Genomic DNA, 130,380 nt, shown 5'->3' with positions numbered 1-130,380 from the left:
CCAACTTTGGGGCACTGGCAGCCGCATTTCTATTCAGGCAGCAGTGAGAGAGTCCATTGACTTTGTGGCTCATTGTAATCTACCTGATCCCTTCTAACCTCTTCATTCCAAAGGTATTAATGACCATCTTTACTTTTTAATGGTCTTGATGTTCCACTAATCAACCTATCTTTTCTTCTACAATTCTGGTGTTTTTTAGCTGCTCCTGGTAATGGAGCCCCTATTTTATAGCCCTTCAGACTGTTCTTAACTCTAGCTGAAAACATTAACTCAGGTATGTATATGTTAACTCAGGTGACATTAACACAGGTATGGAAATAACTTCCAGTGATGTGCTAGATGCACTGTCAGGATGCTCAAAAGGCTAGATTTGTTTTATGAATCTGAAAGAGATGTACGTATAATTCTAATGACTACAGGGCTAATGAAACAACAACTTTTGATTTTTTTTTTTTTTTGCAAAATGATATAGCAAATTAATGCACATTCCAGTAAAGTTATATTTGCTTTTGCTTCAATCTCAAACTGAGAAATATAGCCCTAGGTCCCTAGCATATTAGTAAAGCTTCTTGTTTATTTCTACTGGAGAAAATATGAGCTATGTGATATGTGATGATACATCAGGCCACTTGCCCTTTCCTCTTCAAAATCCAAGATCTCCCCATGCCAGCATCCACTGTTTTTCCTTCAAGCTATGGCCTAAGGAGTGCTTCCAGTAACTGCAAATAGACAGAAGCAGCACCATCAGGGATCTCCTGCTGTTGGGGACTAACCTTACTTTAATGTCTAAGCCACATTATAAGGATGAGTTCACTTGTGAGTGATTATGAGGGACTAGTAACATAGGTCAAACTAATGGTTCCAATCAGCCTCACCGGACTTCTCCTCCCACCTTGGAAAGGTCAGCAAGAAAAAGAAAGCTTTGCAAAATGTCCTGAAGGTCAGTGAGACCGTTTCCGTTCAGACAAAAGGGAATAAAATTCAAACACTTGACAATCCTTCAAGGGAAATGTTCTGCTCTCTCCCTCTCTTCAGTTAAGAGAGGTCATCAGTGACTACAGCCACCTCAACGTGAGCTCTAGAGAGGCTGGACCCGCCTGAATAAACCTCTCACTTCTGCACTATTCCTAGTGCAGTCTAAGCAACATCCAAGTGCCAACGAACAAAGAAAGGAGAAATATTAACAAATAGGAAATAAAAATGTCTGGAGGTGGGTGTGTAAGAAGGATGTATAAAAAGAAAAGAAAAGAAAAGAAAAGAAAAGAAAAGAAAAGAAAAGAAAAGAAAAGAAGTATGTCCCATACAACAGCTTTCTTTGCCTCAGGAAGGTCTCTATTCTCATCCTATGTCTTGAATTGTTCTTGGTAACAAGAAACACTGGCTTTGATGTGGCAGATAAGCTATTATTCCGTAAGGGAGGAAAAAGACTTCCTGGTCTCTGCACCAATGTATCTAAAAAATGTATATAACCCCTAATCACCTGTAAGATTTGAGCACCAGAAGATTTGGGCTTTGATGTAAATCTCCTCATAATACTACCATGAGCTGAGGAAGTGATATTTTAGCATTTCACAAACTAAGAAATTGGTCCAAAATCACACACGGAATCTTTGATAGAGCGGAGAATTGAAGCTAAGTCTCACAACTTAGCAAACAGTACTCTAACCACTAGACCATCATTCCCTGCCATACATGATAAATATAATATATATCCTTCAATACGATATATAACTGTTTTATACCAGACATAAATATTATAGTCAGTTAAAAAATCACTAAAAAAAAGGAATATAACTTTATGACAGAAATTTTGTCAAAAAACAGGGTTTTAATCAATGAAAAATTTCCCCCCAAAATTACTGGAATGTATCATTTTAAAAATCATTATCAACACGAATTCATCCATAGACTAGATTGTGTTAAGTATGGTCTCATCAGAGACTCTGGAGCCTTGAAGGCAAATATGGGGGGCACAAATGTGACAGAGCCAGAAGAAGGACATAAAAGACAAGGACAATGAGGAAAACAATCTTGTCTGGTGCAGTGGGGTATGGGGTGTTTGGGAAGACTAGAGACTAGGAAGAGGCCACAGAAGTCTACTGGAGAGGGCAGTGATATAGAGAGGAAAGGCTGTGCTTAAAGGGAGTTGTCTAGGATGAAGCACCGAGATTGAATGGTAGCCTTGATGTGGTGGCAGAAGAGAGGAATGGAAAACGGCACCAGAGATGCCAGGCTTGTTGAAGAAAGGCTGGTGGAGTTCTTGCAAGAATGACTGGAGAGGGGCTTGTTTCACTAGCCATGGCTGTGGGGGATCTGACATGGGGGTGGACATGCATCGGAGGGACTGGGGGGTTCTGCTTGCCTGAGCTCTTAAATGCTTGAGTACTTAACTTGCCTCTTGTGTGCCTCTTTTCAGAGTGCTTCTTTTTCTTCCTTCCAGCCCAATTATGATGACTCTCTAGCCGGTCTATCAGCAGGAAATGAACCTCAGACTTCTGAATCAAAAAGCACTTGCCTCTACTGCTTGAGCCAAAGCACAAACTCCCTCAAGTAGCACCATTAATGTGTGTACCCAGAAATATCACCTGTCCCTTCCCCTGGATCTTTCCCTGACCCCTCCTCTGCTAAATACTGCAGTTCCAGCTTGGTCCAGCCCAGCTAGAAGAGAAGGGTTCAGAACTGGAATATCAGGTCCATGGCAGGTGTGGACAAAGGTATATTGGCAAAGCAGGAAACCTGGACAGTCACTCATGCTATTTCTGGATCTGCTGAGGAGAGGCTTAGCACTGGATTTGCAGGCAAGCCTAGAAGCATATCAACTGTCTGTGCTTTGGAACAAGCTCAGGAAAGGACAAGGAGGGGCTGCAGATCGGGCATATTGGGGAGAGCTATATAGAAATCAGTGGGTGCGTCTACATGAGATGCTTACTGTGCATTAGCCTAATAACACTGTGCAGTAGTGTGGCAGTTAAAAACCATGCTAATAGCCTACTGCACAGTGTTATTGGGCTAATGCACAGTAAGCATCACAAAATAAACGTGCGCCAGCACTACTGCGCAGTAACTCTAGTTACTGTGCATTTAGTTAGTACTTTATTAAGCAAGTACTAAACTAAATGCACAGTATCTAAGGTGCATTAATGAATGTGTAGATGCACCCTCTGCATCTGTCCGCAGTACTGGCTCCTCAGTCAGCGTCAGGGACAGCAGTGCTACCTTAAAATTACTGTGGGAGAACCAAAATACTCCTAAAACTCCAGAAGTGAAACCAAAAACTAGTAGCCTTTGGACAGGCTGAGTTCTCTTGCTGTGAACCAGTAAGTTGGTAGCATAGGCCAGCATTGGCGTGATAAGCAAGTCCTGCAAGCATGCGAAATGGTCTAACTGTGCCGGAGAGTCCTTCAACCCACAGGTGTTCACATTCCCCTGAGACCAATGTGCAACGTCCTGCTGCTGGCAGCTCCAGGACAGGATGGAGGCCAGAGATAAAATTAGAAAGATTTTGTGTGCCAGCACCTTCTCTAGATTGCAGGGGCAAGCTAAGCTAGGTTTGCTCATAATTGCTAAACCATACAGCTGTACTCCCTCTCCTGCCTCATTTTGTGGGCTACGAGAGCGTCAACCCCAGCAGAACTTTCACGGCTTTCACCTTTTATTAGTGTTCCCAGGCGAATACAGCCTCCCGAGGCCGTGTCCTGCATTCTGATTGGTGGGCCGATCGATTTGTTGTCACTTAAAGTGTCTGATTTTTCTTCTGCATTTTTGTTTCTGTCGCTTTGTCCATTAAGTGGTTTTGGAAAAGCTAATCCACCTGAAAACAGCTGCTAATGCCCTGCCTACCCCAACTTTCACTCTGGCACACAAAGTCAGCCTTTCATTCACAACTGCCTGCTGTCCCTCTCGCTCCTTCTGTATTTTGTTTTGTTTTATTTCTAAGTGATTTTTTCAGCTTTAAGTTTCTACTTAAGCAGAGAATCAAAGAGAAATCCTTTTAAGGAATGTGCAAGCTTCAGAAAATAAGTTCCCCCTCGGGTAACAGTGCTGTTAGGGGGATTTGAGCACAGATGAGTGCTTAAATCCAAAAGGGCAGAGGGAAGGGAGGGGGAGAGGAGAGCATGTCCTGAAACTAGAACTGTCCTCTGAAAGGAGGCTCTTTCCTCGCATTTAGGAAATGAATCCGCTCCATGATTTCCTTTCAAAGGTAACCTATTCATCAGGGTAGCTTTTGGCAGGGCACTAATGGTGCAACTGGCAAAGTCAGCCACAAGGTGTGTGTGTGTGTGTGTGTGTGTGTGTGTGTGTGTGTGTGTGTGTGTGTGTGTTCATTTGTGTGTGCCCTCGCTTTGGGTGACAGGGAGCACTTGCCTTTCCAGGGGTGGAAAATAAACACTGCGATTGCAGGAGAAGCAGCAGCAGCAGCTCTGCATGAGAAAGGGAGCGGTGGAAATGCTCTGATGGGTACTATGGAGTTTAGACAAAATGCCAGTTCAGTCACAATCGATATGCTTCTCATAGTCCACCCCGAGAAGACGACAACGGTGCAAAAGGTGCAGAGAGACAGACAGATGGAAATCAGTGCCTCGCACCAAAAGCAAGGTAAAGCAATATCTGCAGTTGCTGTGATAGAGGGGCGCAGGTGCAGTGCATGCCAACTCAGGAGCAATACAAAGCGGAGCATCAGCTCTGGGGAAAGAGCAGGGTTTTTTCTCTTCCCCTTACCCAGCAACTTAGAAGCATATGCAATAAAATCCCAAATCTGCAGACTTCCTCCTAGAACTTTCCTGTTTTAATTTAGCTTCATTGATTTCTTCTAGCAAACAATGGCCTGTGCACATGAGGGCCAGTGCAATGCATGGTGCACATGACCCAGTGCAGGTAACTCTGCGGGCAGCACCTGAGCGGAAAGCAGAATGGGGCTGGAAAAATTACGCAGTAGCTGTTTTGAGAGCTATGCTTGCAAGTATCCTGTATGACTGCAGGGCCTCCAAAGGGTCGTTCAGCTTTGCAAGGGGGGAGCAAAACTGACTGTGTTGCAGTTATTTAACTCCAGATCTATGGCTATCACAAAGAGATGCACAGGCAACAGTGTTATTTAGTGTGTGCACGCGTGCACGTGTGTGCGTGCTTTGTCTCCGAAGAATGTCAACACGAGCCATTTATAGCGATGGTATGTGATAATCCCCCCTGGCCTATCTTCTCTCCCCCAGGGCATCTTCCAGACTCTCCTGGAAACCTTAAAAAGCAGGGGCTGTGTTTGCAGAGAACTGGGAGACCCTCTCCTCACAAAGCTGAAAACAGCAAAAGCTAAATTGGTGCAACCTGGTTTAACCCTAGGACTTTGGGAGAAAGCCAGCTCTATCAGAGAGGTGGTTTCAAATTAACAAGAGCTTGAGCTATCAAGCATGCTGATGGCAAGGAGAGTCAAATCTGTGCTTCATTTACCAGTGAGTTAAAAACAATCCAAGTCCAAATGAAACCAAGAAAGGAGAGACCAAAGTCCAGCTTTTTTAGGGAACATTATAGGTCTCTCCTTACTGTATTTCAGCACCTCTGCACTATGGTTCATAGAATCGTAGAAAATGAGGTTTGAAGAGACTTAGGCCAGCCCCTTGTTCAAAGCAGGACCATCCTCAACTAGATCTTCCCAGCCAAGGCTTTGTCTAGCCAGGTATTAAAGCCAGGTTCTATGAATCCTCTCAAGAAAACAGGTAATGATGGATGATATGTCTAGTATTATCTTTCATTATATTTGATTTCTGCCAATTCCAAAGACCAGCTCCCGTAAGGATTTAGGCACTTCAGCATCTGAGTTAGGCATCTGGCCACACAAAACAGAATGCAAACTCCGTGTTAAGGACCCAGGCTCCTTATGAAGTGCACAGGAACAACTAGGAGCCTTGGAGTAGGACCTGCAGCAGACAGGAGGCTGTGCTGGGAGCTGCGTGCAGTCAGCACACTTGGCATCCAGATCCCTAGCAATAGCCTATACAGAAGCCCTGGGAATGGAGGCAAGTCTTAAACCTTACACCTACCTGGATCTGGGCTGTCCACACTGGATCTGCAGGAATGAACCATCTGCCGGAGGAAGTTGCCTGCCCTAAGTCATACCAGGAGCTGAACGGGGCTCATACTCGGGATCACAGGCTTTAGACTTAGGTGCCTAAACTTCTTCTAAGTCTGTCTAAATTCTGTCGAATCTTACCGTAAATAACCAAGTCCTTTCAGCACTGTGCCTACGGCACCACCAATGCCCCCACTGCTTTTCAACTTGCTTATTCCCCCAGTCAGTGGCTGAGGCAAAAAAAGTTATGGAAATCTCAAGAATGTTTTCATTTGGAAGGAATTGTGTTTAAAAAATGACATGCCATTTGTCATTGTACCAAAAATTCTGAAATTGAGGATTTTTTCTCTTTTTTTCACCTCTTTTCCTGGGAGTCAGAGCTAAAAAACCAAAAAAAGTAAATCTTTCAGTTTTTTGTTGAGAGGGAAACGGAGTTTTTGAGTAACGAAAACTCTCCATGATAACCTTTGTTTTAGGAAAAGGGCCCCTTTTACTAAACTTAATTTCCAAACACTGCAATCTCCCTTTAATTCCCTGCCCCTAGCAAGCAGCAGTGATATACCACAGAGGATTTCTTTTCAGTTACAGTAGATTATGTTCTCTAAGCATTTGTGATTTGGACTACTGAGAGTGAGCAAAGAAAGTTATACAGGCTCTAGCAGCAGTGATAGGAGATAGCATGGGAAGCAACTTTATGGGGGACTAGGTGGGAGGAAAGACAAAGAAGAGATGAGTAGCAATTTTGAAAAGTAGACAACTTAGGAATTAATGATTCCTGCAACTGGTTCACTTGCATAAGGTGGTAATAGTTGGGTAATTTCCTCTTATGTACTTTTTATGTTAATAGTGTTACCCAAGGTAGAATCTGGAGCCTGGGTAGACCTGAAGGAAATGTCAATTATCTTTGTAAGGTAATGAAAAATATTTGTAAGGTATCATTTTATATTTTTTTTTAATTGTAACTAGAAAGGGAAACATTTCCAGATTTTGCATGCTATTTCTAGCCAAAATGTTCCCTTTTCAAAAACTGAATATTAGTCTGAAAGTATTTAGCTAAATATTTTTAATTTGCAATGTCTGGTTTTGTTAATAAACTGCAAAGTATTGACCTACATAAAAATCTCTGTGATATTTTTTTTCTTTATGATAAAACAGGTTGTTTTGTTACTGAAAACCTCTCTATAGATGAAGGCTGATGATTCCAGGGGTGCTGACAGACACACAGAGACACAGGTCCCTGCTGTAACTCACAGTGCTTTCCATAAAGCGCCATGAGTTAAAGTGAGCCCCTGACCCAACAGACACATTCACCAGTTGTTGGGGGGTTTTTTGTTTTGTTTTGTTTTGTTTTGGGGGGGGGGAGTTGAGCCTGCCTGTCCTGCAGATGGGGTTGGGCTGAAGCAGCCCCCCACCCCCAATAAGCAGGGAGGGAGGAAGGGAGGGAGGGGGAGCTGAAAAGTAGGATTTTCCTGGCCTGAACTGGAGGCAGAGGGCTGAAAGGCAAGGGGGGCTTCCAATCCACTCGGCCCCCACTCCAGCTCAGGCCAAGCAAACCCCAGACTGCGGCTCCCTCCTCCTCCCTTCTTCCCCTCCCTTCCTGTAGACAACACCAGGAGCAGAGCTGGACTGCATCAGTCCAGCCTCTATCACACTGACAAACTGACCCTAAGCAACAAAAGTTGCCTAAGGTCCTCCACTTCAGAGCGCCTTCATCTGATCCCTCATTTAAGGAGGGTTAATTTGTTGCACAATTTTTAAGCACTCTGCAGCCATGCACTTCTATCACAACATGGCTGTAGAGTGCTTTGGGGGAGGGGGAGGGGGAGGCATCACATGATAATGTCACTTCTGTCAGTGCCCTAGGAGTACAACTCACCTTTGTAAACAATGTGAAATGCTCATGGGAGGTAGCATTGGTCAGTGCGAGTCTGAAGGTCTGGATTCTAATCCTGACCTTCTGAGGAAGTCAGGGTATGGACAAATGGACACTTGCAGAAGTTTAGGGAGGTACTGCTCAGGACTCCATGGCAGCTGTAACTGTTACATGTAATGATACAAAGGAACTGAATCACCTCAACTTTGACCCTGAGCACGGTTAAAATTGGAGCAGTTTTGCTATGCTAATATCTCAGCAGTGAAGTAGTTACGCTGCAACGACTGCCCCCTGGCCCAGAGCAACAGCTCCCCCACCCCACTTGGAACTGCTACAAATGTCCACAGCTTTGTTTCTCTTCAGGCTTCAGTGTCCTCAGTTGTAAAATGGGGATAATGGTACTAACCACCTTTATAAAGTACATTGGGATCTGTGCATTAAAAAGATAGGAACAAGGTATTACAGATTTGTATTTTAGGTGTTGCCCCGTTGACGGCCTCTCAACTTGTTTAGAATTTCCTTTCTAGATGAGTTACTGTAAGTTTTCTAATCTTTTCCAGAGAGAGATTTTCTTCTAACAGCCTTCCAACATGCTACTTTGGGAAGGCATTCATCTAACATTTAAATGCACTCACAGTATGTTCTGTAACAATTTAGAAACTCTAAGTCATAGCTAGGAGAGGAAAAAAAGAGACTTTCTTATAGTCAATAGATTTACATCAAGGATTGTGATAGCCCATTAAATACACAATATAATCATAATACTTATGGCAACAGGTTATGAAGTCCTAAATTACTTGACTGTAAGAGAAAGCAGAAAAGGAATCTGGGTTCAGAAGAGGAAAGGAAAAACATCTTCAAAAATAGCAGAAGAAATCAAAGGAAAATGTTGGTCTGATGTTTTCATACAAACCTTCTCCATCTTCCAGATTTTGAAAGAAGCTCTCAAGGTTCTTAGATGAGGAAAAATAGAAAGAAGCAACACAACTAAACCTAAAATAACGGCAAAAGAGTTCTTCTGTGAACTTTTTTTTGGGTACATGAGACTGTTGAGATGTTCTTTGTAATATTTTCCTGGCCCCTCTAAATCACTGGAAAGTTTGCTTCTGACTTCAGCAGCAGAAGTGGGACAAAGAGAGCTTCTCATCCAAGATTTCCTATTGGGCAATGTTGAACATGCTGCCAAGAAGCAAAAAACAATATTCTGTGAATCTCATGCTCTTGCTTACTATTTTTGTAGATTATCACGGTGATGGAAATGCAAACAACAGATCAGGGCAACCCAGAGAAAATCACATCCGTGGTACGTTGTCTTCTCATTTTGTACATGGAAAAAGTCATGCAGTTGACAAACCAGCCCACACGCAAGAAAATGCTTTGTAGGCTTTCCCTGGCCAGCTATGTCTCTGCAAACTGACCCTGCTTGTAACAGCCCAGCCAGTTGCCAGGCTTTAGCATATTTGATAGATCTGCATGGTGAGGGTCCTTTCTGGCATGGCTTTTCCCTTGCTCAAGTATAATGGGCGGACTGCCAACTTCGTACTTCCCTGTCCATGGTAATCAGGATGTGAGTAGCATGTATGTGCATGGGATATGATGGAGGGCCAGGTGCTGGGCACACCATTGCACAATTGCATCATATTTAGGAAGGAATGCTCCTGAAAGCTAGCACAACTTGGAGCTATATTAACACTTGCATAGAGTCCTTTGGGTGACTTTCCTAGGACACCTGCTGGCAAGGGAAAACGCATTGGTCCAAAGGGCTCTCTCTATAATGAATGCCTCCAGGATACATGTAGATCACAGGGGACCTATGGGATATGGAAACTGATAACTCTCTCAACTCTGCTGAGAAGGAAAAGCCTTCATTGTCTCAGTCCCCCTGGAAAAGTTAAGTGCAAACTGTTAGAAAAAACACCCCAACTTTCTAGTTCCCTACACAGGTTTATTGACATGTTCTGACCCCTTAATGAATTGCTGAGCCTCTACTCTTCTATCTGACTTGGAACGCCTCCCAGTTATTCTCATCAAAGCCATCTCTCAAGAGGTTACCATCAGCTGCACAAATCTGTGCCATGGTTTGGTTGTGTTATATGAATATGCAGCCCCTAGAAAATGGAACCAGACCATTATGCTAATTTTCGTTTATGGTCTAGTGGAGAAAGACAACTGAAAGAAGCAGTGACCAACAGGTTAATACTACTGATGCCACATAGATTTCCTTCCACAGAACAGCTACTAATGCTGCATAAAACCCACGTATATTACTGATGTGTTGCTGGGTATAAATTCTGATCCACCTCCCACCAAAGTCCATGAGAACCAGATTAAGTCCATAGATTATAAGAAAAAAGCAATATCTCACGGTAAGATTCACCTATATTAATATACCTGGCTGTATACACAAGCAACACCTGAGCAGAAAAGCACAGGTTCCAAGAAGTGGATAAATATGAATATCTTTACAGTTCTCTCTTGCTCTGTCTTCATGTTAATTAGGAATTTCAATGAGAGCTGCATAGTAGAGGTCAGGAAATTTACTAGGGATGGAGAGGACAGAATTAATTACCCACCACACAGCACTGACTTCATTATCCTGAGGATTTCAGTGCAAATCTGCATATCAGTACATTTTCTTCTCACCCTGATTTCAGGACAGAAGATGAATCACCTTGAGGATAATTAAGGCTTCCTGATGCCAACAAAAAGAATGGCGAGGGCACTTAATGTTCCAGCATGAGAGGGGTTAATGGATTCACTCCTGATTAGCCAAATTTGTGTCTTTCTGAAGACTCTGACACCACAAAGCAGCTGGTGCTGCTGCAATATTTACAAACTGTATTACATAAGCAGGGATTGAACCACATTAAAATAAACATGCTGCTACCACATACGGTGTAACAAAATCACATAATTCACAGGCCTGATCCTTGTCAGCCATGAATTACGAATGGTATCTGGCCTTCTGGATGAACTATTCAAGCGAAGTTCCTTCTGGTGGCTGACAGGACATGGATCCCATGACAAAGAGTAAGGGATAACCCTTGCGCCCTGGCCAGCATTCATCCTCAGTCAAACAGGTTCTAACATTCAAGGCCGTACGTGAGCTATTGCTTAGCCGTAAATGGCATTTGCTGACTGCGCTAGCTGACTGTCATCGCAGCCCTGTGGGGAGGATTTATGTTGTTTTAGTATAGTGTGTAATACAGCAGCACCTAGAGGCTCTGACAGAAATCAGGGCCCTGTTAAGCTACCCATGTACATCTTTCCAGGGAGAAATGGTCCCTGCCCCAAAGAACTTGCAGTCTGAGCTGATGAGACAGAACAGAGGAGAAAGGGAGTGGGAACTCTAGGTTGAACATCAAGCAGTAGGAACGCAACACAGGCCTCTCAACTTGCAGCCCAGTTCCTATCTAAACCAAAAGATTTCTCCTCCTTGTCTGCACCCTTTTAACTTGAAAATATTCTGGGAGTGCCTCTCTAGGCACCTAAAGATCAGGTGTGCTCATTAGTACATTTTCAACTTACCTGTAGTAGTCATTGGGTGGGTGGGTGGCTGTTTGTGGGAGGGTTTGCTAAGCAGAAGAGGCTGAAGAAAATTGGACTGCATTCTCTGTGTTAGCATGGTATATTCCGAGGTAAACTAATGCATTCAGTGCCAGTCCGGCCTTTCTAGACAATCCTCCTGTCACCATTTACTTTTTCATGCCAAGACTCATCCACCAGTGCCTGAATTACATAGATTCTTCCCGGGTTAGGATGTAGCCATGTTGGTCTAAGGACACAGGCAGACAAATTCTTTGGGTAAATCTGATATCTTTTATTAGACCAACTCAAATAGTTGGAAAAATTCTTTTCAAATTTTCAAATGAAAGAATTTTTCCAACTATTTGAGTTGGTCTAATAAAAGATGTCGGATTTACACAAAGAACCTTGTCTGCCATAAATTCTTCCCAGCACTTTGATTCACACAACTTTGACTGTAAGACCCTAGGCTTTATTGGCATGCTTATCTATCACTATATCAAGTTTTCCTTGCAAGCTACAGAATGGAATCAGAGGAGGCTTTCCTGTCCTCTTGCTATTTATCTCATTGCTGAACCACACTGATAGATATAATCTGTCCCTGTGGTGGGCATCCCATTGGTGTCTTCTAGTCACTGAGATATCTTCCTCATCTATGCAGGACAGCAAGTTGAGACGCACACTTCCGAGCAGACACAAGTCATTACCTCCTACACCAATGAAGGTATGTCCTGGGACCACTAATGTGCTGTGGCAAGGCTGAAGGCATCTCCTATTCATGCTTTTATGGGAGAAAATTTACTCAGAACACTATGGAAATAAGAGACAAGCCTGAGATTTCCTTATCATAATGTGAAGGGTTAAGAATTTGAATAGTCACTCCATAATTCTTTCCTAATTCTTGGGCTCAGTGTGCACACACAAGGGTGACTGGCACAGCTACATTGTGGGAAAGGGGGTTAAGTAAAATAAGGTTTACCATAATGTTTTCCCAACATATCTATTCCAGCAACATAGGTGTATAGTGTAGAGCTTGGCTATCATAGACAACAAGAAAAGTAGCAGGAGCTTGTAGCTTGGAACAAAATAATTTCTTTGGGTTGTATGATGGCACCATCTCAGTTTAATGCATCACATACATATTTTGAGTGCTAATGCTTCTATTTAGAGATCTCTTGATCCTTTAAAATGGGGGGGGGGGGGGTTGATTAGAGAGAGTAAAAAAGCTCATAAAAACTTTGGGGATTGTTTTTGCCTCACTAATGTTCAGAGCAGACTGATTTATCACTTTGCATGTTCTGTGGAATTTTGGTATTAACCTTTTTAGACTTTCAAAAAAGTATCTTTTCAAATTTGAGCCTTTTCAAAAATGAAAACTGTCAACTTCGGGGCAAAAAAATTCCACTCTAATTTTAGCTGGCCCCTTTGCAATTGGCAACACAAAAGAAACAAAGTCAGAAAAAAATGGAAACTAAAATAAAAGAAAAATAGAAAAATAATGGATGGGGAAAAAATTTGTTTGAAAATCTGACAAAATTTGGGGGGAAAAAACCCAATATGTTTGCACAAAAATGTCTATTTTGCAAAGCAGCTGGAAGTTATTCAGCAAAGCATAGCAATCAGTTCTTAGTCTTGACAGGATGCTAATCCTGCCAGTTGCAAATGTGCAAAAAACTATAAATCAGGCCCACACAAATCATGAGAATTTTATATTTCATGACATTTTCTAGGGTAATAAATGCTGGGTTCTTTAGATTTGCTTTCTGGCTTTGAGCCCTTAGGGGCCATATTTTTAAACTTACCACTAAAACCAGGAGGGCTTGAAACTTACCTCTTAAAAAAGCTCATATTTATCCACAATAATTGGATTCCAAGAGCTGGAGTTTAGGGAACTTGGGTCTTCTAATCCTATTCCATCTATTAAGCATGTAGGTGGACGTAGGCACCAAAGTGCAATCATATTCCATGCTACTCAAGTCTATAAAAAATCTTAGTGCAGCTACTTTTGTAACATCATCTTACTCTTAAGACAAAGTCATAAAAACCAGAGCGCAGAAGTACCCACCCACCTTATGCATTAACGGTTTACTACAGACTCAAACAGGGTGGAATAGGATCAGACATAGGTACCGATGTTCACTTAAGCACCTAGGAGGTGGAAAAAGATCTGGCCCCAAACGCCACAAGACCGTGATAACATAGCTAGAGTTAGCAACACTGTGGTTAGATGGTGATGCTGAGACACTGTAACATCTAGTTTTTAATATCCAAATCTGGCAGAGATCAGACTTGGGGAGTCATGGGTACATTAAATGTGGTGAACTAATCTAGAGACATTTCAGAACACTTCTGAAATACTTGAAAAGTAACTCAAAGTCTTATGAAACTGTACAGTGACAATATGAAATGCTTCAGAACTTTGCCACCAAGGAAAAACCTCCTTTACACCCAGAACAAAACCTTAAATTCTATAGGCAGTAAAGTTTCTAAATTAATGGTGCTAAGTTTCCTCACTTGCACTCTAAAGCATTTGACAAACATTTGGCAAATTGTTTAGTTGGGAACAACTGCTGAAGAAATCCTCACCCAATCATAGGTAAAACCTAGAGATTTCAGTTGAATTAATTGCACCAAGGTAAGTTTAGCACAGATCCTCTAGGTCTGATTCTTATTTGCTTCCACAGGGCTTGTCTACATTTAAAGGATTTTCCAGGACAGGTATATGAGCACCCCTCACCCCCACCTTGCCACAGTGGAGAGAGAGTTTATATTACCAAGAGTTTTATATCAGTATAGCTTAAAGCAGTACCCCAAACAAAGTCCTTATAATAGCAAAAGAACCTTTTGCCACTTTAACCACATGGACTTTAACCACCACTCAAAATTACAGTAAAAAAAAGGGTTTCCATTTGCACACCTATGTTAGTTTAGAATGGGAGTTTTTTCACATTCCTAACCAACATACCTGTGCCATCAAACATTATCAGTGAAGCCCAAGACTACGAGCCTGGTATGCATGCAGTTTTTGTACCAGGATAACCATTTTGATGAGGGGTATTGACTTTTTTCCCTCTCAAAATAGAGTGCATTCCCTAGCAGAGATTCACTTATGCTGATGCATAGATACTTTATATCAAAATAACTTATTCCAGCATACAGCCCTTTTTTACTGGTATAAATGTTTGACACCGGGGGCAGGTGTACTGTTTTAATTATACTAATAGATTCAAATGGGCCCAAAAATGGGAGTAAGATAATATTTCAGGCCTAAATTGTGAGTGCTGAACTCCAAACTCTCACTGTTGCACTACTGCTTATTATACAGGTTTCAGGCAAATGCTTTCCTGCAAGGTTATTTCTGGGAACAACATGACGTCAGCAGAGAGAGCACCCAGTGAGAAACGGTTTATCACTCTCTGTGGCTCTGGTGGGAATGTTGCCAGTTTACAGGCAATATTCTTTTCTACATATTGTAATTTTGCAGCTGGGGCTGCCTTGACAACTTTGATATTTTTCCTGCTGTATTACAGTTCAGTAAACGAATCAATAAAATGTTTGTGTTCTTTTTGTAATGCTCTTGCCTTTTATCAAAATGGCTTCACATGGTAATAAGCATTTTAAAAACCAAATTGTAAGTTGAATAGCAGGGGATCCTGCAATTGTGTTATTACCTGTTATACTCCATGAACCATTATTTTTAGGAGGAGCACTAGTGCTGACAAGGCATCCATCACAATTATTCTTGGATGCACTTTACAAAGCCTATATAAAAGAATCACATTTCTCAGTCATGCTTCTGGCAGCACCTAATCATAGAATTGGGAGAACCTTCGCCAGCTGGCTAAGACCACTCAAAATGACAATAAAAAAAAAGCAGCATGCAAAATTAGGCCCTGATGCTATGATGAACCTTGAGTTCACTGAAGGGTAATGCCATAAGACCCAAATGGCAAAACATTTGGACCAACCTGATCTTTAAGTCTCTTTGAAGTCTAGGGAACTGATCACATCCTTGAAGTTGGACACAGTAAATAACAAGGGGTGTCATGAGAAAAACAATATAGATGTGTGCACATGCATACCCCACTGTGGAGAGAAGATTTCCAACAGTAGAGGGATGTTGGACATAGATGACCCAAACACATTGGGATCCAGTAGCTGAAAACAAAAGTGAGACAAATTCAGCCTAGAAATAAGGCTCACATTCTTAAGAGTAACAGTGATAGAGCAGCATTCTCTTCTATTCTGGATGCCTAGACAACTAAACTGGTCATCTACATGGTGTCTAAGTCCCAAAAATGAAACTTATACACAGGTTGGCATCTCTGGGTGTGTATGTGGCTGTTCAAATGTACCGGGCAATGTGCACAGGAATTGAGAGCCAACCTGTGCATAAGTGGCATTTTTGTGGCTTATCTGCTCTGTGGTCACGGGCTTGCAAATGGCACTCTGCTGTTCAGAGAAGAAACAGGCAGGGGCAGGAAAAGCTGGACAATAGGGGTGTTAAAGAAAAGAGGAGAAAGCAGTGTTGGTTTCTTTTTTCTATTACGGTAATACAGTCCTACAGAATGTTGTGTGGGTTCTGATCTGACATTGGCAGACTGATCTGATGGTTTCTGGTGGTTGCTTGTACAGTTCTGACCCTCTGTTCATTTCAGGAACGCATGTGACGGTAGAGATACATCCTAGAAATACCACCCCACAGTTACTCAAGAAATTTTCCATGGGAAAAGGTACGTCCCTGTTGTAAGAAAACATCTGTGCCAGCCAAATTATCAGGTGTCAAGTGCATTAAAAAGCAGGGTTGAGAGGAGCTCATTTGATTACCACATTCTTAAAACTTTTGTCATCTCCACATCTGGATGATGTATGTAACTGAAAGGTGATGCACCAAACAACAATAAACCTGTTTTCCACAGAGTAAACTGAATATGCACAGTCACAGCAGAATTACTGCAGTCAGACACTTGGACAAACTGAAAATCTGTTTCAAGCTTCTTCATTTCTGACAAAATCCAGTGTATTGTTACACCAGGTCAGCTTGCCCCATAGCCAAGGGTGGTGGAGTAGGTTGAGATTTCATTAAAAATTAAGGTTATGCCATAAAAAGGAGCATGAAGGCCAATTAATTATTGGATAATCTCCTGCTTCCCAGTGGGCATGTCTACATGTGCATTTATGCTGGCTTAAATTTACTGTGCAGTAAATTACTGTGCAATGAGGGGGAATAGGCCAGTGTCTACACATGCAAGTGTTAAAGCACATTAACGCTGTGTATGGACTGACTTGGGACTACAGTTAGCCCCAAATCAGTACCCACACAGAGTGTTACTGCACAGTAAGGCATCTACATGTGCATTACTGCACAGCTAATTGGCATAAATTTGATACCTGCATGATCAGGGTAAATTGGCATAAGCTGCCGTATTTCCTGCACAGTACAGGTGTGCATGTGTAGATGCACGCCCATACTGTGCAGTAATTTTGTTTATTGGTCAATAAATGCGCACGTGTAGATGGCCCCAGTCTTGTGCATAATCCTATTAAGGAAACATTTTATAGTCGGGGGGGTGATATTCTCATGATAAAAGGCCTGATGTGCACAGGAAAACTTCCAAATGAGTTTGAGGTAGGTTTGAGGCAGTGGAGGAGATTAAAGGGTAGAATGTGCAGCAAAGTAAGCTGCGCATCATGCGTTTTGTCTCTTCCCAGTGCTCTGGGTGAGGATGGAGGTAAAAATGGAACAGCATAAACCCTGGTTTTCAAAAGCTTATAACTCATTCACATCCCCTCAGGACTATTTCCATGCCACAGTTAAACCTCCAACTGTCAGCTGTTTTGAAAGCTATTGAAACAAGAGACACAGGATTTTTTTTCCACAGTAATATTCTTCAAATCCTTCCTACTTACTAGTCAATTAATGATTTTGAGTTAAATTTCAAAAGTTAGCACCAGATAGAAACAGAACACTGGAGATTTCAGTTCAGTAGTTGAAAGTTTCATAAATCAGAAGATTACAAAGGAAATGCCTGTTTCAGCCACCCCCATACATCACAACATCTGTGTGCAGTTCCTTCCTCCCCTTTCCAGAACTACTGTGTAGTGCAGAACAATGCATGCATTTGGTCCTAGAGGTGCCTATATTTGTCAGTGGATGGTATGATTTCTGTAATCACAACCTATTAAATTTAATCTCTTTTTACACCATGGAAGGTTAGGTGGATGTTACTGATAGCAGAATTTTGCCTCTGGGTGGTAAAGCATTATGGAATCCTTCAGGGACAAACCTATGAAAACATAAGGCATAATTATTGCAGTGGTGCCCAAAATAAAACAAAAAGATGATCCAAGTCCAAAGGAGACACTAAATGAAAGGGCAATTTATTTATTCTCATAATGTGAGTAGAATGGAGGGAAGGAAATGGGGTGTCCCAATGCTTTTACTAGAACTTAGAAAACCCAGAGAATCCTGCCTAGAGGGTCTGGCTAGTCCACTTCAATTATCAAATTTGGGGTCAGGAGGACGTCCCAAGTCAGTCAACATATACAACATTAATGTGCCTTAGTGCATCTACACATGTATTAAGGCACTTTAGCTATTCGTGCCTACATTTGATACCTGCTTTTGCAGGAAGATATTAGGAAAAAGACTACTTGTGCTCTTAAGGGTGTGTCTACATATGCCGATTTAAGGTGCATTAGCCATTTTTAAGGGGCGTTAAGGGTGCATTAAGGGGCATTAAAGGTGGTTCTACATGTGCGCACCCTTAATGTGCCTTAAAAATGGTGATCTGTAGGTCAGATTGGCCCAGACTGCGTGTGTGGAGGGGGAGGGAGGCTACCATTCTCTGGAGCACAGGGCACGTAGACCCATGCCCTTAATGCACCTTAAAAATAACTAATGTGCCTTAAATTGACATATGCAGATGCACCCTTAAGAGCACAACTGCACCCAAGGAAAATTCCTATCTCCAGTTATGACCAACATCCAAAAGATCAGAATGCAACATATCCCTGCCACCAGAAGCCAGTAGTGAATTAAAAGGGGGAAAAGTTTCTTCCTAATCCCTACAGGTGACCTGAAGCATAGGATTTATGGAAATGAGGCATGTTTAATGTATCTGGGCCCTGATCCAACACACCCCTTGAAGGCAAAAGGACATTTTCTGTTCCTTTTAGTGGACTGGAAAGGGGACTTAAGTGCTTGCAAGTGGGCTCAGGCAGAGTGTGAGGGTGCCGGAACAATGTGGGAAGTTTCCTTCCATGGTACTGTAACTCTTAACTAACCGTGTCTGGGGTTGTTCCAGGAATCCAGAAGCTGCCCAGTCTGACAGGCCAGGACAACAAAGGTGAGAGCACTAATCCCTCCTCAGTACAATATGCCAAGCAGGGGTTTCAGCTTCTCCCACTATAGATCCTCCTCTCTTGGTGTACTTGAGACTACCATGCTACCTCTAGATGATAATGGAATTGTTTGGAGGCCATGGGACTACTCTCCCTCCTGGACAGATGTTGGCTGTGCTGTGCCAGCTCCTGGATCTTGCAGCTGGTTGCAAGAACATCTTCTTTGTGAGGTTTGAGCCTTCCCCCAGCCACCAGATCACATAGCTGGTGGCTGTGCTAACCAGAACTCTTTCTCTGCTCATCTGTAGCTCTCTCTGTAAGGTAACTGTCTTTTCTTGCATATCATGCACCCCCGAATAAGGCACGCACCTTGTTTCTGGAAGGCAGAATGTGAAAAGAAAAAGATGTCTCCAGGATCATGTCCAACTCCATGCACCAGCTCACTTGCCCTCAGCTAGTTCACTGGCTGCTTGAGGCACAAGCTGCAGTGTTAACCCTCTCACAGCCACTAAGGAACGGGTAACAGTTTTGAGCTGTGCAGCCAAAAGATATTGCAAATTCCTTGGCATCTGAGAGAGCTGTAGTCAAAATCCACCCCTGCTACTTGCCAGGCCAGAGAGAAACAGCAGCTAGTTTGGCACCTGCTAAATCATAGTGTCCCCATGATCCTGGTCCAGTAAAGAAAACAGTTCCCACATTTTAGGCATACACCCCAATTTTGGAGGGCTGATTTTGGGAGAAAAGGTGCATGTAGTATGCTAGCAAATATAGTATGGTTATAGAACCATGTTGCAGGCATTAACAGGAGCTAAGACCTCTCTAAAATGTGTGTACATGCCACCTGCACTTTAGTTTCTGCCATGCGGTAAGCTATTTGGCTGGTTAGGGAGATGGGGTTTGATGTTCCCAGCCTTCAGGGAGGGATACAACTGACTACTTGTAAATGGGCCTTTTGGCACCCACAGAGCCACAGGACTGGTAGTGAAGGGAAACAAAATTCAGTGCGTAGGGGAAAGAGGAGCTATCCATCCTCCTCAGCTCTGCCCCAAAGGGTTGAGGTGGTGCAGGCACTGGTGTACATGGTTGACAGCCCAGCGGTCGCAAATTCAAGGCCATAGCAGATGCTCTCAGCACATGGCCTGTCAGATGCTAAACAAATCTGCAAATTCTGCTAAATACCTTGTCACAAGAACATGAAAAAGAAAAGGAACATCTGCCCTGAACTGCTTCACCCCTTCTCTTCAGGTGGCTCCCAGCTTCACTAGTTATTATCTATAATCATGGGGCTGTGAGCAAGGGTGAAAACAAGGCTGTATTTCAGATCCTCATCGCAGACCTACCCTATACTAATTTTCCCTTATTTCCTTCCTTCCTTCATTCCTTCCTTCCTTTCCTTTCTGCTTTGTTTACCTCTCACCAACTTTGGCAATTTTCTAGGTTTTCAAGAGAACAAAAATAGCAGACCACGCCTGCCTACTGGAAAAGATCTGCACGGTAACTATCAGCTGTATTATAACTCTGTGTCATTAGGATAGCTCAGCATCTTGCCTGAACTGGGTAACCCAGATGGGGAAACAGATCTGTCATCAAAATAGGACTTTCTGCAATTGCAAAAACTATACTGAAATTCACTGGCACCAAATGAATGGTTTAATGCCTCTCATTGTAAATACATAGTGCTTTCCATGCTGGACTGTCTAGGATTTGGAGGCAAGACAGTCCTGTGAATGTCACACATTTTAGATATTCTCTAGACCCTCTGTGCAACCTATCTGTGGAAGTCTGCTTTGTAAATGGGTCTTATACATGTTTCTAACTGCCAAGGTAATAGTGTAAGACTACGTGAGTTATTGTGGAGCCTCCATCTGTGGGGAGCCTTTTGCAGCTATAACCTGACAAAGACTAAAACTGATAACCAATTTTAAAAAACCATCTAGTTCCCAAAAGGCAAAAAGTAATTTTCAGAGCTGTATAGAGCAGGAACCTTTAAATGTGTAAATCTGCTTTATCTCTCTTTAGGTCAATGTAATAGCCTTTTTCAGTGAAATCCTAGATAAACAAACAAGCCTGTTAAAGAAACAGATGCCACGTGCTTACATGCTGATTTCGGCAGACAGATGCACATTCGGCAGTCAGTAACAGCAGGCGGCTGTTGCCTGTGCACTGACTGGCTGATTGGCTGTCTCTCCCATCACACTGTGAGAAGGCGGCTGGGCAAAGCCAGAGGGAGTCTGAGCAATCCAGGCTCAGAGATTTCTGCTCACATCATTTGCCAGTGGGGGCAGAGATTTCTGAAAACAGACATGCTGGCATTAGCTGGAGGCATGGCCAATGTGGGAATATGCTGCCACTAAGGTGGAGGGGAAGGGGCTGGTGCCTTTCTTAGGTGAAAGAGGGAAAGACAAGTGCAGCAGGGCAAGAGGACTATCCTATGTGAAACAAGGAGGATGGGCAGGGAGCCCAGCTCCCATCACCACCAGCCTAGCAGGCCCCAGAAGGCCTCCCAGGTTTTCAGTGATATTTAAACCTAAGGCAGAGGACAGTTGGCCAAAGCCCCTCCGCCTTCCAGACTTGGCGGCTGTCACCAGCATACAGCCAGTAAAGTGTGGAGTGTTGATGAAATCACAGATGAGATGGGCAGGCCATGTCGCTAGGATGTCAAATGAGCAACTGCCAAAGAATATCTTCTATGGCAAACTAAAGGAGGGAAAGTGATCTCAGGGACACCAGAAGAAATGTTTCAAGGACTCCAAGTCATCCTTAAAATGCTTCCTGAAGTCTTGGGAAGGTCTCGCACATGATCGTTCCACCTGGCAAAGCCTCATTCACACTGGAGCTACAGTCTATGAGCGGTGGAAAACTGCAGAGGCACAGCAGAAGTGCAAACAGCATAAATCTCACGATTACCAGCACGTCTGCTGTTGATCAAGCAACCCAAAGCGGCAACTCTTGCTCAGTGCCACAGACAGTTCAAAATTGGCCTGATCAGCCACTCACGTGCTCACAGAAACCATACCAACCAGTGCTGTCACAGTCACCTTTGAATTCAAAGAACGAACAACACAGCCAGTGAGGCAACTACTTCTCTTAGCAGCTGGTCTCTAGCTTGCAGAGAGAAGGGCTCCCCAGCAAGAGCCCAACAACAGAACAGCAGTCAGAAAATTTCACATCTTCTTGAACATCAGCATGATGTCAGCTGTTCCCCCAGAGTCTGGGTCATGAGCTGAGCTCCCATCCTAAAAGGAAGTATCATTTGCTCTCACTTGCAGGAGTCAAAACCCACAGCAAAGGAGCTGTAATAGGAATGACAGCAGTCCTGATGTTAGGCAGGTCAGTGCAAGGGTTGGCACAGAGAACAGGAGCAGCAGCAGAAGTCCCATCTCCTCATGTGGTCCTGAGCAGGAGTTGCACACACATCACCTCATAGAAGGCAGCCTCTTCCTGGGACTAACACCCTACCTGATCTGGTCACTTGTCCGAGTGAGGTATCCTGAGGGACATCAGGTCTGTCTGTCCCTCACTGACTGTCTGGTCCTTTTTGGTGTCTGGTCCACCCAGGAAGGTTGAGGAATCTTCTTCCAGCCCAGGCTGAAAGAGCTGTATCTTTCATCCAAGTACTTTACATCGGAGTAAGACATCTTTGAAGCCAATGGACCCACCCAGAGACACAGCCTTACAACTGTATATGGATCCACTGAGAGGCACAGCATTTCATTGAGAGTAGGGACTGATCCTGGGACTGCAGTGGTTCTCCACTCCATACCTTCGTCTGGCTTTGTACCGCAGCAGCAGCAGTTTGCACTGGTATTCCTGCAGCATTGCCAGCCCTCCCTTTCAGAGTAGTCCCCTGATATTTATTGGCACTTAAGAGTCAGAAAATAAACATTTAAAGTCTAATTATCTTTGTTTTTATTCCCCCTTTCCTCTGGCCTCCCCATGAAATAACAGCCATAAAGCAATATCTGGAGGAATCTCTTAATCCCTGAAAGGCTTCAACACAGCAGAGCACAGGATTCTTGTACTTTTCACGCTCTACAATGGCCTGCTCTGAGGTGGCGAGGAAAAAGAAAAGAGCCTTTTATTAAATATTTGAATGAATTTTAGGAGCAGCCTCCATTCAATAAATGACTCAATTTATGTATGGAAGAGGCAATCAGCTCTACATACATACTTAAATATGTATGTAGATACATATACTACAATAACTCATTTAAAAGTATACCCAAATTCATCACATAAATTATGTCAGGCCAGAGTGTTACTGTTTTACTCACCCTGGGTAGAACCGCAAGTCCAAATCCCAGAAAGACTAATAAGTGTGACTAGCTTTCCCATAGGAGTAACCTCATTAATGTCACTAGGACTGATTCCTCGTGAGGAGGGACAGTATCAGGATCTAAGTCTTGATGAACATGATTTGATCATCTTTGGTGCCTACATTCTAGGGTTTGCCCCTTTGGACACCTATTGGAAATCATACTGTCGCATTTGTTATGCAGTTTTTCTAGCGCAAATAACAGAATGGAGCTCCTAACTCAGACCGACTTGTACAGATCTTACTGGCTTAGCTAGGAGGCAGTCTTTGCCATACAGCAGATAAGGCAGTTGCTGATAGACCAAGCATCAACAAGGGCTATAGGTATATTATGTTCAGTCAGTTTGGCGGCAGACTTAATTCTCATGTCCTTGTGTCGGACCTGTTAAAATATCTCTTCCTGCCTGAAAAGATGGCTCCATGTCTGTTTACAGCCTATCCATGGGACAAATCCTCTCTGAAATCTATACCACTAGATCTGCAGAAATTTGAGAAGCTGGATGCCTACGCCTCAAAGGTAAGTCTCATCTTAACTCCACCTCTCTAGATGCTCCTATTGAGCTTTAGCTACTCCTTGACCCAAGTCACTGGTAGAAAATCATGTGTAGCATAAAGAGAGAAGAAAGTATGTCCTTCATTCAGAATTATACCTTAAATACTTTTGGGCAAGCACTCCTAAAAGTATACTGAAAATACTCTTCCCTAGTCATCTCAGCTGGGGACAGATCCCACTCCAGAAAACAGAGCAAAAAAAAATACTAGGTGTTCTCAGAGTGGTTTTATGGCTTTGTTTTCTAGTAATAATATAACCCACGTGAAACCTCATCAGGTATAGTATGTTTCTGTGTTGCAGGGAGGTGGGAGGGAAAGAGGTATTGCAGTGGCAAGATAGTTTTGGATCTCCAAATAGACACTGAGCAATGAGCTATGTAGGGATGTGTGTGTGTGTACATAGCAATATATGTCTAAGAAGAAAATGCAGTCTGTGAAGTAGAGGGTAAGAGTAAACTCATTAATAATTTCACCCTTTGACTGGTTGGTGGGAAAGGCTACCCAGTGATGAAAAGTCAGTTTCTGTAAATAATTAATTTTTCAGTTCACTGGCTGAACAAAAAGAATTGGGGGAAAATGGGTTTACAGAAAGCATTTTTTCTGTTTTTTTGGCAAAGCAAAAAAAAAAAAAAGTCAGGGTCAAATGAAATGGCTTGTTCAATCTGAAATGAAATATTTCATGTAGTTTTCAGGAGGGTTTAACATTAATTTATAGCATTTCTTTACAGCAAATGCATGTCATTTCAAACTAGAAAAGTTGAAACATTTCATTTTTAAATTGTCAAATGAAAACATATTAATTTTTGCCAAAAGTTGGTTTTGTTTTTTTCCCCACCAAAACTGTTCACCACAATGTTGCAAATAGTTTTGAACCCCCTCCCTCTGACTCTGAAACTACATTTTTGGGTGAATAATCCATTTACTAAAATATTCCCTCAGCTCTCATGAATTCTTATCTTTGGCACAAGGGCTCAACATGTCTGGCCTACAACCATGCTAGGTTAGGTTGTCTCTAGGACAAATTTGGGTTATGACTGTTAATACCTTTGAGGGAAGAAAACTTTCAGTCAGGCAAGACACTGAGCAGACTTAAAGGGCAGTTGTTACTTTTTAGGTGTTAGTCCTGCACAGCAAATACTGGACAAAAATGACAGGTGGTCCTGCCAGGCACAGACAAAAAAAAGGGTCCTTCTGACTAGGAGGAAAGCAGAAGGAAGGGAAACAATCAACCCTGTATCATTTCTGACCCATTTACTCCTTGCCAAACAGGTGAGCGTCAAAAGCAGCATAGAGGAACTGGTGAGAACTCTGCTTCTGCAAGCCCGAACTGATCTGGAGAAGGTCAGAGCTGTATGGATGTGGATATGCCATCACATAGGTAAGCTGAGATCTCTGGCTGCCACAACACCTGCAGAGAAAGCTGCTGCTGTCACACTCATCATATTGTGCATGCAGATAGCTTTATCTCCTTTGGGAAGGTTTGCAATGGGGCTGAGGGCAGGGAGGAGAGGAACCTCACATAGATTCTTGAAAAATAAGTCTACTGTCAGCATGGAGACATGTTTTTATAGGTTACCTTGCCATCTACATTTCTGTGATTCCTCTCCTGGACCTGCCAGTTATTGCAAGGCTTGTGTGTAAAAGATTTCTGTCTGTATGATGAGTCTGCTTTTCCTGCCTGATTTATTCAGCAGTGTCACAGCACAAGTCACTACACAAAAGAAACTGCAGCATCAATAATGCCAAGCTGCAACAGCATTACCCATTCAGCTGTGACTTCAGATGTAGCCAACAGTAGAGGTAGGAGTTTGTTCCTGCTGCTGACCTGAATCTCTGCTTGTCTCACACGATTGGTGCCTCATTGCAGCTTGAGCTGTCGCCTCTTGCCATTGTTTTGTGGGGCTTTTTGGTGGTTACAGCCAGAACAACCTAGATAAAATGGTCCTTGGACTCCTTTGTTATAGCAGGGGGCCTGCCTGGTTTGGCATTCTCTTGGCTGCTTGTGGGTCCCCCCCATTCCTCCACCTGCTCCTCATGGAAAGTAGAGTCTTGGTTCCCCAGTTTATTAGGTCCCATGCTGGTCTGTCTAGTTCCTGGAACCCTGTATTGCAGAGGTCCAACATTGCCAAGTAATCTCCTCCCTGTCTGGTTTGTCCTTCTCACTAGTCCCTAAGCCACCTTTACTGCCAACACTGCCTTCCAGTTGCTTTGTGATTAGTCAGGGAAAGGTTCTTCTGCTCAAATTCCCATTTGACACTGAATTGTTTGAATTAAGCTGCTGTGTAGTGTGACCCGTTGTCTGAGCATAGTGTATCATGTAAGCCAGACCTTACCAAATGCAACTTCAATTTTCTGATCAGTTCTCACCCATATATCCTCCAGATAGCACCTCCCAGAAACCTGGGGCAGTAATCTCCTGGGACCGTCTAGTTCTTGCCATTGCAATGAAATGATCTGTCCTGTGCTTTTCCCATGATTAGGGCTGGGATTCCTTGAGGCAATACAATCTTGCTCTGTTGGTGACAGAGAGACTCTTTCTTTGTACACTATTCCATTTACACTAGCTTATGCTTGGTCAGTAGATTTGCTCTCTGGTTTATCTTATCCCAGAATCAAAGCACATATCTGTCTCGTGATGGCAGACCCTAATTATGCTGAGATAGTTTCTCACTCCCCTTAAAGTACAATCCCATCTTGTGTACACAGCTTATCCTGTCCACCAGTGACCCTGTAACCCAGCCCACATCAGAGTCATACGAATCATTTTACTGCCTGCAGAACCTGGTGCTCTTCGGTCCTTTGTGGGACTACCTAGAGTCTTCCAGTGAAGACGCAAATATAGTGTAGCATGTGTCTCCTGTCCCACAGACTTGTCTGTGATGTAGCCTGGAAGGTGTATCCCACTCAGCATATCTGTAACAGGATCTGCAGCTTGTGCTGGGAAGGACACCTCCTTGTAGCTACTCTCATCCCACCCCTACTACTCTGGTCTCACTCCATGGATCACTCTGTCCTCACTTGCCACATCTTTGCTCTTGTTATAACTCTGGGAGGTTGCCTCCAGAAAACCAGAATGATGACCCTGGGTGCCCTGCCGCACACCATCTCTCAGGCCCTGACAGCCTTGCCCCAGTTTATAGGGTCTCTAGCAGTCCACCTTTTCAGTCAACAATTCAACCCCTCTGTGAGGTATCTTCAGCACTCCCATGCCTCCCCTTCAGACACATCCACACCTCACAGCCTAGACAGCAGCATAAAGCAAACACAACCAAGTGCAGCTGAGTGCCCTTCCCTAGACTCTCCCCAGGCTTCTACTCAATTCAGCTGCTTCTCCCAGCTTGGGCCCTCCTGGGCCAACTCACAGCTCCCTCAGTTTCATGTTGCTTTTCTACTCAGCACAGGGAGCAACTTCAGCTGGCACAGCCAGGGTCTGTCTCCAGTTTCCCATGTTGCTTAGCAGGCTACAGGTATCTTCACTTCACTCAGCAAGCCATTACTTAATTACTTGCCATCTGCTTATACCGTGGGGCTTGCAGCTTGGTAAGTCTACTGCCCAGCCCTTTTCTCAGTAACAGGGTTTGACACATTCGTTTCTACCAATACTAGGGGCTTCCCTGAACACTCATTTATCCTCATCTCATAGAGATGAACTCTCCATTGCATGCACTGCAGTCACTTGGGTGCATTCAGCAGTGCTTCTTCATGATTCCTTCACATGTGCCTCATGCTCAAATATGGGCAGAAGAAATCCTTCTAGTCCAAGGAACACAGCCAGCAGCCCATCCTACCTAACCTCATTTCCTTCCCATGCCCACTAGGGCCTACCAGCAAGTACTCTGGGCTAATGACCTTACACCAATGCTATTCCTAGGCCTCGTTTTGAGCTCATACATTGTTGCTCTAGCTGCTTCACGGGGCTGTAATTAGGACAGGTGCCTCACTGATCATTTTTGTTTCCTATTCTGACTGCTTGTTTTTGGGTCTCTGGCTGTTCCCACACTGCTTCCTGGTGTATTAACTGCATCGAAGGTTCAGAGCTTCTGATAGGTGTGTGCACAATCTGTGAAGACAGATGACCATCCATATAAATCATTGGATCATTTACACTCTTTATTCTAGGCATTTCCTTAATGGCTCTTAGTTCCTCCGGTCTTTCAACAGATCTCCAGTACAGTGGATTTGACTTCTCAGTTCAGCGCATCAGATATCAGCCTCATTTTTCATTCCCTGCAACTGCTTGAGTGCCTGCACACATGACACCTTTAGGCAGGTATAACCCACTCTTTCAGCAGAGAAAACAAGGAATGGACACATGACATATAGCCCTTTATTAGTATAGTTGACTAGAATCCAGTGTAAAGTTGGCCTGGGAAAGATCAGGGATGTATCTCTGTAAGAACCTTGTCAAACCTTAAGCTGTAAGCCAAACAAATGTTAATCAGTTTAGTGCTGTTCAACTTAGAGAAGCAGTCACACATTAAAGCAAAAACCCTGCTCTGATTGCCCCTCACCTGCTCAGCTGTGACATGCCACTAAAGGCTTGCTGAGCAGGGGCAGGACTAGGAGCTAGAGGAAGGACAGGCTTCCTGCTTCTTCAAGGCAGAGCTAGTACTGCAGCCTCAGCTCCTGGAAGCCATGGTGCCTCCTGCCACTGCTCTGACCAGCTCTCCTCCTGCTGGAAGCAAAGCCAGCCAAGACTGAGCAGGGAGCTGAGAACTGCATCACGCAGACCCAGCTCTGCTCAGCCAGCCAGGTCCAAGGAATGCAGTTCCTGCTCCTGCTTAGACCCAGCTGGGTCTGCTCCCACCAGAAGTGGAGCCGATTAGAGGAAGCAGCAGTGGGAGGCTATAGGCCTACTGCCTCCTGCAATGCTGGAGGACTTCAACTTGGGCAGAAAACCTGCAGTGTGGCCACAAATTAATAAAACAGAAGCAAACTGGGGAGCCAGGATTTTATTTTTATGAATATTTTTTTAATTGATTTCACAGACAGTTGCAGATTTCAGTTTTTGTGAAATCTGCGAAATTGTAAATTAAGTAGGTCCCTAGTAATGGACAGTGGCTTGTTTTGAACTCTCTGTTCAGTGGTTTTTGATGCACACAGATTTTCCATTTATTTGAAGATTTACCCCTTGTTGCTGATCAGCTCTGTGCTAGTGTCAGTAAGTGCAGTGATGCCTTTTTCTTTGCAGAATTGCCAGTTCCTTCTCAGTGGCCCCACTAGGGCTAATGAAACTTTGTGTTCCAGTCATCTTATGGGCTTCAGAGGGGGTTTGTTTCTAACTTCAGCTTGCCCTCTAGCTGCCCCCTACTTGAAAAATCTGTCTCTTTGAATGTCAGACAGCACCCAAATGATTGTTCTCTCTCCTCTCTAACATTGAGGATATTGTAGTGTTATGCTGCAAACAAATCCATAGCTTGCACTGTCCAGCAAAGTGTGGTACATCCGTGGGTCAACATCTACAAGCTCCCTGCAACAAGTGGTCTTGTTTTGCAGGTTTCTTATTGACAGCCTGTAGTTGCTCACTAGCCTCAGAAAGCTATTACCATAAATTGCCAGTGTTTGGTCACATTACTCCAAGTTAATGTTGCTGCTTATCAGGGTTGCTGGAATTACATTGCAGCTGGCTCTGCAATCCATCAGGAATTGATTCAGTCATTGATCTCATAGAATGGTTGCAAGTATGGCGGCTGAATTGAGTGGCAGCTTTCTTCTTTGGTGCTACTGCACTGAAAGCATTTGTATCTTTCTGAAAACGTCCTCCTCTTCGCTGGCTTTCTCTTCATCCTGCTGCTTTCTTTTCCTGAGTTAGCTGCAGCCCTGGGATATGAAGTGCTCGCATTTCTTGCCCCCCTTGTACTGTTGCCCATAGGCTGGGCCTTTTTGGCTGCATCTTTTTGTGATGCTTTCCACATGATTCCATTAGACCAGGATGCTCCCAGGTTAGCTGGTGGGGCCTAATCTTGACTGGGCTCTGTTAGCTTGATAGTGCTGTGCTTGTTATATGCTAGCATCTTATTGTTTTACTCCTTTTCCTGAACAGTTTAGTTGCCTTTCCCATTGGGATACATTTCTCTGGGGTTAGCACTGCTTCTCCTAACAGTTTCTCCTGTAAGCTAGAATCAAATGTCCTCTAACATTCCTGTCTCTAACTAATTTAATGTTTCCAAAGTGATATGTAAACAGCAAAGTTGTCAGCTCTGTAATAATCTATTCCCTCTTGTTCCTTGGTTTTGGGTAAAGAACAATTTCTCTCTAAAATGTTCTGCTGCGTGGAGTCACAGTACTTATCAAATACCTTTATAGCGGTTTCAGGCATTATTCCTGGCAAGTCTCACTTGCTTCTCATCCTGTCTTCCCAGTGTGATGGTAAAAAAGTTTTATCTTTATTTTCTCATTTTCATCCCCAACAGTTAGCTCTGTATGTAGCCTCATTTCTTACATCCACTGCTTCCATGCTTCTGCCAGGCTGTAGACTAGAAATCCAGCTCTCACACTCATCTGAGTTCTTCCAAGCTGCCTGTCCACTCTGCTTGAGGTGTTCTTTAATTTCTGGTTATCAGCCTCTCTTCCTTCCTGTGGGTTTAACTAGGACTGACCACTGCCACCATGCTTGTAAAACTAAACCAGATCTTTAAGAGGACTCTTCCCAGAGATACAACCACTACAACTCCCCTTCTGTCATGTGCAAACAAATCAACCTCCTGCTACCTCCTCCAAATTCTTCACTTCTGCAACCTGCGCATCTTCTTCCTGGTTTCAAGCTATTTGCTACAAATTGGACCCTTCAAAATCCTTGCTTGAATCATTCACTTTCCTAAAATCTGACATTGCTTGTTTTACCCCTCTGTTTTTGATGTTTTAGGAGAAAACTTTGTGACCCCAAAGAACATGTAAGCTGCTAAAGGATCAAACTCCGGCCTAAAATACAAATCTGTTCTTCCCACTGGCTCTTTGGGGGACTCTCCCCACCATAGTTGGAGGAGTTCTCACCCTCTACTCCTAACCTTTGCATCTGTCAGTCTCTCTTCTGCCTCTCACTTCCCTGTGTACCGTGCCTTCTGCCACTGCTAAATCATCCTCTTGCTCCCCCTCCCCCTCCACATAGACCCTTAACAGGCTATCTATTGCTTTTTACAGCACATATCCTAATAGCATCCCATCTAGCTCTCCAGACCACTGAATGGGCATGGTTTCAATCTTACTGAAAACTGTGGGAGGTGGCAGGCAACTGCATTAGGAGCTTCAGCTCCACTGACAGTGATGGGAGATGGCAGCTATTTTGAATTAGGGAAAATTGAATGCTGGCAGCTTTTAATCATATTTTCATGCAGTAAGTGGAAAAAAATCCCCAAATCACTAAAATAAAATTGCAAGTTGGCAACACTGCATCTGCTGAACTGGGAACCAGCTCAGTGCAGCACATCTTCATAGCTAAACAATCAAACAATCAGAGCTTATTAACTACAGATGGGTCTTTCAGGAGCACAGGCCTCACTGTTCCTCCTGAAGTCAGTGAAAGTTCTAGCAGTGACTTCAGTGAGAGGCCAGTGCCAAGTACTTGTGAAAGCCTTGCTCCGAAATGAAAAGCACAAGAGGGAATAGATATTTAGATTACAGAGCTGACAACTCTTCTGCTCACATATAACTTTGGAGACTTTAGATTCCCTAATTAGAGACGGGCTTGTTTATGAAAGGCATGATTCTGACTTACAGGATAAATTGTTGAGAAACGGAGCTAACCCGAGGGAAACATATCCAACAAGAAAGGGCAGCTAAACAGTCCAGGGAAAGGAAAGGAAAAAAACAAAACAAAAAAACAAAGACAAATGCTGGTGCAGAATGAGTACAACAGGGTCAATCTTGCTTATTTTTAAAGTAAAGCATTTCAGTCTTCCCAACAGCGCATTCCAATGTGCTTAATTCACTGCAGTTAATGTCAGTGCACTTAATTCATTCTTAATTCAGACAGCTGTTTCAATTGACATGTGTCTGTTTCTACCTGGCTATGCCAATTAAGTTGGAAAAGGATGGAGATAGAATAACTCTATTCCACCACTCTATCCTCCTTGATGCGATTGTCTCTCCAAGAGAAAATATACCAGACATTAAACATATTCTGAGCACATCTACACAAGACGCTAAATGAGCAATAGACTAATTCTGCTGCGCGTTAGCGTGTCACAGCAAAAGCCATGCTAATACGCTAACGCGCAGTAGAATTAGCCTACTGTGCATTAGCATCACTTAAAAAGACGTGCTAGCACTACTGCACATAATATCTGTTATTACAGGTACTACACTTAATGTGCTATAACTACAGTGCATTAATGAATGACATGCCTGCTGTAATGTGGTAAAAAGATGGGCTGGGAAGAAATGGGTTATAAAACATTTAATTAGTCTGTGAGTTGAAAGACTCAGGGTGGAGTGCTCTAGATATGTCCTGGTAATCAGAGATCCCATCAGGATCATCAGTATTACCTGGGAACCTATTTATCTCCATTCAGGCTCCCAGTATCTACTGATGCGTTATATGTATTGACTGTTCCTACCATGTTGTTTCCCAGCTGTATTTCCACTCCTCCCTAGGGGTATACACTGGAGACTAGCCTGTTTGCAAAGACAGACTAGATTTGCAATTTATTTATTTTATTTTTTTATCTAACCTTTTTATTTGCATGCAGTGGATAAAGATCAGGAGCAAGCCATTTAAATGGGCATGGAGTTCCTTTTTGGGAACTCTGAGTTGGTACATTTCATTCCTCTAAGAGGAATCCCAGCAATCCAAGGTCATAAACTATTTCATGCTTTTGACCACATTTTAAAGAGGCTGCATTTCCTGGGCATCTCCTCTGCTATCCATAACCTCATAGTCCATCTCCCATCCTGTCTATGGTTCATACCAGCCCTGTGGCAACTCCCTCAAGCAGTAGCTTTTATGAAAGTGCTGCATGCATTATAGCTGGGGGAAATAAGGAGCCAGGACCACATGACCAGCTAGTTCCCTGTATCCTATCAGGAAGTTGCTTCATTGATCCCCAATGATCCACTGGAAACCACTGCTCTGTAGCCTGCTTTTCTCACGCCCCAAGGAACTGACTCTAAGGCATCTATATATTAACAGAACCTTTGAGATGAAAGGCAAACAGCTTCAGCATTTCATCAAAGAGTACAGACTCCTTTTCTCCTGAACAGCATTAAAGGCAGGATGAATCAGCTGATGCAGCACTCCTTCGAGCTTTGTCAGAAAAAAATATGTTCATATTTTAAAAAGGGTTATGGACATGGTCAAGGTTGCTGGGTATGTAAATTAGCCTACTCAAACCACTTCCTCAAGCTCTGCTTGAAGGAATCCTGCTGTGTTCCTTCTTTGCATTTATTTTGAAAATTACAGTTTCCTCCAACACAAACTCTGAACTCCCTACCCACATCGATAACATTCTCTACTCACATTGATATGCGACTCATTCAAATGAAACTGCAATGCAGTTTTTATGGATTAAATATTTGAAAGGCTTTTTCTCTTTAAATATATTACAGGCAGAAAGGCAAAACAAACTTTGTTTTTCCTGATTATAATATGGCTCACCATTTCTCCAATAAGTGGCTCTAAATTTTACCATAATGGGCCACAATCCTTCAACTGTATTTTTATGGAGATGGATCCTTGAGGAGATATAATGACTCTGATCAGATAGAAAGATCTGACGAATCAGAGCCTAGAAGATATGAACAAATCTACTACAAGGAAAAAGGGAAAGGGGCTTTACTGTGTACCAGTTAGTGAGTGGTATCTGCTTCTGTACATAATCTTGCCCTTTGATTAAGTGACAACTAAACTGTGGTAACTTACCTTAGCCCTCAGTGAAAGAGGAGTAACATGAGTTAACTTCTACCTGCTGAAGATAAGAATGCATTCATAGGCAGTTACTTTTGGATTATTTGACACACAGTAAAGCTCCCCTTCCTTTTAAGCTGCAGTGAACTGTTTTTACGTCCATAGCTGCAGTCCCTTAGGAGACGCATCCACATGAAACTAGAGACCCTAAAGTAGAAATCTACAGAGGAAACATTTTGATGCAGCTTCTACTACAGATCATTTCTCTTTGTGTTTACGAAGATGAAAATAACACAAACATTGCTTCTGCTTGCTGATCACTGTGCCCCAGGCTTTTGGATGAACTTTAGTGTATCTTCATTCCTGCAGAATATGACGTAGTGGAATACCATAATAAAAGCCAGCGGTCCAGTACACCAATGGATGTGCTTCAGACGGGGAAGAGCATTTGCGAGGGATATGCCGGGCTCTTTGAACAGATGTGCAGGTAAATTAAGATCAGAAACATTCAATGCCAGGGAGAGTGAATGGTAATTGTCATCTCTGTGCCTATTCTGTCTCCCTTTACATCGACTAATCAGACTTTAAGCAGGACTTGAAAAACTTTAGCTTTCAAACCATGCTGTGGAATAACAGAGAGTCCTAGAAAGGTCAATTTTGCTTTTCCCCTCCCCCCACCCCCCAGCATAATTTACTTTGTGCCATCTGCTGAGCTTCGCGTTGCATTAACATAATGGTAGATGAATGTACGGGGATAATTTGGTTAGAAGAGTCTGTGGTTTTTTCTTTGAGTATCTCTGCATCTGAAGGTTAAACGAATGGCAAGGCTGGAACACAGAAGAACATCAGTGCAACCGGCTCACATGTTAGAGGCAGTTGTATAATTATGGAAGCATCAGCATGAGCCTTTCTAAAATTCTCTGTAAATATCCTCACATCTCAGCTAGAAGAAGGACTGCAGTATCTAGCTCCTATCTAGCACTTTCCATCAGTAGATCCCTAGGGGCTTTGCAAAGGAGCTACTATTTATAGACCAAATTCCATCCACCTTCTGCATGCAAGTAGCTTGTTGACATAGGTGAGAAGGATTTGTCCCCTACAGGACCAAGAGTAGGCTTTGACAAACAATTATAAATGCCGTTTTTGTACAAGGAGACTCCTTTCTTGGCAGAAAATGCACTCTGCTTTGATTCCAAGAAAAGCCATTAGTGCAAACGATATGGGGGGAGCAGGGTCTTCCTTCTCCTCTGTGAAGTTTGTGACTTACGGTAGTTTTAAGATTAAAATGAAGATGCATCACAAAAGTAGACACAGTAACTGCTTTTTGGGGACTCTGCCACATGGAAATCGTATCACGTTTAGGTGCTTACATGCAGTTAGGTATCCAATAGGTGTCTAATCTATGGAATAGGTTTTTGTCCAAAGCCTTTTAAAGGCAGGTATAGTGCAAGTTACTTCACCATAGCAGATTTGCTAGTAAAGACACCAATAGCTGTCTGTCAGTTGCCCCACTTGCACATAACCATTTGGTTAAATATAAAAATACATGATGCTGGAGGAAGTAGGAACAGGAAGATGGAGCTTGATAAATTTGTAACTGGGATTATGTGATGGGAGTTGCTTGTGATAGCTGGAAACTGGATCAAGTGACCCAGGAAAGCCCTATCCCCTGTGTTCCTCTAATACGAAATTAATTTTGCCTTTAGCTGAAAGATGGGCCTCTAAGTTACCCTTTACAAAATGGAGCCCATTCCAGTTGGTTGAAACAATGGTCTCCAATATACAAGTGGGCTGCAAAATATCAGTTATTAATTGAAAGGTATGAATAATCACTGAAACCTCTCTCCATTCCCAGAATGCTTGGAAATATGCATGGCCAACTTCTCCCCAACTGTAAATTTGTCCCAATAAAAGGTATCACAAAAGAAAAAAACATATATCTTAAAACAGTGGTCACCAACCAGCGGATCTTGATCTACCAGTAGATAGATCTCGGAGCCTCTTCGAGTCGAGCCGAGGCTGGGGGCTGAGTGCCCACATGCATGCACACGTGCGCCCCAGCCCAGCAGATCAGTCCATGGGGGAGGGAAGGGGTAGGGGCTAGATCGAGGCCCCCGCGATGAAGGAGAGTACCGCAGAGGCAGGAGCAGGGCTAAATTGAGTGGGGCCCCGGCCAGGTGGGACTTACCAGCTGGGAAGGTGCACCCCCAAATAATTTTCTCTCAATCTATCCCTCTGTCCCCTCCCCACAGACTTACCTGCTGTGGGGAGGGGAGGGGTGGCAGCAGCACACAGTAGATCTTGGGTTGCTTTTAAACGCCAAAAGTGATCTCCTACTTAAAAAGTTTGGACACCACTGTCTTAAAATATACAATGTAAAATATACATTGATAACTGAAATCTTCAGTGATAGAAAAAAGGGACTTTAAAAAAAAGTGTGAAATGTGAATGTAGAGAATGAGTCTAGCCAACTTTACAGTATCCCATGACACTAGATTGTGTAGTTTAAAGCAAACAATAAAAATTAAGAAACAATGATTATCCAGTATAATTTTATAATTGCATTTTTATTATATTTGAAATAACCACCAATTAGAGAAACATACTGCAAAAAAATCAATGCCCATTTTGTTCATTAAAAAAGAATCTATCCAAGAACCTGTTTGAGATTCACACATTCAGATCAGCTATTCTTCTTCCTGAATAAAGGCTATCACCTTCCTTGACTTCAGGTTGATTACTCATTTTATGATTCAGCAAACTCCCAAGGTAGCCAGTCTTTTGCTTTTATCAAATATTAACTGAATATTGACCCTGCAGACTCTCCTCCTCACTAACTGTAATATAGTTCCTCTGTTTCTCCCATCAAAGACAATTCTATTTTGCAAGAGGCTCTTCATTGCCTTTTCTGAACCTGCTACACGCAATCCAAGACTTTTTGTATGAAGACAGTACAGAAAGAACAGATTTCCCAATTTTAGAAGTTTCCCAAGGCCGGTATTTTAAAAAAAATGATGCCTTAAAATTATGCTTCTTAATATTACATTGAGGCAATGTGAGGACCCCACAACTCCTGTAGAAATCAGTGGTTGACACCAATGACACCCTATCATTTGAGTGAGGACAGTGGTTCCTGGCATAAATGGTGGGTAGTCATCTTAACTTCTGCTCAAGGAGACAGACCTATAATTGACCAGCTGACAGTCCCATAGCTGGGGAAGGTAGAACATTTTTGGAGGCTGCTACTAAGATACCAAGCCTAAAATGCCGATTTTCAACGGTTAGACATATTCAAAATGAACTTAAAATTAGATTTCAGCAATATTTACCACTAAATGTTTCCTGGGTTGGTGCCAATGAACTCTAGGAGGTTGCTAGCAGCAGGGAAGGAGCTGTAAACCCCTCAGCACAGACCCAGGCAAAAAAGAAACTGACTGGAAATGGCTAGTGTGAATACTCAGACTGGCTGGCATTTCGAAGGGCTCAATACAGGCATCTGAAGCAAAGTTGTCTGTAGTTTCTAATGCATATTTAACTGTCAAGGTTTGTTTTTATTCAGATATCTTGGGAAAGAGCATACATTGATACCCAACTGGCCTTCTCCCCCTGCTGTCTATCTAACCACATCTGCTTTTTGCCTCTTCTATATTCAATAACTCATCCTTTTACTCTCCCAAACGGAGCTTCAGTCCTTCTACCCCATGCCATTAATATTTTTGTTGCCTTTTTCTTTAACATACCCATTTCTTTTCTTTTCCTTTTTTTCTTAAAAAAAAAAGATGAATTAATCAAAATTGGGCCCAGAATGAAAGGAAAAGATAAGCAGTTGAGTTACACAGTAGCACTAACACATTGCATTGTATTGTAACATCTCTGTTTAAACACAGACCAACATCTTGCCAACTTTTAATCATCTCAGTGCACTGAGCAGAAGTTTCCACTGAAATGGCTAATGTCAGTTTAAATTGCTTCTTCCAGTCCCCATTACCTCATCCTTCATATCATCATCTGCCATCATGTTGTCCAATCTACTGACTTTGTTAATTGTTACTGGAGCTCCTCGCTAGTCCTAGCTAATCTAAGTGATCTGTATAAACTCGTTTAATTGAAGGATGAAAGAGAGCTGGCTACTTACTCAGTCTCCTTGCCAATACAGGGTTCTTTCTACACAGTTATGCAATTACAGTTTTGTTAAATGGTTTTCTTATAAAGGCATTTCTATCACTTCCCTTGGGAGACCCAAGCACATTCTAGTATATCTCTCCATTGAGAGTTTACTAATAGTCTTCCAAAATGTGTGTGGGCCTGGCAAAGAAAGGTAGGACTTAACTTTTGATACCTTGTTTCAAAGGCTGGGATTTTTCAAAGGTATCAAAGGAACTATAGACCCAACTCCTCGTAAATTAGTGGGAATTATATGCCTAGCTCTCATCCAGTCCATTTTAAAGTCCTACTATCAGTCTTCCTTGAAGTCACGGGTGGGCAAAATATGGCCCGTGGACCAGGTGTGGCCCGCCAGGCCATTCTATCTGGCCTGCGGGGCCCCTAAAAAAATTTAGAAAATTAATATTTATTTGCCCCTGGCTGCCTGTCATGTGGCCCTCAATGCCTTGCCAAAACTCAGTACGTGGCCCTCCACCTGAAATAATTGCCTGTCCCTGCACTAAGCCAACCCATGATCTCGGTCACACCAGCATAAAAATCATGTCATCTCTGATTCACGTCAATGGAATTTCTTGGGGTTTATTGCCCTGTTCCACAGGAAAATGCGACTTATGCAGAGTTCAGGGCTGGCACAGACTGATTCGCCTTGTAAGATCTGCTGCACGGAGCAATAGACTGTTCAGTGCAAGTCTTGGTAGAGTCTTGCCCAGCCTGTCTTTCCATACCTCCAATTACAGGCCATCTCTCACAAACTCCATATCACACGTTGGCACTGGCTTAAGAAATGTTTCCTTATATGTAATTTAACTTTCTTTAAGAACATACTACTTATCTCATTATTTCCCAGATAACACATAGTCTCTGACCTTTAACAGAACAGTTTATACAGCGATATCTTATCCTAGTCCACCATCCCCCTCAGTCTCTCTCCTCTTCAGGCTATGTAGCTTGATCTCCTACAGTAGTTCCAAATTCATTATACCCTTGTCTTGGTGTCACTGCAGTTGCAATCCCTTGATCCTTCCCTAATTTTATAATATTTTTTCTGAAAGGGCCTAATGCAAAGCTACTGAAGCTCTGAAGCAAGAATCATTTTTCAGTCTTGCAATAAGGCCACTAAGAAGACCATGACTGCCTGTAATAGTCCACAGGCACAGCAAAATGGGAGCCTAGGGCTGCATGATGAGGGTTCATTGGTGTTATGGTTTTACAAATATGGCAAAAAATCTTTTCAGAATAAGGGCAAAAATCCAGATTGGCTTTTTAGGCACCATCTAGACTCCAGTATGCCAGGAAGAGAGATATCCTAAGTTCTAGACTTTTCTTAGTTTGACAGGATTCACACACACAGCCCAGGGGAGTGCCATAACCAAAAGTCTAGATAATTGAGAAAGGCTACATATGGAAACTCCTTTCCCCTCACCGTCATGCTTACCCTTTCTTGTTGAAAGCTATGCCACTGTGCAAATCAAGAGTGCAAAAGTCATGGGACCAGAAGGAATAAGCAATAGCACTAGCCTGTCTACTAATGATTAGGGCACTGACCTGAGGGCTGGGGCCCCCTAAGTTTGTTTCACCTCAGGCAAAGGAAGGCAACTTCTCTAACCATTAGGACCTGTTAACTAAAAGATGGGTGGTGACGTTCCCACTTCCCACAGCATGTTTTTGAGTGGAGGTGACTAGTTTTGCACTGAACTGAATGTTATGGGGGTCCAGCAGTTATACAGAGAATATGCCACAGGATTAGACTCCTCCAGGGCCCTGACAGAGTTGGGAGCCTAGGGAGTTTCTGTGCATGTGGAAGCCTGTGTGTAGGCTTTCACAGTCCAGAAATGAAGGCATAACATAGACTTAGACACAAATTTTGCAGTTGCTGGATTGGGGGGGCAGCAGGAGATCTTCTGAATTGCTTTTTGCAGTTTAGAACCCTGAATTCTACCTACATCCTGTTCAGTCATTTTGCTTACCAATCTGAATCTGGCATGGTGGGGGTTGAGTAGTTCTGTACAAAGCTGCCTTATTACCAAACCACCTTTAAGTGAGATTTCTCTCTCTAAAAGAATGCTCTCCCTGTTGTTCCAAAGCAGCACCACACTATCAACTCATAGCCAATTCATCAGCTATTAACTCCAGGTTTCTCCATAGTGCCTGCCGCTATGTAAATAGCCATCCATCATTTCATAACCGTACTACTTATTTGCCCTAGACTTCACTTTGCATCTGAGTCAAATCCATATTGTGCAGATAATCGTGTTTCTAAAGTACACAGCTTATTACTTTAAGCAGCTGCTGCATTTAATACAAGATGAACTAGAAAAATGAACTAGAAAAATTTCAGTTTCAGCCTATGCAGAAGATGATCTGTTTAAACAAAACAAATTTGGACAAATGTTCAAACAGGATTCCAGAGTGTTTAATTCCCATTTACTCTCTCATGACAGAGACACTGATTTCTATACTCTTTAATATTTGCTCCCAGAAAAATAATTTCAATTGCTTAAAAAATGATCATCCAAGAAATCCAAGATATTTTCCTGCAGTTAGAAAGTATACATTTGTTCTAGAGATGAATGTCTGCCATGATTTTCTCTAATTTGGGGTAGCCTTAGAGATGACTCCAAAGAATCACAAGATTGAGGAAATCAACACAGCCTGTTGTCTTAGCCCAAAGTACACTGAATGCACTATTAAACTAGTGACCAAGAAGTTGTACAAAGTACAGAAAAGAAAATAGCACTCCCCAAATCTTCTGGGAAAGCCTGTGATAAAGAAGTGACTTCACATTATACTAGGAAGGTGCCCCAGAGTTGATCACATAGCACTCTGTATAGAGACATCCACCACCAGAGCTCAGTAAGAGGTGGTCTCTTGTTGACCAAAAATATTATATGCTGCATATGAAACCATGGTTTCTAAGGAACCTAGATTCTAGTTCTGAGTGAAATGCTAAATTTTAAGTCATCCTAAAATTTTGAATATGTAGAAATGGAAATCATCCGAGCATAAGATACTGCTTCAAAAGTCTCTTCCATCCTTCCAGGATCGCAGGTATTCAGTGCATGAAGTTGTCAGGATATTCTAAAGGGTATGGCTATAAAACTGGACAGACCTTTCAAGGGGATTCTGACCATGCCTGGAATGCAGTTTACCTGGATGGAAAGTGGCATCTGCTGGACAGCACCTGGGGAAGCGGCTCAGTTGATGATTCCTGTAGGAATTTCACATTCAGGTATGGGATCCCTTTTTTTTTTTCTTTTTTTTTTAAATTCAATGCACCAACTCAGCTAGTAATGGGGCATGAGAAGAGGCAGGGTAGAAGTGTGTGGAATGGAGATGGTATTAAGATTATTATTTTCTGGGTCAGGAGTAAGAAGCAGATACTGTTTGTCATAATTTAAAAAAAGGCCTCATAAAAGGACTAGAGTAAAACGTTCTAAAGCCCCTTAGGGCACCATGGGCATTTCCAATTGGGAAAAATCCTAATTCCCTAGTGGGGAAGTCTAAAAGTCAACCAAAGCACTTGAACACATGAAATTCCTAAGTCTCATGATAAACCTGCAATTAGAAGGGCATCATTCTGATATCTATCACTAGAAATGAGTAGTCCTAGTCTGCTTTTTTGTTGTGATGCCTGAGAACCCAGAGGACTGTATAAATCTGCACCTTCATATTATGAAAGAGTTGGTTCTAAATCTGCATGAAAGGCAGCAATATTAAGACTTTGCTGCTACAAATGCTGATGAACATGCTTAATTTTAAGTAGATACATTTCCTTAATGGAAATCAAACAGATCATATGTATGCTTAAGCATGTATGCAAGTGCCTTCATTTATGTCCTAAAAGGTCAAAGAAAAAAAAAAATAAGTGGGTGCCTTTCAGACTGAAAAAAAATGGGACTTCGAAGTGTTGTGGGGTGTATAGGCAACACAGGACTGGTCCCTTATCTCCTCTAGCTGCTCATGTGAAAACAACCTATTAAGAAAGATAATAATGGATAGGCATATCATCCACTTTCCACACACTGCTTTGTCTTCTAAAATAGCATGACACTGATTTTTCATTTTGCAAGTTTGAAGACTGTCAGCAAACAATCACTTTCTATGTTATTCTCACCTCTTCCCTCATATCGTTTTCCCAGATACAATGAATTTTATTTTCTTACGCACCCGGCCCTGTTTATTAATAACCATTTCCCAGAAAACAGCAACTGGCAGCTTCTTAAGCCCACTTTGACGCTGAAAGAGTTTGAGAACAACATGTGGCACAAGAGTAATTTTTATACAATGGGCATGCTGTGCGCACACCCGGACACACCCATCATCCAAACAGGTAACAGCTGGCAACAATGGCAGGCAAGGTTCTTTGGATAGATGTGATATCTTTTATTAGACCAAATAAATAGTTGGAAAAAAGTTCTTTGCAAGCTTTTGGGTACAAACACTTCTTCAGGCATTGGGAGACTCACAACCACCCTGCTGGTAACAATGTAAGTCAGCCACATCTGGATTCATGGTACCCTGCTATTCTGATGAGTCACTTTTCCAGCTCATGGCTGACAAGCACTTGGATTCTGTTTTTTAAATTTTAGCTGTTAAACAATACCCAGGGGATACAAAAATCCCTTTTACCATTTCAGGACTAGTGGTTAGGAACTAGAAGAGTTTAAGTAGCCGATCATAATAGGCAATAACTTAGTCCCATCTTAGCAGCTATGAAAATTCCACTACACTTCAAATAAAGCCAATTTTTTTTTTTTTAAATGTCTGAAGTCTGACTCCTGTTTACCATAGATACCTATGTAAGCATCCTGACTTTTAGACAAACTGACCAGCTGGCAAGCCCCTTTTCCCCTCAGTCAAGCCACTTATTCAGGTAGCAACTCTTGACTTCCAGGCCTGACTTCAGGTCCACATTTTCAAAAGTCTTGGCCCAATGTTTGCAAAAATCAGAACTGGGTCTTTTAACTTACAAGTGACTGAAAGAATTTAACATAATTCAAAAAGAGATTAGCTCATTTTATGAATGTTTTGAATACCCCAAGTTGTCATAATCAAGGACAATAATAATTTTGGAAGGAATATTCAGACACAGGCTTTTGGGCTTATATCTGTGTCAAACTCTTAGTGTAACAGGAGGGACGGCAGGGTCACCGTGCTAGCCCGTTGCCTCCTCTACTGTGCCAAGCTTCAGACTTGCACCCTCCTATTCTTGCCCGCCACGACTTTGATGATATCTGCGTTTTTAATAGGGAGGCTACCTCTCTTCCACTTGGCCACAGTTCTCCTGCTCCGGGTGTTCTGTATCTCTAAGCCTTATGGGCCTTCTCTGTACGCCGCCCTTCTCACTAGGGCCTTCTCTGTACTGCTGCCCCTCTCACTGGGGCTCTCCACACCCACACTGGGGCTTCTCCATAATGCTGCCCCATCTCCTGGGGCTCTCCACACCCCCACTGGGGCCTTCTCTGTAGTGCTGCCCTCTCACCGGGCTCTTCCTTCTGCAAGGCTGCCCCCTCTCACCGGGCTCTTCCCTCTGCAAGGTTGCCCCCTCTCACCGGGCTCTGCTCCGCAAGGCTGCCTTCTCACAGGGCTCTTCTCTGGAGCTGGGGTCTGTACCCCTGAACTCCGTGCCCTCACTGGGGCTGGGGTCCTCACTCTACCGTGAGTCCCCTATGAGGCCTCCTCCATCCCCTTACAGCCTCACCCAAACCACTGGTGTAAACAAACTGAAACAAACACAAGCCCCTGGGCTACAAAGCAAACATAAGCCTCCAGTTAAACTGTGCTCAGGCCTACCAGGGTTCTGTCACCTGGTGGTGACCAACTCTGCTCTGGCATCCTGGCTCTGCTTCTCTTTTCTTTCTGGCAGGGAGCTCCTTCTGCCTTGGCTGCTGGTAGGGAACCCCCAGCCTGGCCTCCTGCCTGTGGTTTATATAGGCCAGGCCCTGCCCCTTCTTTCAGCCAGCTAGGCAGGCGTAACCCATTAGCCCCCTTTTGTTGCCTTGGCCACCAGCACCTGACAAGCCTTCCTGGCTCTCGCAGTAGCAGGCACCTTAGTGTCCTGCTACACTTAGCATTAACCTCAGCTGCTTTCCACAGGGCTCATCCAAAGCATTTGGGACTAGCTATAGAGCCCTTGGTCTGGTCAAGCCTAGCAATTCCCTAAAGTGTGAGCAACTAGAGACTTAACTGAAAGCAGTGCAACAGCTCCTGCAGGCTTTGATATCCTACAGCATCCAAGACCCATGGGCAATTCCCTTTCATGTCTCATGAAATATAAGCAAGTATCCTAAAAACAAGGACCCACCTCTGCCCTGTTCCTTCTGAAGGGCGTAGATTTGACAGGCATTTGACAAGTTATAATCAACCAACTGCATCCCTTTTGTTTCAGTGCCAGGATGGCTGGTGACCCAGTGGGACAGGCAGTCCTCCTGGTCATTCTGTATGTAGGAATTTTATATCAATGTAAAAGTAAATGCCTAAACCGTCTCTTCTTTTGTACTTCACAGTAAATGGAAAAGCAACCATCTCCGTCGAGAGCCGTTCTCCAGCATTATTTATGTATAAGATGAAGGGAACAAAGGAACATGGTTTAATGACTTTAAAGAAAAATGAGATGAAGCTGGAGGTCTACCCCCAGATGACTGGGAATCACAAGTTAGAGGTCTTTGCCAAGCCCCACAAAGGCTCCGAGGACCTCTACAACTGTGTGCTGGAATATACCCTTGAGTGCAACTCTGTGGACAAAAACATTTGTTTTCCAAAAGACCTCCATCAGCCTGTAGGGCCCAGCTGGTTCACAGAGCGACAAGGGTTCCTGAGGCCATCACACCCTGACCCCATCATTCACACCAATGATGGCCGGTGCTCCATCACCTTTACCTTGAGCAAAGATCTAAGTGTCTTAGCCTCACTGCACTCTGATAACAGCAGCTTAACTGAGGATGTGACAAGGCGACACATCATGCAAATCCATCGTGGAACCCAGATTGAGTTCAAGATCCATCTCCCCCACTCAGGGAACTTCGTTCTTAAAATCTATACCAAGAAGAAGGCTGACCCAGGCAACTACAATTATATCTTCAACTACCTCATCTCCTGCCCAAACACTGAAGTGAAATGGCCAGTTTTCCCCCAGTATTACAGCAAATGGGCAGAAGACTACGAACTACTGGAACCCCTTTCTGGGTTGCTGCCAGCCAATCGCAACGTTCATTTTAAGCTCAAGCTGCATGGTATAGCCAAGGTGTTTGTTCAGTGTGAAAACACTTGTCCTCTGACATTGAGTAAAGATGGCTTCTGGGAAGGAACCTTTAACACTTCTGGATGCACAGAGGTATTTGTCATGGTGCTAGAGAATGCTAACCACAAGTTCTACTCCCATATCTTGAAGTATGAAGTAGAAACCCAATAAAGTCTCTCCCTAACTTGCCCAAAACAACATTTCAGCATGTCCAAGAACTGTATCATTTTATGTGATCATTAGCTCCCTTCCTCTAGCAAATATAGAACTGTGTGTTCATATTTTTGGAAGAGCCAGTGCTTGAACAAGATCAAAACAACCAAGCAAAGATCTGTAATTGTTATGAAGGGGGCAGTAGGGTAGGGACTTCAAAATATTACACCAATATTTAGGCAATACCATCCAAAAAATGAATCAAGCAAAGCAATTGACTTTGTCCACAATTCATTAAGCAACAACGACTGGATCCTGAAACATCATGCATCACAAAAGAAGATTTACCATAGCAACTTTGAGTAGCAATATGGCATGGAAGTAGTTTAAAGATCTTTCAACCAGGATTTCTGTGCATTTCTAGCTTGGCAGCAAAATACATCCCAGGGAAGAGACATGCTATTGGGAGAAGTTTCATTAATTGAAGGCTTTCTTGTGCACTTCATTGTCTTATAAATCTACATTATATTCTAAAGTGACTGTTCTTACAGCTTTCATCTTAAATTTAATAAATGATTTTTACCTCATTCATATTTTTACACGAATTGGAGCATTTGAGTTATAAACACTTCAGCTATAATGTTGTAGCTATGTTGTAGCTAATTCTGTTATCTTGGCCACAAAATTGGTTCTCACCTTTACAAAGAGAAACAGTTATACTGAGATTAACATTAGTTCTCAAAGCTAATATTTAAAAAGGACCCTAACCTGTTTATACAGGACAGCAACTACTGAACTTGATAGTTATTTGGGATATTAGCCCGGAAGAAAAAAAGAATAATCAAAGGAATTTGGGTCCATACAGAAATGTGACTGCTAATCACTAACTTTATACACAAAACCAGTCTGTGCCCTAAACACAGAAAAAATTGCATGCAAAAATCAGAGCGGTCTTCTTTTTCGCCTTACTTTATTAATCAATGAAAAAAAATGTGCGACAAACCACAAAATTAAACTTCCTATTCATAAAAAATGTAAAATGTCCATAAATCTGTGTGATCCAAGAAACAGCATTTTGTTTTAAATTAAATTTTTTAAAAGTCAGTTTCTCTCATTCTATTTATTGTATTTATGGAATGACTTTAGCTTCTGCTGTTGACAGAAAAAATAGCTAACAATTCATCTTCCAGAACGCCAACAAAAGTAGTGCTTTAGTGACTGGAGGGAGGGTGAGGAGGCCTATGAACAATTCTAAAGCCCTCCAGAAACACCCCACCATTCCTGCTCTCTGTATTTGGCAGCTGTTCCCTATAGGAATGCAAGTGAACCCTGTCAGCCAGCAGACATGCGATTTCCTGAACTGCAGAATATACACAACAGGAACAAGGTACAGGTACAAGAAAAAGGAAAACCCATGGGCATTCTCTGTGCCCGACTAGGTCCACAAAGGCTGAAAGAAGATTTCCCTGACACTACCAAGGGCAGCCTTAGTTGAAGCAAGTCTGCTTTCGTTTTGGTGTATAGCAAAGGAATGTAGAATAATAGAATCATAGAAAAACAGGGCTGGAAGGGACCTCAGGAGGTCGCATCTAATCCAACCCCCTGCTGAAAGCAGGGCCAGCCCCAACTAGATCATCCCAGTCAAGGCTTTGTTGAGCCTGGCCTTAAAAACCTCCAAGAGCTTCCACAACTTCTCTGGGTAACCTGTTCCAGTGCTTTATTACCCACCTAGTGAGAAAGTTTCTTTTAATATCTCATCTAAACCTCCCTTGCTGCAACTTGAGACCATTGCTCCTTGTTCTACTACCAACTGCCACCACTGAGAACAGTCCAGCTCCATCCTCTTGGAACCCCCTTCAGGGAGCTGAAGGCTGCTATTAAATCCCCGTTCAGTCTTCTCTTCTCTAAACTAAATAAGCCCAGTTCCCTCAGCCTCTCCTTAGAAGCCACGTGCCCCCCTCACTATTTTTGTTGCTCTCTGCTGGACTCTCTCCAATTTGTCTACTTCCTCTCTGTAGTAGGGGCCCCAAAACTGGACACAGGACTCCAGATGTGGCCTCACCAATGCCAAATAGAGGGAAAGAATCACTTCCTTCAATCTGGTGGCAACGCTCCTACAAATGCAGCGTAGTATGCTGTTTGCCTTCTTGGCAACAAGGGCACACTGTTGGCTCATATTCAGTTTCTTGTCTACTGTAACCCCCAAGTCCTTTTCTGCAGAGCTGCTGCCCAGCCAGTCAGTCCCGAGCCTGTATCAGTGCATGGGATTTTTCCGTCCATAGTGCAGGACTTTGCACTTGTCCTTATTGAACCTCATGGGATTTCTTTTGGTCCAGTCCTCCAATTTGTCGAGGTCTCTCTTAATCCTAGCCCTACCCTCCAGTGTATCTACTACTCCCCGCAGCTTGGTGTCGTCTGTAAACTTGCTGAAGGTGCACTTCATCCCATCTTCCAGATCGTTGAAGATATTGAACAGGACAGGCCCCAGGACTGACCTCTGGGGCACTCCACTTGATACCAGCTGCCAACTACACCAAGTCATTGATTACTATCCTTTGAGCCTGACAATCCAGCTAGTTTTCTTACAGTCCATTCATGCAACCCATGCTTCCTTAGCTTGCTTGGGAGAATCTTGTGGGAGACCATATCAAAAGCCTTTGGTGAAGTCAAGGCATAACACATCCACTGTTCTCCCTGCATCCACAGAGCTAGTCACCTCATCATAGAAAGCAATCAGGTTGGTCAGGCATGACTTGCCCTTAGTGAATCCATGCTGACTGTTCCTAATCACCTTCTTCTCCTCCAAGGGTTTAGAAATGGATTCCTTGAGGATCTGCTCCCAATCACCACACATTTTCAAAGATAATGGCCAGCAGCTCTGCAATCACACTGGACAACTCCCTCAGCACCCTCAGGTCCATTACATCCAACTTTTCTAAATAGTCCCTAACCTGTTCTTTGACCGCGGTTGGTACTCACCTCCTCCTCAAACTGTGCTGCCCAGTGCAGTAGTCTGGGAGCTGATTGTGCCCGTGAAGACAGAGGTGAAAAAGGCATCAAGCAGTTCAACTTCTTCTGCATCCTTTGTCACAAGGTTGCCTCACCCATTCAGTAAGGGACCCGCACTTTCCATGGTCTTCCTCTTGTTACTGACATTCTTGTAGAAACCCTTCTTGTTGCCCTTCACATCCCTTGCTAGTTGCAACTCCAACTGCACTTTGGCCTTCCTGCTTTCATTCGTGCATGCCTGGGCAATACTCTACTCCTTCCTAGTTGTTTGTCCAAGTTTCTACTTCTTACAAGCTTCCTTTTTGTGATTTAATTTCCTGAAGAGTTCCCTGCTAAGCCAAGCTGGTCTCCTGCCATACTTGCTAGTCTTCCTGCACACTGGGATGGTTTGTTCCTGCACTCTCAGCAAGGCTTCTTTTAAAGAAGAGCCAGCTCTCCTGGACTCCTCTCCCCCTCAGACTGATTTCCCAGGGGATCCTGCCCATGAGTTCCCTGAGTGAGTTGAAGTCTGCTTTTCTGAAGTACAGGGTCCATACTCTGCTGCTCTCCATTCTTCTTCTCCTCAGGATCCTAAACTCAATCACCTTGTGGTCACTGCTTCCTAAGTTGCCATCTACTAGTATATTCCCCACCAGTTCTTCCATGTTTGTGAGCAGCAGATCAAGAAGAGCATGGCTTTTACTTGGCCTCTCCAAAACCTGTACCAGGAAGCAGTCCTCAACACTCTCCAAAATCTTTTTGGATTGCCTGTGCACTGCTGCACTGCCCTCCCAGCAGATATCAGGGTGACTGAAGTCTCCCATGAGAGCCAGGGCCCATGATCAGGAAACTCCTGCTATGTGTTTGAGGAAAGTCTCACCCACCTTATCCAGTGGTCTATAGCAGACCCCCACTATGACATCAACCTTGTTACTCTCTCCACTGACCCTAACCCAGAGACTTTCAACAGGCCTGTCTCCAGTTTCATATTGGAGCTCTGAGCAATATCTCTTGCTTTGGACTACAAGCTTTCAGCCTGAAATTACCAAGGTATTTGATATAGGGATGTAAATAATGTTTTATAAAGCGATTCATTTAACCTCCTCTAATTATATTTGTTAAACAGTTAACTGACAGCATATACCTGGTTTAGCAACCTTTGGGCAGAAATGACCTTGGGCTTGGCCCTGGCCCCTCCTATCTTCACCATGCTTCCCTTCACCTTGGGGCTGTGCTCACTGTGTGAAGGGCCCACAGCAACCCCTCAGACCTAGTGCCACCTGCTTCAGTTGCTCTGGCACCTTCTCGGGCCAAGCCACATGCTCAGCCCTGCCTCAAGACTGGGCCAGGCTCTGCATAACTCTGGCACCACAGGCAGGAGTGGGAAGGATGCAGCATGCCTGGCAGAGGCCGCCCTGTTGGGACCAGTCTCCCCCTTCCCCTGGGGTGAGCTGGGGACAAGTAAACTTCCAGGTTCGGGCGGTGACAGCACAAGCGTGGTACAAGGCGCAGGGAGCCCATTGCCCTGCCTAGGCCCCTCCATTGCGGTTCGGGGTGGGGCCAGACAGACCCACAGCAGAGCAGGGAGTCTCACTGTTGTTGCAGGAAGGCCCTGCCCAATCCCTTTGTGGGGGGCTCAGGATCCCCCTTTCTCCCCATGATGGTGGGATCCAGGCACAAGACAGCTCCACAGCACAGCTCTGCCCGCAGCTCCAGCCCTTACCTGTGGGGGTGAAGGGAAGCTATGGCGCCACAGCTAGACAGCACCTAGTTCTCAACACCCCTGTTCATGCAGCCTCCCACACAGTGCCAGGCCTGCCAGAGGTCATTAAGCAGTAAATGTAATTTAACTATTTACATCCCTGATTTGATACAGCTGATTTTACACAAGATGATCCTAGAAGATATTTCAATTGAAGCCCAGGCACATGGAGCCCACTGGGTGCAACTGGTGCCCCTCTGACCAACCTTTAGTTACTGGGAATTTGTGTCTCATAAAATTGAAAATTCCTGCATGTAACCTAATCGCAGACACCTGCTCCAGGTAGGTTCTTGTGCCACACCCACCCCTGCAGCATGCATCTCCAACAAGGCCGGACATGGGACTATTGGTGACAATCACCTACCATGACTGGTGGTCTTGGTGCAGACCAATTGCTTACTTCTCATTCCAAGAGACTACTCCCAATTCAGGATGTGGCAGCCCTACACCCCGCCCACACCCCCAATGGACCCTATACACACCCAGATACAGGCCAATCCCAGAAAATTGGGCTTGCCCTCAAAAGCCAATCAGGGCCCCTCATAGTTTGCAGGGTCAGAAGGGACCTGAACAGATCATCAAGTCCGACCCCCTGCCATGGCAGGAAAGAGTACTGGGGTCAAACGACCCCGGCCAGGTGATTATCAAGCCTCCTTTTGAAGACCCCCAGGGTAGGAGCAAGCACCACTTCCCTGGGAAGCTTCCCTCTTCCCACCACTTCCCTCTTAAGGAGCTAGAGGGAAATATGGCTCCATCTCTTTTGCCTTATGGATTTCTTGTCACAGGAACTTGAATGGGGGACTAGGACACATCTTATCACAGAGGAACAGTTAAAGGAAAATTGCACAGCATTTCCCTCTGTGCAGCACAATACCCTTGCCATCAAGTTTGTACACCGATGTAAATTATACTAGAATCAGAAACAGACAGAACAACAGGTATGCCACAGGTAGCAATTCATACAGTAGCTAGGTATTACTGCAATCTCATCACCAAGGATCCTGGTTTTCTCTGATTCTAAAAATTGGCAATTTTTTTTTTAATTAAAAAATTAACCCAAAATCTACATTTTTCCATGATTAAAATGAAATACCGCTAATATATACAGCTACATCTATATATTAGTGGTGTTTCATTTTAATTACAGAAAAAAATGTGGATTTTGGGTTACTTTTTTTAATTTAAAAAATTGGCATTTTTTTTTTAAATCAGAGAAAACCAGAATCCCTGCTGATCACTAGGTGGCAGAAAGCAGTTATAGCTTGCTTGCCTTTTGCAAATGGTTTCCATGGGTGAAAGTCAATAAAAGGCAGCTACACCAATATAACTTTTACTGGTGAAGTTCTATCCCCAATTCTTTCAGAGGTAAATCTTCACTGTGTTGGAATAAAGTTACCCCTGATTTATATCACTTATTTACTACTTTTTTTGCACCACGCTAAACATCTCATCTGTGCAGGCCCTTGGGGACTCATTTTCCCCTCCTGCTGTTATTATACACAAAAGAAACAGTTTTGCATATATACACGTAGCCCCTTGGGTTAGAAGGTGACCAAAAGCAACATCAATGCATGAAGAGCAAACAAATTTCCCACACCTTGTGTGGACAGCACATTAAAGGCAGGCCCAGATGGCAACTACCTCTCCCTTTTGTGGAGCTCAGGTGGCACAAACTAGAATTTGAGGTACTACTGCCTACAAATTGATTTCCATGGGATTTTTTTTTTTTTTAAATGGAACAGAAGGCAAACATCTGGCTTAGCCTTGCAAGTTCATAGGAAACTCTTTGGTGTTATTAAAAGGATGAGTTCAAAGACAAAAAAAACCTCCAGCTTCGTTAATTATAAAACTGCCAAGACTGAGCGATTATTCCAAGGGGATGTTCAAGATTGCGAAGGCAGAGATGAATGCATGGGAACCCTGCAGCCCCAGATAAAAGGGCCTCAGAAGTCTGTACTCACTGTGTCATCTCCCTCTAGGATAAACAACTCTCCTCCTCACAAAAAAAAAAAGCATACTTTACAGTGTTACAGCCCACATTATTGATAAGTCAATTCAAGAGATGTCCTCATAGTGTAATCTACAGGCCACTGACCCTCCATTTCAAACTGTCTATTATCTTCCAGTACAAACAGGCACTGGGCAGCTTTTGTAACTCTATGCCATACAGAGGAGTAATTACACTGAGCTAAGCTTCTAGACCGCCCGGTGTTATTTGCTAATGTCAAAGCTCTCCTCCTCTTTGATATCAGCAAATTATTCCGCACACATACAAGTGAAGATCTGTGGCAAATGTTCTCTTTGCCTCCATCTTCCTATTACTCTAGCTAACTGCTTCGATAACGGTCCAAACATAACACGGTGTTTTAGGTACATAGGAAGGGAGCAGAATAACTTTGTGCCACTTAAGGGGCACAAGAGTAGCACTGCTCCTTTGACTCTCCTAAATGAAGGAGAGTAACTAGCCATCATTCTCTTTTGTTTAGGGCAGTCGATTCGTTCCAAATCCCAGATACTGGTTGTACAGACCAGGCTCTCATGCAGCCACAAGGACTGCTCATTTCATGGTACACACTGCTCAACTCACTTTCCTCTCATCCAGTCATTTACATGTAGCCTCTAGGACCAGACATGTGAGAATCTTGTTTTGGTCACTGACAGCAGCACAAGGGAGCTGATATTCCTAATTGAGAGAGAATTTCTACCATGACTTATTATACCAGGATAATGGGTGAATTCAGCTGCATCTTCTTGAGGATTTTTCTGGTTTTACATCCAACTCAGTGGAACTCCTGCCATGGTTTCACCCATAATGTTTGTACTCTCCAGTTCATATAACAACACCTGAAATCCTCTGCTGTGGGGACCCCTTTAAGCCTGAATATTTGGGGCTCCACCACATTGTTTCAATAAGGAGGAGAAACAGATCATACAAATCACGTACATTTGTGGATGTACACCTCTTTCTGACACAGTACCCAAGTCCTGTTTTCCTGAACATGCTAGGAACAATCAACAGGTGGTTACCTGCAACTTCCAAGCCTGTTGCTTCAGCCAGGCCAGTGCCCCAAGGATCTTTCTCCCTTTGTTCCCTCACAGGACTATGCTCTTTACTGTTTCTCTGGCTTTCTCCCTCTTGCACCTCCCAAGCTTGCCAGACAATTCCTTAGCACTGTGGTTGCAACCTGCAAACCCATCAATCCAATCAGCTTAGCTTCTGGCCTTGCCATGTGTCTTGGTTCTCTTATGTAAAAGGAACTTATGGCAACTGCTGGCACACTCTTCAGCTTTAATTAGATCTGTGGTGGTGGGTCCCAAGTACGTCTCACTCACCCAAGCCCAAAGATATGCTTCAAACTCAGAAATACATCAGCAAGACTGCTCCAGATTTATCCCTCACTTCCCACTCTTGAGGCCTTGATCTCTGGCTGACCCAAGAGCAGCCACTGAGGGCAGACACTGAGAGCAGCCTCACCAAAGGACTGCAGACACAGGTAAGAGGAGCATACTCAAGCTGCTTAGTGCCATGATTGCCAGTGTATTGGAGACAAATCCTAACTGTCTATAGGTCAAAATCATGCTTGATAAGAAATGAAAAAAAAATTCAGCATAACGTTATCAGTTCCCAGTAAGTCTTCTCCCCTACTAGATATCACCCTTTCCTCAGGAGAACAGCTATGTGCATTCTGTCCCAGGAGACACAACAACACTTGGAAATTAAAAGGAGGAGAGTGTGAATTATTTTCCCTTGCTGCAATATTCTTATTCAAGGCCCTATAAAGAACTACAACTGAAGAGGCCTGAATTTGTAACCTTGAGTTCGGCTTTTGCCAAGTCTTAAAAGGAAATAACCCAAAAAAGAAAGGTGGGGGGGAGGGGGGGAGAGGAAAGGGGAGAACTCCTGTAGCCACTTATTTAAAAATTAATTCCAAATACACCATTTACAAAAGAAACTTTTCATGGAGCAGAATATCTTCACACAAATGTTTTTCCTTGTACTTTATAATGGAATAATGATATCATAAAATGACAAATGCTATCATAAAATGACAGAAATAGTGCACTTAAGAGAAGGAAAGATGTAGATGTAACAGCCAAGATTTGCCATTGGGACAAAGGGGTGAGGTGAATCAGTGAGTCCATGTTATAAATGTAACTGCAGATGGAATTCTCCAAACCTATTTGCTGAACAGAGCTGCCTATTGCATGTATTAGGAGCTAAAGACACAAAAAAGGTGATCTGCAAACCCAACCCCCTTCAAGTCACAACATGAAGGTTAAGTGCTGGATGCTCCCAAAAGAAGAGAAAGGATAAGTAAAACATTACTAACAGACCAAAGTGCCCTTTTCTACTCTTGGAAGCACTTAGCACATAACCTTAAGCACACACACTTATTTTAAATAACTGCAGATCTTTAAATACCCAAGGAAAATAGAAGAGGGTTGTAAAGAGTGTTCAATGTTATACAAAAAGAAGCTGGGGGGGGGGGGGGGGAGAAAAAAAAACACAACAAAAATGTGGAGTGCTGTCAGATGAGGGAGGTGATGAACTCACAGGACAAACTCCAGTGTTTTATGCACCCCTAGAAGAGAAGAGAAACAACTTAACTCACTTCATTTGCCTGCATTGCTTTTGTTCAGATAGCTGGTTGCCAACATATCACCCCAGAGATCTGGATGTGAAGAGTGAATATTTCAGAAGTGCTCACTGCTGGTTAAACTGTGTTACAGTGGAGGAAACGGCCAGCGCTGAGACAGACCATGACTGAATATTCTGGAAAATCCCAGCATCAGAGTGTAGGTTTTATGAGAGAAGCAGTATCCACGAGCAGGAACATGTCTACACTGCTCATTTACAATACCAGGTGGTACTGTTAGAACACTGTGGTGCTTCATACGTATCATGCCTTGCCCTGGAAGTAGCACACTTTCATACGCCCAGCACTGCACTCATGCTGCTTAATTCTGCCCCTCAATCAGCAATGCAGCTATGCTACTTCTGGTTTGGGACGTGACACCAGCAGAGCAGTAAACCAGGTTTCATTGCAGTGCCACCTCTTAAGTAAGGCAGCTGTAAGACTTGCCCACGTGTCATCATGTGACACCAGAATCCTGGATGACCCTAGAAATTTAATTCCCATTTGTCATGGAATCCAAGAGAAAAATCAAAAACAGAAGGATTTCTCAATGGAAGAGCCGAGAGGGAGTTGCAAGTCTCCCATGTTTTCAAACTCTTTATGTTATGAAGAGCTGCTCTCAACTTGCTCATATTTGTTGAGATGGGAGAGGATGAGGCAGCACCAGAAAATAAATGCATTTGTTTTGACAGGCATGACATACCATCTTTCACTGGACTGTCTGGATCAAACAAAGCTAGCTGCTGTTTTCTGGCACATCTTGAGCAAGAAGAAACACCACGTTCTTCACACTCCAAACAGATCAAGAGATCCAAGAGGACCCAGAGGCGGCGGCGACGAGTGCTCGTCATAGGAGACTCCATCCTGAGAGGTACGGAAGGACCCATCTGTCACCAGGACCCCTCGGCACGAGAGGTATGCTGCCTCCCTGGAGCAAAGATTCGGGATGTGACGGAGGTAATCCAGGCCAGGATCAAGCCCACCGATTATTACCCCATGGTCCTAGTCCATGTGGGTACTAATGATGCGGCCAGGAGAACCCCCGATCACCTGATGGCGGACTACTGTGCTCTGGGCGGCGTGCTGAAGGAGTTCGGTGCCCAGGTGGTTTTCTCTTCCATCCTACCAGTGACCGGACGAGGAAGACGGCTGGAGAACTGCATCAGAGACACCAACTGGCGGCTTCGGCAGTGGTGTCTCGAGGCAGGCTTCGGCTTCCTGGACAACGAACCGCACATCACGACGAGGGACATGCTCAGCTGGGATGGGCTTCACCTGTCCCCCAAAGGTAAGCGTGTGTTTTCTACTAGGTTGGCAGATCTCCTCCGGCGGGCTTTAAACTAGGCTCGTCAGGGGGAGGGGAGTACGAGGGCAGGGGAAGCTGTGGACCACCAAACCATGTGGCACCCACAAGGACAGCCCAGCCTGAAGAAGGAGAACATTGGGAACCTGAAAGCCAGGGGGAGACCAGCACTACGGCACAGGTAAGAAACAAGAAGGTAAGAAACAATGGGCCCCATGGGACTCGGAGCTGGGGGGCAGCAAAGGCACCAGTCGCAGGGCTCAAGTGCCTATATACTAATGCTAGGAGCATGGGGAACAAGCAGGATGAACTAGCGCTCCTGCTTGCACTAAACACCTATGACTTAGTGGGGCTAACAGAGACCTGGTGGGATTCATCCCATGACTGGGCGGTACATATTGAGGGCTATAGATTGTATAGAAAGGACAGGTCGGGGAAGAAGGGGGGGGGGGTTGCACTTTATGTCAGTGAGTAATATACATCAACCCTCATCAAGACAGAATCCAAGGTTGAGGAAGTAGAAGGATTGTGGGTTAGGCTACGTGGGGGGCAAGGAGAAAGGGATTTGGTGGTAGGGGTCTGCTACAGACCCCCACACCAAGGGGAAGAAATAGATGCGGGGCTCCTGAGGCAACTCTCGGAGACCATAAAAGCTGAAGAGGCGGTAGTCATGGGGGACCTAAACTACCCAGACATCTGCTGGGAGACGCAAACAGCAAGGTCCCATCGCTCACGCAGGTTTCTAACCTGTGTACAGGACCTCCACCTGACACAGGAGGTGCATGGTCCCACTAGGGGGAATGCCATACTGGATCTGGTATTGGCAACGGGGGATGACATGATAGGGGACCTCCAGATCGGTAGCCATTTGGGAGACAGTGATCACCTTATAATAGAATTCAACATAAGACGGCGAGTGGGTAAGGTAACTAGTAGGGTGAAAGTGTTAGACTTTAGGAAAGCTGATCTCTATGCACTCAGGCGATTAGTCAAGGAAGCACTGCAGAGTAGGAGTTTTGATGGGATGGGAGCCCAAGAAGGGTGGCTGTGCCTAAAGGAAACGATCCTTCAGGCACAAAGCAAGACGATCCCCGAGCGAGGCAAAAGAGGGAAAGGGGCCAGGAGGCTTCCATGGCTGACCAGAGAAATCCAGGGCAGCCTAAGGGCCAAAAGGGGAGCACATAAAAAGTGGAAACAGGGTGAGATCACTAAAGATGAATATACCTCCTCTGCTTGTGCTTGTAGGGAGGCAGTTAGACGGGCCAAAGCTACCATGGAGCTGAGGATGGCAACCCAAGTAAAGGACAACAAGAAATTGTTTTTTTAGATATATTGGGAGTAAAAGGAAGGCCCAGGGAGGAATAGGACCCCTGCTAAATGGGCAGAAGCAATTGGTGACAGATAGGGGGGACAAGGCTGAACTCCTCAACGAGTTCTTTGCCTCAGTGTTCCTAAGTGAGGGGCACGACAAGTCTCTCACTGGGGTTGTAGAGAGGCAGCAGCAAGGCGCCAGACTTCCATGCGTAGATCCTGAGGTGGTGCAGAGTCACTTGGAAGAACTGGATGCCTTTAAGTCGGCAGGCCCGGATGGGCTTCATCCGAGGGTGCTGAAGGCACTGGCCGACATCATTGCAGAGCCACTGGCGGGAATATTCGAACGCTCGTGGCGCATGGGCCAAGTCCCAGAAGACTGGAAAAGGGCTAACGTGGTCCCCATTTTCAAAAAGGGGAGGAAGGAGGACCCGGGCAACTATAGGCCAGTCAGTCTCACCTCCATCCTTGGTAAAGTCTTTGAAAAAATTATCAAGGCTCACATTTGTGAGAGCCCGGCAGGACAAATTATGCTGAGGGGAAACCAGCATGGGTTTGTGGCGGGCAGATCGTGCCTGACCAACCTAGTCTCTTTCTATGACCAGGTTATGAAACGCCTGGACACAGGAGGAGGGGTGGATGTCGTATACTTAGACTTCAGGAAGGCCTTCGATACGGTATCCCACCCCATACTGGTGAACAAGTTAAGAGGCTGTGATGTGGATGACTGCACAGTCCGGTGGGTGGCGAATTGGCTAGAGGATCGCACCCAAAGAGTCGTGGTAGATGGGTCGGTCTCAACCTGGAAGGGTGTGGGCAGTGGGGTCCCGCAGGGTTCGGTCCTTGGACCGATACTCTTTAATGTCTTCATCAGCGACTTGGACGAGGGAGTGAAATGTACTCTGTCCAAATTTGCAGATGACACAAAGCTATGGGGAGAAGTGGACATGCCGGAGGGCAGGGAACAGCTGCAGGCAGACCTGGATAGGTTGCACAAGTGGGCAGAAAACAACAGGATGCAGTTCAACAAGGAGAAATGCAAAGTGCTGCACCTAGGGAGGAAAAATGTCCAGCATACCTACAGCCTAGGGAATGACCTGCTGGGTGGCACGGAAGTGGAAAGGGATCTTGGAGTCCTAGTGGACTCCAAGATGAACATGAGCCGGCAGTGTGACGAAGCCATCAGAAAAGCCAATGGCACTTTATCGTGCATCAGGAGATGCATGACGAATAGGTCCAGGGAGGTGATACTTCCCCTCTATAGGGCGTTGGTCAGACCGCAGTTGGAGTACTGCGTGCAATTCTGGGCGCCACACTTCAAGAAGGATGCGGATAACCTGGAGAGGGTCCAGAGAAGGGCAACTCGTATGGTCAAGGGCCTGCAGACCAAGCCCTATGAGGAGAGACTAGAGAAACTGGACCTTTTCAGCCTCCGCAAGAGAAGGTTGAGAGGCGACCTTGTGGCTGCCTGTAAGTTCATCACGGGGGCACAGAAGGGAATTGGTGAGGATTTATTCACCAAGGCGCCCCCGGGGGTTACAAGAAACAATGGCCACAAGCTAGCAGAGAGCAGATTTAGACTGGACATTAGGAAGAACTTCTTCACAGTTCGAGTGGCCAAGGTCTGGAACGGGCTCCCAAGGGAGGTGGTGCTCTCCCCTACCCTGGGGGTCTTCAAGAGGAGGTTAGACGAGTATCTAGCTGGGCTCATCTAGACCCAGCACTCTTTCCTGCTTATGCAGGGGGTCGGACTGGATGATCTATTGAGGTCCCTTCCGACCCTAACATCTATGAATCTATGAATCTTCAGAATGTTTTTGATTTTGGGTTGTCTGTCCATATCAAGCTGCTCCAGGATGGGATGACACTGATGAAAAGTTGTGAGAAACTAATAATCAGATAGATATAGGGAGTCGCAAATTTAGGACTGGAGACAACAATCATAACATTTTAAAGAAACCAGGCAGCAATTCAGAGTCAAACCAAGGCAAGTGACAGTGCAGTAGTGTTGATCCATTACCCACAGATGTCATGTTTGTAAAAGAGATGTCCCAAGAAGGAAGCTCAACTATTCCACAGATGGAACATGAGGGTGGAGTATGAGGAGCAGGCAGAAGAGGCCTAAGAAAAAGGCAGCAGCTGAGATAATTAAATGGAGCTAGGTGTCAAACTCTCATCTACTTTTAGTGGGAGCCGAGTACATGACTTCCCCTGACATCTGTGAAAAACTCACCCAACATAGAAAATGTGATTCAATCCATGTTTCAGCTGACAGTATATCCCATTATCTTTGCCTGCTATGTTGTATTTGTATTGTGAGGAGAGTTCTCACCTGTGGGGCAACATTAGGGCTAACCCTAGTCATCTGAGTGACTTAGCCAATGCAGTCCATTTCACAAATCAGAATGGTAAAATGAAATAGCTGGCACGATTAAGAATCATTCATCATAAACAGAACAAAGATCGTAATTGGTCTCCGTTCTTTTCCCATAAGCGACAGAATGAACACGCAAGAAATATTCAGACAAGTGCCTCAGGATGTCCGTCTCTTCTTACAGCAAAACAAAACCAAACTCCTAAAATTAGTCCTTCAGCTTCTTAGGACTAATATGGCCATTGTACAAATGAAGAGAATCTGGTATATGCTCATTTATCCCTTACATTCAACAGCACCTTCTTTTTCAACTTCTCCCTTTCCAAATTGATGACCACCCCAGTGTGAATTCTGCCCTTTGCATGTTTTCTGAGTACTTTGGAGCAGAAGTACTCCACCTCCTGGCCCCATGGGCTGGATGAATGGCACGGGACCAGTGCACAGGTCAGATTCAGAATGGAGTCAGTCCGTGGCATCACTCCACAGGTGTAATCCAGTGAGCCAGCTTTGGTGCAACCCTGTGCATCAGATATGGCTACAAAGTGACTCTGCATGCCAGAATGGCCTCCACGCATCAGATCTGGCCACAGATAGACTCTTTCACGCATCGGATCCAACTGCAGAGCGATCCCAAGTGCTGGCACAATGTAGCACACAGGACTGTCATCCAGCCTGTGGGGTTCCTCATAGGTCCAGACTGCTCTCTGGATCTCACCCAGATGGTAAGATTAGCTCCTTGGAGATAACAGGATAGAGATGAATACTCACTGCCTGGATTAAACCTACTCTGTGCCCTTGAGGAAAAATAGGGGACAGAGTATTTCCCATATCACTTTATTTTATTCGAAGTTCTTTTTCCACATATAAAAATAATTTAAATTAGTTTACACAGTTTAGTCCTGTCAGCCATCAAAATCTCTATGACAGTGAATGTGGTCATGCACGCATGCGCACACATGCGTGCACACATGCACACAAACACAGTTATCTCTGCTGCAGAAGCCTACAGTCACTTAAGCCAAGGTCTACTGACACAGCTTTACAGACCAAAGATGTAGTTTCAATAGCAATCTCTCTCACCAGGAAAATATTTGCTCCACAGAGAAATATAATTTCCTTAGCTTCCACAACTTGTGATTCAGCCTGGAGAAGGAGGGATGTCCGTCCATCCAGCTCCAAGGTCCAGTAGTTTCATAGGTACCTTCTCTTTCACAGACTGATGTCATTTAATTAAACCAGTGTTCAAGTCCACAGACCTTGAAGAAATGTTATTCCTGGCGTGCAAACTGTTTCACTGTCCTTTCACTCTCTTTTTTCAGTTCCTCAATGTGAGCATCTAAGCGATCCAAGATATGTTGAGATCTCAGTTCTTCCTCTTCCAAAAATCTTGCAGCTATTGAGCCAATAGGAGATGTAGGCAGCGGGCACTAAAAAAAGAAATATTAATAAAACTGATGAACAGAAAAATGGAACTCCAGCAAGAGGCTTCTACATGTACAATGTTCTGCCTTAAGACTGTGAGGGGAAAAAGCAGTCTAGTTAATTAATGTTAATAATGTAACCAAATTTTTCAGCTCACCATGTTTAGGGGGCCCAGAAAACAAGGGCAGGATCATGAAGGTATTGCATAGCTGTAGTAGATTATGAATTTTAGAATGTCCAAGTAGTAGACTATGAATTTTAGAAGCTAAACTGGAACATAAATGCAAGAATAGTTACATGACTCTTCAAAGTAGTGTTAATTTTAATGTTAGATTTTTTAATTGGCTGACACAGTGGCTCAAAAGGACCTAAGTAACTTAGGAGCATTAGTCCCACTGAGAAAGTTAAGGCTTGTTCTTTATGCACTTTTGAAAATCCCGTCCCATGCCATGTCCCCCACTGATGAACGCCATACACCAAGGAACCAGGCTGACAAAAACAGAGTAAAGGTCTTCTCAAAATGTCAAAAATGATAAAGTAGAAGCTAGGCATCCTTTCAAACTGACCTCTGCATTAAAGCCCAATCAGAAGATTAGCAAAAAACAGGATTCCAGCGATGGTTTTCATGTTCATACCAGACATTAACAACAGCATGAAGTACTAGTTATGGAGATAAGCAGCTAAAGGTCCTGACTTTCCAGGTATTTTTATAGCCAATTTCCAACAAAAGTGACAAATCCTTTAACATTTACCAAAAATGAGTAAGGGATCAATTCAGAGCTTTGACACATGTAAACATTTTTCATAAAAGTTCATGTCAGGGGAGATGTGAGTTACAGTTGAGTGGGAAATGACTTTCACATTTCCCTGCTCCATCATTGTACTTTGAGAGTGGGATCCTGACCCTAGCAAAGTCTACCAGAATTTTACTACTGACTTCAGAGAAGCCAGGATTTCACCCCTTGTATCAAATTTCACACTTTCTAGGGAGTACAATAAGTGTTGTATACAACCACAATCTAGTGCTAGTACAGTGCTTTTTTTTCCCCCCCAATGTCTGGCCAGATTCTCCTGTGCATGTTTCAGCATCACAGGTGTTACCTGTTCCTCCCTGCTGTAGTACAGCTTTCTGAAACTGGAAGCAACAACTTATATATTCCAAGACTAGCAGAAGGGAAGGTATTCCTGAGTTGAAACAGCACTTCTAGGATGTCTCTACCTTCTTTTATGTACCATCGTCTCAAAACATAAAAGGAGTCATGTTCTTAAATTCCCTTCAGCTGGGGTTAATGCTACTTTTATTCATCAGCACTTGCTGATAAACTACCACTTATTCTTTCATGTATAAAAAGGAAGCTAGTTCCACCATGCCCTTTGTTTTACAAGATTGCATGCTGCAGAAAATGGGGACACTTGGAAGCTACATTTTAAGGTAAGGACAGGAGAGGACTTTCAGAGAAGAAACTGGAAGGTGAAAACATGAAATTGCTGAGGAGCCGCTGTCCTTTAGGGAAAAAAAAACCTGGCTTGAAATTCTTGGCTAGAGTAGACAACTGGTTGTTTCCAAATCCAAAGAGTCTCTTGCACTGCAGCAGTAAGATGGAAAATCCTGGGCTTTCACCAAAATGCAGGGCCCAGTCATCTATTCTACTTCTAAAAATCAGCCAAAGTTCTCCCCCCAGCCCTCCCATTTCTGTTCTGCTAGCCATTGATCTCTGAGGAAGTCCCCTTCCCTACTAGTGCTGACAGGGAGAGATTTAGCAGAACTAGTCCTTTAAGAGCTGTTAAAATAGTGACTAAACGTAAGGGATGAATACCATCTGTCCCAGTCAGTACATGGAAAAAATTCAATCCGATTTCCTTTCAGAAACCCTGTTTCTTTTCTCTATTCCATACTTTCATCGTAGAAAAAAAAAAAAAAAGCTTTCCTTATCTACTAAACATTAAGTCCCAGATCTGAAAAGAGATTTAGGTGGAATTTAGGATTGAAGGCTCAAACTGCAATCCTAAACCACGCCCCACAGTGAACTACTACCTAGCCCTGAATGAACATAAACTCTCTAAATGCCTCAGTTTTATGACATTAAAGATCCCAAGTGCCTAAAGTCCTGTGTGTTCCCAGAAACAGAAGTGCCTCAGCCATGACAGAGCTGAACAGCTCTGCTCCCATTTGATGCCTAAGTCTCATCAAAATCCCAAACTAGACAGTCTTCTGCCTTTCTCCCCTGAGGGACTCAATCTGGCAGATGCTCTCAGACTATCTCTAACTATTGGGCTTTGCACAAAATCCCACATTCTTTCACAATGTGAATAGAGGAGGACAACTCCTCTGATATATTTTGTATTTTACAGCGTTATTAGATACAATGTGCAAACAACCCTTGATCAGAGACTTTAACCCCTGACTCTCTCCTTCCTAACCACTAGCCTAGAAGGGATTGCTCCCTCTGGCTCAAAAATTCAATGTAGTTTGGCAGTTAGGGCAGTCTCCTAGGGCAGTGGGAGATGATCCAGGGTAGCTCTGCCTGCAAAGTTTCAGTCCCCTGCAGGCAGAGAAAGGAAATTAACATAACACTCTTGGATGAGTGCTCTAACCACAGAACGGTTGGGTAAAAGGACACTGACAGCACCAGCAACCCTCTTCAAAAGGAAAGGATGACCTCTGCTCACTTTCTAGGAGACAGAGATTAGGTACGGAGAAGTTTCTGAGCTGTGAATCGTAAGTGGAGGGCAGCACTTCCTGGTAGTGCTGCCTAAGGTAACCAGTTCTCAGACAGGAGCAGGATTTCAGACAGACTCCATCCTCAGCTAGCGTAGACAACCCCTCTCAGTATGCTAGCTTTTACAGAGCCCATTCCAAGCGCCTCATACACCAAAGACAAAAACCAGGCACCTCCAGATCCCACTACAAGGGCCAGGCACCTAAAAGTTGTGTGTGGCAACCCTTGGCAGTGCAATGCCAAAATCCCTTTTTTCTGGGTGTAAATATCTGATCCAAGTTACACAAAAGTGACACTGAATATTAAAGTGACGAAAGCAGGCTGCAATACAGCTAGAGCGTCATTGTAGCCAGGATAGCCCAAGAAATGCTGGGGAGGCACGGATTTTGTGTGACATCTTTTATTGGATCAACTGTAGAGTTAGGAGAGCTACTGGACAAGTTTTGGATATTAAGTGCCCATCCTCAGGTCTAAGCCGAGGCACTTGTTGGTCAATTTTGAGAAGGGTACCTGATGCCTAAGAGCTTGGGCAACAGCTCTCCCAACTATGCAGTTGGTCCAGTAGAGATAATAAATCCTTACCTCCAAAGCAGCTTGCTCATGTACATTAAAGCACAACTCCAATACAAAAGAACAACTGACTGCAGACAGAACCAGCTCATAATAACCTTCTGCGAGAAGCTTTCAATTTTAGAGCTGCGAAGAAAGTCTTGTTGCAGAAAGCTGGGGAAAATAATTTTATTCCATACCATAGTTCTTGTTAGAATTTTCACTGTACCAGTACTGATCACTTTCTCTGCCCAGGGTATGATTTGCAACTACTACCCTATACAGTATAGCTAGTCCTGGGTATGACCATAAACTACATTCAACTGGAGGGTCTGGTGGCAATGTGGTAGGGCTACTTGTGGCAGGGTAGCTCCTATAAAGTACCACAATGTTGCAACCTCCAGAATAAGGAGAGTATAGGGCGCCTCAAAACCTTAGCCCCCACTGCCTTGTGGGTAACTCCTCAGTTGGAAAAAAGCTAAGCCTGTCACCCTGACAGAAACACGCTCTTGATGAGATGTTGGGCAAGTTAGCAGCAGTTCTTATCTGTTGCTCTCTGACAGAAGCTACAACTATCGAGGCACTGAGGACTCGGTCTGGCCTTTGAATTCTGTTTCAATGGTCTAAAGGGGGATGATAGGTCTAAGGCAGCCTCCACTCCTCAATATGCTTGCCTAGGCATACTCAAAAGGTCTTGGTGTGATGGTCACATGCTGTAAGAGCAGATTCATTAGGCACCTGACTAGACCTTTTATGTGTACACCATGATCCAGAGGATTGATGGTTGCTTACACATACAGTATAGTGGTGCTTAGGAGATAGTCTCTGAAAGCTGGTTACATTTGCCCTGTAGAAAAATAGAGAATCCCATCACTGTCATACAGTTACCAACAGTATAGTCACTTACCAAAAGCACAGATTCTCTCTGTCGACTTGAGACGGATTCTCTGGATGCTTCGTCAGTAAAATCTTTGTTTACATCTGGCAAAGAATCAGAAGACAGAGATTCCAGGGAGCTCTTCCTGCTGATCTGGGGGGATTGTTCACCTGCTGAAGCAGAAGCAGTCCCAGTTTCAGCTGACAAGTGCTGGGCTTTCAGACCCTGTAGCTCCTCTTTGTGGTGCTGAGAACTCTTGTCAAAGTTGGCCTGCAATTTCCTTGTTTCTTCCTTGTGTTTATGCTGCGGCTCCTGAGGTCCCCTGGAGAGCAGGTTAGAAACCACAACTGTTTGACAGTTTGGCTCTGTTTTAGCAGCAGAACTTATGCAGGAATTTATGCAGAGGCAACCAATTAATCTCTGGGTTTACTGATAGGCTTGGCAGTTCAAACTGGCTGCTATCACTTGTTTTCACAAGACCTCTAGACACACATCCAGTCTCCAGGGAATTCACATTCATTTTATTATTATTTGAGACATTTAAATATTACAGTTCATTGCACAGCCTATTACCAGCAAAGGATGGGTCACAGCTCCTTGGACCATAGCTAATTTCTGCACAAAACTAGTACAAATAAATCGAGGAGAATGCGTGTTGGCCCTGAAGGGTGCTAACTTTTGCCAGGAACTATATAAAAGCAGCTAAGATCTATGAACTGTTCTAGCCACAGAAGCAAAAAAGGAAGGGCATAAGTCAGAGGCTGTCTAGCTCTACAGAATAGCAGAGAATAAAATTATTGTCCCACTTAAGGTACAAGGGCAAATATCAGAATAGTCCTTAAACTCACCAACATGTACTGTGTATTAGGGGTAGAAGTTCTGTAAAAAAATGTGGCACCATTAACTCACCAACTTGTCTTCTACTTTCCTTTCTGATGAGAATGTTCTGTTATGGCCAAAAAGTGCACTCACCTGCACTCCACATTCTTGATCTCAATCTTTTTATTTGACATCTGCTGTACAATGTTCTTATCCTTGTCCTCAGAGTCCTGAGCGGAGAGCTCCAGCTTAGCTCTAGCTTCTGCAAGGTCTCTCTGCAGTTGCTGGTTCTCAGACTCTAATGTATTCAGTGCTTTGGCATAGCTTTCTTGGAGGTGTCTTAAGGAGATATCTTTTGCCTAACATAGGGAGAGATACTGAAATCAGTTGAAGCTGTATTTTGCAGAATTTTGACACAACAATCCATATCTAGAGCATAGATAAGCCAGGGACTTCCTAGAATGCCTGCTAGGATCTGTTTTAAAGAGTACAATGTTCAGTGCAATAAAGATGCCACCTCACAGCAAATGAATCCCAAGTATCTTAAGAAACCTGCGTCCAGACAAACTAAACTAAACAGAGATGTGAAATTGTTCATTTGTCTGATATGGATGGAAAAGACCCTGGCATCACTTAATGTTGCCTGTTTTTACTACTTACCCTAATGCCTCCCCAGCTACACAAACCAGTGTGATTGCACTGGTAGGGCTGGATCTACCAGGCACCTTCTAACAGCCCGATAATTTTAACAGGCTTCTCAGAGGGTACTACTACTATCCAAGCAAGTTGATTACCTTCTGCAGCAACGTGGTTAAATACCAAGTCAGAAATGACCGCTCTGAAGTTCTAGAGCTGAGAACCCAGAGAAGAGACTCTACTCCATCCTACAACAACCATCCAACCCACACAAACGCACCCACCCATGCACGCACAAGCTGATGCTTGGTCAGAAAAAAATATCTAGTTTTGAAATTCCACTTCCAATCTTTTCTCTAAGTTTTTCAAGTAAATTAGATACAATCTCTTGCAGCTTAGTAAGTCTGGCTCAAATAAATAACTTCCAAAGGCAAAAAGAGGGGATGTGCACACAGCTCTAAATAATCCACTTTTTATAGCTGATTCTCTTTCCCATTTTTTCCTGATTGGGGTAGGAAATTCCCATTTCTAAACATTTTTTTTCCCCTGTATGCCTTTTCTTCTCTTTTTCCTCCCTTCCCAAATCTTTCCAAGGCTATGCCAGAACGGCCTGTTCTATTCAGGTTCCTATATTATAATCATCATGTAAGTATCTGAGATCCTTCCACACCCCCATTAAGTGACTTTGGGTTTGCTTTCTTTTCTCATGCTCTATTTAGAAGCAGGAATTGTGCATGCAGCGCAAAGTTTGTTTTGGTAGGGCTTTTGTGGGGAAAAGTGTGTGTGGGGGGGGGGAAGGGTGTTGGATGCTCACACTGTTTTGTATTTATGCTAGGAGAAATGGGGTGAGATCAGTCCTGGGGGAGCTCATTCTATAGTTGTAAATCTTGCAGTTCAGAATACAAGAAAGGTGTTTCTGACATAGCAGGATTCTTTACAATCGTGTCCCTGCAACTTCGTGCGTTTGAAACACTCCAGAAAAAACATTAAAAAACAAAAAACCCCAAAAAACAAAACAAACAAACAAACAACCCCACACCTTTTTACTTCCCACAGTTCTCAGTTAAATATTTTCTTAAAAACTTTCAATATCTCTGTTAAGTTTTCAGCTGCATGCATCCAGCCTCCTCTCTCCCTCTATGATATTATCATTCATATTTTATGCAAGAACAGCCACAAAAAATAAATGTCATTTCTTTCTTCTTACAGGCACTAAAATACTCCCCCCTTTCAAAGCATCTTCCTTCAAAATGCTGCAGCTATTTCATTTTAGTTTTACTGCTTTTGTTTCCCTGTTCCTTGTACAAGTGATGTCTAAGCCAGGCTAAAGGGACATTTTGTTTTAATAAGTCCCTGCCTTAGTGACTGGCATATTCCACCGTTTATGCTAAACCCCATATCTCTCTCTCTCATTACAAACTACCATCCATAGCAACATCTAGTGGTAGAAGCAAGTAAAAAAATTTTCCTGTACATTTCCACGACGTTTCTCAAGGCTATGTCTCTTCCAGGGCTTTGGCCTATTGATTAAAATGAGGGGAAAAACATTCCAAACTCCTCCTTACCAGAAACAAAATGTATTTTCACCCCAGTTGCTGTAAAAGGCAGAGTAGTTACAGTACTGGAACTTGGTGAGTGAGTGCTGAGATTTATAGCCAGACATTCTTATAGGATAAACATAGTCATATTGTGGTGTGCTAACAGGAGACGAGTGTCAGCCCATGGGTAGGGCACTCAACTGGAGGCTGGAAGACCTGGGCTCTAATACCAGTTATGACACTAACTTACGTTGTGACTTTGAGCAAACCTCTAACAATCTCAGGGCCTTGCTTTCTTCATATGTACCGGTTTATCAAGCATCTTAATATCACTGTGTGAAAGGTCTTAATAAAAAATCACTATTATTATTGTTAATTATTTTACTACATGTCCAGACACCATAGTAGGCTCTTTCTAATCTCTATTGGAATTTCATACCTCTGAGACACCAGACTCCACTTTCTTGAGCATCTCAGAGAGATGATGGTTTTCTAGCCTCAAGGTTTCTAGCTGAACCAAAATCACCTAAGGAAACAAGATAAACACAACGAACTGATCAAAGACCTATACTACTTTCTACACTTTTAGTTCCAATGTTAACATACCTTATAAAGATATCTTATATGAAACTATATCTTATAAAGCAGGTTCTGGGCTGCTGTTCTTACTGGGGTTTTAATGGAAACCATATAAGCCATTTTGTATACACAGTCCAGGCCCCACATTCTCAAAGGATCTTACTGACCAAATCTAAATTAATCCAAGCCACTTCAAACTGCATTGCACAGAGACCAAAATGGGAATCTGGAGGAATTTTACAAGAGGCACTCTAGTTCAGACAGGACTGTGAGAGATCTTCCTCCTTGGTAGTCCTCATTTGTTCTGAAACTGTAGCAGCACACACTTTTCAGAGACAGCACCAGCCAGCATTCTGCTGTTAAAAATCTGTCAATTAGAGCTAGAAACTACTATTACCTTGGAACCGTGTGGAAGAGTTTCAGGGTCCACCTAGATCAAAGGAAGGTTCCTAGGAGTCCCCCTTGTCCAATTAAGGAAGTTTTCTGTACCCCCTTCATTCCTCACAGACAGAGACCCTTGAAGCAATTTTACCCTGTGCTCCACTGCCTTCCTTTCTGCTCTTTCAATCTCCATCCTCAGCCGCTGCTCCATGTCAGAGGTTGATCCACTGGCCGAGGCAACGGCAATGTCACGCTGGTGCAGTTCCTGCGTCAGTTGGGAGATCTCCTTTTTCATCCCTTCTAGCTCACTGTTGTGAGTTTGTTCAATGCGAGATAGTTGCTCCTTCAGCTGAAGAGGGATGGGAACAGGCCACATATGGTTTTTAAGGAAAGATGTTTCAGTGAGGAGACTGATGTGTTAGGCCCATGGGTTGCATGAGACAGAAGCACTGATGGATACAAAGCTCTTATGTAATCCTGCTCAGGCACCTCTGAAAATGCACTTCTACCTTGATTTTTAAATAAACTTGCTCTTCTCATTTTTGGGTTCCACTTCACAAACTACCAGTTGAGACAAGCAGCAAGCTATAAGTATCTACTGTAGAGTGGAAGCCCAACTGCCCCAATGTAGTGAACACTGACAACCTTCAGTGACTCTGTAGGAAACTACAAGTACTTAAACCTTCTGAAAACCATCTTGTAGATCATTATCTATTGAACACCACATAGGGTACACACCCCAGCAGCCATCTCTCTAAGGTGTTTTTGGCACTCATCACCAAATACTTGAGAGAGACCACTCTGTCTGTCTTAAGTATTTAAAAAACAAAATTAGAACAGTCTCTTTCCAGGTGGGACAAAGTTAGTTGATTAGATTGCTGTTTAAGTGCATCTCAGGCACAGTGTCTGCCAAGATATTTTAAATTAGTGATGGAAATCTACTTCAAATAAATGAGATTTCCATCATGTTCTCAACGCTGTAATATCCAAGATCACTCATTTTGTCATGGGAGCAAGGTTCCTAGTCTAGTGTAAGTCCCTGTGGATATTCTGTCTCCCATATAAAAAAGCCTAACCCTAGAGTAAGCTTGTTTTCACTCTTTTAGAAGAATGCAGCTGTTGTGGAAACCTCTGGTTGAGAGACCCTTCCCCATCTCAGCAGTAATCCTGGGAACTTAATACTCAGAAACCTGGAACTGGGCTTAGCATACAGGACGAAATGTTTGTGGCAGACAGATTACTCTGCCTTCATGCCAGATATCAAGACCAAACTCAATCATTCCACGCGAGTCCTAGAACACTTAAATCCAAGTCTCCAGAAACAAATAAATAGAACATTATGCCACTGGGCCACCTAACCATGACCTCTTCCTTTCAGTTCCTTTCACTTTTATGAACCTGCTGTCATGACCAAGGTCAGAATCCATTCTCACCCACAGCCTCTGAGGCAGGAATCAAAATATCTCCAGTCTGGATATATACTACACCATATACAGATAAGCCCACAGGGGTTTAAACTCATGAAGTCTCAGACAAATGTTTGGAAAATTATAGCAGGTCTCCCAAATCTGTTTTCCCCAGGTTCTCTCCTTCCCCTCCATTCAGGGCTACCATTACCCCACAAAGTTCTGTGCCTTCAATCCTTTCTTCACCTTGCTTACAGAGGACACACCACCACAGCTGCTCAGAGGTGTTATGAATAGTGTAGGAAATTTCTGAGACTGAAGGGCCCTTACCTTTTTCATCTCAGCCTTTGACTGACAGTGCTGTTCTTCCATCTGCTGCAGCTCTTTGAGCCTCTTCGTCAACTCTTCACTCAGTTGTACACATCTTTCATTTGCAGATCCTAGGCTGGGTGCCAGAGACATAAAAACACTAATTAAAACGTCCCCTAGAAACCAGAGAACATGGTCGGAAGAGCCAGTGTTCACGTTTACACTTCTATTTTATTTCCCACAAGTGTGTAATAACAAAAGGACTGGATTCAGTGACCCACAAGGTCTGTTCCAGCCATATATTTCTGCACACCAAAACAATTTTGATAGACAAAGACCACCAGAAAACTTCTCTGGGAAGATACAGCCACTTCTCTTTTGCTCACCTAAGCTTAGGTGAGCTTCCTGATAAGCTTAGGATTATCCCTACATAACCACCAATGGAAAAGTCCTGTTATAGCTTTTATCTAGAGCAAGAAGAATGAGATGTGGCTCCCAGAAGACAGCTGGCTGTAGACTGCAATACAAAGACTTTGCTGATCATTATAAAGGAAAGAAAAAATGTGAAACAGGCTAAAAAAGTAAACATACCCAAAAAGGTTTATTTTACAACAACCACCAACAAAACAGTTCCTCCAACTACCACCAGCAACATACTTGAGTAAGATTTCAGTTTGATTTCTAAAGGCCGTTTCCAAATAATGCAGGGACTGGAAAATTCTACTAACAATTGAGACAATTGGTGAATACAGCATTGCATGTGCCATGACTCAAGTTCCTCCGAAAAATCTGTAACCACTGCCTACCAGCTCTCAAGGCGAGCCATCTCTGACTGCAGGTGCTCTTCATTCTTGTGTGCAAGGTCCAATTGCAGCAGAACATGCTCCAGTTCTGCTCCCTGAGACGACAGCTGCTTCCCATGCAGGCAGTCTTCCAGGGACCTATTCAGAAACACATGCCTTAGCCTTCTTAACGTACAAATTCACTTCACCATAAGGCTTGCTAACTCAGGGAACACTGTATTTTCTCTTCTTTTACATTCCTAGCTCCACGAAACTCCACCAAAACAACTGCTATGATGCAACATCTCTGGATGTTCCAGATGTCACAAGTTTACCAGTCTGGTGATAAGCTCATGTTTGAAATCAAATCAGATGGAGACACAATCACTGAAATATGATGAAAGATTACGTGGCTGCTGGTTACATTACCAGGACACACTGCTACAGGGAAGGACACGGTTGTTATGCAACCTCTGCGTGTCTTCCTATCCCTTCACCATTATCAGAAGCTTATTTCTGGCACTTGCCTCTCACCATAGCAGAATTGGAAAGCTGCTGGGATTTTTGCCACGATTATCATCTCACTGAGACCCTGATCCTGTACCACTAAAGTACGTGGAAACTTTGCTATTGACATCAATGGGCTACAGGACTGAACCCTGAGAGGACTCCACTGCTCATCTGAAGTGCTTATGAAGACAAATCAAACAATGCACTGCCTCAGGAAACCTATCAGACTGAAAAGTCTGACATTTTCTTTAATCTATATTGTTTGGAAGCTGGTTGCTTTTAAGAGAAACATAATTCAAGATACAATCAATGAGAAACACAGAACTTGTGCCATTACTTTACATTTAACAGCATCTCCTGTCATACAAAGCAATCACTAAGGATTCAACATTGAAGTATATGCAAAGGGCATCCCTATTGTCTCAGTGAACAAATCTAGATCCCTATCCAGCAATGAACTGGTTGGCTAGGCATAGATGCCAAGAATACCTGACAAGTTGCTCCTTGGTGTGCAAAGTTCCAGTCACCCTGGCCAATTCCTTCTGTAACTGCTCCTCATGCATTTTGGAGCTGCTAATGAAGTCTTCCTGGGACTGCAGGGTGGCTCTCAGCTCTGTCTTCTCCTCTTTTAATACCTGCAAAGAGAGAGATGCATTGGGCAGAATCATCTTATTACAACTAGTCTGGAAATGAATCATGTTTTTGGTGTATGAAGAAGCCATCAGAGATAGGTGGCTAGAGGGCCACGTGGGTATAAAGATGACCTTGAATTTCACCTGGAAACTCACAAAGGCCTTAGCAAAGATGGGAGTACTTCTAAATTGATAGTCTTAAGGTCTAGACACTGAATTATCCACTAGTTCCCTTGCTGGACAACCCTTTTTGCTACTTCTCATGAACCCTCCTTCCTTACACTTCTCCACTGACCTCCAGCATTTTCTTGGAGCGTCTCAGCTCCTCCTTGACTCTTTGCTCCTCCTCCAGAATCTTCTGATTGGTTTCAGTCAGATCATCCACTCTCATGTTAAGCCTCTCCACCTCCAGCTCATTGGCACAGATGGTGCCATTGGCCCTCTGCAGCTGGCTGGTTAAATGCTGGATTTCTGACTGGCTGGCCAACTCCACAGATTCCAGCAGCTGCTTCCGGTTGCTGAGCTGAGTCTGCTAACAGTGATTGTTGGTGTGTTAAAATTCTTCATAATGTATGAAGAGAGCGGAATCCAAATCTGGATTCAAAGCTTCTCAAAGACTCTGCCCTGATATTTCTCAGTACAGCAAACAAACTCCTCGAGAAGCAGCAGCACTGCCTTCCAGGGAACAACACGAGGCAGTGATATAAGCCTACAGTGCATATGGGGTATTTGGAAGCACAAAGATGAAAGGCATTAGGGAGATGCTTGAGATTCCAAAAGGGGTCTGGGAAAAAGACAATCTTTAAAGCAGATCAGACATTCTCAGACAAGCTGAACAGATATCAGAGCAGCCCATTTCCCCGTCCATCAGCCCAAGGGTTAAACCTAGCCAGATGACAAAGTGGAAGTTGGCTGGCAAATTCCATAAACTAGCTAGGATGACCAGTCAATCTGTTAATCCCATACGGGGACATAGAGCTACTCTTGACACAGACAGAGAAGGAATCAAATAGAAACTGGAATGACAGCACCAGCCAGTCATGTTCTGCTTCCTGCAGTAACAATCTGGTACTAGAAAGCTTGCAAGAAAACTCGCTTTCTTGAAGGTTTTATTGTTTTACAGGGAGAAAAAGGAAAAAGAAGAGAGAAATCATAATAAATATATGACTTGTAAAGAACACATTCCCATTTATTTACAGGAACTACACTCTATTTTATATCCTCTCTCCACTCTCTATTGGAGAACTGATGTAATTTAATAAACTAGCCCTGACACATGCATCTGAGAACCTCTACCTTCTAAAAATATTTTTTTCTTGCAAGTTTTGATGTCATCACTTGCCATGGTTTACTGTCTGGCAGACAGTACAAACAAAGAAACCTAGAGGAATAACACACTGTGAAAATTCTACATTTTCATAACCTCGGCAGTCAAAACACAGAGAAGGGTAAAAAGTACAAGGGCTAAAAATGCTATCCTGCAGCTGTCCAGGAAACCAACAGGATGTCAGAATGACTGAATGAATGGTTGGTTTCTGCAGTAAGAAAAAGCCTAAAAGTGAAATTTTTAAGCCCATAGCCACATAGTACTCTGGTACCATGCAGGAAGCCCCATTTCAATTGCGGGTCTTAAGCTTAGCTGGCTAGCAGGGCCCAAGAGAAGTCCTGGGAAGGCCATGCAGAAGTAACCTCTGTAGCTGTACTGTGAGATACCAAGAAATTGAGCCCCTAATTCAGGACTCTGCAATTGGAGGTCTGTGGGCTGCATGAAGCCCTTGAAGGATTAACAAGTGGCCAGCAGGCTCCCAGCACAACCACCACTGCCCATCTCTGGCCCCCTCTTCCCCGCCCCACACCATTGCTTCTACTATAGCAACTGGGATCTTGGGGCTCATTCATCCTCTACTTCCTGCCCCTGGGGATTTGGGGGCCAGAGTGCCCATTCTGCACACACAGCAAGGGAGGGAGTTGGGCTGCTCATAATGCACAAGAAAAACAGTAGCAGGGCTGCCCGCACTGCAGATGGGCCTGTGGCCAGGAGAAGAAGGGGTGCTGCACATGTGGTAGGGAGGACCAGGGCTGCCTGTGCTGCTGGGAGGGGAGGGGGAAGGAGTAGTGCCAACCATGACAGGAGGGGGGAGCAGGGCTGCCTGTGCCGTGCATGTGGTAGGGAGGTGAGTGAAAAGGGGAATGTGCTAGACTGCCCACATGGCATAGGAGGGCCTGGCATGGGGGTGAAGGGGGCAGGGGGAAATGGGTGCCACCAACAGTGAACAGCCCTCAGTCTGCAGCCTGCCTTGTGCATGTCCCAGGACTGTGATCCACATGGCGTGTAGCCTCCAGCTGCCCAGAAGTTGGACAGCCCTGCCCTAATTCAGGGACAAGGGGGAAAACCGTTAGTTGAGAGCCTGCAGTTCTCAGCTAGCCCCACTTTTCTGAAAAGTCACCCAACAGGCAGAGTGAGAGAGGGAGTATGTAAGACAGACATCTTCCATTACTTTTAATGGCAGATGTGCCTCTAAGCCCCTGAAACTGCCGCAAAAATCCCACCATGACTTCCTGTGTTTTATACTGCGTTTAAAGAGTCCATCTCCAATCTAATACACTGCCCAACATGTCAAGGACATGTGCCTGCTCAGAAGATTGAACTATCAAGGGCAAAAAGACAGTAGCAGCAAGACCTTCTGCTCAAAGGCTCAGTTTGCATCTGAAGATCTGCTACAGTTGGCCCCTCACGAAGCTCCCATCAGTGTCAGCTTCAAACCTGTCACTGAAAAGTTCTTCCTTGCAGGAGCTTCCACTCAACAGCAATTCAGAAACCCATTAAAGTACAAAGCTCCCAGCAAGCGCTTCTTATCAGTGTCTGCTGTGATTGTGTCAGTGTGACTTCACAGCTGGGCTCTGGGTCAGCTCATCTAACCCTGCTACAGCATCACTAACACAGCAAACAGATTGACTTTCCAGGAACAACAGCTCCATTCCACTCTTCCCATAAGAACTTCAAAACAAGGCTAGAAAATGCTGTTACACTGGTACCTCTTGGAAGTGCCTTTTGTCTGAGAAGGCTATTTTCCAGTAGCAGGTTCTGAACAGGGCCTGCATAGTTGGCTATAGCCAGGTAAGTAGCTTTGAACAAAGTGATATGTCACAGCATTTATTTTAAACCATAGCCTGTAACCAATCCCCCTACAAAAACCATCATCTTATTGTCTTCCTCCTGCTAATCTTTACAAGTGTGCAGAAGCCATAGGGAAGGCTTACCTAACTTCCATATACAGACTTCAGATCATTTGTTGCTGTAAATACATATTATATACCATACACCAAATTAATGCATCAGACCTAAAAGTCATTTCAATGTTAACCTAAACTGGTTTCAAGCTCAAGGGAATTCCTTGGTCTTTGCTCTCCCCACCATCACTGCAAACTAAAAACTTTGATATATTAACTGTACCTGAATGAGCTCTGATTGATCAGCAAAAGCCTTCCTCTGCGCCTCTAGTGATGCAACCTGCTGTTGGTAAAGCAAACGCTGTTTCTCCCAATCTAGCGACTTCTGACGAAACTCCTGCAAGGACAACAGGGAGAGCACCACCCACACAGCTGACAGGCTTATGCCCCCAACTCTCACTCAGGACTACTCTCTTTCACCCCACCATTGATTCAAGTACCTTCCCTCACAGAGGGAAACTCTGAGCCAGTCACCTGATGATGCACCAACTCAGCAGTACAAAACCTCATAAACTGTGCCTCTCCCCCCCGAGTTAAGAGCTTAATGTAAATTATCACTATTTGAAATGTTAAGTGCTTACAGATTCATGGGCTGCTTTATAGATTTGCTGTCAGAGAATTAGCAATTCCACTTTCCTTTAACTTTCAAAAAAAGGCTGTTACTGAAATCATTATGGGTCTACAACAGTGCAGCTCAAATTATTGGCCCTGCAGGACAGATGAGTGAGGCAAGGCTGGATTACAGGCCAGATACAGTCCTGCACAATAGGATTGGGCCCTGCATTGCCCATGCCTGCCGGGATCAGGTCCCAAATGCTGGGATCAGTCCCACATGCCAGAATTGGGGCCTGTGCCAACCTGTGGGGCCAATATAGTACGCAGGATCACACTACCTGGCCCATGATGCTTTCCATGGGTCCACAAATTTGATAGCAGGAAAGTGATACCTACAATCCTGTGCCAAATTCTTGCATGTAGGGGAGTACTGGGGGCTGAATCTGGCCTGTGGATCAAGGGTTGAGCACACCAGGTCCCCAGTGCTCTCAAGCAGTGCCACTCTCAAACAGACCTGCCCACCCACAGCTGCTGGCCACAGAGAAGAAGTCAGAGTGGCTTCACCCCTGTGTTTCTAGGTCTGGTGCACACAAAAAGAAGTGAATGGACAGGGTATGTGCCAAACCAGCCCCCAAAGAGCGCTAGGGATGTGTTGTAGGTGTACTTGTAGAGTGACATATATGTAGAGTGGCATATACAAATGTGCAGGATTCTAACAATACTCGACCCGGCAGTCAGCTGCCTCAGAGGTGTTTTGGATAGGTTTGTTCCAAAGGTCTGAGTGGTGCTGTTGCAAAGGACAGTGTGTGATTGAGTTAAGCATGCTAGCAAAATTAATGACAAGATGGATTTTAAAGTAGTTTAATACCATGTAGAGAGTTTGACCAAAATCCCTTAAAGGTGAAAATCCCATTATATTTGGGCTCTGTCTACAATGCAAGGAGACTGCTGCCATTCTAACTACAGTCGCGTTGCTATAGCAGCTGGGTTCCCTGGTGTGGACTCAACTCTGCCAGCAGCAGGAATTTTTCTGCCACCAGGGTTAAATCAGCTTCCTTGAATGACAGAAACTCTGCTGGCAAAAGCTGTCTTCTGCTGCCTGCGCTGTACCCATAGCAGGGGGCTTGCTGGCAAAGCTACCTTAGCTGTAGGGTGTGATCTTTTCATACCTGCTGGTCAATACCACTCTGCTAAAAGAACTTCGTAATGTAGACAAGCTCTTGAATGTGTGACAGCCACTTACTATCTTGCCCTTAAAACATGCCTGCCTTTAAATTAGTCCCAAATAAAAATAGAAGCTTTGCATATTTTTGCATTATGATAGCCCTTCAAGGCCCCAGAGATCAGGCCCCATGGTGCTGGCCAAAAACCATATTTTTAAGATATACAATTTCCAACAGTTCTCCCCTGCTCCCAGCACTCTGACACCCCTTTGACAGCTTGCTCCACCTCTTTTATAAAATCTTAAAGGGCACATGGCTCACCAAGTCATATCCTGATCAATGCACAGAACACAAATGACAGGAGCAGTACAAAAAGGGTACTTCACCCTGGAAGAGACTGAGAAGAGCTAATGCCACGGTGGGAAGATTTGGTATCTGGACTCAAAATCCATTATTAAACATGCAGATTGGTCACTGATGTTGAGGTACTCGATTCAGCCTGTACAAGACCTAGCAACAACTGCTTACTATGCACTTACCTCTATCTTCTTGGTCAGTCTGGTCACTTCAGATTGGTCCTGCCCATGCCCTTGGCTCTTGGCATTCTCCCTTGCTTCTTTCAACTGTTTCTTCTGCAGCTTTTCATAGCTTCTTTTCAGTCTGGCTAGCTGCAAGGAAGTCAATATAATTCTAACAATCCTGCACAAGGTCACAGTGCAAGAACTTAAAGTTGTTCTGAAGGAAGGGACATAAAGGCCTGTCATACAAACACTTCTTCAATCCAACAAAATTCAGAGACTGAGCCAAGATCCTGTGGATACTGAGGCATGGACCACTACAAGTTAACCTAAAATATACAAGCCTCTCAGCAGCCAAGGCTGTAGCAAGTTCATCAACTTCCATCTGTGGCCCAGCCGTCAGGAGAATCTGGGGCTACCTTGGGCTCTAAGTGTTATACAAACATGGAGTCACAGTCTCCAAAAAGAAATGAGGTCTTCTGAGACTCAAACAGGAACTGAAGGGCTTCCCCTTAAAACAGAGTGCAAATAGCTACTCACCCTGCTATACTGCTTTCTTAGCCACACTATACCACTTCTCCACTGCCTTGAGAAAGGCAACAGGAAAAGGTCAAGATTTCATGCCACAAACTTTGAATGAAATTAATATTTTGCATTTAAATTACATTTTTGACCAAATATGAATTTTTAAATTTACATTACCCTACATCTTCCCTCTGAAGGTCTCTTTCCATTAGAAACATGGATGAACTGAACCTGAGACCACTGATGTGGTTAGTGGAAACATTATCCCATATTACAGATGGAAAAAGCAAAGGCCAGGATTATAAAGGAAACATGCAAATGAGATCAGGAACTATGCAAACAAGATCAGGAACTGAACCTAGATCTCATGACTCTCAGCCCCGGTCTTTAGCCATAAGAGAGACTTCCCTTCTTCAAAAGCACAGTTCAGCAAAGTACTTAAGCAGAGGCCTTACTGAACAGAAATGGACATAAATGACTTCAAGTTAAGCATGCACATGCCCCGAGCTGAAGTAGGGCCAAAATGCTCCCCAGGTATTGAGTTAGCTTTGCGGTACCCTTGTGAATAGAATACTGAATATATAAATGCATTGGTAATGATGGGTAAGGTCAAGAAGCAGTTCAGAGATGGAAGCTTGGACCCAAAGAAAGCTAGTGACAATACTAGGAAGAAAACAGACAGGAGAATCTGTCCATATTAAAACACCCAAGCTTTTCAGTCTTGCCCAGAGCCTGACTGCTATTCTAGTCCTGAACATTAATGTACCTCAATCTGCCAATGTACCTCAGTCTTGCTCAGCAGCACCTCTACCATTCCAGTGGGAACATCTCTTGAACAAAGACTGCTAATCATGCTGAAATGTAAGGGGTTTTTAAATGAGGACATACACTTATGTGGAGCAAGATGAGACCACCAAATAATTTTTTTTACTTATGCCCTACCATAAGCAGGAATCAAGCAGTTCTCCAGAGAAGTAAGGCCAACACACTGTTAGCCTTTCACGGTATTTAACTCTAAGTTACTGACACACTCGGGAAGTGTACGGAAACAGAAAAGGCCCAAATGTGAAATGCTGTCCTACCACCTGCAGGAAATCCCAGCATCTGTTGCATTACTATGGGCAAAATGACTTCTGTGGGACAGGAAGTCTGAAATTCCTTTTAAAAGTCTGTCAAGTAAATTTAGTATTTAGGAAGTGAATTAACATACACAGGAGAGCAAAATCTCTTCAGTAAAGCTAAGCACAGAAAGAGTCTTGCGCTAATCCTTCTTGTGACTTTGGAGGGACAACAAGCAGGAGTGGGGTCAGGCTCTCTGCCCAGCCAGCAACTAGAAAGTCTGAGATGTGGATACCTGCCTTTGCTAAAAGGACCATGATCACCAATGGAGTTCACAGTGGCCACTCAAGAAGCAGAAAATAATGTTATTTGGTCTGCCAAACTCAGCCAATGACAAGGTAAAATGGCCTGCACCCAACTGGCAGTGCCTTAGCCAAGTCTCAGGATGGACATACCAAGATTTACTAGAAAAAAGGGTTCTGGTCCCAAGGAAAAATAACCCAGCATCTTTCATGGCCTGGTAAACTTGAGTTCTGTGCAACTGGCTTAAAAGTAGTGAAAGCAACATCTTTTGTCAAAAAAAGAAAAGATAACAAAAAATCTTACTTAAAACAAAACGTCTATTTTGAAAAGGGGGAAGTCCCTGAGACTCCTGCAATATATTATTGCTCCTGCGTTTATAAAGAAGATGCTCCAGTGCTAGGATGATGGCTAGCAACATAAGACGAAGAGGTGGAGAAAGGACTTTGCAGGAGGCCTTAAAATATAGTCTTTCTTATTTACAAGGAGGTAAACAGGTCTATGGCAATTTTCAAAAAGAGAAAGATGGTGTCGTTGGATCCAAGTTATATCTTGCTGTTCTGAGCACACAAAATGGTGCACTATATTAGTTGGTGGGTGGCTGCTACCTTCCTGTGGATGTACTTCAGGAGGGATGTGCATTTTTATGCTCTAGCATGATTCATCTCGTTTATTTCACATGAAGAAGACCAGCTGCACAGTCATGCTTTTTTAATTTCATGATGTGCTGGGGAAATGCTGCTGTTGCCTGTACCCATAGCAACATAAGCATACACATCGTGATAGCTGGGGTGGGAGAAGACAGGAAATATTTGCTGTCAACTTCTGCAGATGTTTAACATATATGAAAATAGCAACAAGTCTTTACAGCATGCACTTCTACTTCTACAGCAGTTTTAAGCCCTTAAATCCTCTGGAATGTAATCAAGCATACGACACAGGTACAATGCTTCTGTCTCTAATCTATTTTCTTTTCTGGCACATGGCAGAGGCTGTAAGATTAAAAAAAAAAAGAAGCAAAATTCAAAAAACAAAAGTAACAAAATAGTTAATCTGTCAGATACCATTTTTCTGCAACCCACCTCCTCTTGAAATTTCTTCAACTGTTGTTCATATTCAACAGCCATGTCCTGCTTAGCCTTCTCCATGCCTTCCAACTGCTGGCACAACATCCCAACCTAAAAAAAGAATTTAACCACTCAGTAACTGTTAGCACAGTAAGTAGAAGGCTTTAACACATCTGATTGTATCACTGCTAGACACCAAAACTGAAGAATTTCTCTATGTGGGACATATAAGTGGCAGCAACTATGAGCATTAAGGGCCTGATCCTACAAAACCTTCTACATTGTGGACACTCCTACCAGCTAGAAGGGTAACTCACCACAAAAAGTTAAACACATGCTTAAATCTTTGCATAATTTGGGTCTAAATTTGCTCAACTGTGTCAATTCCAGACCCTACTTTTCAGCTGTTCGCAATTTTCTGAGATTTCCACCTTTTAGACTGAAACTTGCCCAGCCTAATTTCTATTAAAAGGCAATATTTTTCTATGTCATTTGATCAGAAACTGTTCATAAGATACATATTAAAATCAACCTGTCATTGACAAACATAGTCACGTCCTTATCAAATTCCCTTCAGGTGAAGCAGAAAGCCTCCAAATTACATGTACAGGTAGAAAAGAATCAAAGTAAATAAGACTTTGAATCTTCTGAATGGGAGATTGTCCTTATTTTTTATATATAGATATATTTTTTTAACCCCAAACAACAATTTGCAGCTCATTTTCATTCGTGCACCTTCCCTGGGTTCTGGGGCAGGGACCTGTTCAATTGCATGTCTGTAAAGCATCCAGCTGATACCTGAGCAGCATAAAACAAAAACTATGTAACAAGTCAGAGGCAGGCAGAGAGGGCAAGATGATGAATAAACAGTCCTAGAGCACGAACAGCAGAGTGTCTGTCCTGTAATGATCTTAACCGCAGCTTATGCTATTGCTTTGAGGTACGTTATAAATATAACGTACCTGAATCTCTATTTTCTCCTGCTCATTTTTATTTTAAGCTGAACTGCATAACAGTTCTAACAGTAAGTATATACAAACTTGTTTATTTTGAGGACCACAGAAACAGCAGCTGTTTCTTGGGTAACAAAGGCATACAGAAACACAAGCATCATCAATGGCTTTTGTGATAAAAGTGAGAATTCCAGTCCAAAAGGAGTCAGAACTTGAATGTCCTCCATGCCTCCTTCAACTGCTGCCAAAATACTATTTGTGGCAAGGGCAATGTGCTGACAAGAAATGTACATGACAAAAGAGCTGCACAATCAGAGGCAAGATTGTTTAAATGAAGGCATTATCATTAGGCATCAGAGGATGTGGACACACGAATTATACCACGCTGAAAGGGTCTGTCTTTGTTAGTTGATCCATAAGAACTGTTTCACATTTCTTCTCTTTCACAGCAAGTGGAGACTAAACTGAAGTAATTTAAAATTTGCTTAGTTCAGAGGTGAACTGCCCCAATTCAGTTTTCACTTGCTTTGGGACAAGAGCAGACACAGGAGGCAATTACCGTGGATCAACTGACACATGGTAATTTCCCCACACATACACCTTTTAAGTCAGTATAAACTGTTTGTCCACACCTCAGAGAGAGGTCCACAGCACACCACATTCCTCTTGACCTCCTAGGATCCAAGAGAAGACATAACAATTCAGTTTACAAGAGGCAAAGTTTATTACAAACAACCCACAGAAGACATTCCTGTACTGATGCGACAGTTTATCACATGCAGTTTTGAAACAACAGGAAGCTGGCCCAATGGCCCATCTACACAAAATAATAGCCTCGGAAATTCTCAACAAGAGCCTAGTGCAATTTAACAAATCCCATTCTCACTTTCCAAGTGATGACATGCAATCAGGATGCTTACCACTTGTCTGTCACCAGCTATTATTTCTGTGTTTTCCAGTTGCTTTGAGAGTCCAGTCTGTGATTTTGGCACCCAGCTATCACCAAGTTACTTTAGGAGTTGGGTACGTCACTGCCATAGGTCCCTTTGGAAATCCCAGCCCAGTAGTGCAAAACAGGCCGCAGCCTTTCCTTGGCACAGGGCTAAAAAACCTGTGCTTGTGCTTTTACATTTTTAATTAAAATTTTCTTTGCCTAATCTCTACTCTTTAATCAATAAAACACTAGCAAGGAAAAACAGATGCTTCGAACAGAACAGTGACCAAAATGGAAAGTGCCAAGTCTATGAACACTGAAAATTTATGTTTCTAGATGGAAGAACAGACCTCCTGGATACAGAACAGAGTAAATCTGTGACAGTACCTCTTTGTGCTTCTCATTCAACAATACTCTAGTGGAAGAAAGCTCCTGGTCTCGGACCTCCAAGCAAGCCTCTAGGGCCTGCGTCTGTCCTTCCCACTCAGATTTCTTGTGAGCCACCATGATGTCGATCTGCTTCATCAGCTCATGCAGCTCAGCCTCACAGGATGTCAAGAATCCTCTGCTGACAGGAAGACAACTTGTTAAGACCAGGGAATAGGCAGCACAGATACTGAACTCAGCAACAAGTGTACAGTTTCCCCGTATTCCCATACCCACCTCAACCCTTGGCACCTCCACCATTACAAACAAACTATCTAGAGCCAGCAGTTAGGGTTTTATTCGAGTATAATGCTTTCTTCTTTAAAAAAAAAACAAAACAACCAACCCCAAAGAAAATTCTTTAACATTTTGGAAACTAACCAGACAGACTAGTTTAGCTCAACATGACTCAGGAATTCTTTACCTACATGGTGAACCTGCAGGGTCAATTTAGCAAATATAATCTTGTACTCATACTAGACTGAACTAACATTAATGCATGAGTGACTAGAATCTCAGCTGATGTAAATCAGCCTAACACCACTGAAGTCAATAGAGCAAACTGATTTACATTAGCTAAATATCCAACCTTAAGCATACATGTAGCACTCAGCATTCTGAAATAAAATAGCTTAGCTGTTTTATGTCTTTTTCACCTATTCACCCCAAGAAGTGAATTATTACCCTCAGAGATGGGATTGTTCAGAAGAACTCTACCCTAGCCCAACATGTGTCCTGTTAAAGTCAATGAGAGTTTTCTTACCACCTTCCATGAGCACAGTTATGCCAAACCCAAGCACTTTCGAAAACCTCAACCTGAACAAATAACCTTGATTATATACACTAAAACAGTGTTTCTCAACCAGCGGGACACGTCCCACTAGTGGGACTTGAAGGTCGTGTAGGTGGGACTTCAACTCATTGCCCGATTGAAAAAAAAAACAAAAAAGTTGTTTGCACTTCAAGTAAATGAATCAACAGATATCTCAAACAGCGCAATTTTGTGGGGTTTTATTTTTATTATGGTGGAACCAAGGTTTTTTGACAAAACGGTTAGTGGGACATAAGGTGTAGAAGGTTGAGAAACGCTGCGGTAAAAGACAAAACTCAATGTATTAAATAGGAGCATAAAAACATTTTTAAAATACTAAACTCTGCAATTTGGCACTCTAACAATGCGCAATAAGCTAAACAGGTTTCTCATATTTTATATTTTAAAAAAATATTGCCCCAAAGCAGAGACTTTTTATACCAAGTTTGAGTCACAAGAGAAATCTTACAGCCAAGTTATCAGCTCCTGAAAATAGAAGTTTATCACATAAATGCTGACAAACCGCTAAGTAGAACAGGTTGGATGACACCACAATAATGAAGAATAAAACATTTGCAATCTACTAAAGAGTCTGCTCCCTAGAGAATCTGGGATTGCGAATTTGGTGCAGTAATCAGTGAAGCCAATTCAACTAACTTCTCTGAAACTTCACAAGTTGCTCAGCTAGGGACACTATTAAGTATTGCAAGATACAGCCCCAGAGAGCAGTGAACTCCATGCTGATCTTTACCCCTTTAATTTGCCTGTCAAACAGGAAGGACTGAAAAGAAATGGAAATCAATAGGTTAAAGGATTGAAATTTCTCTGTTTCCCCAGAGTGGCTGCACACTTCACAACTTGACAGTTTTTCTATAGGGAAAGAAAATACGCTCTTAAAGGAGCCAACCTCACTATTAAATTTGATGTTCACCCTGTCCTGCAAAGTGACCAAAAATTAAGCAGGAACTATGGCAAGTACATTTATTTTGTTTGCAGGAACTGTATAATAAGATTCATGTTTAGGTTCTGAAGCTAGTTATGCAAGGAAGAGATGGTATTTGCCATCTTTAAGGATTGGGCAAGTTCTGAAAAGGGATTACCAAAAGGGTCTCACACAGAGATGGAATACAAGCAGAAGAGTGACTTCCAGCTCAAATTTCCTCAATTACTAGGTAAAACTCTACTTTTTCTTCCTTTTTTTGAATTGTAGATTCAGCCTAGGCTCTCAAAGCTGTATGTATTTTAGCCTGACTCTAGCATTAAAGATTCAGTAGCTGGAAGACATTTAACAGTTCTGCTGATAACACGCAAGCCAAAAAGGAATACAGCTTGCACTCCTGCCACTGGATAGTCCCTACAATGCCAGCAGGAGCAAGAAGCAGTAGGACTTATTTCAGCTAGGAAAGCAAACAGATTGGAGCAGATCTGCAGAGCGGAACCATGCTGCTTTTATGTATTTCACTACAATGGCACTTAGTGTCAAAAGAGCTTGTAAGAAGGCTGTAAATATAACAGGAAATGACAATTATTCAGAAAGCTGAAAGTACAGATATGCCAACTATTAAAACTATGAAGGCTGGTAGCCAGAGACTTCTGGAAAAGCAATTCACTACAGGTCTGCTCCTGCTCCAATAAGAAAAAACAAAAAACAGTGGCACAATATATCAAGCCCCACTAACTACATCCTGAAGGCTTTACTCAAGCATAAAACCCTGTGTAGATAAAGGTTTGGCTGAGTAAGGAAAGAACTGAAGGACTACAACATCTGAACTTAAACTAATACAGGTGTTTCTTTAGTTGAGAGGAGACTATTGCAAACAGCTGCATACGTACCCACCACGCCCTTGCTTTTGCATTCCCTCTAGCAAAGCCTCCATCACAAACGTGGTCCTCTATAGCAGCTAGAAAAGCAAGCGAAGTGGGGGTCAGGCTGCAGCACTTGATAACATGCTCTCCAGTGGGCTGTAGAAGTCTGGAGTGGGGAGAAGGAGGTGAAAAATTATGCAATTTACAGGGTATGTGTAGGAAGGGGCAAAAGAGTTGCAGAGTCTTCTTCAAGAGACTTGCAGGCCAAATGTTGGCCAGAGATATAAAAAATAAAGAAATCAGTCAGAACAAGAAAATCAGGACCATTGCTTATTGATTACCATCAGCTTAGCTGATGCAATTATGTGATCCAGCAAACACAATGATTCAAACAGTGGATGTGAAATATGTAGTCAGGCTGTGAACTTTAGTAAGCTGGTTAATTGAATGGGTCAGGCCATACTGGGGCTGGGGGGATTTTTATCCTCAAGAGCATAGGACAGTGCAGAACTGTAAAGAGACACAGAAACTGCTGGACTAGAGCAGCCCCAGCATCCATCTTGTTTGGGACAGAGGCCAGCACAAGCTGTTTCCAACAAAAACGTTAAGAACCCTGCAATAAGAAATGGTGGGATAATTTGTACTCACACTGAAAAATATCCAGCTCCACCTTCCCTAAGCTCCCTGATATTCTATTGCCCAAGGTAAGTACCTCTCTCTTGCCAGTTCCACGCACCAGCCAGGTGGCCTGATTTGGATTGGACAATTCTAGATAGAATAACAATGGCCAACGTACCAGGACTGTTGGTTGTTCCTGCCTGAGGTTGGTCAATTTAATAATGGATGCTAACCGTGAATGCTCATGAGCATGGAGGCAGAGAGCTGACTTGTCCTCTTCTCCCATCTCCAGGTGTGAAGTGGAGAAAGAGGTAGAGAAAGCAACCAAGAGCACTCTCTCTAGACTCCCACCCGTGAAGGCAATCTGATGGCAATACCAACTCCCCTCCCTGATAATTAAAACTGCAGTGGAGAGGGCTGGTCTGTCACTGAGGAATGGGGAAAGGAAGATGAGAGAGCTAAAAGGAAAGAACACCAAAGATTGGAAACAGAAGAAACTAAGGCATCTCCAGGAGAAAAAATTCATGCTTCCCTGGGGGCAGGCAGGGAAGAAGAGAGAGAGAGAGAGAGAGACCCTCTGAAGTTGCCAAAGAATAGGGTATTTTGTACTTACTTATACTACAGGCCATTTATCAGAGGCCACACAAGAGGAACCCTTCAGGAAAATAGCCAAGGGCAGAATGGTTCTGTTGTACAGGAAAGTTGTGCAGTCTTCAGTGATATAAGATGCTTCTCCAAATGCCAAACCTTTCACTGTTCTCTCATCACTAGTTCTTACAGATATCTTTGCAATGCCAGTTTGGCACCTGGGAAAGATCATGCAGCAGTATCAGTTTTGAGCCCGACAAGTAAACCAGACAAACTCAATAAGCACCAGTTCACTTCTGAGCTTTTCTTTCCTTGACACTTTCCTGCAGATACGAGCAGCCACATCAGCATGACACCAGCGTCGGGTATGCTCCAACCTAACCAATGCTCTGGCAGCAACACTGATAGCAAAAGCCATGCTGAAGTAAGTGCCACATCTGACGAGAAGTAACGGCAATGCTGGAAAACCCTGATGAACGTCAAGGGAGATACTGGTGATAATAGAAGTATCTAGATGGGTACAATTGCCTCGGGAAAGGACTGCTTGGTGGGACTTTTGGCTTAAAAATGACTGAGGCTGCTGGCAGTGGTAAATAGACTAAGTCTTCAGCTATAAACGTAAATATATATTAATGAGGGGGGCAAGGACATAGTTGGGGCCCAAGGATTTCTGTCAAATTAAGATCTCATAAAGTATAACCGTCACACCAATTTAAAGATGTAGACCACACAACAGTTAAGTCAAATGCCAAATAGTGCATCTTTTGCCAATGTACTCCAGGGAATTCTTCACTGGACTCTAGTAGCCAGTAAGGAAAGGGTTAAAGCAAGCCCGCTTTTTAAAATAATATATTCTCTTCCGAGCCAAGCCACCCTTCCAGGCCTATGTCACTGTTTCTACAACCTGACAGATAAAGCACTATTCTTGATGGCTTATTTGCTCTAAAAGGTCACAGCCAACACGAAAACCATTTGTTTGACTACCTTCATCACATTTTCAGTTTGAATCTGCCTTTAGCCAAACAGAGCCCCTCAACCTCAGAACAGCTGAGTTATGAAGAACAACAACAGAAGCATCACTCTCAGTAGGTCTTAAAACTCGGTTGCTTTATCACCATACATTATACTGGAAGTCAGTATGGTCATTTCTTTCTAATCCTTGAAGGATCCAGTTGCATTGATACCTTCCAAAGGGCTTTAACATTAGGAATTACAAGTGTCAATAAATACTCTGTAAATAAGGGATTTTTTTTTTAATATGCAAGTTTAAAGACACTTGTATTCTTGAGCTCACAACTTCCCCAAGCAATCCCATCCCCCCCTTTCACCTGGACAGAGCAGGACTTCTACATACATCTTCTTACCCACCCTCAGACCTTGCAGAAGTGTTACTAATGAGACGATCATGGGGGGGGCTGGACCCGATGATCTCATAAGGTCCCTTCCAGCTCTAAATTTCTGCGAATCAACCCCACCCCCACAGCTAGAGCCTCAAGTCATCATTCACCCACCTTCCTTATAGAAGCCAGTCAGCTCAGTGGTCAGATTTCCAGACTACTTATTTTACCAGAACAACCTTGTCCCCACAGTAAAGGAAACCCAATAAAAGAAGCAAGTGTACAAACAGCAAACAAATGAACAAACAAAACCCAAAAGGCTGTGGTCTTTTTCAGACCCTGGGAGGAGTTAACACAGACTCACTGCTTCTACCCAAGCACCACATCTCCCCTCTTTTTGCTTTTTTCCAATCTGTGCCTGGATATTTGAAGCCTTTTTGTGGCTCCACCTCAAATCCCTCATTAGCTGCAGCTGCTGTCACCCTTCCTGCACTCGTAACTGCTGACTACCTGCAGTTGGGTTGCAGGCTCAGCCCTGCTCCTTACACAGACCCTCCAGCTTTTTTCACATACACGACCAAAGCAGCCACCTGGCAGAACTCCACCCCATGCCCTCACCTCTCACAGCTTTTTCCTTTACCAGCCTAATCCCAGTTCATTCAATTATCTCTCAGAAAATACAAATTCCCTCATGCCCTGACATGCTGTACCTCAATCAGACTTCCAACCAAAATGGTTCAATACTGTTTTCCTTTAAATGACATCTCAGATCCTGAAGCACAGCTCCACAGTGAGCAATAGATACTGCAGTCACAGTATCCAAGTCAGGCCCTGAATTTAATATTAAAATAGGTAGCCATAAAGGCTGCTATTGTGTAACATAATATTGTTTTCCTCAAGTCCAATCACAAGAGCTTGCAAAATTCCCAAGTTCCTAATTTTTAAAATAAATGGCTCTGTAGACATTTCTTGAAAACAATTAAATTAAACAGGAAAGGCCAGAAGCCCTACCGTCACAGTTAAACAGCCTACAATAAGACATACTGTGTTTATTTAACTATGTCAAGAATTGCTCCCCACCCTCCCTGCAGAGACTGCTTTGGGATTCACGCTTCACAAAGTTCACTGATACCTAAAGTTTTCATTTTGTCTTGGCACAGGTGTTTCCAGCTCTGGAAAGTAACACAACACTGGGACTTTTAGATTACATCATTCCGTATTACATTGCATGTTTTCTTTTCATTTTTACCATTTGATTTGATTTTACTAGCTGATCTCCTCTGAACCATGAGAGAGTGCCATTTCAAGCTTGCAGATGGTATGAAGCTAAGAATGAATGTTTTATATACACTAAACAGCAGCAACTAAAGCAGTCAGAGTTAAGGTCATGACACTGAACAGGGTGCTTGAACAGGAGTCTAATTTTAAGCAGAAATAGTCCCAGCAAAATCAAGCTTAAACACATACGCGGGCATCTTCCTGATCCAGGGCCTATGTGAAAAAGGTGCAAGATAGGGTCACACTGTTCTGAACACTAAGCTGTGATGCCTCCTGATTGGGATGGACAAGGAACAAAAGAGTTACCAAGACTGAAATTGGAGAAAAGATCCAGATGGCTCAATGGCACCAGCTGTTCTTGTTTCGGGACATCTAACTGTAAGGTAAAAAGAGCACAGAGGCAGCAAGCCAGTTCAGCAATGGGGTCAATAAAGACAGAAGGGAACCCGCAACCCTTTCCCAGCAAGTCGTGAAACCACGCGGTTACAACACATCGGAACTTTCAGGGTGGACTCCAAGGACAGAGCAAGTCTATCGCTGCAGAAGCAACTCCTGACCAGTCCCCTCAACCAGGATGGCCAGAAAATGCCTTGCTGCCAAGGGTGGCACCTGTTGGTTTATCACCATACATTATACTGGAAGTCTCTGGCCATTTCTTTCTAATCCTTGAAGGATCCAGTACCACCGATACTTTCCAAAGGGCTTTAACATTAGGAGTTACAAGTATCAATAAAAAATCCCTTATTTACAGAGTATTTAATATGTAAGTTTAAAGACACTTGTATTTTCGAGCCCACAACTTCTGTGGTGCTCAGTGCCCAGCCAACAGCCAAGACATGCCCTGCAGACCTGTGTCATTCAGCCCGCAGAGCTCCCCGTGGGTCCCAGCACATGCTACCCTATCTCCCATCGCTGCCTGATAGCAGGAACCGCGGAGACAACGCAGCCTGTGCTTTGTCAGTGATGCTTGACCAGAAAGGAGGCTGTGGCCAGGAGGGTCCCCGGGACTGCAGGCCCGTCTTCACCCGTCTCCGAGCTGAGTATCACCGGGCAGTGCCCACTGGCTCCTTGGACTAGTTGGGGGGCCAGCAGGGACTGTCCAGTGAGCTCTACTCGGCGTCCCGCCTTTGGCACTCTTGTTCCGGCCCTTTGACCTTCACTCCTGTCCGTTTTCCTATTATTTGTCCCCAGCAATCAACTGCCCCCCTTCTCTGCTGCCTCCCTGCGTGAGGGAGGCTAAGGGTGAGGTGGTGAGTGGTGCTGAAGGGGGCAAACGAGCCCCCGAGCAGCTGCTGAAAAGGCAGGCGGGCAGGAGCGGCATCCCCTGCGCCTCGGACCCGACACGGGGTGGGGTTTGGAGATGCCCCTGGATGCCGCCTCCCCGGGGCAGCGCCCCCCTCCGCCGCCGGGTGCAGCACGGGCCAGGGGCCCCGCCGGCCTAAGGGGGGCAAACCAGGGGCCCAGTGGGGCTCGGCACCCGGACGCGCTGGCCTGGGCCGGGCCGGGCCGGGCCGGGCCAGCCCCAGGGTCGCAGACAGCGCGGGGCAGGGGCCGCCTTCCCGCCCGCCGAAGCGAAGGGCCTCTGGGCCCGGAGCGGCACAGGGAAACTGAGGCACCGTCACTACGCCGCCTGACTCGCCTTGGGTCACCCAGCGCGAAGGAGGCGGGGCCAGGCTTGCGCATGCGCAATGCAAGGGGAAGGGGCGTCCCGGTCCGGCAAGCCGTTACCCGCGGCGGTGCTGCTGGAGGGCCCGGCTTCCTCTCTATAGTTCGCGCGGCTCAGAGCGGCCAGTCACGTGAAGGCCTGCGGAGGAGCGAAGGGGTGAGCGCGCGGGAGGGGTCGTGCGGAGCTGGCGCTGGGGGGAAGGAATGGAGCGCTTCTCTCACCGGTAGGGAAGGGACATAGGCCCCAAAAGTGCAAGGCTGGCTGCGTAGTGCGCATGTGTGGGAGCCGGAGCATGCGCACTGCCGGCTGTGAGACTGCGGCTCGGGTCCCCGCCCTGATCTTGAGAAGCAGGCACTCTGCCCTAATCCTGAGGCGCGGAGGACCCCCCCCCCCGGCGCGAAGGTAGGTCGATAATGCGCATGTGCGCTGATAGGAGCATGCGCAGTGCCCTCCCTGGGCTCTGAGGTGGGGGCATGTGCTCAGAACCTGGACGGCTCTGCTGGGGGGTGATGGTCTGCTTGAGGCGAGCCTGGGAGAGGAGAAACACTCTACTCATTCTCCCTGGTCCTGACCCTGTGCAGGGACTCCTCGAGCCCCTCAGCGCACTGCAGAAGGACCCCTGTCTTTTTGTCCCTGAGAGGCCCGGGGTAGTTAGAGCCAGACTATGTAATTATTTGGGCCTGGGGGCCACATAGGGAGGTGTGAAGAGCTGTTGTGTGCTGGGTCCACGCAGCAACCCACCCAAACTCTGTGGGCACATCCACGTTCATTAATGTGCCTCAGATCCTGTGAATTTATTACTTAATTTTGGACTAACTGAACACACAGTATCTACAGTTACTGGCAGTGGGGTATTAGCATGGTTTGTGCCGTGACATACTACTGCGTGGTGGTATTAAGCTAATGTGCATTAAGCGTCTCATGTAGACATGCCCCCACTGTGGGATGGGGCCATAGGCGGGGAGCTGTATTCGGGAGAAGGATGGGCATCTGCTTCCTGCTGGGCCCCACTGCTCAACTGAGCTCCCCTCACCTCTAGAGGCAGCTCCTCTTGCCCCTGGTGTGCTGCTACAGGTGGGGGAAGCTTCAGCCGGTGGGTCCTACCCCAGCACATGGGGCTCTTGTAGCTCCCAGCCACCTTTTACCTGCTCCACCCGCTCGGCTGCCATTTCCCCTGGCTGGAAGCAGCGCCACGGGCAGGAGCAGGAGCAAAAGCTGCTGCTGGAGGTGAGCTGAGCAGCACCCATGGGGCTGCAGCTGCACCAGGAGCCACTCTGCCAGAAGCTGTGCACACGGGCTGGGGCCTGCAGACAGAGTCAGGAGCGCAGCCTGGGCTGGGCTTGGCCCCATGCAGAGCTCCACAGGGGCAGTCGCTGGCTAGATCCAGTCAACTGGTTGGTTGGATCTGGCCAGTGGGCTGTATTTTGGCCAACTCTTGAGTTAGAGAGTGAAGGTCTGCCCCTTGCATTGCAAGACTCTACAGATGCCTCCTAATGGGAGGATCTCACCTACACAGTTTATGCTGATGACTGAGGATTGCTCTTGGGGGGGCACGGCGGTGGTGGGAGTATGTCAGTGGTGAGTGGGGAGCTCCTGCAGATGCTGCCAGCACTGGCGGGGGGGGGGGGGGGGGGCAAGCGCCGACCAGAGGTCGGCAATCACCCACAGATGCCACCGGCAGCATCAGCAGTAGACAGCGGGGATCACTGACTGCTCGCAGGCAGCGGCAGGGTGGCGAGTGACGACCGCCCCCAAGCACCGCTGACAAAAAGGCGCCACTGACACTGCGCATGCCCCTAGCTTGTTCTTTCAGCTTTTTGGCTAGGGGCAAGCAAGACTAGGGGGCATGTAAACCCCAAGGCCTTGGGGCTTGCATGTAGGATGCCTGCCATGGGTTTGGGAGTATCCTAAGCCCCAGGCTGAAGAGTTTGGGAGGTAGGATACTTGCCAGTGGTAGCACCACATGGACCTGAACAGTTGAGCTCTGCTCAGTCAATAGAATTTGGAGTTGATTTGGCCTGAGACATGGAATTTCAAAAAAAAAACAAAACCACCCCAAACCATATGATGCATATGTGAATGCAAGAGCCAAGATCTCCTGAGTGGCTTTTCTCAACAGGAATTAAAACAACCCCCAAGGTACCACTCTAGAGGGTTTGGGCCATTGCGAATGACGTCCTTTTTGTTTCGCAGGTGTTGCGTGATTGCGGGCTGGCTGCGCACTGATGGACAGTGAGGTGCAGAGGGACGGGAGAATCCTGGATCTGATTGACGATGCCTGGAGGGAAGACAAGTTACCATATGAGGATGTGGCAATACCCCTGGTAGGTGACCGCTGTGCACTGAATTAACAGCCTGATCTTGAGTCCTTGCATTTCCAAATTTCTTAACCCCTTCTAAGCAAATGATCCTTGCAACACCACCACTTTGTACCAGAAATACTCTTATACCGCTCTGTTCAGCTTCCCCTTTGTTTTGTGTGTGGCAAGAACATGGGATTCACTCCCCCACTTCCTCCCTTCTCTTCCCCCTCCACAGGTGGGGGTACAAATGCTTTCATCCCACAGCTGTTTGACTCCTTGGAAGGAGGAAACCTCTCCTCTTGCTCTTAGTCAGTTGTCAGCCTCTTTGGAGGGTGCAATGCTTCTTCCCATCCCCTGCCTCTGTTTGGGGTTAGGGGCAAGCACAAGTGATGCTCTTTTATCAAACTACATTTTATTATAGTGCTGGTTGTGTTTGAAGCAGTTTGCCAGACTGGGGTCTGTGGGTCTCGGATAAGCAGCCTTGTGTTGGCAGTGTGTGGAGAGTTAGCATTTAAGTACTGTTGGCTACTTTTCATTCCCAGCTGCTAAAATGCATTCAGTGTTTTCCTAAGAGTACTTTTCCATGTAAACAATCACTGTAATTATTACTAAAATGGTGTGATCATGGTGTCGGGACCAAGGGTCGGTCTAAGGCTATGGCCAGTAGCCTGGACCGTCAGATGGGGTTTTTCCACGACGGAGTAGAGTTAGGCACGGAAGCGTATTGGTTTTACAAAGAAAGCTTTACTTACACTGCCGATGGTCACAGTGCAGGGAGGAAACTTGCTTGAGTTGCAGTTGCACACAAACAAACACAAGTGAGATCTCTTCCGAACCACACCGAACCGAGATGAGTCGTCGATGTATGACTCCACGAGCGCTTTACACGGGGGATACGTCAAATTTTCACTATGACGGGGAGTGGCTAAGAGCTGATCAGGCCTCTATGTCCTCCTCCAAGGCACACGCAGAGTTTGCTAGGCTCCACAGCACGCTCAGAGTTCCCCACGAGATGGTTGTGGAGTCCTCCAACTTGGGCGGAAACTGCTCTAACCTTTTGTACGGCTAGCGAGCCAATTGCTAGCCGCCACGTAGGAATAATTTAGAATTGACCAATAGTGGGACACTAATTTGCATGCATGTGGCAGGAACTCTTTTGCACCAGGGATTTCTCTCTGCAGCTGAGAAATCCACCGCGCGAAGAAAGCTCCATGTGGCGGGAAAATTCCAATGTGCCGAGGCACTAAGAATCATTGGGTTATGACGCATAGAAGCATCTGTTATGTGATCCCAGTATTGAAATACAATCCATGCCAGAGGTGCCCCTTAAATTGTGCACTTGAACACATCTGTATTGGTAGTCTCTTTGCTCATAAAGGTACCTACACGACAAGGCAGCTTCCCTTCAGGACACAGGTGCCAACTTATCTGTCCCTGTGGGCCAGGTGAATGGCATGGGACTGGTTCATGGACTGGGTAAACTGCCAGGGGTCAGCCTGTGAACTGTCTTGGACCCTCCCCACCACATGATGGACCCTCCCCACCACATGTTGGATCCAGCATCTGCTTTGTGCGGTCCATGGTGCTTGTTCCATGCAGCACAGATCCTTGACCAGCCAGAGCAAGTGCCAGATCTGGCATGCAGGGGATCCAGTGGAGCACTGCTGCTTCCAGCATGGCTGTTCCAGCCCTTGCTCTGGCATTCTGGAACTGTGCCACAAGTGGTACCTGTTCTGAACTGGTTGGAGCAGGAGCTGGATCCACCATGGGGATGGGAGCCAGATGATGTGGCTCCATGGGCTGGATCTGGCCCATAGATCTTATCTTTGACATCTTTCCCTTTCCCCAGAGGCATGTAGTATCACCAGTCAAGAGCTAGTTGAAAAAGTGGCTCCCCTTATCCCCAACTGCATCCAGTGCTAAGGGCCACTACACTTCCCCTTTCCTCATCTCTCAGCTGGAGTGAGGGAGTCCCAAGGACTTGCCCTTTCTCTATTCCCTTACCATTCTGCCAGCAAGGGGAGTGGAGGGGAGGAACTGATTTCTCCTAGGTCTGTTAGCAACTATTTTTGATCTATCATGAACTCTGAAGTACACCAGGATCTTTGCAGCCCCTTTCCATTGGATACCTGCATATCCTGTTACTCTTCAAACACACACCCTCCCCACATAAACCCCATTCATTTTTGGATTTCATACAGCCTTAAATGAACTGAGTAAAGGCCTTCCAGAGGTACTCTGTTCTGGTGAGCTCAAGATCTATTTTCATGCTGATACTTACCCAACTAGCAGTGATTTTTAGTTCATAGCATAAGTATGCAGCCTGGGGATGGACCTCCTGTCACCTGAAATATGATCGTCTATGAACAGGTTGAAAATCCAGCACAGCTTCTTCAGAAGACTTTTTCACTCAACAACATCAAGAAGGGACTGACTGAAGGGTCCTAAATATGGTGCTAACTACTGCTTCCCTTAATGCTTGATCCAAACTCCAGTAAACCATGAAGGCTTCCAGTGACTCCAGTACGCTTGGGATTGGGTCCTAATTGAAACAAATTTTAGATTTTGAGAAGGTCCTTTTGTCTTGTCTCGTGCTAGGGAGCCCATGACTCAGAAGGGAGAATCCTGCTCTGGCGGTTTCATTCAGAATAACATATGCACACTAGAAATTGTACAGTTATGGCAAAACACAGTAGGTACTATTAATAAGTAAAACAAAACCTCAGTCAAACCATAACTTATTTTCCCTAGTTGTGTGTTCATCTATTTTCTTTCACAAAAGCGCAGGCTGTGAACGCTTGCCAGTTTTCCCACATAGCCACTTTGATTTCAGCTTCAAGGGAGAGCATTTATTTTGTTACTTTCTAGACAATTAAAAAGATACGCAGCAGATTGCCATATTTAAAAATCTGAAATTGTATAGCTACTCATTTGGGCCTAACTGTCAGAGGAAGATTTCAAACAAGTGATGAAATACTTGCCCTGTGACATTACTTATTTATTTTACATTTTCCATGCATTACAATCATCTATCTCACTGCATGCATCTGAGTCAGCAAACCACCAAGGCAGAAAGCCAATTCACTTCTAAAACTAAGCACAATTTTTTTGAAAAACATTGCTCCATTTAAAAATATCATCATATTTAGATGTGAACAATATGAATAGCACGTGGATCTACATATTCATCAAAATGAAATGTTAGTAACCTGTTTCTTTTAGGGTGCTTTGTAAGCGTGGAATGCATTGTCCTATTTTGTCTTCTCAGAATGAGCTTCCTGAACCAGAGCAAGACAATGGTGGCACAACGGAGTCAGTAAAAGAGCAAGAGATGAAATGGACGGATTTGGCTCTGCAGTATTTGCATGAAAATGTTCCTCCAACAGGAAACTAGTGAATCAGTGCTATTTCCAGGAGTGATTTCAGTTCAAGAAGATGATTTTTCAGCAGCACTTCACTGTGCCCAATCAAATAAGGAAATAAGACCTTTAAAATGGTCTCAGTTTAAGCAACTTGTTGAATTCCGCAAGAAACAAAATACAGTTGGAAAAGCCCATAAATATGATGCAATTATGACATGAGCTAAAACTGCCAGACAGGTATCAGAATGTTTTGTTTTAATTTTTTTAAATGTGAAAATAGTTGGTGTCTGATATTGAGAATTTTTTATAAGTTCATTACAAAGTTACCTTAATCTTAATTGTTTTTGCATACTTTTGAAGTAGTAGGTATTGCTTCCTGATGTTGATTATTTTTATCAAAATTAATTTGGTGAATATTCATGGTTGCTATGGTGTTTTATAGCCCCATGGGGATCCATTTCGCATTTCAGTGCTACTCTTTAGAGATCATAATACAAAAACAAAGCAATTTTGAACCAATTTGTACTGCCTTTAACTGGCCTGTGGCACAGAAAGGTCATTTGGGTCTGGGTAGAAAGATTAATCAGTGGGATTAAGCCAGGGGTCAGCAGTCTTTAGGAATGGCAGGAATGCCACTTTTACTGTGGCAAGATGGTGCTTCCAATTTAGCTACAGCCAGTACCACTTTTCCCTGCTGCTGCATCTAGACTTTCCTGCTTGGATAAAACTACTCTGTGGGTCAGTTTGGACCTATGAGCTGTGGGTTGCCGACTCCTGGATTAAGGGGCTGAAATTTGTAAACACAAAGAGAGGAGGAAAGGTTCTTTCCAATGAAGGTAACCTTGGAGTTTTCACGTTCTGGTTGGAGAACATTTCCAGTGCTGACATCCTGTGGTATGTTGGCTAAGCTGCATACTGTAAACACTTTATATTAAAAGACCTTGTTGAAAGTCACTTGAAGTTATTGAATTTTGGGTTTGGTTGTGTGTTATGTAGAAGGTATTACTGAACAGGTATCCACACTTCTCCTGGAACCTTCTAAGAAGTCTCAGAAGGGATATAATAACCAAACTATCATCTCAGCCGGTTGGGTCATTGAGATGAGCAGCTGAATTGCCCATTGAAGTCGGTGACCCATTGCAGTTGCTTATACCAAGGTTGAACTGATCCATGAGAATCATCATCTTGCTCTCATCACAGCACCAGCCAACACAAGGCATATATTAAATACTATCCAGACCACGCTGACAGAATATATTTCTATTAATACTGAAACCACATACAGATATTCATTTAAAAAATGTTTTGGCTGTGAAATCAAGCACTTCAAAATGCCAGAATTGTGATTGCTATTACCACCTGAATGCCACTGCTTTTATGTGTATGCATTACAAGACAGTCTTCAGCTTCATACAATTCTTTCACAGGATCTCACCCCACTTCGTGCACAGGATGGACAGAGCTCAGGAGCAGATTGGAGTTGTGTTATTAGTGAAGTTCCGAAGAACAGTATTACACTGTTATCCTCCATGTGGACCTCTACAGGGATGAAGCACACACTTTGCCATTGGTTTCCACAGCTTGTTGCTAACAGCAGCAGCATGCCAAGATTCGGGAATTCTGGGTTTTATTTCATATCTTGGAAAGTGCCCCCCGGCCCCCTTCAACCTCTGTCCCTGCACCTTCATTCCAGTCCCATCTCTACCTCAGCAATTTGTCTAAGTCTCCCCTCTCCTCCTTGGGCCCTTGTTCAAATCCCAGACCTTGGCCTCAAGAAAGTATTAGTAGTAAGTCACTATTTACAAATGTTTTGAATATGGTAGAAGAGCTGTGGAACTGTGCCTTAAATGTCACTGCATACATTCTCCACGGACCCCTAAAGAAGAAAGCTGTGAAAAATGGATCAAGAAATAGGTAGTTTCTAGCTTCAGAGTAGCAGCCCAAATATGCTAAGAATGCTTCATTTTTTCCAAAGGGTAGTTGTATTTGTTTGAATAAGTTGTATGGCACCTGTTCACTATGAAAAAAGATAGAACGTTCTTTCCTCCCTGATCTCTGTCCCTCCACCTCTTTAGTCCTGAGCTGTCCATTGCTACAGGTAAGTCTTCTTCTGAGGTTTTGGGTTTCATTCCCACTGAACTGAAAATATTTTAATAAGGTCTAGAAATGTTGGTGATAGAGAGGTGAGAGGTCTTGGAATAAAAATATTTTAAACACTTATCATAAGCCAAGCCATCAGTTGAAATGCATTTCTTTGAGCCTACAGTTCTCTGATCCACTAGACCAAAGTTTTAGAGATTGTTCTCCTCAGTTCCCATTTTTATGGAATGAAAAAAAATGTTGTCTATCAGATGGCCATGTAAAATCACTAATCAGTGAACATTTCCCTGTGAACTATTTGGTTGCATGTTAACTTGGAAAGACTAGGGGAGATCCCATGTTCCTTTGTCAGTTGTGTCTCTCTACTGTCCCCAGCAAAGTACTTAGAAATTGACTTGGACTCAACCCAGCCCAGCTCTGCATAAGCAGCACAACTCTCATGCCCCACCCTTCCCTGCTTTCCCTTTCATTCTCCACTTCCACTCGTCATTTGTTACCATTTTTGATGACTCTCCATAACAAGAGATCAGAAATTATAAGCTTAAAAGGGGTGGACCAGTATTTCATATCTTGGTGCTTCAGACTCGGGTCAGAAAGAAGCAGGAGTTTTGTATTTGCATCCAAGTCCCAAAACCTACCATGCAGTTCACTATAATTCTTAATGGTCCTCATACAATCTGACATTTATAGAACTGGGGGGTTTCCAAAGAGCCTTGAGATCCAACCAATAGACCTCTCTATTGATGCTTTGGTTTGATGTTCTTTGTCCTACTCCTATACCAGAGAGTCTCTTGGCCTTTTTCTTTCCCTGGCTTTGCACTTGCTGGTCACCTTGCTTGACAACAAATCTGACAGATGAAGCATGAGAGAAAATGGTTGCACCATTTGTGGTGGAAAATTGATAAATTGACGCTTACTGATTGTATCAGTTTTAAAATCCTCATTCTACAGTTTTGGGGGAAGAAAAGGCAAAGTTCTCCTGCCTGCAACTTTCTTCTGCAAAAGCTCAAACAGCAGGTTTGTTTCCGCTTATACACGGCCTTCTTTATTCTGGCTTTCTGCTCAGTAGGCCACTCAGTTGCTTCCTGAACAGTTGCTACTGATTAGACTTTATGGTTAAGAGGAGATTAAATCTGTTTTAACCACTGTTATGCACTTGACCATGTGTCCTGCTTTACAAAATGCCAGCTACTAGCCTCTCAGCTCCTTTGAAGAAAGTTAAGTTGTTTATTTAGCTATATAAATATAGACTTAATTGGTCTAATTTTTTTTTTAAGTTTGAAGTACCGAGGTGGTGCTTGCTGTGACAAATGCTGAGCTGTTGAGATATTGGGGTGACCCCACAGCCCAAGCTTTTCCCCTCTGTTCTGCTGCATGTCTAGGGGATAGACTAGATCTTGTTCCTGAGGTGACAGGCTCCCTCATCTGAGTCCAGACCTTCAGAGCTCCAGCGGAAGATGCTCTGCCACTCTTTGGGGTTGTCACTCTGGGCTTGCAAAAAAGAGAGAGAGAGAACAGATTCCCCCCACCCCTCCACTTCCGAGGAAGAGGAAGGCCTGAATCATCTATTGCTTTATGATCTTGCTTGCTATGGACAATCAGGTAAAGCAGGAAAAAAGGTTTGAAAAGAAAAATCATACTGCTGAAAGCAACTATGTTTTGAGAGAGAGAAGAGGTCAAAAATACAAATTTTTACCCTCCTCCTCTATCTAGAAACAGCTCCAAAGTAATTTCTTGTAACCAGAAATTTCTCTGCAGATGGCTTTTCTTACCTAGTGTCCTGCCAGCTCACAGACTCGCTCAGCCATAGATGGCTTCCCCAAGTTTAGGAGTATCTAGTCTTTTTCACTAGCTCAGAAGCTGGGATCAGAAAAGGTACCTCTTCCCTGGGAATTTTCTGAACACCCCCCTCTTCTGAAGCATAAGCTCTTAGACCTTCCAAATACCTTTTGTTTCTGGGGAGAAAGGATATTATGTAGATGAGCTTTCACTCCTACTTGGTGTAAAGGAAATGAAGGTGTCACTCCCTTTTCTGAACAACAGCTTTTGAGCCTATTTAGTTAGCCACTGTTTTAATCTATACAAGAACCAAACATGACCTTCTCTGAATAGGAATGACTTGCTTTGTGAACACCCATCATTGTCACCCTGCCTGGCCCAAAATGCATACCAACTGGATGTCTCTTGGGTATGTGCTAAATGCCTTGCATATCTTCCAATTACACAATGAAATTGCAGAAGTATATTTATGTCAAATACTAGGCAGGCAGCTGACCAGGGGAGCAAGCAAAGCTCCATAGCCTCTCCAGCCCCTGTCCCACTCCAGCCAAGGCATTGGGAATCCAGGCTCAGCTGGGGACAGCAGCAGTGGTGGTGGTGGGTGTTTTTTCTTTCTCTGGGCCTGCTTCCAGGCTGGTGGGAAACACCAAGGGGGACTGGTTAGGAGGGAAGAACCTGCCTGCTGCTGCCCAGATACTTGCATCCATGAAATTAAATGTTTTTCTAATATGCAGTTAGGTAGAAGTTTTAATATAAAGATGTAAGGAAACTAACTTCTCTTTGGAAAACTCCATAATACTATCTGTGGATTAGGAAAACCAAAACAAAAAAATCAAAACAAAAAACCAAAAGAAGTAAATCTAGGAGATGTTAAGAACATAGATTGCAATTTCTTTTTTTGTACATGCAGCCCCTAGTGCAATGGAGTCCTAATTGCTGTTTGATGCCTATGGGCAATATATAATTATAATAATAAGTAATTATAAAACCAACTTTTTATTAAAACAATGTTGACACCTACTATAAGAATTGATTGAATACAGTCTCTTTCAATGACCACAAGGTGAACATGAGCCACCAATGTGATGTCGCAGCTGGTAAAGCAGACAAAACTCTGGCTTGCATCCATAGACACTTCTCAGGTAAACATCAGGATTTCATCCTCCCACTGTACTCGGCCTTGGTAAGGCTGCAGCTGGAGTACTGCATCCAATTCTGGGCTCCACACTTCAAGAAGGATGTCAAGAAGCTTGAGAGAGTCCAGAGGAGAGCCATGCACATGATCAGAGGGCAGGAGAACAGGCCTTATGATGAGAGGCTGAGAACCATGGGACTCTTCAGCCTGGAAAAGCGCAGGCTCAGGGGTGACCTGGTGGCTGCCTATAAGTACATAAGGGGTATGCATCAGGATCTGGGTGACAGGCGCCTGTTCACCAGAGGTGTTATTGCCCCAAGGGATAACAAGGACATGGACATAAAATCCTTCATGACTGTTTTAAACTGGACATAAGGAAAAACTTCTTTACTGTCCAAGCCCCCAAGGCCTGGAATAGTTTCCAGAAACATTTGGATGCTTATCTTGCTGGGATCCTTTGACCCTAGCTGACTTCCTGCCCCTAGGGCAGCATGCTGGACTTGATCTTCAAGGTCCCTCCCAGCTTTAATGTCTATGATATCTATGAACTCTATTAAATGCTTTAATACAAAGGTGGCCAACCTGCGGCATATGTGCCATAAGTGACACGGGCAGTTTCTGTACATGACACACAGCAGACCAAAGAGTGGACAGGCAACACAGCTGCAGATAGGGCAGGGAGCGGAAAACAGAGCAGCAGATCAGGCAGGGAACAGAAAGCTGAGCAGCTGATTGGCTAGGCTAGAGGAAGGGGATGGGAGTTGCAACTGGGGAGCATATGGGGTTAATCTGTGGCACGCCTGCCAGAAAGGTTGGCCCATGCTATTTTACGTTCTTCAAATAGAAAGTTTATTGAAATTTAAATGCTTCGGTGTAATTTAAGGGATACAAATTCTGGCTATTTTAAACCTCTTTGTAACCACCAGGGGGAGCTGAAAGACCTTTCCTTTTCCCGTGTAATGATTGAATGGTGTTCATTTCAGTTGCCTTTTCATGAGCTAAATCCAGTAGGGGGCACAGAGGTACAACTGTTAGCTGGCTCAGAAAACTTGAATTCATCTTAAGGCTCTTTAAGAAGTTTCCAGGCTAGGAGGCCTTTGACTTCTGAAAAGGTTATTCAAATAGTTATTTTGTCCTGTGATTTTTGCTCATGCTGCATGTTTTAAATGCATTCTTATTACTCGGTTTTGATAGAGCAGTGGAAGAAACCCACTGAGTTTGACACACTGCTGTTGAAGCACAAATGTAAGCCTTCCCTCCTCAGTGCTGCAAAATCAAGGCTTCTGTGCAAGACTCCTGCTGTTTCCGTGATGGCCCAAGTTGGATACAGTCCTGTGGAAGACTACAAAACTAGAACTATGCCACTGAACTCAGGCAAATACAGTGTAACCCATGAGGCTAGTAAAATAGGAAGAATGGTCTTCTGGTTAATGCACCATGCCAGAACTCAGGATATCTGTGTTCTTATTCCTAGTTCTTCCTGTGACACCAGCAAGTCTCTCCTGATGCCATGGTTTCCTTTTGTAAAATGGTGAGAATATTCCCCTATCTGGCATGACTATTATGAGGATTATTAATATTGGGTTTTAGGAGACTTTTATGCTATGGCAATGAGCACCAGGAAAGAAAAGCAGGAAGAACTGTAGGTCCAATGCTGCTGGAAAACCAGTCAGAAATAGTTACAAACTGATGGTTACTTGTCTGTACAGGCTAGCTGCCTTGTCCCAGATATATGACTACAACTGGCATGCAGTTCTACGGTCAGAATCTTACTTTTTACACAGCATTTGGTATGAAGATTGTACCATTAGCAGGAAAACATCAGTAACCAGCTAAGCATATTTTAGAACTTGGTTAAACTCATGCACTGGACTGCAAAAATAGGTTGTTAATCTAAGGAGAAGCTCAGAAGCCCTGGCTGTGCTTTGTCCCAAATCTCTTCTTTGTTTGATCTGTTCTATATGCATATAAAACGTTGGGACTGAATAAATGTTGTTTTGAGTTAACCAGGGTCTAGTGACCTATACAATCTGGTAAGAAAAAGGTACATTATAATGTGCATGATACTTGAAACAGGTGCCCAGTGGGTACATTTAGAACCTGATACTTGAGTCAGTTGGGTTTTACCAGGATAAGGCTAAAAGTCCCTAGGTGCTTGTTTTAGAAGATATGGAAAAATTCAAGTGCCCAGTTTTCTTTCTCTTCCTTTCCTCTGTAACCTTAAATAATTTAGTTGTATCCACTATTATCTTGCCTATAAAATAAAGTACCTCACTCTTCAGATCCTCCTCCTATGGGAGATTTCCTATGTCTCCGCTCATTTTTATACCCAGTTTGGACGCTTTCCATTTCTGTTGCATGTTTTTAAAAGGAAAAAATAACAAGCATATCCAAAATATGCTTCTACTTGATAATACAGTGACTGTATTTATATTGCACTTATAGTATAATCTTACATCAGCTGTGCTTTTCAGTCCCTGTAATTTATATAAATGAAGGTTAGTTTCATGACTTAATTCTATAATGTACTGAGTATGAAACTCAAAGGGAATATAAACTGTAATTACTCTAAAGTTATACCTTGTGATGCATTTAACTCCTACAGATTCCTAGTACCAGACAGTAAAATACCAGTAAATGGAATGAATTACTTGTGCTTAATACCAGAATTAATGCATGCAATTTGAGAAACCAGGTATGTTATCTATGCTGCACCACCAGATGTTTAACTTGGAGTACTTTCAGTCCCAATGTAATGTTCATCCAGTCAACACATTTGAATTCTATAACAACGTATTTTAAACTAAAAAAAATCTGTTGTGCAATTAGTCTTGCATTTATATGTATGACTGATAATTACAGATATCAGAAAGCAGCACTGTATGTAATTTACATTATAATTAAAATCACTTCCATTATAAAGTAGTTCCAAATTACCTTCCAGGCTGCCACCTTCCTACTGAACTACCAACATAAAATAATTGTTAGCCAAAAATACACTTTGTTTCAATTAATAATCAACACTGAAAACAAGCCACAACAGGGTACCAATTATCCAGTTATATGTTACTGGTGGTTTTGTGTGGCTGAAGTTACACAACCTGTGGCTTTGTGTCTTAAAGCATCCATGGTATACACTGCTACTATCTGCCCATAGATGTTTGTGTATTTGGTTTTGTGCAACGTGTGAAATGGTTTTTGGAGGGGTGGTTTCATAGCATAGCACTATACATTTGCTGATACAGTCGCATTGTTTGCTTACTGATGTTCAGAATTCCTTGCCTTGGGTGTAATACCACTTAATGTGCTTAGATTGTCCAGCAGAGCTTCCTCCCGTCTTGTATCTGTTTAGCTGGTCAACCCATTTAAACTCTGGTACTAATTATATCAACTTGGATACTATGTCTCAAATTCTAAAACGATGTAGCTTGAAAGTTTGAGGCCAAAGCCTGCACTTCCTCACCGTGACTCCCATTTGACAAAACATTGACATGCTTAACTTTAAGTCCATTTCTAGTCAGTAAATCACTAAAGTACATGCTTAAGCCCCACTGTAACAAATGGAGGTTAGATGTACTGCAATTAAACATGTTTAATTAAAGTGCCCATGCCTGGCTGGATACTTACGTTAAGACTAGCCAGTTGCCCATCAAGAATGACGGGCGGGGGGGGGGGGTATGGGCAGGGACAGAGGCCTGCGTCCAGCTCCGCCATGGGGCCCGGCCTGGCCCCCCCACCCTCCCACCACTGTTGCAGGGCTGGGCCCGGACCTCCCCCCACCTCCCCGCCACCATTTCATGGCCGCCCCACCAACCTCCTCACTGCCATTTCCAGGCCAGGCTGGGCACAGCGTGCCCCCCCATACCCTCCATTTTGGGGCCAGGCTGGTTCTAGCGTGCCCCTTCCACCTTCCCTGCTGCCATTGTAGGCCCCACCTTCCCCACTGCCATTTCAGGGCTGTGCCGGGCCACTCCCCCCACCCTCTGTTTTGAGGCCGGGCCGGGCCAGGCCCCCCCCCCCCCCCCCCGGCTGCTATTTTGGGGCCGAGCCCACTCCTCCCAACCCCCCCTCCCCAGCAACTGCCTGGGTCTGCTGCTCCCCACCCCCTCGCCACCACAGCGGACCTGCTTACCCTGCCTCCCAGGCCTGCTCCTCCCCTTCCCCCTGGTGCTGCCACATTGGCCCGGGCCCACTGCCCCCCCCGTGTCAGGAGGGAGCAGCACAGGAGAGAGGGGCAAGGCCAGCAGCGCTTGCCTTGACCCCATTCCATATTCACCGCCTGCAGGGAGCAGAGGGGGCTGCTGGCCTTACCCCCCCCCCCCCCACAGCATCCCGATCCCAGTCCCCACCGCGCCGCTTCTGCCACCGCCACCTCCATTGAGCTGGAGGGGCGCCCCCCCATTCTGTGCACTCCATTGCCGTCGCCTCCAGGGAGCAGGGCAGGGGAAGCGAGGCCAGCTGTGCTCGTCTTGCCCCCCGCCCCCCACTGCATCCCCTGTGTCCCCACCGTCATGGCAGCGCTGCACTGTGCTGCCACCCTCTGTCCAAATGCTGTGTTTGCACTCTGATTGGTCGTTTTCATCAGCCAATCAGAGTGCGAATAAAGCGTCATGGACAGACAGACAGATTACGGCTTATATAATATTAGAACTAGGAATTCTGCTTTAGCATTTTGACCCAGTGGAGAAAACATGAGAGCAAACGTTGCGAGACCTGGGATGACCTTCCTTTGAGAATCCTTCAGGATGTTTCGTTGTTCCCTGATGAAACACCTGCTGTTCTTGCTCCAGAGCCAAGGCACCAGGCAACAAGTGTTATTCTGGGGAAAAGTGCAAAGACGCTGTTACTGGCGAGAACCCTTTTTATAAAGTACCATATTTTAGTTCTCTGGATCTGAATCTGCATAACTTTGATTTAGTGCATAAATCATAAAGGGAAGGCAAGCTTGAGTTCATGTCTGCCTCCTTATCTCACCACTAAGAATCTACTTAGTGGTCTATTTTCCATTAAGGCCACCATTTGTCCTTTTTCATCCAGGTCAAAGGACAAGATTTTTTTTTAATTATTATTAATAATATATTTTGCGTTCCAGGTCAAATCAGCCAAATCAGTTCCAAATCATATTGATTGAGCAGAAGTCAATAGTTCCAAAAACCATATCAACTAAGCAGGCAGAACTCAATCATTCTAAACACCATGTTTGGTGCTACAACCAGTGAGCAGCCTCCATTCCAGGCTCTCACCATGGGACTTCAGATGCTCCCAAATCCAATGGCAGGCATCCTATATGTAGGCCCAAGCCCAGAGGTATTGGGCTTTAGATGCCCCTACTTGATCTTAGCCCACAAGAGGCCAAAACACTTGATCTGAGCCAAAAGGCTAAGAAGAGATCCAGGTCAGGATGAGATGTACCACAACCTTCTCCAAGGCTCTCAGTCGATCAGGATGGTAGACTATAAAAGCAGAGCAAGGTGTTGGGCTGCTCTAAAGCATTAACAATGCAACAAGCTGGATTTTGCAGCAGCAGATAGGTAGAGTGAAGAGCTCACTCATGAATTGGAAGTCACATGTCTAGCACCTACTGGGCTTGCAGAGCCAGAGTTTGGAATTTAATCTATCTTAGACATGGTTTTCCTCCAAATGCATCCTGTTGCACAGTTGTTATACTGCAAAACTACATGGTTCTGGCCAGGGAAAGGAAAGGGATCATCAAAATACCAGTTAGTAAGTGTCTGGTTAACCTGTATTGTGTCCACTGGGGCATCTAGTGGTATCTCCTCACTGCAGTCCAGAGGCAGCTTGCATAGACATGCCCAAGTTTGCTTTGGAGTAGATAGTTTGGATACGGAAAGTAGTTAGCCTCTAAATCCTTATTCAGGGTCCTGAAGAAGCTAGAGCAGCCCATGTGGAAGCTTATCTTGCTTTGGCTAGACTGCTGTTAGGATGCAAGCTAGCTAATTTAAACCCAGTGTGGATCTGAGCTGGACATAGCTGCATGGACATAGTTGAGAGCAAAAGGGCTTGGTCCACAAAGCCAGAGGAGAAACAGCACACGGCTTGCATGCCCTAATTGAATCCTGAAGTCAGAATGGGAAGTTCCAGCCACACTAATTTTCCCTAAAACACCTCTTTTCACCCACATGGAGACAGTGTCATCAGAAAGGAAACCACCGGCTACTGGGAAGATGGAGCAGACCAGAATCACAGCAAGAATGGAGGACTGGGGGAAGGGAAGCAGTATATCAAATCGAGGGGGCGAAAGAGCCACTTCCCTGTTTCCACTCCCCCTCACCTTGATTCCCCCCTGTGTCTTTCCCCAGTACTGATATTTGGGTTTTATTCTTGGAGATAATTTTAGGGTGCAATCTGTCATTGGCACATAAGAAATCTCGGAATTTTAATGCGGACCATCTGGAGTGCTTGCTCATGTTGAAATGTTAGCATGATGTGGTCATTCCTGTGTGTACATGGGGGAAACAGGAAGGGGGAGGTGTGCTGTGGATTCCTGTCACCCTAAAACAACTCGCATGCACTCTCCAAACAAACGGTGCTCCTCCCAGCACACAAGCAATAGAGGCAATAGAGTCTGTGTGTGTACTGGGCATGGGGGCATGTGTTTGTGCTCCTTCCCCCCCGCTCCGAGTGCCTTCCTTTGGAGGGGGGAGGTTCTTTTCCAAGGAGACCTTGAGGTATGGGGTTGTGCTAGGCCCTCTGCCAGCTCGCATGGAATCTGCGTCGCCATGGAAACTGGCCACGAGGATAGCAACAAACAGAGGCAGAGGAATTTTGGCATGGCCTGCTTGGCCTCACTGGAACAAGAAAAGCTCTCATTTAAAAAGGAAAAATAAAAGCTTGTCCAAGGAGCACGCAGGGGGCAGCAGTGTTCCTAATAAACGTCACTTACTTCTTGTGAAGCCTAAAGCCGCCATGAAACAGAGAGAAAATTCTTGCCCTGCTCCCTTTCCATAGTGTATTGAACTGCCAGCTTATGCATTCCCTATAGAATAGGGAGGGGACATCTGCAAGGGTGTAAAATGCTTTAAGGTGGGCCAGAGAGAGGCAGTTATCCATGTTAGTCTGAAGTCAGTGAGAAGGCAGGGTAGATTAAAATGGGAAAGTGGGATACGCTCATCCTAACTCAATAATCTCACTCATTTCTAGATATCCTCTAAAATCTGAACAAAGAGACATTTCTCATTTCCGTTTATCAGTATGCTTGTCCTTTTTATTTTGCCACATTTGTTCCCATAGCAGCAGGTTGTGATGTCAGAAGCAAAGGCTCCTGAGCCTATGGCATAGATAGACAGCAGGAAGAAAATACAATAATTCAGGGGTTGTCAACCAGGGGTACAGCCCCAACGGGTATGTCGCCACCCACCACCCCACGCCACCGCCTCCCAGGAGCAGGGCCGGGGGGGGCGGCAAGAGCACTGCCATCCCTCTGCATGCCGTACAGGTGCCATCCAGCCACCCCCTCCCTCCCCCCGCTCTATGTCCAGCCACCAGGGGTACACTTATGAAAAAAGGTTGAAAACCCCTGCAATAATGAATAGTGCAATCATTCTCAACCAAGATGCTGTGGCACCCTGGGGTACCTTGAGGTCCTTTCAAGGATGCCATAGGGTGCCCTGCAATGTCAGCCCTGTTAGGTGGACAACTATGATTCAGAAGAGAAACCCAGAGACTGCAAAAGGAATCTGTAGTGTTAGAAACTCTGACCTGTGGGAGTCTTTCTGAGTTCTCTGCAACAGAAATCTGCTCTATTACTTTTCCACAGTGAAAAAACAAGTTGGAGCTAAGAACTGGCATTTTCTGAGGGGTGCCTTGAGTCCAAGGAGTTGCTTCGAGTCTAAAAAGGTTGAGAACTTCCTGTAATAGAGGAATTTGTGTATACATAGATGCTTGATGATGGGCAGTGGGCAGTGAGTGCTATATGTATCATTGTATACACAAGCATAGCTTGTCTATCATTTAGGCCTCATTGTGGAGTCCGTCATAGCGCAAAAGAAGGCCAAAACTCCCAACGCCTCCCTCACATGTTAGAAAATTCTTGACCAGCCACATCCCATGTGTTCCCAATCCTGGGCCACCACCACACAGCTCAGCCAATTGCTTGCAGCTGTCACTTGCAACTGCCTTGCTATTTCATTCCCAATCTTTTCTTAAAATGCGGCCATTTTTGCCAAATCATGTAGTAGATTTTTAATGTGGATGGAAGCCAAGCAGGGGCTAGGCTGAGACATCCTCCAGTTCATTTCATTTGGGACTGAGAGAACTGAACTGGAGTGTCCCAGAGTCAAAAGAGGAGTATGCTTGCACACACAGCCTCCTACCCGCCTGGGGATTAGTTTGGAGGATGCATACTTCCTGATCATAGTTGGATCAAATAGGCTGAACCATTGCATGGAGAAGGCATGACTGTTGACCATCTGATGCAACCCAGCCACTCTGTCATGCAGTGGGAAGTCCTGAAGTTTTATGTCAAGGTTGCAATTTCTAAAAGAACTGTAAATAAAGATATTGAGGATTTTGATTCAAATAAAAAGTTGGCATGAATATATGGTGCGTGTACCCAGTCTCCAATCTAACCAATGCCTTTTGTGACTAGTAAGGGTCAGCATTGCCAAAGTGAACCTGTCCACCATACAACCCATTCGTATATATTAGCATGCTATTCTATTTGACCTCCTGTTTCCTGAATTCAGCATTGTTTATCACATTTCACCAAAGGTACTCAGATGTACAACCCCATCTTGGGCTCATTCTTTTCCTCATTTTCTGCCTCCCTTAATCTCATCATTTCCTAGTTCCCAATGAGTCAGATACAGGCATCTATTTGGGACAGTACTCTTCAGCTGGGGGCCCATTCTAACAATGCCCTAGTGGGCTGTTATGACCATCTGTTGTTCACAGCTATAGATGTAATAGCTCTTAAAGACCTTCTGCCCATGCATCATCCAAATAGTTCACCTTGGTGTATAGATGATCTGTGACAGATGAAACATATGGATGTGAGACTGGAGTTGCAGGTGGCAGCTGTTCCATTTGAAAGCCAACCAACCATGGGACAGAGCTTATTTAGACCTGTATGTTATTGCTGTTCACTCAGGGCTTTCCCTGAGGCAGACTAGCTGCGAGGTGCGTTTTGTTTTCATGTAATGAGTGAGGATGGATCAGTTGTTACTATGGCAGATGGTAGGTGCATATTAAATTCTTGCATAGATGACTGCAAACAAAAAAAAAAAAAATCAAAGCAGGGATCTGCTCTGAAAGTAACCTTATAAAAGCACCCTTGTGATATGATGACTTGGCTTTCCATCCTTCCCAATCAAATTTAAGTGCAATGTAGTAGTTCAATGCAATATTGAAACAACATTTACTCTGACTGCCCATCCTGCAAATTCATCCTGTGATCTGAAAGACAAACTTGGTTTCTTCTTTTCTCCTCTTTGCATCATACCCACTAAAGGTTTAGGACAGTTGAGGTCCTCAGTAACATCTGTGGCACCTAATGTCATCACATTTTAACTTCTGATTACCTGCCTTCCATGGGGTTGCCTCAAGTTTAGCAAATTATTCTCCTGACAATGCATGAAAAAGAATCAAATCCAGCCCACACTACTGCAGCTGTATTGGCTCTGCAAGGCTAGCAGGAGTGAAAAACATTCAGAACTGATTCTTCTCATTAAAATCAGCAGATATGACTTAGTATACCCAGGGAACTGCTCCGAGGAGTAAAACACAGGGTTACACAGTTCTTTTGCACAACTGTATTTGCAGGGCTCAATCCTGCCAGGTGCTGAGCACTCAGTGCTGCAATGCCACAGTGTCTCACTCATTTGACTCCATTGACATCAATGAGACTGAAGACTGGGACTGCAAAACAGCAGCATATATGTCTATAAGCATAAGTCACGGAATGGGGTGGGCCACCCAGGCCATGGCCTGACCAACTTGTAGCATGTTAATTTAGCTAGCTATGCAGTTAAAAAAAATAGCTACACAGTTTTAACTGGAATGTGCATTTGTGGGTTATATAAACGTGCTAAAAGTTGGTCAGGCCATTGCCTGGGTGGCCCACCCCATTCCACAGCCTATGTCTGTAAGACCAGTATACCAGACTGTTCTCAAGAAGCGGCAAGCAGCAGCCAGAAAATAAAGAGATTTCTTGTACTGCTGCTGTCAGAAGCTGCTCAAAAGCAAAAATTTAAAAAAACAGGAGGGCAGAGCAACCAAAATAAAAACCAATAGTTTTTGCATTATTAGGATGCAAGCCTTGTTAGCTACATAAGCCCATCTCCTTCAAGTGGACCCATGTACACAGACCCTGACACCCATGCAGAGTCCCATGGAAGTCAGTGGGTTCTGCACAGTTGTCTTGGGACTATCAATGGCATTAGTAGGAGGTGGCTGGGATATAAACTTAACACTGCATCCTATATTTTCTTACATACACACCTTATTTTCAAAATCGGCTGCTGGAAATTGGGGTTCACACTAATCAAGGAAAGATGGTAGCAGCTGTTTCTGCTGCTTAAGCCCCTTCCAGGGAAGAGTGAAAGTAAAGCTGCTTGTGCCTAACTCCTGGTTGTGGACACTTTTGTCTCTTCTCTTTAGCAGAGGCTCTCAAGGAAAAATCTTTTTTTCCCCTTCATTCTGGCTTTCAAAAACATGGTGCATATTCTATTCAGAGGCATGTTGTGTGCAAGAGAATATCGTACCTACCCAGAGTGCATAGCAGAAAGCTCATTGAGCCTAGACACAATGACTACACTCATGTAACCAGCCCTTCCCCAGCACAGCAAGGAGCAAACACGGAAAATATAGTCTTACTTTGGTGTAACTTCGAAGAATCTGGTGTAGGGTTACCTTGGGAAAACTCAGGGGTAAACAACACTGGTGTGCTGCAGTGGATGTTGTGCATCCACTTCAGTAGTTGCCATTTGCCCAATGCAAACAGGTTATTGCCATCTTGCCTACCACCTGGTGGTGAGTTGGTATAGCAGACCTATTGTGGCAAGTCCCCAGGGACAACTACTTCTAACACTGGTATAACGTACATCAGTGTTCAATACCAATATAAGTTTCACTGGTGTCAACATATGGTTTCCAGGGGCATTGATGGCACTAAGACATTTGTACAAATATGAAGGGGAGAATATAGGCTTTGTAGGACAATCAAACCTTTCAAAAAGACAAACAAGATTTTGAAGTCCCTTAACATTCACTAGTCTACTAATTCTCCTCTCCTAAAGTGTTTCCTCCTCTCCCTTTAAATTAAAAATTCAAAGCTTGCTCATAAAGTGTAGGTCATCCAATCAGGGAGCAGAAGCAATGCCTATGTGACTGAAGTGACCAACCACACAAAACAAATAACAAACAGTAAGACCATTCAAATAAAGCACTCACTAAAAAGAATGCTGTTTGCACAAATAATTTAGTAAGCAAATATGGATTATGAACAAGTTCCGGAAAATCAGGATTGGTTCATGAATAGAAAGAGAGCTAAATCCAGCCAAGAACTATTTATTTCTGGCTAGATCTGGTTCAATAAAAGGAGAAGAGAAAGTCTAATCAATTATTTGGGCAAAAGGAAACTCAATGAATTAGGAGCTTGAATTCTGTTCAGTTCCCATGGGACTCTGTCAGCGGACCCCTTTAGTTTCCTTTGAAAATTCCATCCTTGATAAATGTAGCTATAGCTGCTAAATTATTTGGCAAATGGTGATCAACCAATGACTAAGCTGCTCAGATAGATACACAGATCTTTGCTGAGTAAATTACAAATAAATTCAAATTAACCAAGTAGCTTATTCACCTCATGGGGTGCCTATACATGTGCAGTGAGGCTGCTCTGACATGCTGTAATTACAACACATTGGAGTGTGGTAATTATCATGCTGCAGCAGACCCCAGCTTGACATGTATCAGTATCCCCGCACTGAAAAATGGTGGCGGGGGTGCTTTAACTATAGCTCGTTCAATGAACTTTAGTTAAAGCGCTCCCACCACCATTTTTCAGCACGGGGATGCTGATTCACATGATGCTCTGGGTCAGAGCCGTCCCTGGGGGGGTGCAAATCAGGGCAACTGCCTTGGGCCCTGCACTTTGAAGGGCCCCACAGAGTCAGGTGGAAAGGCCACAACTGCGGTTTAGTACCCCCTTGCCCCCCGCCTGGTGTGTTACATGGCTCTTTGCTTGTTCCAGCTGGAAGTTCCAGCCGCCACCAGTCCCGCCGCATCCAGTGTGTGCTGGGGCTTTCACTCCCCGGCCTAAGTGTGCCGTGGGACAGGAAGGTGGGCCCCACACAGGCTGCTTTGCCCCAGGCCCCATGCCCTGCTGAGATCGTCTCTGCTCTGGGTGCTTTAATTAGAGCAGCTCTTGGAGCAGCTCTAATTAAAGCACTTCCCCCCAACATGTGTATATACACCCATGGTGTTTGACCTGCTCTAGTTGTGAATAGCTTGCTTGCTGTGGTCTTGCTCAGTAGCCTAATGGTAAAGCTGTGAGTGCTCTCTGTTTTCACTATGGTGACGTGACTAACTGTGGCTAGATATGAAGTAGTTCATTCATCCCCATGGAATGAAACTTTGTGCCTTGGGCCAAAGCCCACTGAAGATAACAGGGTCCTCCCATTGACCTCAGTAGGCTTTCAATTACTATTAGTGATAGACGCTTGCAAAGAAGAATTTTTCCAACTATTTTAGTTAATCTAATAAAAGTTATCGGAGCTACCCAAAGAACCTCATCTGCCAATAGCCTTAGACCAACACAGCTACAACCTATACCCCTTAGTCATAGAAAATATTTATCCTATGGTGGTGCCCACAGGCCCCAATCAGAAGTGGGGCCTCATTTTATTGGGTGCTATTGCAAACATTCAAAAAAGACAATCCCTGCCCCTACAAGGCACAGCCTGTTGACTCGAACAACATGGCCCTTGTGATTGCTTCCAAAGGAATTCCCACCTGATAGAGCTGGAAGGATGGTGGTCACCATATGAAACCTGGTAGGGGGAGAGATGGGAGAGCTGAGAATGACCCATAGTGTTGCAAGGGGGCAGTGGATGGCCTTCTCCCTCCCACAAAGAATGATTTCTCATGTGTGGCTCAGATTGTTCTCTCCAGTGCTCAGTACTGAGCATTAATAAGACAGCTAAATCCTTGAGTTCAGATTTTAGTGTTTCCATGTGCAGCAAGTATCTTAATCTCGGCTGTTTGGGGAATTTTTATCCCATGGATCCCTTGGTATGTCTGGAATGTTTGCTTTTCCTACTGTGTGCCTGTGTTTGAGACACTCCTGTCAAAACAAAAGCTTCCTGCTTGCCTCGTAAATCTTTCTTTTGACTGGCAGAATCTCCTTCAATGAATAATAGCAGGGAAAGACCCAACCTGACACCAGGGTGAAACCTGCTCTGTGCAAATGCCCAACACACTGGTGCAAATGTCATGATAGAGGGGCCAAGCTATTATTTAGTAAACAGATTGGCACTTTGCCGGCTTCTATCAAGGAAACACATATGGTGACATTCTTCTTCCATCAGTGCCTGGAAGGGGAAGAACTAAACGGAAATTCCAGCAAGCTAAGGAAATGTAGCAGAGAGCCAGGAGAGAGCCAGGACTTTGCAGCCTTCTCTTTTTGTATCATCAGGATCACAACTAAAAGACAGCACTGCACACAGGTTTTCACTCAGTGGACAGCCTTCCTAGAACATGTTTTTGCTGGGAGAAGGTGATGCTTATCAGATTTGGAGGTGAAAACCCAGAGGAGGTTACACAGCCCAAGCAGTTTGAAAAAGGGAACAGCTAAAAATCCTCTCAGTCTCTGCTTCAGGTCCTTCCTATTTAATCTTAATTGCTCCATATCCCACTTTGTATACAGCTTGCAGCTATCCCAGCCTCCTCAAGGCCCGGATCCACAACCCTCCAATGTTTACGGAGAGAGCCCAGTTGACTTCACTCATCTTTGGGTTAACCCACTATTCAGTTTCACTATTGCTGGTCCATTTCCAAGCGTCCCACACACCTTCGCAGTGTAATGTATTGAAAGGACTCCAGTTTTCTTTCTACATTTCTGAACTTCTCACAAATTCCCCTAAGTGCTTTGATATGATTTTGCAGGGGAGGCCTGTCCTGTCTTGACTGCACTTAAAGGAAGAAGGCTTTGGGAGGAGCATTCTCCTTCAATATCATTGAGTTCCCTGGTGCTGGGTATCAGGTTGCTTGCTAGGAAAAAATGGGTGCACATAGGAACAGCTCTCATTTAAATACTTTAAGACAAGCATCCCTGTATATAGTGTTGATGGTGACCAGAGGTCTCACAGAACGAGTTAGAAATTCCCAGTTGGTTACTCCTTGTTTTCTAAGCACACACTTCCAGAGAAAGGGCCCCTTGCTGAGGATGGAAGTGAATTTGAAGGTCTTCTTTCCCAGTAGAGAATCATCCCCCTGACTTCTCCACTTAAGAGGTGTAATGGAAGAGGGATGGAGATGGATAGTCTCCCGTGTTAGACAACAGACTCTCGGTGGGCCTCCATCTCCTAGCTACAATAGGACTCTCAGCATCTTCTGCCTCCCCACAGGGCCATTCTCTTTTAGGTCAAAACCCCTATTCTCCACTTGGGCAGTGTGAAGTGTCCACAATTGGGATGTTTCATCTACACTGACATAAAGGCCCTTTGCAATGTCAGCATAGTATGTAGGAGTCTTATCATGAATGAGAAACTAGTTCTTTATTTGCAGGCCCTCCTATTTATAGACACTACTAGATGTGATATCGTTGCATGGGCCAACATAAGGTTGAAATCACCACATGCAACTGCGGATCTCACTCCAGGACAGCTCCCCTCCCTCAGCAGTGGTTGCTGAATCTCCTTGTTTCTGTTCTCCCTAGTTTGATGTGTAGGAAGTAGAAGGCATTGCTGTGATGCATCACTATGATACAATCCCTGCAGAGGGAAAGCTTTTCGCCAGCATATTAAAAGAACTTGTGGTCAAATAAAGATGTTCCCATTCAGCACTGACAACCTTATGCGGCCCCTTGCCATCCACTGCAGCAATCCAGAGGTCAGGTTATGGAGTTTGAAAGCTCTGAGGGTTTGAGTCACTTTTTCCTTCTAGGAAATGGAGCTTGCGAGTTTCAGAAACTCGAAAAGTCTGAGGTTCCTGCCAGAGCCCAACTGACCAACACAAATATTCAGTATTACTAGGGAAAGAGGCAGCAGGAGCACCTCCAGCTATTGACAGAACAGGGGAACAAAGCAAGCCAGAGATGTGGATGTTGAAGGGGCTTTAAAAATCCCTGTTTCATAAAGAAGCAGCATAGGACAAATGGTAGGCTCTGTGCCCAGCCATTTGCAACAAACAGAAGCTTAGTGGAGTGATCCTGAATGCCCGATGTGTGTGCAAAAAGCATTGCTGTAAGACAGTCTTCCTCCTGTGCCCTGACTGTTTATCCAACCAGCTAACAAATCGATGCTAGCCAACACGCACCGTCATCCTTCTAGAACTGCTTTCTCAACAGCTGCATCCCAGAAACTGATGAGGCTACAGGCCAAAATTTTCAACAAAAATGGTTTTTCATCAGAAATTGCCAATTCATCAAAATAAAAACTGATAGAGGGAATGTTTTTGTTGTGACAAAGCTTCTGTCAAGTGCAGGATGGAATTTCTGGTGAAAGGGATCATCTCCCCACACACATGCACTTGAGAATAACCAATAAACCAGTGGCCAGTGGACCCACCTGGGATCTAGGAGATCCCATTTCAAGTCCTTAGTCTGAGTCAGGAAGACCAAGGCTTTGAACCAGGGCCTGCTACATAGACATCACCTTTGGCAACAGCCATTCTGCTGAGAGACATCCTAGATCTACCTGGGAATAGGAGCTGTAGGCAGAAAGATTTCTGCAGTCTTGCTCTTGAGACATGCTGCACACTGCACAGCATATGGAAAGAGAAGGGGAGAGGTGCCTTGGCCAGGAATGGGTCAAAGCATGTGCTGCTTGCAGGCAGCCAGAAAATATGTTTTTGGCACCTGGGGCTGGGTCCAGGAGGGTGAGAGAAGTAGGAGATGTCCAGCATGCCCACATCCTTGGTTGTCAGGAAAAAATGCCTGTGTGTGGAAATGCCCTTAGGTAGATTCATGTGACTTACCTCTACTATATACGTGAATTACATCTATCCCTTGAGCTGTTGCTAATCTGATGGCTATTGAAAGCTTTGGTTTAAATTTCCTGCATCTTAATTGTTTCCCCAGCACTCATGCACCAATTGGTTGTGCAACCAAATACTGTATGAAAAAAAAAGAAGCAGCTCAGTTGCCACGACATTAGGCAAAGTGCAAAGTGCAGTGAAAATCTATACTGAGCTGTAAACAGAGCTGACAACCAACCCAGACAGTGCAGTCTCCTAGGAAATGGGATTGCACAACACCAGTGTACCTGCTCTCCTGAACCGGGGGTTGCATGGGGGCAGAGGGAGCAGGATGCATCTCCCTGCCTACGTGTCTCCTTAAGTGCACAGAGATTGGCTCATTCCCCAGGTGCTTTCTCCCAGGGCAGGAACAGTTACATGATGTGGTGGCATGGAGGGGAGGGAAGGAGAGTCCACCTGAGATCGCTGCACCAAGGCACGCTGGCACAGGGTAGCTGTTCGGGGAGTGGTGTAGGCAAATGTGGTAGAGCTTGATGTTTGTTGCCCTTTGTGCTATGCAGCTGCTTAAATAATTCCTTCTGCCACTGTCAGCCCCACTCAGACAGCTCACCCTGCTGCTGCTGTATTCAGTCCACTCCACCACCATCTGCTCCTTCAACTCTGTGACCCACACCAGCATCCATGACCAACACCTCATCCATTCTGCGGACACCTGAACTGGCCTCCTCTCCGCTCTACCACATCACACCTGCTGGGATGCAGCTGCCTCTGGACAGGAAAATATAGAGAGAATAAAGACATGCCAAAGAGATAGAAATTGCTGCTTATGGGAGAGAAACTTCCGAGAGCTTTTTACCTCTCCAGACAAAAAACTATAATACGACCTTTCATTGTCTCTGCAGGCTCTTTCGCCACAGAGGCTGGGCGGCCATCTCACGTCATGCGAGAGAATAGGTCCAGCAGAGACAGTGCAGCTGCATCCCCAGTTACCAGGCTGCCAATACAATAACAAATATTTCATATTTATTTTATTTCTAAAGAACTCAACAAGTGTTTTGGGGCCTGGAGAGGGCAAGGCTTTTCAGACAGGGATAGCATTGGAAAAGAAGAATTTGTTTGAGAGTCCAGATTGGAGGAGCACACCACTTTTCCCAGCCCCTGGTAATAAGCTCTCACTAGGCCAAGGAGCTATTCCATCACATAATGACTGAGCAGCAAGTTAATAACTGGAGAGGACTAGCAAGGTCCTAGGTGGGTCATGGAAAGTTTGTCTTGCCCAAGAATCTCATGCATTATTTTGAGTTTCTCCTCTATGAGACATTCTCACACATCACTGGCCAGGCATGTGTTAAAGTTGGGCGAATAGAAACAAGATGCTGAACTGGGATACAAAAGTTTGCTTCTACCAGATGTGCACTTGCAGCACGCCATCCCCTTCCACCTGCAGAAAATGAACTGGTACCAAGAGACTTTTAAAGTGCTCTTGAAGTTATAAAGCAATATGTTGTGCACTTGGATTGAAAATCAAGCTGCCTTGGACAACACTGTGATGCTCACATTGTCAGAGTGGAGATAAGCACATAGCAGCATATGGAGATAGTCATATCTGCATGTGCCACATGCATCCCCAGGAGGCCTTAAGGATTTTGGAGGCACAGGCATAGCTGTTGATTGAGGTCTCTACACATGTAGCCACATGATGAAGTGCACATAAGGGTTCATTTGGCATTTTGCATCACACGTTTGGATTTTGGCCCATCTGTGTGCACTCCTTCATTTTGGGCCCCTGAATGGTTGTGCTGTGTGCTGTGCATGTGTTGCACCTGACTTGTTTCATCACTGACTACTGGGTCTTTGGCCCTTTTAAGTTGGAGTTACAGGGCCTGGTTGCAGTTGGCCCATGCCTTGAGACAGCGGTTTTCAATCTTTTTTCATTTGCAGACCCTTATAAAATTTTGAATGGAGGTGCAGACCCCTTTGGATGGTAAGTGTGGGTATTCACATACTTTTAATTGATTATAGTCATCTTTCATGGACCCCTTAGACATAGTGTGAGGACCCCCAGGGGCACATAGACCACAGGTTGAAAACCACTGCCTTAGGACATGCCTGTATAACTGATAAATTACTTTTGGTACATGGGATGAAAGTAGGTAGGTCAGAGAAAATGTGGGGCCCCCAGTGAATTGTGGGGAGGCACCAGAAGACTGAGCTCCATGACCCAGGTGATAGTCTGTGCCCACACTGCAAAGTGGGCAGTTCAGAGCCAGGGTGAAAGGGTTCTAACCTGCGTACCCAGGCAGACAAGAAAAACCAGGTGCAAAGCACATATTAAAATGTAATGTGTGTGGACAGCAGGAGAAGTTTGGCAGCAACCTGGGTAAGAGCCTCACTTCATTCTGCAGCGAAGACATACCCTGACTTTCCCTATGCCTTAAGAAAGGTGTTTGTGCCTGAAAGCTTGTGAAGAACAATTTTTCCAATTATTTAGTTGGTCTAATAAAAGATATCACATTTACCCAAAGAAGCTAGTCTGACAGGGACTATTAGATTCAGTGCAGGCTGTCCCATAATTGGCTGAAAGGATTATATTTGAGAAGGCGTCAGGAGATCAAAGGGAAAGTAGAAAGGGACAGGGAGGGGATGGAAATGAGATAATGGCAGAGGACAATTAGAGGTGGCAGAATTGGCAGGTGTCATGTTGTTGTGGGTAGCAGAGATCTTTTCAGCAAATTCCTTCCACTTGGTGATGGCAAGGGAGATAGATGAGGGAAAGTGGGGTGGGGGGGAGAAGGGGGACCACATTAAAGCTGGCGTAAGTGTCCTCAGTAAGTGTCTTCAGTGCCTCTGGTAATTCAGGGCCCTCACAAAGGGCTAATCTCATTAAAGGAATACACTGATTGCATACTACCCACCATGGCAGCTGGCCACACCACAAAACCCTTGCCTGCTCCACACCCTCCCCAGGGTTTGGTGCTTTCTAAGAACTGTACCTCTGATGCACTGCTTAAATATCACTGCCCCTGTCCAAGCCTCAATTAAATGACTCTTTGTTGGCACTTACCTCTTCTTTAGCAGGAAGCACCCATATCTGCTTCTGCCTACCACAAAAGGAAAAGTGCAAAAGCTGAGTGGGTTATAAAGGACTGCATGTGTCATCACCAGGGCTTTAAAGAATTCTGCTCTGTAATGAGCAAACTGATAAGACATCCTTCTCCACCAAGAATCTGTATTCAGGGTTAAGGCTTGGGGAAATCTCTTTTTGTTTAATCTCTGTTAGCCAAAGTTTTGCTCACACATTATATATTCCCCATGTGTTCCGTGTCTAAATTTGTCTTTATGATTTGGCAGAGGGCTCAGGAGCTAAAAGACTGGGCCAAATGCATACTCAGTGAAAGATTTTGGCCCACCTTATAAGGGAATTATTTTGAGCCATCTTTTGTCTTTGTCCCCTTTCCTTTCCTTTCCTTTCCTTTCCTTTCCTTTCCTCTTCATATTATTCTTCAGAATTTGCAGAAAAACATGTTCCCTGTCTCTAAGGTTGGCTTTTGCTGTGTCTTTGGCCCCTACAGTTGAACTTGTGTGGGAGAGCTCACAGCTTGGGCCTGTGCAGATATTCATGAAACTGCCAACAGGATTATGCCTTCAGGTGGGGAAAAAACAGCAGGAGTGGATGACATCTCAGGGACAATATTCTATTGTTATGTAAATGTGCCAACTCATAAAATAGGGAGGGAAAGAATGTAAGGAAACCTACAATGCATCGGCCAAAGTGGGGTGCAGCTCAGCTGCACTGATGTCAGGTACACGCCCTGAAAGCCAGTGTAACCAGCCATGGGACTACTATCTCAGTGGAAGGGGGAACCCTTCTGATACAGAAATTCACTGCAGATCCTACACCACCAGCTTGTCAGCCACTGAGATAGGGGGCAAAACCATTGGAAAGTGAACACAGATTACTGGTCTTTGGCTGCCCTTTTGGGCCAGTGAAAAGCTGCTCTTATTTACAGTGAGGGACCAGACAAGCAGCAAACTGGGCTTAAGTTTTCAGGAGGGCAAAAGCCCCTTCTGGACACATCCAGACGAGTGGAGACATGCAGTATGCATCACCGCAGACCCATTTATGGTGCTGCATATGCCGCACATGCAGGCATGCCCCACGCCGCTAATTTGCAATGTGGGGGCTGGGGAGGATTTTGACCTGGGAAATCCTGGGGTTAAAAAAAAAACACACCTACAAAAAGTGGGGTAGCTCACATGGTGGCAGGGCATGAAGACTGGCTGGCTGAAGCCATACTCTGGCTGCCAGCCAGGCTCCTTGCTTCAGGATTGACACGGCTACATCTCTCAGAGCCCCAAGACCTCAGGTAAGGCTGCTGGGGTCAGCACAGTTGCTGGCCCTAGCCTCCCCTATTCCACCTGAGGTAATGTGCCATGCACCAGAGTGCACATGGCATGGGCGTTTCCCAGGGATAAGCTGTTTGTCCTCCGGAAAACATGTTCCCACTTGTGGGGACAAACCCTTTAAGTTGTTCTGCGCATTCTGCATCTGTGGCCAAGAACACAGGCCGCCAGCTAGGGATCCTCCAGGAAGTAGCAAAGGATCTTTTAGAGCAACATCACAGGCTGTGCAGGCACTGGATGAGCCTTTCACAAAGTCCAAAGAGCACAGAGTCTGTCCGAACACACTACTTCCACCTCAGAGATGCACAGTAACAGCTAAGTCTTTATTCCAAATTCTAGAGCTCTGCAACTCTGAAGCAGCTTCAGAGTGAAAGACAAAAGAAAGAGAGCAAAAAGGCTGCATGTAGAACCCACATTCAGATGTCCCCAGTTGCACCACATGCTCATTCCAATAAAATCAAAGCTTCAGATAGCACTTGGTACAGATGGCTGAGATGACACCGACTCATTTCCCAAAAGACCCCCAAATCAAATCCCCTCTTTGTTCAGTGATGCAGCTTAGATTTGTGATGGCACTTTATGCTGCACAAATGTTTTGCATAATTTGTAATAGAAAATGGTTATATTTTAATTCCCTCTTTTAATGGATTGTTGATACCTATTTACGATGATATTAGATTTCTGTCTCCCCCATCCAAAAGGCTCAGAGTGGCGTACAATAAGGGACAATCAACCAATGGGTTCCCTTCACCTTAAAGTCACCTACACATCTGCTTGATCTGCTTCTCTTTGCTCTGCACCATGTCCATGTTGCAAGGTAGGGCTAGTTGCACCTCATAGACTAATTCAGATATGCATAAACTTCCATAAGCAACAACTCAATTCCTGGCATGTCTGGGAAATGATGCTCTGAAGTAGTGGTTCTCAACCTTTGGTACCTTGCATACCCCCTCCTGATCAATGCAGCAAAAGCAAAACCAGAAGTCACACTGTGGCACTTCTGGTTTTGTCGCCTCAAGCCATCCCACTTTTTCCACCATGGCCCAGGCACAGTAGCCTGCACAGGGCCTCCCTCCCTAACCCCCAGCACACTGACAGTGGGGAGTGAAAGCCCCAGTGCACTGGACATGGCAGGAGGGCGGCAGCCGGACCTTCCGGCCCGAGTAGGTAAAGACCAAAACGTAGCACCTGCATACCCCCTGCCCATGTCTCGTGTACCCCCAGGGGTACACATACCACGGGTTGAGAAACAACGCTCTGGAGCACACCCTGGCTATCTGCTCCTACTTCCATGCACTAGACCTAGATGCAGAAGTGAAGCAACCTGGAGACAGCCCCCACAGCTGTTCTCAAGACCTCAGTTTCTGGGGTGATTAAGTGTCCCAGATCAACTGTCCTCCCACATTTCTGGGTTTGGAACATGAAAACAGTGAGGTGAGGTATGCTTGGGACTCTCTCTCCCAAATAAGCTGGGGACAGGGTGTAGATACATTCTTAAAGGAGAAGTCTGAACTTTCACACTACGTCTCTAGGCAGGGAAGGAGGACCTAATCAATGCAATAGAAAGAAGTGATGACAGACTCCACTGTCCCACCTCAGCACCAGCTTGCTGGAATGACCCACTCACTTGCTTGCATGTGAACACAACTCCAGCCTGGTAAGAACTTACAAAGTCAGGCCTAGGCTAGGGACAGACATTCAAAAAGCCTGAGCCTAAATTGATTCAACCTTTACAGGTTAGTCTAACCTGGCTAGGCTGAACCTACAGATTGGTGGTCATCTGAGGGACAGTGATCACCAAATAATAGAATTCTTCGTAAGACGTCGAGTGGGTAAGGTAACTAGTAGGGTGAAAGTGCTAGACTTTAGGAAAGCTGATTTCAATGAACTCAGGCGATTAGTCAAGGACGCACTGCAGAGTAGGAGTTTTGAAGAGATGGGAGCCCAGGAAGGGTGGCTGTGCCTTAAGGAAATGATCCTTCAGGCACAGAGGGAGACGATCCCGATGCGAGGAAAAAGAGGGAAAGGGGCCAGGAAGCTTCCTTGGCTGACCAGAGAAATCCAGGGCAGCCTAAGGGCCAAAAGGGGGGCACATAAAAAGTGGAAACAGGGAGCGATTACCAAAGAGGAGTATACCTCCTCTGCTCGTGCTTGTAGAGAGGCAGTTAGACGGGCCAAAGCTACCATGGAGCTGAGGATGGCATCCCAAGTAAAGGATAACAAAAAATTGTTTTTTAGATATATAGGGAGTAAAAGGAAGGCCCAGGGAGGAATAGGACCCCTACTAAATGGGCAGAAGCAATTGGTGACAGACAGGGGGGACAAGGCTGAACTCCTCAATGAGTTCTTTGCCTCAGTGTTCCTAAGCGAGGGGCACGACAAGTCTCTCACTGGGGTTGTAGAGAGGCAGCAGCAAGACGCCAGACTACCATGCGTAGACCCTGAGATGGTGCAGAGTCACCTGGAAGAACTGGATGCCTTTAAGTTGGCAGGCCCGGATGAGCTCCATCCGAGGGTACTGAAGGCACTGGCCGACGTCATTGCACAGCCACCGGTGGGAATATTTCAACGCTCATGGCGCACGGGCCAAGTCCCGGAGGACTGGAAAAGGGCCAATGTGGTCCCCATTTTCAAGAAGGGGAGGAAGGAGGACCCGGGCAACTATAGGCCAGTCAGTCTCACCTCCATCCTTGGCAAAGTCTTTGAAAAAATTATCAAGGCTCACATTTGTGAGAGCCCGGCAGGACAAATTATGCTGAGGGGAAACCAGCACGGGTTCATGGCAGGTAGATCATGCCTGACTAATCTAGTCTCTTTTTATGACCAGATTACAAAACGCTTGGACGCAGGAGTAGGGGTGGATGTCGTATACTTAGACTTCAGGAAGGCCTTCGATACGGTATCCCACCCCATACTGGTGAACAAGTTAAGAGGCTGTGACTTGGATGATTACACAGTTCGGTGGGTGGCGAATTGGCTAGAGAGTTGCACCCGGACAGTCGTAGTGGATGGGTAGGTTTCGACCTGGAAGGGTGTGGGCAGTGGGGTCCCGCAGGGCTTGGTCCTTGGACCAATACTCTTCAATGTCTTCATCAGCAACTTGGACGAGGGAGTGAAGTGTACTCTGTCCAAGTTTGCGGATGACACAAAACTGTGGGGAGAAGTGGACACGCCAGAGGGCAGGGAACAGCTACAAGCAGACCTGGACAGGATGGACAAATGGGCAGAAAACAACAGAATGCAGTTCAACAAGGAGAAATGCAAAGTGCTGCACCTAGGGAGGAAAAATGTCCAGCATACCTACTGCCTAGGAAATGACCTGCTTGGTGGCACAGAAGCAGAAAGGGATCTTGGAGTCCTAGTGGACTTCATTTCCAATTACAGGTGCAATTAGAGCAGTGGCTCTCAACCTTTTTAGACTCAAGGCACGCCTCGGAAAATGCCAGCTCTGAGCTTTCATTTGTTTTTTGACTATAGAAGAGATAAGTAGAGCAATTTTTCTTCTGCAAAGAACTCAGAAAGACCACAGCGGGCCAGGATGTTCTTGTCGCTATGGATTCCTATTCGAAATCTGTAGGTTTACCTTATGAATCATGTGTAGGTATCTGGACACCTAACAGTGCTAATATTAATGTGGCACCCCATGGCATCCTTAAAAGGATCTTGTGGCATCCAGTTTAGAATCACTGAAGTAGAGAGATTTCTCCTCTTACACTAGATTTGTGATGGCCAGAATAGCACCTGTAAATAGGAAATGAATTTGGTGTCTCTCTCCTGTTTTGAATGCTTCATATGTTGCCATTGCATTCAGTGTCACCCAGTAGAAAAAAATGGGAAAAATGGACTTTTACTAGGAAAAAATGACATCATGGGCTTTTACTACCACTATTATTTCTTCTGCTGTTTAACTTGCTATTTGTGCATGTAATTAGACAGTCTGTGTAACTGTCTGCATAAATGTATTTGACAGTCTGGCTCTTGGAGTGCCATTGCTATTAGCATAAGACCTAATGCTCCCTGAGATGACTAGGGCAGTGATCATCTACCAGAGCTTGTATTACAGACTGCTGGCACACTCAGAAAGAAAACACTGCATTGGTTTTGTTTAAGTCCCAATCACAGAGGGTTATCTCACAAACAGGAGGGCATGGATCTTCCTCTGGATTTTGTAGTGAGCACATGTTCTGCCAAATCAGTCTATCACAAGTACCGAGCATTGACCATCACTGGGCCAGCATCACCCATGTTCCATAAGGAGGTGGGCAGCAGCCAAACACAGAGAAGCCCTGTTTGTGCAGGGACATGTGCAGGTTTAGCTCTGCTTAAGTGGCCATACAGTATGCTTAACTCCACTTTGCTGAGTGACTCTTTGTGCCTCCCAACACAGTATTTGGGTGTGCATTTTTTTCAAACACAGTGTGGTCCTGTGCAAAGGAGGTAAACAGCCTCCTTGGACACATTCCCTGCATCTCTGACATTCAGGTTACTGCTCTGGAATGTCACCCAGACAAAGAGCAGCTCTATGCTTATGGTGAAGCAGAGAAGGGGGAATTGTTACTGCTTTACCCCCTGCTGTTCAAGCTCCCCCCACCCCATGTCCTCCCAACCCCCCAAGCCTGGGATGGCTCCAGATTTAGGGTGTGAATGATGAGAGCCCACTTAGATGCACTCCAGCACTCTGTAGTGCAGGTACAAACAGGCAGACTTTTAACGCTCATCCAATAGCTTCACGTCCTGTTCAGGAGCTGGATGCATGGGTCATGGTATCCTTGTCATCAAGGGACCTGCAACAAGCTGTTACTTTTACACTGCACAGCAAAGCTATGGAGCCTGATCAAAACCCATTGAAGTCAATGAAAAGATACCTACAGACCTCAACAGGCTCTGGATCAGGGCTCAGATGAATGCCTCTGGGAGAGAATATGCATGGCCAACAAACATTTAGGGCAGTGGTCTCCAACCTTTTAAAGTAAGAGATTACTTTTGGCATTTAAAAGCACCCCAGGATCTACTGTGCACTGCCACCACCCCTTTCCTCACCCCCAGCCCAGCAAGTAAGTCTGTGGGGAGAGAGGCAGAGGGGCAGATCGAGGCAGAAAGAGAAAAAATTATTTGGGGGCACACCTCCCCAGCAGGTAAGTCCCACCCGGCCAGGGCCCCACTCAATTTACCCCTGCTCCTGCCTCTGTGGCACTGTCCCTCACCGCGGGGGCCTCAATCTAGCCCCTGCCCCTTCCCCTCCCTCACGGACTGACCTGCTGGGCTGGGGCGCACGTGTGCATGCACGCAGGCACTCATTCCCCAACCCCAGTCTTGGATCGACTCCAAGAGGCTGTGAGATCTACCAGGAGAGGCTCCAAGATCTACTAGTGGATCAAGATCCACTGGTTGGTGACCACTGATTATGGGGAAGGAATATTGTTCAGTGTCTAGACAGGGAGAAGAGATCCAGATGCCAGGCTGCTACACTTGTGTACCCTCCTGGTTCGCAAGGCACCCTCTTGGTAAATCACTTTACCACTGTGCCTGCATTTCTTCACTGATAATAGGGACTAGCAAAGCAGATCTCTCACAGAGTTCGGCTGTTCAGTAAGCCATATTTTATCACATACAGCATGCACTTTTTCCCCCACAAAAAACTACTGCTGGAAACTGTAGTACATGTTATATGCAAGAAATACAATTAAGAACAGTTTCTGCCCATTACAGACAAAAGTAAAATCTGCAAACAATTCACAAAGAGCAGAAGAGTGAGCAAGCTGTGGTCCCGTGCTGCTGCTACTCAGTTACTGCAAGAAAAGATCTTTTTTTCCCTTCATTCTGCCTTTCAAAAACAAGGTGCGCATTATATTTTGGGTTGTGCTGTATGTGAGAAAATATGGTAAACCCCAGTGTTGTTTGGCTAGATCCTCAAGTGAAAAACACTATCTAAATGCATATGCTGTCACACTAGCATCATGTCATTCATTTCCATATATTGGTATATCTTCCACCTGAAATTGTGACTGTGGAAGAGGGGTTCTTCATATAAGCTCCACGTACTCTCTCCAGGCTAGAAAACAAGATACACTTTGCTTAACATATAAAATACAAATTAAAACTGCCTGCACCTGATTGTCATCCCTTACAGGTTGTCAGTGTAGATCATTTAGAAGTGCTGTCTGTTCTGTGTTTAACCCTTCTTGGAGGAGCTGGATTTTATTTTGCATACGAAATGGCAATTTTTTGTTTCTTTGTTTGTTTTTGGGGGGGGTTGTTTAGTTTAAATTAACTTTCATTTAAAACTTTTGTCATTTTTTTCCATTTTAATTTTTATGGTGTTCAAAAAGTATGTCCTTTGATAAGCTTCACAGTGGAAGAGTTTTCAGTTTTCAGGACCCAAAAATATTTCGGTGCCTGACTCTTCAAAACCGCAGCAGCAACAAAAATCCAACCATTTTCAGGTTTCAGGTTTTGCAAACTTTTCTCCTGAAAATTTCTGTTTCCTCAATGGGCCAGTTTTCAGCAAATAAAGCCCCTATGAAAACGTGCAATCAGCTGCAGGCCCAAAGTATCTCTTGAGATGTTGGCTTGTAACCAAAGTCAACCCCACAATGCATGCTAAAGGGAAATTGCGTCCTTCTTCAAAAGCGTTGTCAAAACAAAGGCCTTCTCTTGTCTTGGGAGGAGTTAAAGAGCACATGGCTGGTCAGCAGAAGAACATGGAACAACCTTCATGTCCTACCCTGAGTTTCCTCTCAGTAAAATAAGTTCCTATGTCTTTTGCTGTGTTTCTGTTACATGGCAGACACTCTTTTCTGTATACCCCAGACTCACATCTGCTTAGGGACTCGTACTTCTTCCCTCAGCACTATATCTATGCAGGCTCATCACAAAGAAGCACAATGTAACCCTAGCTTCTCAGTGCCTGACAATGCGAGACCTTACAAAATCACAACCAAAATTGCAAATAAAGAGCAAGGTGACTCCACTTAGCAAAAGTCACCTTTATGCACTGAGGACTGTGGTGGGCCAGGTTGTGTCGGCTTACTGTGTAGCATGGGCCTGCTTCATCAAAAGCAGGATATGAAGCAGTGGGATTGGAATGACAAGTTGTGGAAATGAGCAGGAAATAACTGCAAGGCAGCGTGTGTTTCTGTGCTAGGCATGACTTCCTGGGCTGGGAGGTCCCCTTCACTCCAGTTCATTATCTCAGCTCCAGAAGGCTGGAGGAATGGGAGTGATAGCAGGTGGGCGAGCAGCCTCTGGGATCGTGACTTATGTAACCAACAGTCCTGTCTCACAAGCCTGCTCCATCAGCACTAAGGCATGGGCAAGCTATCCAGGGGATGGAGATGGGGGGAGCTCAGGAGCCTGGAGGGCATGCTGTGTTATCAGCTAAATTGGAGGCCTAACCTTTATCCATTTCTCACTCTGTGTAACAGTAGAGACTGAAACCTGACAATTAGTTCAGCCTGGGGGAAGAAGAGGGGAAGTAACAAGTGTCCAGAGACCCTGAAAATCAATATAATCCTGCTGCTTTGACAGCAGTGAAATGACACAATGATTGAGGGGCTAATTAAGGGGAAACCCTTCACTTCAGAACTGAAGCTAGGAAGCAGCCCCTCCAGAAAGGAGGCATCAGTAAAGTGCTCCCCCTTTCACGTAGCTGTGTCATCTATTAGAGAAACACACCTGAGACCCATCCAGACTAAGGTATCCCACTCA

The 130,380-nt window shown here is 44.5% G+C and overlaps 3 protein-coding genes across 25 annotated transcripts; 2 read left to right on the top strand and 1 right to left on the bottom strand.

Annotated features, from left to right (window-relative positions):
- Positions 1 to 9,101: 9,101 nt before the first annotated feature.
- Positions 9,102 to 46,133, top strand: KY (kyphoscoliosis peptidase). Its single transcript, XM_019489793.2, has 11 exons — positions 9,102 to 9,237; positions 12,121 to 12,183; positions 16,118 to 16,192; positions 18,767 to 18,808; positions 20,241 to 20,297; positions 23,553 to 23,635; positions 24,940 to 25,048; positions 33,881 to 33,998; positions 40,716 to 40,904; positions 41,815 to 42,005; positions 44,182 to 46,133. Exons 1-11 carry the CDS (start codon positions 9,102 to 9,104, stop codon positions 45,084 to 45,086), a joined length of 1,968 nt encoding a protein of 655 aa, XP_019345338.2. The 3' UTR covers positions 45,087 to 46,133.
- A 14,130-nt stretch (positions 46,134 to 60,263) lies between these two features.
- On the bottom strand, positions 60,264 to 91,743 carry CEP63 (centrosomal protein 63). Of its 21 annotated transcripts, none has more exons than XM_014604578.2 (17): positions 91,660 to 91,743; positions 90,079 to 90,148; positions 87,183 to 87,375; positions 85,979 to 86,117; positions 83,296 to 83,476; positions 81,037 to 81,132; positions 78,092 to 78,220; positions 76,058 to 76,171; positions 72,899 to 73,135; positions 72,461 to 72,606; positions 71,486 to 71,620; positions 70,701 to 70,815; positions 69,116 to 69,313; positions 68,444 to 68,530; positions 65,984 to 66,189; positions 65,042 to 65,333; positions 60,264 to 60,870 (listed from the first exon to the last, which is right to left on the bottom strand). In XM_014604578.2, exons 4-17 carry the CDS (start codon positions 86,020 to 86,022, stop codon positions 60,712 to 60,714), a joined length of 2,139 nt encoding a protein of 712 aa, XP_014460064.1. In that variant the 5' UTR covers positions 86,023 to 86,117; positions 87,183 to 87,375; positions 90,079 to 90,148; positions 91,660 to 91,743; the 3' UTR covers positions 60,264 to 60,711. The 21 variants fall into 21 exon arrangements, with proteins under 21 accessions (XP_014460064.1, XP_019345386.1, XP_019345388.1 ...); XM_019489841.2 differs by lacking the exon at positions 91,660 to 91,743 and adding an exon at positions 91,501 to 91,590; XM_019489843.2 differs by lacking the exon at positions 90,079 to 90,148 and having other exon boundaries at positions 91,660 to 91,721.
- Positions 91,506 to 100,354, top strand: ANAPC13 (anaphase promoting complex subunit 13). Of its 3 annotated transcripts, none has more exons than XR_002090966.2 (4): positions 91,506 to 91,594; positions 93,632 to 93,762; positions 97,010 to 97,340; positions 98,531 to 100,354. XR_002090966.2 is itself a non-coding variant. In XM_006263943.4 (3 exons), the coding sequence occupies exons 2-3, from the start codon at positions 93,664 to 93,666 to the stop codon at positions 97,133 to 97,135; spliced, it is 225 nt and encodes a 74-aa protein (XP_006264005.1). In that variant the 5' UTR covers positions 91,506 to 91,594; positions 93,632 to 93,663; the 3' UTR covers positions 97,136 to 98,057. The 3 variants fall into 3 exon arrangements, 1 of the variants encoding a protein (XP_006264005.1); XR_002090967.1 differs by lacking the exon at positions 91,506 to 91,594 and adding an exon at positions 91,754 to 91,840; XM_006263943.4 differs by lacking the exon at positions 98,531 to 100,354 and having other exon boundaries at positions 97,010 to 98,057.
- Positions 100,355 to 130,380: the final 30,026 nt, after the last annotated feature.

This window comes from Alligator mississippiensis, chromosome 7, assembly GCF_030867095.1.
Source record: "Alligator mississippiensis isolate rAllMis1 chromosome 7, rAllMis1, whole genome shotgun sequence".
Classification (NCBI taxonomy): domain Eukaryota; kingdom Metazoa; phylum Chordata; order Crocodylia; family Alligatoridae; genus Alligator; species Alligator mississippiensis.
This window is presented reverse-complemented; position numbering and strand designations above follow the sequence as displayed.

Coding starts and splice junctions, on each gene's coding strand:
- KY (XM_019489793.2), top strand. CDS start 9,102: ATGTTGAACATGCTGCCAAGAAGCAAAAAACAATATTCTGTGAATCTC. Junction 20,298..23,552: donor TACTGGAAAAGATCTGCACG/GTAACTATCAGC, acceptor GTCTGTTTACAG/CCTATCCATGGGACAAATCC. Junction 33,999..40,715: donor CTCTTTGAACAGATGTGCAG/GTAAATTAAGAT, acceptor CCATCCTTCCAG/GATCGCAGGTATTCAGTGCA.
- CEP63 (XM_014604578.2), bottom strand. CDS start 86,022: ATGGAGGCTTTGCTAGAGGGAATGCAAAAGCAAGGGCGTGGTGG. Junction 76,172..78,091: donor GACTGACCAAGAAGATAGAG/GTAAGTGCATAG, acceptor TTGTCCTTGCAG/GAGTTTCGTCAGAAGTCGCT. Junction 68,531..69,115: donor GGAAGGCAGTGGAGCACAGG/GTAAAATTGCTT, acceptor TTGTTTCCTTAG/GTGATTTTGGTTCAGCTAGA.
- ANAPC13 (XM_006263943.4), top strand. CDS start 93,664: ATGGACAGTGAGGTGCAGAGGGACGGGAGAATCCTGGATCTGATTGAC. Junction 93,763..97,009: donor AGGATGTGGCAATACCCCTG/GTAGGTGACCGC, acceptor TTGTCTTCTCAG/AATGAGCTTCCTGAACCAGA.